The sequence below is a fragment of the Gossypium hirsutum genome, chromosome A08 (genome assembly GCF_007990345.1).
Source record: "Gossypium hirsutum isolate 1008001.06 chromosome A08, Gossypium_hirsutum_v2.1, whole genome shotgun sequence".
NCBI classification, from domain to species: Eukaryota; Viridiplantae; Streptophyta; class Magnoliopsida; order Malvales; family Malvaceae; genus Gossypium; species Gossypium hirsutum.
In genome coordinates, this window is record NC_053431.1 from 125,485,510 (window position 1) to 125,629,688 (window position 144,179).

Genomic DNA, 144,179 nt, shown 5'->3' on the forward strand with positions numbered 1-144,179 from the left:
AGATTCATTACAATGTCATTTTTTAATTACATGACTAATAAGTGAGTATTTTTTATTTAAAAATGTGACATCAACAAAATTGACAAAAAAATTAACGATATCAACAATTGGACTTGATTTTCAAATTTGAAAAGTAAAGGGACTAAATTCTTGAAAATAAAAGTACAAAGACTAAATTACAGATCTGTGAAGTGTATATAGACTTATGACATATTTTAACCTTTATACTACAAAACATTTATTATTAATATATTTATAATTATAATAAATATTTATTATTAAAATATTAATATTGAATATTTTCAATAATATGTAAATAATGTTATTTAAAATTATTATTTTTAAATTTTATTATTAAAATAAAATTGAAATATTAAATAATTTATTAAAATAATAAATTATATTTATTATATTAATAATTTATTATATGACTAAATATAAATAATTAAATATGCATGTTTAATAATATTGAAAAATATAATATTTTAAATATTTTTAAAAATAAAAATAAAATTTATTATCAATATAATAATATTAAGCTTGATTTAAGTTTATTTTTATAAAAAAAATAAAATTATCAATAGATGAGCTCTTTTTCGAAAAATGACTTACGCTTTTCAAAATGGTAAATTATTTTACAAGAAAAATAGCTTATTTTACATTGACCTGTAAGTCATTTTCCGTTGACCAAACTATTTTCTGTGAAACAAACACAGAAAAATGCAAAAAACATTTTCTATAAAACCTTTTACACGTAAACAAACGGACCCTAAAAGTTAAAAGTTAACTTCCTAGCCTAATTATTAACATTGTTAGTATTTTTTCATATTTTGTCATTCATATGCTATGTCATATGATGGCAGCTCAGTCAACATGTTAAGTTAGCAAATTTTGATGAAAAAATATTGGTGATAGTAATAATTGAATTAAAAATTTTAAATTGAAAAAAAAAATAAGAATACTCTAGGGGTGAAGCCAAAAAAAAAAATTGGGGGGAAAATTAAATAAATAAAATTTCACTATAATAGCCTATATCTTTATAATTTTTAAAAGATTAATTTTTTTATCATTTTTAGAGGTTAATATAAAATATTATTATTTTTTTGAATAAAATGACTGGGCTCATTATTAATATAATAAAATCACTACCCAATTAACATTTGGGCTCAGGTCCGTCTACCAATACAAACAAAACACTAAATTGGGCATCCCTATTCCCTAGCCCATTACTGAAAAAGAATGATGAAAGACAATAAAGAATAAAAGATGAAAAAACAGAAAGGAAATCAAAGAAAATCTCCCAGTCACATCTAACAGCCTGGCCATTTAATGCTTAACTCGTCCTTTCACGTCCCAACAGCCACGCTTAAACAGATAGCCATTCCCAAAGATATCAAATCTTGCTACCCTTAATTGCTCTCTAGTCCTTGCCCATTCGTCTTCAATCCGAGGGCTCTCTCCATCTTCCCTCTGGGTCTGCTGCTCTATGGATCGCCGTTTCCCTTCCTAGGTATGAGTCCTTCATTCTCTCTAGCGCTTCTTTTGCTAGATTATAGGCTTGAATGTTCTTCGTTTTGTGGATAAACTTGAAAGTGACGTCTTGAACCCTGGATTTTCTGGTCTGTATATCATATATAATCGTTCCAAAAACACTTGTCCATTTTTGTCGTTTGGCAATTTTGAATGACTGTTTTCGAATCCCCCTCTATTGTTACTGTTGATAGCCCCATTTCTATTGCTAACTTAATGGTGTCTAATCCTGCGAGAGCTTCTACTGCGAACGGGGTGGGGATATCCTCATGTATAACTGTCTTGAGGCTTTTAAAGCTCCCATCTGGTCTCAAACAACTTTACCTGAGGCAGATCTAGCATTCCTTCTATCAAAAGCGGCATCAAACTGAACTGTGATGCCTCCCGTCGCTCCATTATAACTATTGACCCTTTTGGTAGAAAAGGTAAGTGTTTTCATTCGGATCCCATCCAATTCTACTATGTAGCTGCTGACTTTCCTTGCTAAATCCCTAACTAGTATGATCTTCTTTTCATGTACGAATTGATTTCGAGAACTCCATATGCACCATAACGCACAACAAAAGAACCGACACTGCTCCATTGTACTCCTTTCAAAAACCCAGGTTAGCCATTTCCAAAAACTTTGATTACCATGAACTATAGTCCAAGAGAGATTGATAAGATTCCATATTTCACTGGTTGCAGGACAAAATCTAAAGATATGGTTACTGTCATCCTCTTCAAGTCTGCACCGAGGACCCGAGCGTTCTCTGTTATTGACTTGGATCTTAGGTTTACTAAGGAAGGAATGTAGCTCTAGGAAATTCGCCAAACTAGTATCTTAATTTTACCTTGTAGCTGTAAATCCCATAATTTTTTATAGAAGTTTCTTGTTTCGGGCTGTAATAAATAAATATTAGGATTCAAGCTAGAATAATGTAATAGTTTATAGGCGCTTCTTACTGAGAACTCCTCTGAAGGTTCCTCTTTCCACACCTGAAAATCAGCATGTTCTGTCTCGGCTAAAGGAATCTTTAGAATTTTTTACGCTATGTTTGATTGAAAGGTATTGTTGATCAGATCTCGTTTCCAAGTCCTACTAGTACTATTGATTAAATTCGAGACTAATAATACTTCACTGTTTGTCTCTCTACCTTGCCTACCAATGGCTTCACATTCAGGAATCCAACAATCAGTCCAGACATCAATCTCAGTCCCTCATTCGACCCTCTAACACAACTCATCCTGAATAAGCCCTCGCGCTGCCCAGATGCTCTTCCAGGTATATGAAGGTAACCAACCCAACTGTGCGTTTAAAAAGTTTGATTGCGGATAATATTTGGCTTTAAAAACTCTGGCTAATAATGAACTCGGATTATTAATAAGGCGCCAGCCCTGTTTAGCTAATAACGCAACATTAAATTGGAAAAAATTTTGAAAACCCATACCTCTAACTTCTTTTAAAGAACACATATTTCTCCAAGAACACCAATGAATTCCTTTCTTCCCACGACCCTTTTGCCACTAAAATTTGGCTACAATGCCTTCCATTTCCTCATATTGTGTCTTTGGTAATAGAAAACAGGCCATTGAGTAAGTCGGTATCACTTGTAAAACTGCTTTAATAAATATTTCCTTACCACCTTGAGACAGTAACCTCATACTCCAATTATCAATCCGCTGTTGTAACGTCCCCTAACCCTATACCGTCACCGGAATAGGGTTACGAGACATTACCAGTTAGTACAGTCCAATTCCGATCATTAATTAAAATAAATATTCACACACATCCTAGTTTTAAGATGTTGTCCCTTTAATGGGCCCTCGCGGTCCAATATGAACAGTAAATTCAATTCGGGACTAATTTAGAATCACTACGAATTTTTAGTAAATTTCAAAATTCATACGACATACCGTTGCCAACCATAATTTACTCATTTCATCAATACTTTTACAAGCTAAATGACTCTCATTAAACATCCTGGGTACATGCCATTATCAATACTCAACATACGTTACCTTAATGAATTCGGGATCGTCTTGGGATGCTGATTCAACGTACTATCTTTACTTAACCTGCGCACGGCAACAAACCGTACGCTGAGTATGGTATACTCAGTGGTATTTCTATAATCCGAACAATTAATAATATAACAAATACTTAAGATCATAATAACAATTACAATTATTCAATTATTTATTCATAGATAAATTTTAACTACTTACCATATAAATTTTATACAAATCATATAATAAACACAATAACATAATTGTTCAATTCTTAACTAAATCCATTATTATTTACTCTATTCTTTCATTTACTACTCGGTATAGCTTTCCTTAATTTACTCACAATTCAATATCATTAAACTATATTCAACTATTCACTTATCAATCATATTCCATTTTAATTCATTTCAATAACAGTCAATTTCATTTATATCATATCAACTTACTATCCCTGATAGCTTTCAGTATATACATATGATTCATATATCTCAAATCACATTTCAATTCATCAAGTGGCATCATATATCATCAATTCGAACTCCAATCATTTCATGAACCTTTGGTTCATATTTTCAATTTCATATATAAATTTTCAATTCTCAATTCAATTTCTCGTTTCATTTCAATAGCTTGATCAATCAAATTTATTCGATTTATCTTTCACTTATTTACCCCTATTAACAAACCTGGACTTTGACGGATACACGGATTCCAACCCAAACACACCAGTACGGCATATTGTGCCTAAAACGGTACATAGTACCTGATCAGTATACGACACATAAAGTGCCTAAAACGACACACGAGGTGCCTGATACGACATACGAGGTTCCTGAAATACGACACATAAAGTGCCTGATCGATAAAGCCGGCAAATCCCGTACACTTCCAGATCCTATGGCATGCCAATTATATCCGACTCAGCCCGATTAGTTAATAGGGTATTTCTTTCACTTTCTCAATTTAATAATTCTTTCATCAATATACCATTCTGATAATCACATATATTCACCCATTTTCACAATTCATACAATTTCATTCAATTCAACAATATATTTCAATTATTCACATTAATTCATAATTCAATACAATTCAATTCACTTTTCAATATCAAATATTCAAATATCACAATCTCATGTATTCATATCAATTTCCTCATATTTCTAATTAATATATTTTTCAATATAATATTCATTCAATATTCAAATTTCTACATAAATCATATATATTATATAATTCAATCAATATAAATTCAATCAATATAATTTCAATCAATATAAATTCAATAAATTCATCGCATACCAAAATCAATCCATTCCAATTGTAAAACATCATAATTCTAACACTAACAATTGCCATATGTATATAAATATAACAAATAATAACTAAGTTCAGATTATAGAAATACAAACCATAATTTTTGAGCTAATTCCAGTTGACTTTGTCTTGTCCTTTCTTAGCCGAGATTTCCAGTACCACATTGACTACGAAATTAATACAATTCATAATCATTAATACATTACTAATTTATATCTTGAGTTACAGAATTCTAAATTAAGATCCGCTAATTTTTCCTGAAACTAGACTCACGAATCTTCTTACAATAAAATTTTCATAATTTTTGGTTTAGCCATTAAGTACAGTTTATTCTTTAAATTCACCCCTATTCTGTTGTCTGACAGTTTCGTCCCTTCTTCACTAAAAATTAATTATCTCACAGTTCAGAACTCGGATAATATTCCCGTTGATTTCTCCTGAAAATATACTCATTAGAGATTCTAAACATATAACTTTAAGCCTCTAATTATTTTTCTTCAATTTTTGGTGATTTTCCAAAGTCAGAACAGGGGAACCCGAATTCATTCTGACCTTGTCTCACAAAATTCATTATATCTCATAATTTACAATTCAATTGCTTATATCGTTTCTTCTATAAGAAACTAGACTCAATAATATTTAATTTCATATTTTATTCATCCTCTAATTCAATTTCTACAATTTTTGGTGATTTTTCAAACTTAGACTACTGCTGCTGTCCAAAATAGTCTTAGTACAAAATGTTGATTTACTTTAATTTCAATTTAATTCTAACTAAATTCACTTTCTTTTCTATCTTAATTCATACTTTATTTCTACTCAATTTTTAACCAAACTTAGACATAATTATCTATTTTTCATCATAAAACCATAATTTTGAAATTCTTTCAATTTAGTCCTTATAGCATAAAACTTATGAATCACTTTACAATTCAATCCTTGTATCATTTTTAACTTGAATTTCTATCAATTTAGCCCTTAATTCATCATTTTATTTAACATGGACAATATCTAGAAATCTAATAACTATCAAAATATCAACTTAATTTCATCAAAACTTTGTTCTAAAACTTCTAAAACATCAAAATTAAGTAAAAAGGGCTTGATTGACTTACCTATTAAAGCTTAAAGCTTCAAAACTTCAATTTTCCCTTTTCTCCCCTTCTTTCTTTCTTTTTCTCCCCTACTCTCTATTTCGTTTCATTCTGTTTCTATTTCCTTTCATTTGCTTCTTTAGTTTATATATATAATATAATATAATATAATATAATTAAAACATAAAGTATCTTTATTATATAATAATATAATAATATAATAATATACTAAACATAAAAAAAATCTTAGATTTTCTTCACGATAAACCGCCTCAATTTATACTTTTTGTATAATTGCCCTTTTAGTCCTTTTTATTTTCTTTTAATCTATAATTCAACTTTCACACTTTATTCAATTTGGTCATTTTACTTAATTACTCTTAATTAAATTAAATTCACTTAATTAAACTCTAATCAACCACTCATTTTACTTCGTAAATATTTTTAATAAATATTTACGAATCTATTTTTCAGAAACGGAGACCCGAAAATACACTTTTTCGGTAACGGTAAAATTCGGGTCATTACAGCTGTTTTATTCTGTCCTTCAATGCTTGAAAAGATTCTTTTTTCCTTCTCCCAACTAAACTTGGCAGCCCTAAATACCTTTTTAATTCATTGGAGCTGCGGATTCTTAATTGGGTGATCACCATTTGCCTAATTTCCTCAGATATGTTACTACTAGAAAAGACTGCCGATTTTTCAAAATTTATGCACTGTCCTGAACTATTTTTATACTCTCGCAAAATCTGCTTGATTGCGCTTACTCCCCTTCTTGTTGCTTCTTCGAACAGTATGCAATCGTCAGCAAATAATAAATGAGACACCCTAGGGCCATTTCTACTAGCTTTGACACCTTTTATAACTCTTTCGCCAGTAGCCATTCGTATTAGACCTGATAGACCCTCTCCACATATCAAGAATAAAAAAGGGCTTAATGGATCTCCTTGCCTAAGTCCCCTTGTTGGATAGAAAATATCTCCCTTATTACCATTAACCACTGTTGAATATGAAACACTAGAGATACATTTCATAATAGATTCAATCCATTTTTGAGCAAAACCTATTCTACTCATGATTTCTTGAATAAAATTCCATTCTGCTCGGTCATAGGCCTTACTCATATCTAACTTGACTGTCATAAATCCCTTCTTCCCCCCTCTCTTTTGTTTCATCGAATGTAAAATTTCATATGCCACTAGTGCATTATCTGTTATGATTCTCCCTGGCACAAATGCGCTCTGTGCTTCATCAATACATTTATCAATAACCCCTCTAAATCTATTTGTAATCACCTTTGCCACAATTTTGTAAATAACATTACATAGACTAATTGGCCGAAAATGAGTCAGATTAGAAAGATTAATAATCTTTGGGATCAGCACAACCTGAGTTGCATTAATTGAACTAACCTCCATCTCTCCATTCAAAAAATTTAGGCAAAAGGAATCAACGTCACTCCCAACGATATCCCAGCATCTTTGATAAAAAAGAGCTAGAAATCCATCTTCCCCTGGTGCCTTTGTGGACCCCATCTCAAACAAAGCTCCCCGAATTTCCTATCCCTCATAAGGTGCTAAGAGCTTACTATTATCTTTATCAAAGATACAATGATTAATACCCGAAAATACATGTTCATTAAAAGTAGTCCTCCGTACTTTAAACAAATTCTCGAAATACACCCGTGCAATGTCCTCCATTTCCCGAACATCTTCCGTAATCTCTCCATTGTCTTTCTGTAGCTTCTTAATCTGATTCTTCCTCCTCCTTTGTGTTGCATGACTATGAGAAAAAGTTGTGTTCCTATCGCCAAGTTGCAGCCAGTTTAACAGAGCCCTCTGTTCCCAGTAATATTCTTCATTTTCAATTTCAAAGTTTAGCTGAATTTTTGTGTCAATCATGTCAGCTAAATTTCCCTCATCCCTTTCAGCCTCTACTAATTCTGATAATTTCTTTGTTAACATCTCCTTCTTCCAATTCCTATTCGTTCGAATCTTCCCCGCTCACCTTTTCAGTCATGTTCTCAAAAACTCAAGCTTTTGCAAAAGATCTCCTACTACCCTTCCCCAAAGGTTTTTAACTTCTTCATTAAAAGAGTCTTCTAGAATCCACCATGCTTTAAATTTGAAAATAACTTCTCTTCTCTTAGCCTCTTCTTTACGAGTCTCAATCAAGAGGGGTCAATGATCAGAGAAAAAATTAACCAGATGTTGAACTACCACTTCAGGAAACAAAGCCATCCAACTTGCATTAGCAACCCCCCATCAAGTCGTTCTCATATATTTGTCTCAGGAAGATTCCCCCTCTCCCAAGTAAACCACCTTCTCGAAAAACCCATATCATTTAGTTGACAGTCCTCTAGCGTTTTTTGGAACAATTCCATCATTCTTTCTTCTTAGGTACGCCTCTCTGTTTTTCGAAACCATACATAATTTCATTAAAGTCCCCACAAACAAACCAAGGGTATCTTCATTGCAAGTAAGAGTTTTCAGTATAGCCCAAGAGTCTTCTCTATCTCAAGCATAAAGGGTACCATAGAAGCCCGTAAAATGCCACTTCCCACTAATTTCTACATCTTCCACGATCACATCAATGTGCCTCTTGGAAAAAACTTTTAAGAGTTATCTCAATATCGTTTCTCCATACCATACACAAGCCTCCTCTTATTCCATCCGAATCAACTTCAATTCCATTTGCAAAGCCACAACTTCTTTGAACTCTCTCTATTTGTAAACTACAAAGTTTAGTCTCCATAAAGAAGACTAATTGGAGATTAAAAGTCTTCAGCGAATGTCGAAGTCTCCTGATTGTTCGAGGTCTCCCTAAACCCCAAACATTCTAACTTAAAATTTTCATTGCATTCTGTCGGCTTGTCTTTTGGCAGTCGCCGATAATATAATATTGCGTTCCTCCACTTTCTTATTTCTAGACAGCACCTTACTGTTATCACCATTTTCTGATATAGCCCGGACGGTAAAAAGGATCTAGCCCGGACGGGTGATCCTATCCTGATATAGCCCTCCCGAAGAATATGTGGAAAATGGATTTAGCCCGAACGGGTAATCCGAATTAGGGTCTGAATTTAGCTTGGACTGGTAATTCAGATCCAAGCTCATTAGAGTAATTGTCGTTGCAGGAGATTTAGCCTGGACTGGTAATCCCGACAATACTCTATGAGTTTATATTGCAGGAGATTTAGCCTGGACTGGTAATCCCGCTGCAAGGTTGAGGTTCGCGGGAGTGTGCTCTCTGAAATGGAAATGTACGCACATGAATATGATTCGACGGACCCGGAATTGTACACTAAAAGTGTACCTCTGAAAAATCCATCGAAATTCTGATAAATTCAACGGGATAAATATGGAAAAAAAAAGCAAGGAAATGGAAATCATGGTATTGACGAGCTCATCAATCATGGTATATATATTATTGATACATGGAAATTATTGTACTAACTTGAATGTTGAGTTTGTGCATGTTAGGGTAATAATGCATTGAATGGATATATGAATGTTTATTCTATTGTATTGAAAATATTAGGTAAGTATAATTCTTGTTACAAGAGCTTACTAAGCACAAAGTGCTTACCTCGTTTCCTTTTTCCCTGTTTTGTAGTGTTAAGAGCTCGGAGGTCGGATTTGGTCGGAGACACATCACACTGTCAACCTCAGGATTTCGGTATATAAAGAAACTTTATTTTGGAAATCAATGGCATGTATAAGCTAACAAAGTAAATGTTAACGTGAAATGAATGTAAAGTTAGCCATTAGTATGGTTAACAAACCTGGTTTTAGATATGTGATGACGTTATCTTATAAATATGCATGAATTTATCTTGAAAATATGTTGAATTGATTTGGTTGATGTGGATTGGTCTCGATTTAATATTGCAGGGAAGGTTAGATATTTATAAAGGGGCTATATTGAATATAAAAAAAATTTAATTCGTAAACTCCGGTAATGCCTTGTACCCTATTCCGGCAATGAATACGGGTAGGGATATTACACACAGAGTACCTCATCGGAACAAATTCGGAACAGTAACAAGAACAATATTCAACACACAAAGTGCTGAATCGATAACGGTAATAGTAACAGTATTCGACACACAAAGTGCCGAATCGGTAACAGTAACGGTAACAGTAACAGTAGTCGGCACATAAGTGCCTGATCAGTAAGCCGGCAAAACCCGTACTCTTCCATATCCTATGGCATGCCAACTATATCCGACTAGCCCGACTAGTTAATAGGGTATTTAATTCACTTTTCAGTTTTCAATTAATTTATATTTTAATTAATTAACTATATATTTTCAATTCAATATAATTCCATTCACTTTTCACTAATAAATATTTAATTTCACAATAATCACATTTTTCTATCAATTTCATCACACTTCCAACTACATATATTTTCCAATATAACAAATATTTATTATTCAATTTCCACATCAATAGTCATTTCAATTCAAACATTCATATATATATTCATAAATCAATTCAATATAATCAATATTCAATCCAATTCAAATAATCATCTCAAAACACCTACTACATATATATATATTAAATAATAAATCCAACAATTTAAATATTAAGTTCGGATTATAGAAATACAAACCGTAGTTTCTGAGCTAACTCCCGTTGACTTTGTCTTGTCCTTTCTTAGCCGAGATTTCCGGTACCACATTGACTACGAAAGTAATACAATTCATAATCATTAATACATTACTAATTTATATCTTGAGTTACAAAATTCTAAATTAAGATCCACTAATTTCTCCTGAAACTAGACTCACAAATCTTCTTACCATAAAATTTTTAGAATTTTTCGTTTAGCCATTAAGTACAGTTTATTCTTTAAATTCACCCCTATTCTGCTGTCTGACAGTTTCGACCCTTCTTCACTAAAAATTAATTATCTTACAGTACAGAACTCGGATAATATTCCTGTTGATTTCTCCTGAAAATAGACTCGTTAGGGATTCTAAACATATAACTTTAAGCCTCTAATTAGTTTTCTCCAATTTTTGGTGATTTTCCAAAGTCAGGACAGGGGAACCCGAATTTATTCTGACCTTGTCTCACAAAATTCAATATATCTCATAATTTACAATTCAATTGCTTATACCGTTTCTTCTATAAGAAACTAGACTCAATACGCTTTAATTCCATATTTTATTCATCCTCTAATTCAATTTCTACAATTTTTGGTGATTTTTCAAACTTAGACTACTGCTGCTGTCCAGAATAGTCTTAGTGCAAAATGTTGATTTTCTACTTTTAATTTCAATTTAATCCTAACTAAATTCACTTACTTTTCTATCTTAATTCATACTTTATTTCTACTCAATTTTTAACCAAACTTAGACATAATTATCTATTTTTCATCATAAAACCATAATTTCGAAATTCTTTCAATTTAGTCCTTAAAGCATAAAACTTATGAATCACTTTACAATTCAATCCTTATTTCATTTCTAACTTGAATTTCTATCAATTTAGCCATTAATTCATCATTTTACTCAACATGAACATTATCTAGAAATCTAATAACTTTCAAAATATCAACTTAATTTCATCAAAATCTTGTTCCAAAGCTTCTAAAATATCAAAATTAAGTAAAAAGGGCTAAATTGACTTACCAATTAAACTTTCAAACATTGAAATCTGAAATTTCACTTTTCTCCCTTTTTTTTCTTTTCTTTCTTTCCTTGCTCTCTGTTTCGTTTCATTCTGTTTCTTTTCTATCTTTTTTTTTTCATTTCTTTTTCTTTTGTTTTACTTTATATATATAATATGTTAACTTAATAAATATCTAATTAATATCAAATATTTATTTTACATTTGTATCCATTTATTATCCATACACTTGTCATAATTTAATATATTTATTACATAAAAATCTTATAATATAAATATTTAATTAATAAATATCTTTTATAAATAATAAATATCTACTAATAATTAAATATACATATTACAAATGTATGTATTCAATTTATTACACATGTATTTTATAATTACCACACATTTTTCACTATTTTAATTTATTTCATAATATAATATAATATTAATATTAATTATGATTATAGCAATAATTTAATATTTAAATAAATATCTATTTATTATCAAATACTTGTATTACAAATGTGTATATTTTTATTTATACACTTATAGCAAATCATTTTCATACACTTGTCTTTCTTTTATTTATTTATCATATAATATCAATTTAATAATAATAAATACATTAATACTTACTTAAATAATAAGTAAATACATACATGTATTACAAATGTATGTACATTATTTATCACACATGTATTTTATTTTTATCACACACTTGGCACTCACTTTGGCTTATTTGCTTATTTAATCCCCTCAATTTTCTTTATTCTATAATTAAACTTTCACACTTCATTCAATTTAATCATTTTATCCATTTATCCTTAATTAAGCTAAATTTACTTCATTAAACTCTAATTAACCACTCGACTAACTTCATAAATATTTTTAATAATTATTTACTAATCTATTTTTCAGAAACGGAGACCCGAAAATATATTTTTCTGATAACCTTAAAATTAGGGTCGTTACACTTGATGACCCTTTGCAGATCCATAATATGAAAAAATTGGAACAAATACCTTTTTCTCTCCTAGATCTCGGATCTGAACGCCCCAAACTAGATGCCACAAATTAGCTAGAGTACTCCTCATTGCTAGAAAGTGAATGACACTAGCGTTTAGAAAAAAACCTACAAGTTGGAAAATCTCTCCCCTTCCTTCTCTGTTAAGATCTGGTTGTATTTGAAAAACTTCATCTTCTTCATCATTAATTGAGAGTTGAGCCAGATCGTTTTCCATCTTTGCAGGTACTATCGCAAGCTATACCTTCTATCAACAATGTACAAGAGAACACAGCCAAGAAGTGCTACCTGCACAGAACAAAACCAAAAATCAAAATCAATAAAACCCTAACAACTTGCCAGAGCAACAGACAGTAACATGCCAAGGACGGCAGACCTAATTTTTTAAAAAAAATATTATTATTAGTTTAAAATCTTATAAAAAAAAGTTGCTATTTTAAGAGACCAAAACCTCGCCAACCTCTTGACTTAACCACTGGAATACTTAAATTTCAACTTTTTAAATTTAAAAAATAAATATAAAATTTAATCAAAATACAGAATCAGAGCATTTTAAGTTTTTGTATTTTAAATTTGAAAAAAACACTATGATTAATGATTTGTCAATATTTTTAGAATATTTAATGTTTGGTTTAAAATATTAGCTAATGGGAACTTTTTTAGTTTTTCCTGTTCATTTATTTATATGATAATTACTTTATCTATGTTTTGCTTTAATTATAATGTGAATAGTTCCAATAAAAAATAATAGTTACAAACATTAATCTTAATAATTCACATCTTGCGATTCCAACTTAAATTATTAAAATCCCAAAAATTTTACACTTGTCAACACAATTAAAATCTCACTTCATCAATATTAAATTGGTTTACTTTCCGAGATATACAATATGTTGCTTTAATTTCTTCTAATTAGATTTATTATTTGTTTAAGCCTAAATAGTTTCATATGAAAATATTCGATAAAAATAAAAATTTTAAACAAAAAAACGAAGATTAAAGTACTCGGGACATCTCTGTATTTTAATAATTAATCACTTTATTATTAAATGGATCAATTTAATTCCTATTATATTAAAAAAATTAAATAAATCTAAATTATAGCAAAGTTAACATTTGCTATATAAAAAATGTCTTGAAAATGATTTTTTTAATAGTAGTTTAATTCTAATAAAAAGATTTTATTTATGAAAATTATAAAAATATTAACTCGGTTAAACAGTAAAATATATTTTTTTAAACAATAAATGTTTACACAATTTTAATTTGACCTTATTTTATGAAAAATAAAACAATCCATTTAAAAATAGAAAAAAAAACTAATTTAATCAAATACCCAGGGACATCTCAGATTTGGCTTACTAAAAAATGGAGAATTTGATTACCAAAAAAGCTTTTTATTATTTTTCATGTAAATCATTGATTCTCTCTTTTTTTACTTGTTCCATTTTACCAAGCATTTTTTTCCTAAATAATTTTAAAGTCAAATTGCAATTTCTTTGTCCTTAAGTTCTAAAAATTCGGATAAAAATACTATAAACATCTTTGTACTAAGAGTAAAATTACATTTTATCCCTTTTATTAAAACAAATAGACAAATTAATCTTTAAATGATAGATCAAAGAGCAAATACATCCTCCTATTATAAATTTCATTCATTTTTATTATTAAAAGCTAGTGCATCTAACAAAATAACAAGGTAAGGACTAATTTGTCGATATACAAAGACTAATTTTTAACAATAAAAATAAATGCAATTGTTAACAAAAAAGACTAATTTACTATTGGATTTAACATATAAAAACTAACTTATCCATTTTTTTTAGTCAAGGAACCAAAATACTATCCACTTTTAGTATAAGAGACTCCATAATATTTTTATCCTCCGTCAAATACCGAACATTAAACTAAAATTCATAGTTAAGAGTGAGATGGTACATAATTCTAAAATTGAAAATTCAAGTTATAATTTATTTTCAAGGATTACTTTGTATATTTCATCCTTGTCAAAATAACCAAGAAAATAAAAATAGAAGCAAAATATAATCAAACTCAATCTATTAATTTAAAAAGAAAATTCACAAACCATATTAACAATCCCATGAAACTAAAAATAATGTGACTTGTGTACCAATTGTCACTAAAAGTCCATATATAATAAAATCACACCAGGTATCTTGCATCTTATTTTTCAGAAAGATCAAACACTTACCTCCGTCATTGGCATCACAATACGGACCGCACTAACGATAGATTGCAAAAATTCCACGATATTATCAACCGTGGCCGGCACTGAGCAGTCCTTTTTTATCATTTATGGCTCCCCAATCACTTGAACTGTCCACTTTGAATGATGCCATTCTCATTCAAGTATTCCACGAATTCATCTATAAGATAGGGCCATGCACCTTCGGCATCGTAGTTCGATAGTGCAGGGTCTACCGTCTGTGTGATAGAAACACATCAAAAGAAGTTAGCACTGCTTTTCATTAACATAGCATTAAAGAAACTCGAGACATGATACGTCATCGCTGCCTTGGGATTAAAATGAAAACCGTATACTTAATCTCGACCATGATTTTTCGAGGACAAATGGATCCTGGTTGCCTGCACAGTTATCATTTAGTATCCCCAAATTGTTATTTTGGATTACAATGAGCCAGACTCGGATATTATGGATATGATACCTTATACCTGAGTCTGAGTGACATAGCCATGTATAACACAACACTTGAATTGCGGAATGTATTATAGCTTAAAGTTATTAATCTAACGTACTGTCGATGATAGAATACGGCTGATTGATTGAAGCCTTTTAACTTACTCTAGCAAACTCCAAAAGTTGAGACCATGTGTCCCGAGAGATCGCTTTGTTATGTCGAGCCTGGTTCAAGTAGCACCAGAGCACAAAATGCAGTTAAAGAATAACTAATCAGTATTGAAGAAATAGAAACAACCTCTTAAAATCTAATAATATCTGACAAAACTTTACAAACAAGGATGAACATGCAATTTTCTGGAGATTCTCATCAATGCAAAAATTGTACCTTTCATGAAAGAAAGAACTAAATAAAGAGCACCTCGAATTTCAGATTCTTGTAAAATATTCAGCCATAATTTCATGCCAAACAAGTTTTGTATCAGTGTTGATAATCTAATTTAAATTTATACAATGAAAATTATAGCAGTTGAGCTATACTCTAAGTCTCTATACTATTTGTACATTTGAAATTCAGTCCTATTTTTATTTCAAGAAATTTAATCCCTCTACCTTTCAGATTAAAAAATGCAAGTCCAGTTGTTAACACGATTAAATTTCTTCTGTCAAATTTAGGTTCATTACATCACCATTTTTTTAGTTGCATGGCTACCAAGTCAATTTTTCTTTTTTAATTTCAAAATGTCACACAAATAAATATAACAAAAAAAAATTTAAAATATTTGCAATTATACCTGAATTTTAAAATATGAAAAGTAGAGGGATTAAATTCCTGGAAATACAAGAACAGGAATTAAATTCCAAATTTATGAAGAGTACAGGGACATATAGCATATTTTAACCAATTATACCACAGGATTATTACCTCGAGTAATATTGCATGTCAATTAAAAATGATTACACTCCTGAGTTAGTGACTATATATTTCTCACGCATATCACAGAATTTCTAACAAGATTAGGAAGGAAAGTAGCACAATATGTTTCTGTAAGATACCTGTAAAAACTGGCACCAATGGTCAACCAATGGCCACTGCTTCTCAGCGAACAGCAACTGCCACATACCGATTGCAGTATCCAATGCCAAAGATTTCTGACCCTGAGACAGAATAAATCATTAGTACCTGCATAAGCTATTACCTCGGGGAATGTAGCTTTACACTGCATTGACATTCCGGAAGCGTTAAATCGTGTTTAAAAGTAAACTTATTACTAAAATATACAGCAAGATAAGTAATCTAAGTCTGAAACTTTATTTTTGTTAATAAACATCCACAAATGAACCTAATAAGGAATAACCATGTGAGGGGTAAAAGTACCATGGAGACCCTTGTACTAAAAGTCAAATTACATTTTGCCTCTATTCAAGAAATGGATAAATTAGTCCTTGTACATCAAATCAACGAGCAAATTGGTCCTTTCTATTAAAAATTTCATCCACTTATGCTGTTAAAAACAGGTGTGGCTAACGAAATAACTAGACAGTGCCACACGTATACCTCATGCTGATGTATAGGGGCCATTTTTTAATAATAGAAATGGATGGAATTTTTAACCAAAGGGCCAATTGCTACTTGATCTAAGGACTAATTTGCTCATTTTTTGAGTGAAAGGGGCAGAATGCAATTCGACTCCTAGTACAGGGGCCTCCATGATACTTTTACCCAGTTTGAGGCAGTCAACTGCTCACTAGGGAAAAGAAACACCACGGCATGAAAACATAGTCTGTATCCAAATGAACTTTATTGAAACTTATATAGATGGTATGGTTGACATGAAAGGATAGTCTACCTTTTCTTTTGCCCAGCCAAATGCAAAGTTATATATCTCACGGAACTTTTCTGCAGTCACAATAAGCAAAGACGAAAACAATTTTGAATCATCACACAAATATGTTTGGATTATGAACTGCAACACGTTAATAAACCTAAACAATTTGAATAAAGCTACTTGTCTGGATATATCTACATAAAAGACACTTCTTCTGCCAGATGCAACATGCATGACATGGTAAAATAATTTCTAGTAGGATACTGAAGATTAGACTCTATAGAGAACTGAACATACGTTCATCTTTCAGCTCAGAACGCATAAATGGTATCCTCTCACGAAACTTCTCCAAAGAATCTATCCTGCCATGAAAATATATAAATTTCTGTTAGAATCACATTACAGTATTTCAATATAGAATCTAATTTCATTTCAAGTTAGAAAATTATAATAAGAAAAAGGGTATAAATGCCTACCCTAGTGCCTGCAACCCAGTGAAAAATTCCTCCTTGGAATATTCACACATGGTGGAGGCCTTCATGTGCCATGAAACAACTAACTGCAATTTACTGCCAATATTAACACAAGCGTCCAAAAATATTGAACCGGACAGGAACAACTTCTAAAAATCCATTGACATCATCATGAGAAACCTCTACAGAAGATTCTAACTGTCTATGATAATGACCAAAGTTCCTTTAATAGTTTAACACAGCAGTATCATTTTCTTCAGTCATCATCACATGAATTAGAGCTTTGAACAACTATGCTAGCCAGCATTGATGAATGAAAATTTCAGAACCACACTAGCCAACTCATTAGCTTTACATCCAACCCTCTAAATAGCAGACTGTTTTACATCCAACCAGTTACTTAAAACGTAATTTAGAAAAAAACCTGCATCACCATTTGCAAAGACTGTTATTATTTCGGGATGTAAAACTTGAAACTAATAGCATTCATGGAGAGAAAAAGGAAAGACCACGGTCAACACACATGCAATGCAAGAAAAGGGTTATAAAAGCAGTCAACATTGTCAGTAGGATTCTGAAACTTTTTGTTGATACTTTGGAGCCTTGAGCAAACTGTAAGCTAAAGAGGATAACATACAAGCAGGAAAAAAAGTATGAGCCTTTTATAAAAGAAATTGTATTTCAGGGTGTCTGACATACCATAACAATATCTTGGGGATCCACCTGTCAGAAGGAGGTTCCCACGTGTTATTCATATTTTCAAATGCAAATGATTTTATGTATCTATGAAATAATAGAAAAGTAAAGCAAATGGATCACAAGATATCAGACAACAAATCTCGAAGGATATAGAAAGCTACCTGCAGGTCGTTGCATAGAAGAGTAATACCATCAGGCAGTATCATATCTGTGTAAGGATCTGCATAAAATACGGGGGTAAGTTTTTTTTTTCTTAAAAGGTGTCGATCAATGAAAAGTAAGCAGCAGAAATGAATTTCAGAATTTCATCAAAATGAAAATAAGACTATCAATATCTCAAAGAATAGAAAAAATAAGTTCAGTGGTATTCTCCGTTATATGTTCTATCACCAAAGCAAACCACAAATTATTAAGGCAAACTACAAAATATGAAGAGAGAGGAAAAAACGAAAGAAAAGCTTGCCTTTATATCTTTTATAAAGTTCTTCCAAATATGTAGTATCGGTATAACTTTTAATATGAGACTGCTGGCCATAGAAAAAATCAAAAGCTCCTTCAAGATGCCAATCACTCGCCTTCAAAGCTTGAAGAGCAAGTTTTTCACTGCAATTAAATAACCAAATGAATAAATACATGAACAAAAGAACTGAAAAGAAAGCCACCCACTAATACATTCAATCTACAAATTTCAAAACCATAATTTTAATGGTAACTAGGAAAAAATGACATCGTTATACATGGGAAGATACATGATTAGTCTTACAAACTGTTTTTTTTATCAACGAACCAGATTCAATCATTTGTTCCTTCATTTTCGACTTTGTTCATAAAACCCTTTTCCAGGCTATTTTCAGACTACCTCTACGTTAACAACGATTTTCGAAAGTAAACCCAGAAAAACCCAAATATTAAGAGTACTGAAACCGCAAAGTAACATCAGGTCACCTCGCTCCAGTTATAGTCATGAACTGCTGGACTTTGTCCCGATGACCTCTGCCCAGTTTATGCTGTTACAAAACAACAAAATCATATTACATGATATAAGCTAGAAAATTTTTTCATGCACTGCCCACAAGTTGCCTGTGGTTAAATACTTAAAAAGCAAATTTTTATTTTTTGTAATAAATTTTTTCTATAAGAATAACATCTCATATCAATCAACTAACATTTTGATAAGAGCTAACTGCTAGAAAATGGAGGAAAATGGTACGTACCAAATCAAAGCTAAACATTAAGATAAATAATACTGAGTTTGAAGTGAAATTAGTTGTGTAAAGGAGACATTGGTGCTCGCAAGCTACTTGAGTTTGACTCGGTAAAAACTCAAACTCAATTCAGTAATAATTGAGCCAAGCTTGAGCTCAAGCTATTGGTCAAGCCGAATTCAAGCATAGTAACACTCGGCTTGAACGGCTCATGAGCCTTATCAAGCTTACCAATTATAATATATATTTTTCATACTTTTATATTACTAAATTACACTATTGCCCTTAACATATATTATTAACCCTAAGCTTCATGGAGCCAAGCTCAAGCTCGTGTAGCTTGATTATATCTTGAGCCAAGTTCAAACTTGAGCATAAAAATAGATGTTCGATCGAGCTCAAACCAAGTATCAAACTCTGAATTTCAACTCGAGCTCTACTCGATTACACCCTAAGAAACCAAACTCAACATAATGAAATAAAATGAACACTAATTGCTTCTTTACTGTTAGATTCCTCTATTACCCTTTTTTTCCTAGAACTTAATTCCTTGGGATTTTTTTTCCCACAGCAAAACATTATCAGAGTACAGAGAAATCTATCAAAAAAAATAGAGTACAAAATCAAAAGTTACATATAACCCAACAACAAGTTCCATATAAGAAGCAGCAATCCAACACAATCCAACAAAAAAACTGAAAACTTTAAATAAAGGGGCAAAACGAAAGAGATTTAAAACAAAAGAAAAAGAAAGAAAAGGAACTAACCATTTTGGAGTTTACAGTAGAAAATGAAAAAAACCCTAAAATCCTGAGGAGAGAAGGTTTATAGATCGTCGAACGATTGTTGCAGGGACAGAGAGAAGGAGGAGGAAATTGCAATGATTTTTTTTTTCCTTTAAATTTCTTTTCCTCCCTTCCGTTTCAGAAGAAACGAGAGAGGATTTTTTTTTTTAAATATAAAAAAGGGTAAGGGACAAGGAGTTGAAACAAACTATTAGGCAACTACTGATTTTGTTTTTGGGATGAAAGCAATATTTAGCCCCCTAAACTTTATATTTTTCTCAATTTAGTCTTTGAATATTTTTTGGTTTCACATTAGTCCTGTAACTTAATAGCTTTTATCGGTTTTGTTTTATGTGATAATGTGTAACTCTGATATTATATCATGTAATATCCTAAAAAATTATAATTTTTATAAGAAATTTAGGTGATAACCTGATACAATTTTAAAATATCTGAACATTACATAGATCAAAATTGAAAAAATTATTAAGTTGCAGAACTAACATGGACAAAAAAAAATATAAAGACCAAGTCGAGGGACTAAATGTTGCCTTACCCCTCTTGTTTAAAAAAAAAAAACAAAAGACACATTTTGACATTCAAAATTGACTACTTTTCAGATATTGATATCTAATATATTTTTAGTATAATCACTTATTTGGTAAGTCTAACTTTATAAAAAAAAAAGTTATTTTAGTTTTTTAATTAATTTTCCATCTCTTTTAACTCTTAAATTTGTATTATTTATCAAATAATCTTAAAATAGATGGAAAAATTAACATATACTAATTTTGTTAACACGGCAAAAATTTAAAAAATACAAAATTATTTTAAAAAATTTAAAAAGTATTAAAAATATAAAAATATATATACTTAAACTTTTTTATTTTTTTAAAAATTAATTAATAATTTTTCTATCTATTTTTGTTTGATTTAACAAACAACACAAATTCAAGGCTAAAAGAGACGGAATTAAATAGATTAGCTAAGATTTTATTATTATTTTTGTAAAGTTAAAAGGTCAAATAAGTTATTATGCGCACGTTTTTTTAGTTAGTACTATTTATATTCAATTACATAAGGGATAAACGTAAATTTAGCTCTCAATGTTTATATTTTTTGTCAATTTGGCCCTTGTTGTTTTTTGAAATTAATTTAGTTATTGTACTTTTCAAATTTTAAATTTTCAATCCTCACCAAAACAATACATCTTAATTCATCAAGTTAAGCTCTAGTAATTCCAGAATCTTATGCAGAAAATATATTATCGTACGTATGATGTCATGTCAACTTGTTATTTCAATATATAACTTACTAAAAATCCAATAATGGATTGACAAATGTCATTTTGGGTCAAGTCCAAAGATTTGAAATTTGAAAAGTATAACAACTTTGAATGATACAATTAGATAATATAGATTAAATCTACAATTGTACACATAGTATAATACTAATAATTAAATTTAACAGAATAAAATTAGCTGCTACTATTAGGATCAAAACTAAAATTCCAATATTCAAAAAGAAAAAGAACTAAAATTGACCGATTCAAAAAGTATAACGACTAAAATTAATCAAATTAAAGTAAAAAGATTAAATCAACAACATTCATAAAGTACAGGGACTAATAATAAAATTTAACCTTACATCAATAGTAAATTTGGATCGGCCGATTCAGCCGGGCCGAAAGGGTAATAGGCAAATGAAATTCTAAAAATGGGCCGAGGACAGGCCCATGGGTCTAGGTAAGAGATTATGGTTTTTAAGAAAGGGTATTTTAGGTAATTAAGATATTTACACGCAGCATATGCGTAAAAACCCTAATTCCATCTAAATCATATATTTTTGTGGATCTATCGAGCCGCCCAAAGAATCAAATCTCTGCTACTGCATAGTAAAAGAGAGAAAGAGCGACAATGGAGGCAGCAAGAACAGTTAAGGACGTTTCCCCTCACGATTTCGTCAAGGCTTACGCCGCCCATCTCAAGCGCTCCGGCAAGGTCCTTTTTTTTTCATTCTCAGTGCTTTATAAATTCTAGAGATTCAATTAGGGTTTTTGAAATTCAAAATTCGTTCTTTTTTCCTCTTTTTTTGTCTACTTAGATTGAGCTTCCTTCATGGACTGATATTGTCAAGACCGGCAAACTCAAGGAACTTCCTCCATATGATCCTGATTGGTACTATATCAGAGCCGGTATGTTCATCTTATGAGCTTAATGTTTTGATTGTATACATAGTTACGTTCTTATGAGTTCTTTTTACTATCAGCTTCCATGGCGAGGAAAATATACCTGAGGGGAGGTCTTGGTGTTGGTGCCTTTAGAAGGATTTACGGTGGGGCTAAGAGAAATGGAAGCCGTCCTCGCCATTTCTGTAAGAGCAGTGGATCTGTTGCTCGCCACATTCTTCAACAATTGCAGAACGTTAACATCATTGATATTGATCCTAAAGGGTGAGTTTTTTTTTTAGTGTATGATTGTTTTTCGTTTGTTAAATTCTGATTGCTATGTTAATATTAGTGATCTCATGGTATTAAGATAGTCGGTCACCTTCAACTATGGAACTAAATTAGAAAGTGTTTTTGAAAAATTCGATCCGAAAAGCATTTGATGGATGGCAAAAGCCCTTTATTTAACTTTGTTTCATTATAAAGTGGTTTTTGACATCCGAAAGCAACCCTAAACACTCTTAGGGGGTGCTTGGTTATGGAAAGAGCGAATGGAAAAGTGGAAACAAAATGAACTTCGAGTAACCATTTTTCATCCTTATGCATAGAAACAAGTCATTTCAAATCGGAAAGACAAGAGGTGAGAAAATAAGAGAAATTTAAGTTTCTTCAAAATTATTTTTTCCCCCAAAAGGTAAATTTTTTTCTCTTGTTTTCCAACTTCAATTTTTCCATTTTTCATCATTCTAATTTTCTTTCCACTCTGCACCGAAGTAATTGACTTTGTTTAATAGAATATAAGTAGAATGGTTGATTGAATTGTTAATTTAGAGAAAGTATACAAGTAAGAATAGTTGATTATGTCCGATGCTTGTCGCTACCAATGCTTGTCGGGTCAAGTGGTAATAAGGTTAATGCCACTTGTGCAATGGTTTCGGGTTTGAGTCTTGTAGATAGAAAAAATAACTTAACCCCCCGTTTAAACATCCAAAGCAACTTAAATTCAGTTTTAGTCAAGGTTCAATTGACTACATGATACTCTAAAAAAATAACATAACAAAAATAATAGTTTGATTGTGTGATTATATTTGTTTGATGTATTGCTACTTCTCAACTTGTGTCATCTCATCATATAACAGTGGTAGGAGAATCACATCGAACGGCCAACGCGACCTGGACCAAGTAGCCGGAAGGATTGCGGTTGCCATCTGAGTAACTTTTAATCCCGAAATTTACTTGTTTTTGCTGTTAAGCAATTTTCATTTTAGGTACCGAGAGAGTGAAGACATGGAATATTTTTATTTTAGGGTTTGTTGACTTGTTCTGTCTTTATCACCGTCGATTTTGAACCTTGTTGATGAAAACTCGAATCTTTAAATTTTGCCTTTTTTTATTGTCTAGCACTCGACGCATGGATTTCGAATTCGATTCTTGGGTAATCCTTTTTTTTATGTAGTAATATTAGGGTTGAGGAAAAAATTGTAAAATCGAAAATTAACTTGAATATATATTTAAAAAAAAAATATTATTTGTTAAAGTTTACGGAATAAACTTAAGAAATTATTTTTCTCTAGAAATAGTTATAATTATTTTTGAAACTTAGCCAAGTTAATTAAATAAAAACATAAAAATTTTCAAATGGCTTAGTAATTAAATTAAATTATACTTTTTTAAGTTAAGTGATCAAAATAAAATTTTAATTTTTTTTTATAGAATGTTTGTAACCCTTATTATGATTTACGTGATGTGTATTCCAAATTTTAAAAAAATATAAATTCATTATTTTTCAAATTAATCTTTCTATTATGATTTAGTCTCTATACTATTACTTGCAATTTGCATTTACTATAGTCTTGAAAATTATTGTTCAATTTCAAATGGAAAATATTCTATTTATGAAACCATAAAAACTTACGTATTAACTATGTAAAATAATAAATGCTATTTTTTATACCGTAAATGTTAATTTAATCTTTCTCCCAAATACATTACCTCATCAAATATTACAAACGTTACACTTGTGATGGTGAAATATAAGCTAAATGAACCATCCACTTGGTTTTGCATGCCTAATTATGTGTTATAATGTTAGGGCTCAAAGTTTAACAATTTCTAAGCTCATTCCGCTATAGATATAATCGAGCTACTTAAATTCGGTAAAGCTCGTTTGTTAATTTTCGTACTCAATATTAAACTTAAATTCGATTAAACTCTATTTATGTAATAATAAATTACATAATATATTCTCAAACCATTCCAATCAAATATTAGAATGCTAGATCAATAATTATTAAATCAAATTCAAATTTTATTTTTCCAAGATCAAATTCAAATAACTTACAAACACCCCTCCTATAATGTACTAGTTGCAAGAGATTTAGCTTTTATTATTGTTATTATGGGTTCAAAGTGAATACAGTATGTTCTTTCTTCTTCTTGAATAGCCCTTCATTGTTTAAAACCTATGAATTTTAGTGCTGATCAAGAACCAATCTGTATTGAAAGATTCATAACCCAACACCCATATTTCAATGAAATAAAACAATTAGAGGTTTATAAATGGTTTGCATTCTGCAAATCATACGCAACTAGAGACAGATTTTCAATCACAATTAGAGTAAAGATATATTGAACAAAAATTGATAAGCCCCAATTCAATTATTTAACATAATTATGTCCTTAAATCTAGAAATCAAGTGATCATAGAGAAATACTGTTTATATCATAAAAGAAACTTGTAAAACCCTAACCCGATCATAGAAATCAAGCGATCAATCATCATCAGGATCAACACCTTCAAAAGCCCATTCATATTGTGCTCTAATCTCAGCTTCTTCCTCAGGTGTATAATCGTTTTCGATCCCAAAAAACCTCCTAACATGCTCCACACTCTTGTTCTTAATCCTATCAGCAACACCTTGGTTCAACGTATCAAGCATATCTTTGATGTTGAGATAATTAACGGCCAAGATCAACTCGATCAACGACTCATTGTCATGGGTCTTGATCATCTCTTCATCGTAAACCTTGCCTTCTTCCTCCGCCGACGAAGAATCGTTGCCGCGGGCACGGAGAGAGAGGTGTAATTTGCAGTACTCGATGATTGTAGAGAGACACTTGGAGGAAACGTTGGGTAGAGGGATGGGTTCGTCGGTGGCGTCGGGGTTTTCGTCGAAGAAGGTCTTGACGGTGCCGAGTTCCATGGCTACTGCTTCATCGACTTCGAATTCGTGATTGTCCGCGGTTCGGAGGGTAATTTTTCTGGGGACTGTGGTTGACATTGTGGAGACTAACAACAAAAACTGGAATTAGGGTTAGGGCCTTTGAAGAAAATGGGAAATTTTTGGTCGATCTTTAGGGATTTTGATCTTTTAAGGGTTCAGTGAGAGAGAGATACGTAAAACTGAGAGGGTATATATAGTGTCACATTGGTAATTAATTAAATAAGAATTCTAATTTTTATATAATTTAGAATTTTTATCTGTATAGTGCAAAAATTAATTACGTAAATAAATGTGATATTTGTTACACCCTTAGCTCGTTTGTAAAATCTAAATATTCGACAATAATTATCTATTTGTAAATAGATTAATGTAGACTGCGAATACTCTACTTACCTTTTTGAGTTGATGTTATTTATTTTTACTTTGTATTAAAATAAAATTAATAAAGTAATTAATAAAAATACACTTTTTAGTTTGGATAATAAAAATCTAATGATAAAAAAATGCAAGTTGCATTTTGAACGTGATTTTCGTTTTCTTTTTTTTTTTGAAATAATTTAAATTTTAAAGCAATAATTTTATGGGGGTGCTTTTTTTTTCTTTTTCTTTTTCCTGTTTTAAATTTTAAAATCAATTTAGATTATATATTTATTTCATATTTATCCTCGAAATTTGACATTTATACAATTTAATTTTAACATTTACAAATTTATGACTTAAAATTATTTACTTGGTTCCAAGCGTCGAAATTCTTTTGTTTCTTATTGTTTTCATTATAATTGTCACCTTTATAAAATACATATATATATATTTTTAAATACAAATTAAGTGAAAAATCCTAATAAAATAAATTATATGTAGTTTTTCTTAAGAAAATAGATTTTTTTGAAAGATTAAACAGATAATTAGACCTGCTATAGGTCGGGCCGAGCCAAGTTTGGATTGGGTCTTGCCAAAATGTTAGGTTTGTTTGTTTGGCTTCGGCCTGGTCTGGCCCAAAAGAATGGGACTATAATTTTGTCCAAACTTGAACCGGCCAACCCAAATTAATTTTTTATATAAAAACTTTTAAAAGTATAATATATAAAAAATATTAAAAATATTCAAATAAATATTTTCCAACAAATTGAAAATGAATTTAAAAAGAATATTCATATTCAAATAACATTAAGATATGTGTAACTTAACAAGTTAATACCTCTAAAATAGTAACAAAATTAATAATAAAATAAGAGTTATACAATATCAAACAATAACAACAAAACAAATAGTAACATAATAGTGAAATGGTAGCAAAACTGTGATAAAACAACAAGAAAATAACAACAAAACAACAAGAAAATGGTAAATTCTTTTGTCTTTTTGCTAATTTAGGTTGGGTTGAGCCGAGTCAAAAAAGTCTTACCAAAACGGGTTTTTTTTATCCAATTCTATTTTTCAGGCCTATGTTTCTACCAAAACCCTCTTATTTTTCAGACCAAACCACCAAATCTACATAAAATTTAAATATTACAGATAAAAGATATAATATGACAGCTTTAAGAATTATGATATCTCAAATTTAAATTTTATTATGATTTGATTTTTTTATGCATAAATGTTATATGTGAGCTCTCTTCCTAATTTTTTAAGGTTTTAGTTTCAATGTTCCCGTCATCTATGAGTCCTTTTTAAATTTATTCTGATCTAAGTTTAATTGTACTTCGATTTTGAGTTTAGTTGTTTTTTTTTTTAATTTTGTTTTGGTTATAATGATTCAAACATGAATTATTTTTTATTGTACTTGTAAAATCTTTTAAAATAATATATTTAAAATTTGTTGATATTTTTTGTTTGGCTTAACTCACGACATGACTTTTAAATTATATTTATTTTTCTATTTCGATATTTAAATTTTTTTCTCCCAATTTGATACTTGAACAATTATTTTCATCTCAGTTTACTCAAAATAAAAATTTTGCAATAAAAATGTAACATGTAGCAAATACTTATTGAATTTCGATAATTTTAAAGTAAAATGGGACTAAAATGATAATTCAATTAAAAAAGAAAAAAAAATTAAATACATTTAAGGAAATTCAAATCCCACTAATACTCTCAGCATTTAAAACAAAATTGTATACAAAAATATTAAAATTTTAATTAGGATTATTATCAATTATTAGTATTGGAGTTAAAGAAGCTTCCATATACATTCCATTATTTTTATTTTTATTTTATTTTTAATATATTTGAATATATATATATATATGGAACTCACATTTTTCTGCCTTATATACAAAAGTAGCTCTCAAACTATAGTATTTTTCTCATTTAGATACTTAAGTTTTTTTTTGTTTAAGCAATACTTAAATTATTAATTTCATCTCATTTTACTCTCAAAACAAGATACCAATCAATAAAAAGTGACATATGGTCCATTCTTACAAGACACCGTACAACTTTGAGATAAAATGGACAAAATTGATAGTTAAGCAGGATTAAATCCACAAATTTGAAAATCAAAATTTTAAAATTCGAAAAGTATTGGAATTAAAAATGACTAAATTAAAATATGATGATTAAGTAACAATTTTTGTAAATTACAAAGACTAATAATAGAATTTAACCTTTTATAGTTGTAAAAGAAAGCCAGCGAGCTGGTGGAGCCGTGTAGACCACAAATACTAACTGTTGGTAGAGTTGCTGTTATGGAACACTGACTGAGTGGGTGTGTATGTGGCATTATTTGTTTCCTTCACTTCTCATCTTCCTGTTTGCCTTTGTTAAGTTTTGATTGGATTAGTGGCCATAATTGAGGGAGAGAGCGGCAATGGAGTCACCGTTCAAAGCAGACATTTTGAAAGGGAAAGTGGGTTTAATTACAGGCGGTGGCTCAGGCATTGGTTTCGAGATTTCTACCCAGTTGGGAAAACATGGAGCTTCAATTGCTATTATGGGTCGACGTAAACATGTCCTTCAAGCTGCTGTTTCTGCTCTTCAATCCCTTGGGATTCATGTAAACTTTTTTTCATCCCCTTATTATTTCAAAATTTTTAATCATATTTATAGCCCTTCTTGTTGTTTGAATGCAGTTGATCTTTTAGTTTTGATCATGATTTGCATTATCTCAATGATTCCATAAATCCCAATCCTTTGTTAGCCATTGGAGGGATCTCTTTTGGGGATTTAAGTTCATTTTTTTTATCTAAATTGTCCCCATTTGTTGCTTGTCTTGTAGGGTCATATTTTATAGAATTCTGCTTCATATGTATTAGTTTGGCATTTCGATGAAATTGGGGAAAAAAATGGTGGTTCCTACTATATATATACATATATATATGTATATATATATTAGGGGAAGGGGAATTCAAAGTTTCAAACCTGACCTTTGACCGCAGATTGAGTCTTAGGTTGGTTGTCAGGGTTCTTATTGCAACAATAAGGAAAAGGTGAATTCGAGTGTGTTTAAGAACCTTTTTCCTCCGATTTTATGGGTAGAAGTAGCATTGTATAAAAAAACAATCCCGACCTTTGAGTACAGCTGGGGAAAGCCTGTGTTTAAAGAAGCAGATGCACTGCATATCTTATCAGACATGTTTCTAGGGAATTGACTAATAGTTTGGTGACATGGTGAGTCCTACTATAGATATAGGTGCATGTATATTAGGGGATGAGGAATTCAAATCCAACCTTTGAGTAGGACCGAGGGAAGCATGTGTCACACCACGCGTTTTAAAAAATGCATTAATCCACATTGGAAAGAAAATGGAGGGTCTCTCTAGGTATCTAAATGGGTGCAGTGCATTCTTATAAGACATGTTTTCTTGGGAGTAAAGTATTAATCCCGTGATATATGAGCATATCATGTGAAATGTTACACACACAAACACACACACATATATATGCATACATATTGGATAGGTTATTGATTCATCGATAGATTGATGTGCTGTATTTTGCTTGATTTGTTTTTTCGGGTTTTTTTCTCTCTGTACTTTTCAGCTGACATTGCATTTATTTACTATTGTTTTTAAAGGCTGTTGGCTTTGAGGGGGATGTTCGTAAGCAGGAAGATGCAAAAAGAGTGATTGAATCAACTTTCAAACATTTTGGCCATATTGACATTCTCGTGAATGCTGCTGCTGGCAACTTTCTTGTGCCTGCCGAAGATTTGTCCACTAACGGGTTTCGAACAGGTATTTTCAGCCTTCTCAACATGATTTGCAGCGTACACAGTATGGTCTGATCTTTAATATATCAATGAGAGAGCAACATTTAAGCTCGGCACTGATCTTTGGCCATAAGTACAATAGCATTTTGAAGCTTTTGCACATTTTCTTTTGCTAAATGCAGTTATGGATATTGATTCTGTTGGTACCTTCACAATGTGCCGCGAAGCACTCGAGTATCTCAAGAAGGGAGGACGTGGAAGGAACTCACAGAGTGGCGGATCAATCTTGAATATCAGTGCTACTTTACATTATACAGCTTCTTGGTACCAAATACACGTCTCTGCAGCCAAGGTTTGTCGCATAAATTTCATCCTCCGATATCTCTGCAACCACGGCCCTATTCTCAAGTTATGCTTATTTGCAGTGTTTCTTTATGTTAGGCAGCTGTTGATAGCATTACTAGAAACTTAGCACTTGAGTGGGGAACTGACTACGATATCCGGGTCAATGGTATTGCTCCTGGCCCTATTGCCAATACACCCGGCTTAAGTAAACTCGCACCCGACGAGATTACCATCAAGGCTCGAGAGCACTTGCCTTTGTATAAAATAGGGGACAAATGGGATATTGCTATGTCAGCTATCTACCTTGTTTCAGATGCTGGTGAGTTACGTATGTTGATCCCGTTCTACAAAATAGGGTCAAATCCGGGGTTTCATCTTTCCTGGTTTATATTGTTGAATCGGTAATTCATCGTTTATGTGAATCTTGAAGGTAAATTTGTGAATGGGACTACACTCGTGGTTGATGGAGGACATTGGCTGAGCCATCATCGCCGTCTACCGAAAGAGGAAGTCAAGCAGTTGTCTCGAGTGGTCGAAAAGAGATCGAGAGAAAAGCCGGTTGGAGTTCCATCCAGCAAGCTGTGAAAAAAACCAACATGGAGTGATTATGAATGCTTCAACTTATGGCTAAAAGCTGCAGAGGTTATAGAATTTATAAAATGACATTGCCATTTAGGCCTGTTTGGTACAGCGGATCTAAAACTAGAGTGAAAGATGGATATTACCGTATCATTATGTTTGGTTGTTGAAATTTGTGATATTGATTACTCTTCTTGTGTTTGGTAAGAGGTAGTTAAAAGATAAGGGTTATTGGTAAATGTACCATTTTACTCTTAAAATCTATAGTTTCATGGTATAGGTACTATAAAGACTATTGTATTAGGAGTCAAATTGTAGACTCACCAATCAAAAAATGGACAAATTAGTCATTGTATGTAACGTGTGACTAACGGAATAACTAAACAAAAATACATGGTATGTAACGTGTTTTTCATGTTAATGTACAATGATGAGTTTTTAATAATAGAATTAGATGGAATTTTTGACAAAAAATCAGTTTGGTCCTTAATAAAAAACTAATTTATTCATTTTTTGAGTAGAAGGAACAAAATGTAATCTGACTCATAATAAAGACCTGCATAGTAATTTTGCTATAATTTCGTATTTTTCTTTTCATTATTTTAACAGTGACATCAATTAGAAGTTGAAATATTTTACCTATAAAACTATAGGTATGCATAATGACCCAAGCAAACACAATTTACATCCAAATAAAAACACTACAAAATCCTCTTAATCCTGATAATAAAAACACTACAAAAATTTAATAAAAATGAAAAACTAAAAATAAAATTTTTCAAAAAATAATTCATCTCATGAATAAAAATAAAAATAAAGTAAACAAATGGATTTCAAATTCCTTAAAAAGTCCAATCACAAAATCTTACTTATACCTCAGTGATAAATATCACCAAATTTGCATATAAAAATAATATGAGACGTATTAATTTACACCCCTACACAAACATATAATTATTTGTAAGTTATGTAATACAATATGTATTATATATATGGAATTAAAGGTTATGGTATGTTGTTTTTGTAAGTAACTCAACATGTCATTCTCTTATCCTCCCCAAAAAATATATTTTCATTTATCTTGGAAAATTTTAGAAATGAGCTTTTCAAAGAAGACAAATCGTTAAATAAAAAATTAATTGATTTAATTTGTTGAGAAAAAAACAATTTACAATTCAAAAGAATCCATTTAATCGATTAACTTGTTGAATTATTTAAAACATAAAAGGATTATAAGAAATTAAGTAAATTGTAATACATGAAAATTTTATTTACAAATACGAAAGAATTACTTAAATCATGAAGAAGAAACTATTTAAAGCATGAAAGGGGGTTTAAGAAATTAAGTAATATGTAAAACATGAAAATATTTCTTAAAGCATGAGAAGATATTAAGAAAATTAAGTATGTCATTAGACATGGAAGAATTACTTAAAATATTTTTTTTCAAAACATGAAAGAGTTATTCGTAATACATGAAAAAATTATTTAAAATGTGAAAAGGTTTGTAATACGTGAAAGAATTTCTTAAAACTATACGTGAAAATTTTAATTAAAACATGAAACAATTTATTAAAAATACATAATTGCAATTATTTCAACAAAATAATGAATATAAAGTGCAGCTTGTTTATTAATTTAAAGTCATGAGTCAATTTAATTAATAAATTACTCAAAATCTCATACCAAGATTCAAAACCATGGACTAATAAACTTAAATATTGGTAGCAAAACACTATTCTTACAAAACTCTACTTTTAACCATGGTATTTGAACAGGATTTGTTGAATTAGATAAAAAGATTGGTTGACTTAGATTTTTAATATTTTTTATTTTTAATAATTTATTTAATTGAATCGATTAGAATAATAAACCGATGACTTGATTGGTATGATCACCAGTCCAGTTTTTTGAAAATTTTCTTTTAACATGAACATGGTGATTATATATAAACTATTATTAGAGTTTTAAATTATTTTTTATAAAATGAGTTTTATGTGACAAAATTTCTAAATTTTTTTATAAATATTTCTAAAAAACAATAAACTTTCAAGAACTTTTTTAAATTATTTTTCTTATTTTAAATATAAAATATTTATTTTTATATAAAAATTAAAATTAATTATATATTAAATAAAAATAAAATTTAGTTTAGTTTTAAGTAACCACATGTTTTAAACTTATATTCTATGATCCTTCCAAAGACGAATAGATTTTGTTTTCGATTTAGAAAAAAAGGTTATTGAAAGAAAATAATTCTATCAACTAACTTGTAGTCTTTGTTTATTTAGAATTTTATAAATAAGTTTAATTTTGTGGAAATTTTAGGAAGACTGAATAAAAGTCAAAGGAATTTGGTGGTAGAGAAAGTCAAGATGAAATTGAAAAGAAAGAGCAGAGCAATTACAAAAGTTAACCCCCCCCCCCCTCGTCGGGGCGTCTATAAGAAAAGAGCAATTTCTACCCATTAAATAAAAAATCTGGAAGGAATTTCTTGGAAATATTTTTAAGGATGAAAATTGAATTATAAAAATTTTTATTCATTTATAATTTTTTAATTTTTGAAGGGATTCGAAATAAGAAATTCATTTTCAAAGATCAATGTTAATTTTACCATAATTCTATAGTTTAGTAGGAGATTAAAAGAAAAAGCTCTAGCTTTTACCCTTCAAAATCACCATTGATTTAACGTCAGGGTTAACAGATAATTTACTTTGTTTGACAACTTGAATAGTACAATTTTAAAATGTAGACCATAAATGGAGTCAAGAACGCGCGAGAGCTAACATCTACTGTAGTGAATCAATGCGTGATTGAGTGTGTATTGAGTTTTCTTGAGGTTGATTTCTTCCAATCCCCAGCTACTATATATGTAAGCAGAGGCTAGGTTATGAGGCAAATAAATGTGGCATTGTCTCTTTTCTGATTGAGGGTGACTCCTAAGTTATTTTGTGGTGTTTGTTTTCTTTTTTTCATTCAATGTGGGGAACCAAAAGATGGTTCATTTTGCACCAAAGGAGGAAGGTAAATATGCCTAAACTAAACTTGAATTTTCTTTTTATCATTTGCCTTCTTAATGTGTTGTCGGTTAAAGTTGGAGGTTTTGAGTTATTGAATAATTAAGTCTTATCTTGTGCAATTGTCATAGGTTTAGACTTACGTTGACACAATTATACAATTGTTATGGGTTCAGACTTATGTGGGCTGTGACACAATTGTCATGTGTGTGTTTTAATTCGGATATATACTTTGTATTAGTTTTGATGATAGAATTTAAAGTCATGTTATCTAGGTGTCTGACTCGAATTTTAACTATTGCTCCACTTAAGTGTCAGGCACATATTCAATGTGTTGGGTTATTGTGTTTATGTTATTATCTAAAAATAAATCGGGTTTTGATTAAAATGGTAAAGTTAAAATGTCAAAGGTCTTAGTTCTTGAGTTCAAATATTATTATGGGTATATTTTTCTAAATTTTATACAAAATATAAAAAGGAAAAAAAGAAAAATTGATCAAATTGGTCGCTCTATTATTAAATGATAATGGAAGACCAATGGTGCATTTCCACGTTAATCACTCTAAAATTACAGTAAACTACCCATTAGTCATTTTAAGTAGGGGTTATTCCTATTTTGGATCTCAAATTTTATTCATACAAATGCATCGTTAGTCTTCCATTATTATTTAACAATGGAGGGACAAATTTGATAAAATCCTTTTTTGCGGTGACCAAATTAACAATTTTTTAAGAGTGATTAAAATAGGAATAGTCCCTATTTAGAATGACTAACGGTGTAGTCTACCCTTATTATACTCATAATTTATTAAACATAATTGTATGCATTTTCTCTTTCAAAATTATTAATTTGAATTTTAATTTTAAAATATTTTAATTGAGTTTTTAATGTATTAGTAACATATTAATTAATCACTTCCGTTAATTTAGCTATTAATTTGGATGTTAAAAATCGTTTAAATTTGATAAAGAGTATATTTAAAACAAGTGAATTAAATTATAAATATATGTGTATTTACTACATAAGTAACTTAAATCTTTTGTGTTGAAAAACAAAAAAAGTTCACTTAAATTTGATTGACACATCTTTTTTTTAAAACATGTTTATAATGATGCTTCATTTCAAATTTGAACTTGAATTTAATCCCTAAATTAATGGCTAGACTTAGACTAAAATAAAAAAAATTAATCTTTTTATCGTGGATCAAATGTTTATAATTTGATCAACATATTTTAAAGATACTTCATTTCAAATTTGAATTTGTGTTTAACCCTAAATTGACGGTTAGACCTATATTAAAATTGAAAATTTTAATCTCTCTATATTAGTTTTGCATAATTTAATCATCCTATTTTTATAATATTATCTGTTACAGGCCAATTTTGATCCACCTAAACTTTAACCATAAAACCCAACCTAAATCAACAACCTTACCCAAACCCCAATTACATCAGCCCATTTTAACCTAAACCCAGTATTAACCTAAGCCCAAACTAACCCCAAACAGCCTAAACAAAAAACAAATCAAAAAAAAAAACCCTAGCCCCCTAGCTCGTTGGCGCCGCAACCACCCCCTGACCGTTTGCCATGGCCACCTGCTCCACCTGCTCCACCGCCCATGCCCATCCCCTGCAAGCAGTAACAAGAAAAGAAAGTAATAGTAGTGTAAATGGCTATATAAGCCAAAATCAAGGGGTTTTTTTTTTTTCTTTCTTTTTTCTTTCGGCTAGATCTATTTGGCCATTTCTTTATCAATGCAAAAATAGTTTTTGACACACATACAAGTAGTGATCAAAAGAAAGTAAAAAAAAAAACACCAGAATAACATCAAATCGGGTAGCCAAAACGCTAGAGTTACAACAAAAACTTAAAGGTGATTTTAAATTTATTTTCGTTTTGTTTATTTTCTCACACATACATATATAAAAAAACACATAAAAATAAATAAAAAATAAAAAAGGGGTACCTTTTCGATTGTCCGCGGTGGCCGGCGACGGCGTCCGACATGGCGGCGATCGGCTGGTTCCTCGCCGGATCCTTGACTGGCAGAGAGAAAAGGAGAGAAAGACTGTTTTTTTTAAGAGAAATGGGAAAATGAAATTTTTGTTAAAATTTTAACTTATATAGAAGGGTAAAACGACGTAGTTTCGATGGAGATTTGGAGACCACAAAATGGCGCCGTTTGGCCCTCAACCCGCGCAAGCGACCCGACCCATTATCAGGATCAACGTGTTTTCATTTTTGGGGTTATTTGTGCAATTGGTCCTTCCACATTTTCATATTTCGCAATCAAGTTATCTTTTGTTTATAAATTGGCCCTGAAATTTAATCCGATTTATATATTAGTCCCTTTCACTGCGCAGCGTTTTAATGGTTTGAAATATAGCGCTTTTGATCCCCCTTTGTTTTTGTGCGTGTTCAAATAAGTCCTTCTCTTTTTTTTAAAAAAATCTATCCCGAGCTTTCTATTTTGTTTTCGATTTAATCCCTTTTTATCATTTTGATACTTTAATAATTAATTTTGTCATTCTGTTTTTTATATTTATTATTATTATGTTATTTATTGTTATTATTACATTTTTATGTATATAATATTTATATTATTACTACTATTATTATTATTATTAGCATATTTCTCAATTAATACTTACATATATATATATACTTTCATATATATTTATAGTTGTTTTTTTAATGTTACTTTTATTCCTAATATATATATTATGTATACATATTTTAATACTATGTTAAGTATATATTTTTATTATGTAGATGTATATTTTTCAATATTATGTTATTTGGATTATTTATATATCATCTTATGTATATATTCTTAAATACTATTATATATATATTTTTAATACCATATTGTGTATATATTATTATTATTAATTATTATTATTGCTAGTATTGTTGTTATTATTATATTAGTGTATATCTTATGTACGTGTATATATATATGTAGCGATGATTTTATTACTTTATTTTAATATTGTTATTATAGTAGCTTTTGTATTTTAATATTATTATTATTTATTATTATTTTTTGTATATATTATTCATACTATCATTATTATATTATCACCACTATTACATTTATTACATTAGTATTATTATTGCTATCATTATCAATATTAGTATTATTGTGTGTTTTCATTATATATATGTCGTTTATATTTATAGTATTATTTTAATATTGTGTTTACTATATATATTTACCCTTTTTACTATTATTACATATTATTTTATTTTTAATATTATTAAATTATTTTTTATATTCTTTTATTATCATTATTATCATTATTGACTTATATATACATATACATATATATTTTTTGTACATATCATTATTTTATATTATTGTTGTAAATATTTTTTATATATATTTTATGTACATCTCCTAATATTTTCTTTTATTGTAGATATTATTATTATTACATACTTTTATTATATGCATAAATACATGTATTTTTATGTACATATTATTATTTTATATTATTATTATCAAATATATCATTTTTCTTATTTTATTATTAGTACATGATTTGTTTTTATTTTCCTTTTTTTTGTAAATAATCATTATTATTGTTTTTCTAATATTCTAGTATTCCATGTTAATATTTTTCATTAATGATATCATTATTTGTGTCGTTTATCTATTTTTAAATTCTCACTTTAGAAATATTTTTTTCTCATGTTTTAATTAATTTCAAAAATAAGGCAATGTACCGATTTAACATTAAGCTATCGATTTCATCGCTATGTTGGGTGAAATTCGTCGGCTCGTGTTAAAAAACGGGACACCCTTTCTAAAAAATCGAAAACTAAAAATTCTCATTTTTCAATTGGATCACGAGTAAATGTCAAATTGAATTCGTACTTTTGAAAATCAAGACAACACGAGTTTAATAAAGATACCAATTTTGGGCGTCACGAGGGTGCTAATACCTTCCTCGTGCGTAACCGACTCCCGAACCCAATTTTACTTTGGTTTTTTTGACGTAGACCTAAATTTGACCTTCATTTTTGTTCAAGAATAAATTTTCTTTTCAAAAAAAGATGATTTATTAGGTGTCCGATCACACCTAGAAAAAAGATCGGTGGCGACTCCCTTTTTAATAAAATCGATAGTCAATTTTCAAATTTCCAATAAATCGCCTCAATTAGCGATAAAAAGAAAAAAAAATTACGTCGCTACATTATCAATAAGTCCAAATTGATACTACTAATAACTACTGTCATTAAAGTAAAGATGTTAGATTGTTTCATTGATAACTTTCATACAATTAAGCTAGCTTGGATAATTTTCTTACTATGAAAATTCATGTGATCTTTTTAACCATAATGGTTAAATAATGTTATCAATTTGAACATTTTAATAAAATTGTAGATAAAGAGTAACTAAGATCATAATTAAATATTTTTATTTTAATTTAATTGAAATGTTTAAGTAAAAATAATAATTTTGGACCTTTACTAGTGGCTGATTCGTTAGAGGTGTTAACCCTGCAACCCACGTCGCAAGCTCAAGTCACATGAATTGCTTACTTGTATTGTGGTGTGTATTGATAATAATTTATTCCTCTTACTAGTGTGCAAATATTTATGAAGTCAGGATTTATATCTCATTATATGCATATTTTAATGGTTTTTTAAGAAAAAAATTAAAATGCTCTCGAATAATTTCCTGATTTGAATTAGTGTCCGGTTGACTCATGATATAAGTTCAGCAAAGGACTTAATAAATAGTATAGATAAAAATAATTTATTACTTAATAAATAGTATAGATAAAAATAATTTATTTCTTTTGAAGGGTTTGAAGCAAGGGAGAAAATCCATGAGGAAAAGGCTGAATAAGTTGAAAACAGAGATGAAAGTGGTGAGCAAAGAGCAAAAAAGCATAAAAGAAGGGCAAAGGCAAGTTGGGGCCAAATTGCAAGCAATCAACTATGAATGCGAGCAGCTCCGCCGTGAAACTAATCGAATTATTCAACAAACCGCCACCACTCAAATCCGGTTAGCCCTAATGTTCAATATCCTTAAAGCTCGTGAGGAATGTGATTTTGCAAAGGCTCATCAATTAACTGCACTCCTTCGGTAAATACCTTTCATTGCCTTCAATTTTCTTTTCATTTTCGATTCATAAATTCATGCTTTTTCTTTCCCTTATATGATTCTGTTTTTTGTTTTTTGCAGTGAGATAGTAGCCAGGGGTTAATTGGAAGACCCAAATTTGAAAATATTTATACTATTTGATTGCTTTTATTAATACGATATAAGATAATTATAACATATATTCATAAACTATAATCCTTATTTTAAATTGATATTTAAATTTCAAAAAAATTTTGTGTGTAATGTAAGATTATGATATTATAGGTTTTGTATAATTTTTTTTGTAAAAATAAATTCATTACACAATGTTATCTCAACAAATTACATAAAATATTTATTCTATAATACTTATTTTGGTCGCTTTCATTTTAAAATGAAAATGTATGCATGATGTAATATGTATAATCAAACGTCATTATAGATTTAAAGCTTGGATAATTAAAATAAAAGTATCATCCAATGGCAGTGACAAGATTAAAAAAACTTTAATCATTTTGATATTTACCCTAATATAAATTTAATCATTTTTAGAAAAAAAATCAAAACAGTTCAAATCAATTGAGTGGAGTTGCATGCAATTCTAGAAATAGGACGACATAAATTTACCGGATTAGAGTTAAATCTAATAGGGGAATTAATAAATCGAGTTAATGCGATAATAATGGTTTTAATTAGAAAGAAATTTCAGTTAATCAACTTAGAGTAAGTTGTTATTACTCTCGAAAAAAATATTAGCATAATTTAGGGATTTCTACGTATCAAAATACCAAGTGAATAATTTATTTAATTCAAATTCTTAATAATAGATGAAGTTTAGGTGGATTTTTTATTGGGTATTGTTTCTCTCACTGGTTATTATTCAATTATTTTCTTGATTTATTTTCTGTTGAGTTCTTCAGTTAAATTAATTTAGTAATTTTAATTTAAACCAATCACTCCAATTTGTCGACTAAATAATAGGAAAATGATAATAACTAGAACTTTTAGTCCTCGTGGATACGATATCTCGACTCACTATAGCTATTCTATTTATTGATAGGTACACTTACCTTTGTTGTATTTTTAGTTAGTAACGTGATACATCAGTTGGCATCTACCCAAACTAGCTTGATTTGAGCTTGAAATTTTTCTTTATTTTCAGTCTTGTAACAATCTAAATTTCAGTGGTATCAGAACAGTGATTCTAGATCACTAAATCTGACGAGTGAGATTAGGAAATTAAAATAAAATAATACTTAGAAGTCGAGTGAGGTATTAGAAATATTTTTGAATAGGTGGAATTAAAATTTAATGAGAAATTATTTAATAAATTGAGTTGAAAACGAGGTATCGAGACCTCTATTTTATAAAATCAAGCCAAAAATATTTTTATAAATATTTATAGAGTGCTAGTAATGTGGTATTAAGATATCGTTAGAAAAAATTAATGTTTGGGTAGTCAATTAAATAAAAAGAACTAAATTGAAAAAAGTGTAAAAATTGCTAGAAGGATTATATAGCTCAATTGTCAAACAAGGAATGACTTAAAGAGAAAAATAGCCCAAGTGACATATTTTGGGCGGCATAAGCTGAGAAAAATAAATTTGATGAAATAAGGGAAAAGTTGGAATATTGCAAAATTAACTAAATAAAGATAGGACTAAATAGGAAATATTTAGATTTCTCTTTATTTTTCTTCATTCTCATCAGCAAAAAATGCCATTTGAGGGTTTTATAAGCTGTTTTTTCATAATTTTTGCATAAAGTGAGTTAATTCTTTCCTTTTATTGTAATTTTTGTGTTTTTAAGATTTTTACAATTAGGTCCTACTATCTAATTCATTAGTTTTTGATTCTATGGATGATTTTGAAAGTTGACATGAATGAGTGCTGTAAGTTTATGATGATTTAGCATGGATTTGAAGTTTTAATTTTATTATACGAAGGACTTATTAAGTGATTTTAGTAGAAATTGATTTTTAAGGACCTAATTGTCAAAAAGTTTGAAATTAAAGTTTAGTGCTGAAATTCTGATTTCCAAGGGTTGTGAAGTAGTTAAAATGTAGACCACGAATGGAGTTAAGCTCGCAAGAGCTAACAGCTATTGTAGTTAATCAGTAAGCTCGCGAGAGCTAACAGCTATTGTAGTTAATCAGTGCGGGATCGAGCGAGCATTGAGTTTCTCGCCGTTGACGTCTTTCAATCCCCAGCTACTATATATAAGTAGAGGCCAGGTTATAACTTTTTTAAAATGACCCAATTTATTGTTTTGCCTAATGCTCAAAAATATAAAAAACGGATCTGCTAACAATTCCATCATTTATAACAACATTTTAATATTACGCTCCTTTATTATTTTTTCTTATCCTCTCCATTTCACATCATATTATTTATATGATTATTTATAACTTCTAAGTATAGGATATTCTAATTTGCTAATTTCTATTTGAAGTTAAATTGTCTCTCCTCACCTTTACTTGATGGTCGTTAACACATCACTTTAGTTGTATCATTAAACTAATACATCATCATATATATTTTTTTTCATTCATTATTTCTCATAATAAGATTTTAAATTATAAATTATTTAATTGATTTTCTTATTACATGTTTTTCTCTAACATCCTTTATCCTTGAGGATTTTGAGGTTGTTACACTTATATTCTATAAACCGTCCAAATATCTCGAGTTGAATTGATTTTGTTTTAATTTTTTTTTAAATTATTGAAAGAAAATGATTGGTTGAACTAACTTGCAGTCTTTCTTGATTTTGATTTTTATAAACAAGTATATTTTTGTGGAATTATTTGGAAGACTGAGTAAAAGTAAAGGAATTATTGAAAGTGTAGAGGAAATTAAAAAAGAAAACAGCAAATTTCTTTAGCGCAAAAAAGAAGCAAAGAAAATAAAATCTGCTGACAACATCCCTAAATTTGATTGCTAAAATAATCTCTTTTTGAAAAGGTTAATTTATCAAATGTCTTGCTTGAATTTTAAAATATTTTTAATTAAATCCTCAAAATATAATTAAGTAATTTTGGATTTTTGGGTTTTTTTTTTTACAAAGTGATTTTTTATTTTTGGGTTTATTTTGACAAAGCAAACTTTATTTTATGCAAAGAAAAATTGAATAGAACTTTTAAGTTATCTTCTCTGTTTTAAACATAAAATATTTATTTTTAAATCACAAAAAATAAAATTAATTATAAATTAAATAATAAAATAACATTTGGTTTGGTTCAAATAATTGCAATTTTTTTAAAAAAATTCATTTCATAAATCATCAAAATTTCTTGGTTTGAATCAATTTTTTCTTTTTCTTAAACATGCTACATGTTACCCGGGGCAAATTTAGGGGGCGGGCAGGGGCGAAATGGAAGAATTGTCTTTTAATCCCTTAATAAATATATAATTAAAAGTTATTATGTGAAAAAATTTCATTTTCATCTCTTAAAAATGGAAAAAAAATTCTATTTAGTCACTTCAAAGGTGATGAAATCATAACTAAATACAAGATAAAATTACACTTTAACGTCACAAAAAAATTAATTCAATTCCAACTTCCCTAAAAAAGTTATTGGATTCACCCTAACATTAAATGTTAGCTCAAATTTGTCCTGGTGTAAATTAATACACGTGAATTAAATTGTAAATTTTTGTGTACAAACAAATTGGATCTAACATGCAAGGCCAAATCTAAAAGTCTTTTAAGAAAGCCAGATTTGAATTTAAAAATTTTTTTTGTGATGTTAAAGCGTAGTTTTATCTTGCATTCACTTATAATTTCGTAATTTTTGAAGGTGTTAAATATAAAAATTCTATGTTCGAAAGTCAAAGCAAAATTTGACTAGAAAATAATTTTTAATTTTATGAGGAGACTAAAAAACAAAGTTCCAGCCTGTACATAAGTTATTTTCTCTTTTTTAAATATAAAAGATTTATTTTTAAATCATAAAAAAATAAAATTATTAGTTAAGTGCGCGAGAGCCAACAGTCACCCCAATTAATGGGTGCGCGATCGAGCGAACATTAATTATTAGTTTTCTGGCGGTGCGAACTTCTCGCCGTTGACGTCTTAAATAATTTGTAATTCATGAAAGAATTTCTTAAATCTGTACGTGAATAATTATGTAAAATATGAAACAGTTCTATGAAAAATACATAATTGCAATTATTTCAACAAAATAATGAATAAAAAGTGAAAATTGTTTATTAATTTAAAGTCATGAGTCAATTTAATGAACAAATTACTCAAAATCTCATACCAAGATACAAAACCATGGACTATTAAACTTAAATATTGGTAACAAAACAATCCTTACAAAACTCTACTTTTAAGCAAGGTATTTGAATAGGATTGGATTAATCGATTGGATTAAATTTTAATTGGAGTACAAGTTTAGAGAAAGGCATTAAATCGATTGATTCAGGAACTGGTACGCTTCGGTTGAATTAAGCAAAAAAATTAGTTGTACTAAACGGTTGACTTAAATTTTTAATATATATTTTTTTTATTTTTTAATGATTTATTTAATCGAATCGGTTGGAATGACAAACTGGTGGTTTGATTAGTATTATCACTAGTCCAGTTCTGAAAACTTTACTTTTAACATGAATGTGGTGATTATATATAAGCTACTATTGGCATTTTAATTTATTTTTTTATAAAATGAGTTTTATTTGACAAAATTTCTAAATTTTTTCATAAATATTTCTAAAAAATAATAAACTTTCAAGAACTTTTAATTTTTTTTCCGATTTTAAATATAAAACATTTATTTTTGTATCAAAAAATTAAAATTAATTATATGTTAAATAAAAAAATAAAATTTTATTTAGTTTTAAGGAACCACGGGTTTTAAACTTGTATTTTATAAACCTTCCAAACATATTTTATTTTCAATTAAAAAAAAGTTATTGAAAGAAAATAATTCTTTCAACTAACTTGTAATCTTTGTTTATTTACAATTTTACAAGTAAGTTTAATTTTGTGGAAATTTTAGGAAGACTGAGTAAAAGTCAAAGGAATTTGGTGTTAAACGATAGAAAGTCAAAGGTGAAATTAAAAAGAAGAAACAGAGTTTTCCCCCGGTCTATAAGAAACGAGCAATTTCTACCCCATTAAAGAAGCAAAGAAAAAAAAAATTGGAAGGAATTTCTTGGAAATATTTTTAAGGGTGAAATTTGATTTATAAATTTTTTTAGATGTTAAAGTGTAATTTTATTTTGTATTCATTTATGATTTAAGGGATTCGAAATAAAAAAATTATTTTCGAATATCAATGTTAATTAGTAGGAGATCAAAAGACAAAATTCCAGTTTATACCATTCAAAATCACCATTGATTTAACGTCGAGACTAACATATAATTTACTTTGTTTGCCGACTTGAATAGTACAATTTTAAAATGTAGACCATAAATAGAGACAAGCGTGCGACAGTTAACAGCTACTGTAGTTAATCAGTGATCGATCGAGCGAGAATTGAGTTTTCTCATTGTTGACTTCTTCCAATCCTCAGATACTATATATAAGCTGAGTCCAGGTTAAGAGGTAAATAAACATAGCATTCTCTTTTCTGATTGAGGGTGACTCCTAAGTTATTTTTGGTGTTTTTTTGTTTTTGTTTTCATTCAATGTGGGGAAACAAAAGATGGTTCCTTTTGCACCAAAGGAGGAAGGTAAATACGCCTAAACTAAACTTGAATTTTCCTTTTATCATTTACCTTTTTAATATATTAATTGTCGGTTAAAATTAGAGGTTTTGAGTTATTGAATAATTCAGTCTTATCTTGTGCAATTGTTACGTGTTTAGACTTAAGTAAGTTGTGGCACAATTATGCAACTGTTACGGGTTTAGACTTACGTGTAAAAATTAAGTATTATCTTGTGCAATTGTTATGAGTTTATACTTACGTGGGCTATGATACAATTGTCATGTGTGTGTGTTTTAATTCAGATATATACTCTGTATTGGTTTGAAATGGATAAGTGTGAGATGATAGAATTTAAAGTCATGTTATCTAGATGTCTGACTCGAATTTTAACTATTGTTCCACTTAAGTGTTAGCCACATATTTAACGTGTTGGGTTATTGTGTTTATGTTATTATCTAAAAATAAATCGAGTTTTAATTAAAATGGTAAAGTTAAAATATCAAAGGCCTTAGTTGAATCGTAAATTAAAGATTTTATGAAGTCATTTGACATGGATTTATATCCCACCATATATATATTTTAATGGTATTTTAAGAAAAAAAAACTAAAATGCTTTCGAATAATTTCCTGACTTGAGTTAGTGTCCGGTTGGCTCATGATATCAATTCAGCAAAAGACTTAATAAATATTATAGATAAAAATAATTTGTTTTTTGAAGGGTTTGAATCAAGGGAGAAAATCCATGAGGAAAAGGCTGAATAAGTTGAAAACAGAGTTAAAAGTGGTGAGTAAAGAGCAAAAAAGCATAAAAGAAGGGCAAAGGCAAGTTGGGGCCAAATTGCAAGCAATCAACTATGAATGCGAGCAGCTCCGCCGTGAAACTAATCGAATTATTCAACAAACCGCCACCACTCAAATTCGGTTAGCCCTAATGTTCAATATCCTTAAAGCTCGTGAGGAATGTGATTTTGCAAAGGCTCATCAATTAACTGCACTCCTTCGGTAAATACCTTTCATTGCCTTCAATTTTCTTTTCATTTTCGATTCATCAATTCATGCCTTTTCTTTCCCTTATATGATACTGTTTTTTGTTTTTTTGCAGTGAGATAGTAGCCAGGGGTTAATTGGAAGACCCAAATTTGAAAATATTTATACTATTTGATTGCTTTTATTAATACGATATAAGGTAATTATAACATATATTCATAAACTATAATCCTTATTTTAAATTGATATTTAAATTTTAAAACATTTTTGTGTGGACTGTAAGATTATAATATTACAGGTTTTGTATAATTCTTTCTTTGTAAAAATAAATTTACTACACAATGTTATCCCAACAAATTACGTAAAATATTTGTTCCATAATACTTATTTTGGTCACTTTCATTTTAAAATGAAAATGTATGCATGATGTAATATGTATAATCAATCGCCATGTCATTAGAGATTTAAAGTTTAAGTGATTAAAATAAAAGTATCATCCGATGATATTGACAAAATTAAAAAACATTTAATCATTTTGATATTTACTCTCGTATAAATTTAATCATTTTGAAAAAAAAACTCAAAACAATTCAAATCAATTAAATTATTTAAGAAAAAAATTATAAAATTTAATTTAACTACTCGATTTAATTGGTCGCTAGTCAATTAATTTATGTTGTTGGATAAAATCAACTCTCACACTTACCACTCCAATCGATTGTTCCGATTATTAATTATTTTAATAATTTCAATGTGCGTTTAAACTACGAATATAAAAGAATAATATATTAATATTTTATTAAAATATTTTAAAATTTATTACATTTTTATCCTTTTAAAGCTAATACTCGAATAGCTCCATGTTCACCTTTCGAAAAAAATGGCCTCAGCATTTGCCATCCTAACCAAAGGTACCCAAATAGAATCACAAAACAAAAAGAGCTTTTAAATTTACAATGTTTTAGGTATTAATTAGTTTTAAATAACACCAAAATTCTGCAATTTTCTAAATACACTTCCACTGATTTAAAATCTACATCGAAACCGTAACTCTGGCCTCCATGTTTCACATAAAGGAACTCTTTACAAGGCGTAACTCGTGAATGCTGCTGCCGGCAACTTTCTTGTGCCTGCTGAAGATTTGTCCACTAACGGGTTTCGAACAGTTACTTTCTGCCTTCCCAACACGATTTGCAGCATACACACTATCGTCTGATCTTTAATCTATCAATGAGAGAGCAACATTTAAGCTAGGCACTGATCTTTGACCGTAAGTACAATAGCATTTTGAAGCTTTTGCACATTTTCTTTTCCTAAATGCAGTTATGGATATCGATTCTGTTGGTACGTTCACAATGTGCCGCGAAGCACTCGAGTATCTCAAAAAGGGAGGATGTGGAAGGAACTCACCGAGTGTCTGATCAATCTTGAATATCAGTGCTACTTTACATAATACAGCTTCTTGGTACCAAATACACGTCTCTGCAGCCAAGGTTTATCGCATAAATTTCATCCTCCGATATCTCCGCAACCACGGCCCCATTCTCGACTTATGCTTATTTGCAGTGTTTCTTTATGTCAGGCAACTGTTGATAGCATTACTAAGCACTCGAGTGGGGAACTGACTACGATATCCGGGTCAATGGTATTGCTCCTGGCCCTACAGCCGGTACACCCGGCTTAAGTAAACTAGCACCCGACGAAATTAACATCAAGGCTCGAGAGCACTTGCCTTCGTATAAAATAGGGGACAAATGGGATATTGCTATGTCAGCTATCTACCTTACCTTGTTTCAGATGCTGGTGAGTTACATATATTGATCCCGTTCTACAAAATAGGGTCAAATCCGGGGTTTCATCTTTCCTGGTTTATATTGTTGAATTGGTAATTCATTGCTTATGTGAATCTTGAAGTTAAATTTGTGAATGGGAACTACACTCGTAGCTTACGGTGGACATCGGCTGAGCCATCCTTACCGTCTACCGAAAGAGGAAGTCAAGCAGTTGTCTCGAGTGGTCGAAAAAAGATCGAGAGAATAGCCGGTCGGAGTTCCATCCAGCAAGCTGTAAAAAAACCAACATGGAGTGATTATCAATGTTTCAACTTAAAGCTAAAAGCTATAGAGGTTATAGAATTTATAAAATGACGTTGCCATTTAGGCCCGGTTTGCTACAGCAGATCTAAACAAGGGTGAAAGATAGCCTTAACCCAAGTCGAAACCTTTTATTGATTAAAGCATCCGGAACTACAAACTAAAGCGCTCTTTGTTTCACTTTTGTTTTACAAGAATCACGATAGCCTTAACCCAAGTCTGAGAGTCCAAGCAATGAAGCAATGAACCTCTGACCAAAGCCACCTAAAGAAAGAAGTGTAAAGAAAAACCCAAGTAAATAATAACTGCCTTCAATCACCGTACCACAAAAGATTATATATATATTAAAAGTTTAAGTCTATTTTGGATATAATAATAAAATTGAAAGTTTAAAATCATGATATAAGTTAAAATCTTATTACATGTGTATTTATTGATTCCATATAAAAATATAAAATAAAAAACATCATCCTAAAACCTTGGTTTCCTTTGTTGGTGTTAAGTGATTAAAGTAACATATTTTAATTTCGTTCTTAATGCGTTTTTAGATGATTATTTATGCAAATTGGTGAATTTCATGCTCTTAATCCTTTAAATTCATGTTTCTATACTTAGAGAGCATTGGAGAGCAAAAAGAACGAAAAACGAGTAAAAATCAAACAAATAGAGCAGATTTCAGGAGCCACACGGGCTGGACACACGGCCGTATGAGCCACACTGGCTAAACACACGGCCATGTGCCAAATCATGTCAATTTCGCGACTCGCATCCCAAACACGCGGAAAAACGTAATTTTTTTGGCTTTCTCAGCATTCTAAAGTTTATAAATACCAAATAGAAAAAGAGAATCAGAGGCAATCAGAGAATATTGAAGAAAACAACTCGAAGAACACCATTGGAGCCAACTCTGAAGCAGATTTCCATCAAGATTGAAAGCCTTCTTTTAATTTCTTTTGAAGTTTTTATGAGTTTCTTTATTTCTTATGGATATTTTGTCTTTAAGATATTTTTTATTTACAATTATGAACTAATTCCCTAGATACCTAGGGAAGATGAACCCTATGATGAATTATATTATTTGATTTTTATTTTATGAAATAAATACTTGATTCTTGTTCTCAGTTATGTATGCTTATCTCTTGTTTTAATATTTCTGAGATATTAATTTATGTTTAATGTGCTTAAATTAAAGGAGAAAAGGTCTCTGTTTAAGAGTAGATCTAGCATAATTGAGTAGAGTTGCATGCAATTCTAGAAATTAGACGACATAAATTTACCAGATTAGAGTTGAATCTAATAGGGGAATCAATAGATCGAGTTAATGCGACAATGAGTTTTAATTAGAAAGAAATTTTAGTTAATCAACATAGAATCAGTTGCTCTTATTCTCTAAAAAAATATTAGCATAATTTAGGGATTTTTACGTACCAAGATGCCAAGTGAATAATTTGTTTAATTCATATTCTTACTAATAGATGAAGTCTAGGTGGATTCTTTATTGAGTATTATTTCTCTCATTGGTTACTATTCAATTATTTTCTTGATTTATTTTTTGTTGAGTTCTTTAATTAATTTAATTTAGTAATTTTAGTTTAAACCAATCACTCAAATTTGTCAACTAAATAATAAGAAAACGGTAATTACTAGTACTTTTAGTCCTCGTGGATACGATATCTCGACTCACTGTAGCTATATTATTTATTGATAGGTACACTTACCTTTGTTGTATTTTTAGTTAGTAACGTGATACATCAGTTGGTGTCTACCCAAACTAGCTTGATTCGAGCTTGAAATTTTTCTTTATTCTCAGTCGGTCTAATTTTGATCAAATTTAAATTAAATAAATTTTTTAAAAAAATTTAATTTAATTATAGAATATACAAATATTAAAATAAAATCATATATTTTAAACAATAAAATAAATTACTTAAACACAAGGGCGTAATTAGATAGGCAGTCATCTTGACCACCTCTTACCTAAGGTGTATAATATCCATTTTAGTTCATTTTAATTTTGAAGTATTAAAATTAAGCTTTTTTTAAATAATGTTTTTGGTTTTGACCCTCCAAACCTATAAATTTTATTTTGACACCTCAATAATGAATTGCTAGCTTCACCTTTTCTTGAATGGATCAAATCAGATCTTAACTCGAACCTTTTATTTGAAAAAATCTAGTCACTATTTAATCCAACTCATGAACACTTTTAACCAAGGTTGTTTGCATAGGACCGGATTGATTGGTTGGACTAGGTTCTAACTGGGGTTTAAGTCCAGAGAAAGGCATTGACTTGTTGACTTGGGAACTGGTATTGTCCTGTTGAATCAGGCAAAATAAAACTAGTTGAACCAAATGGTTGACCTGGATTTTTAATAGTTTTTATTTTTTAAATTTTTTTATGATTTATTTAATTGAATCGGATAGACCGATTGAACCGGTTGAAATGAAAAATTGATAACTTGATTAGTATGATCACTGGTCTAGTTTTGAAAACTTTTCTTTTTACATGAACGTGATGACTATATATATAAACTACTATTTGCATTTTCTAAGCACTAATTTCCTATCTCCATTTTTTTCTTCAAATTTCCTTTTTTGTCTTTGTTTCTCTCTACATTTTTATTGATTGAGACTCAAATCGGCCGATGAATCCATATTATTTTTAGATTTCATTCCAACAGATGCTCATATTCCGATCTATGTAAGAATTAGGGGGTGATATTGATTCAGTTCGGTTAGATTTTTTAAACCATCTATCATAATTCAGTTTAGCTCAATTCGATTCTGAATTTTTTCATATTAATTTTTGGTTTTGGATTTTCAGACTTATTTTGATAAAACGAGTTTTATTCGACAAAATCTCTAAATTTTTTCCATAAATATTTAAAAAACAATAAATTTTCAAGAACTTTGAAATTATTTTCACTATTTTAAATACAACAAATTTATTTTTATATCAAAAAATTAAAATTAAATATATATTAAATAAATATAAAATTTAGTTTAGTTTCGAATAATCATGAATTTTAAACTTGTATTCCATAAACTGTCCAATCAATTTTGTTATCGCTTTTTTAAAAAAAAATTATTGAAAGAAAATGATTCATTGAACTAACTTGCAGTCTTTTTTGATTTATATTTTTATAAATAAGTATAATTTTGTGGAATTATTTGGAAGACTGAGTAAAAGTAAAGGAATTATTGAAAGTGTAGAGGAAATTAAAAAGAAAAAACAGAGTAATTGGAAAAGTCTATAAGAAAAGAGCTAATTCCTTTAGCTTATTAAAGAAGCAAAGAAAATAAAATCTGCTCACAATATCTGTTAAAAATAATTTATCTTTTTAAAATGACAAGTAAAAAGGTTAATTTATCAAATGACTTTAAATTATTGCTTGAATTTTAAATTGATTCTTAAATTTCAAAATATTTTTAATTGAATCCTCAAAATATCAATATTGTATGATTAAATAATTTTGAATTTTTGGGTTTATTTTGACAAAACAAAGAAAAATTGAATGGAACCTTTAAGTTATCTTCTCTATATTAAATATTAAATATTTATTTTTAAATCATAAAAAATAAAATTAATTATAAATTAAATAATAAAATAGCATTTGGTTTAGTTCAAATTAATAATGCATTCCATAAATCATCAAAACTTCTTGGTTCGAATCAATTTTTGATTTTTCTTATTCGGTCTTAGTTGTGAGGGCTTTTTTTTCTTAAACATGTTAGCAAGGGCAAATTTAGGGGGCAGGGGCCAAATAGAAGAATTGTCTTTTAATTCCTTAATAAATATAAAAAAAATATTTTATTTAGTCTCTTCAAAAGTGATGAAATCATAGCTAAATATAAGATAAAATTATACTTTAACATCATAAAAAATTTTAATTCAATTCCGACTTCCCTTAAAAAATTGTTGAGTTCACCCCTACATTAAATGTTAGCTCAAATTTGTCTCGGTGTAACTTAATACATGTGAATTAAATTATAAACTCTAACATGCAGCAACAAATCTAGAAGTATTTTTAAAGGGTTAGAATTGAATTATAATTTTTTTTTGTGATGTTGCATTCACTTATAATTTCGTAACTTTTGAAGGGGTTAAAAATTAAAAAAAAAATCATTTTTGAAGATGAAAGTATAATTTTACAGAAAATAATTTGTAATTTTATCAGGAGACTGAGAAACAAAGTTCCAGGCTGTGCTTTACAGAAAATAATATTTTTAATATTATCGGGAAACTGAAAAACAAAGTTCCAGGCTGTGCCCAAAATCACCATCAACTTAACGTGGAGAAAAGTCTAATTAATATACTAAGCATTAATTATAGTTCTGTGTGAGTGTGAGGTTGACGTTTTCCAACCCTCGCCTAATCCGCATGCCGCATGCTGCATGCTGCATGCTCTATATAAGCAAATGCCAGGTTATGTGGGAAATAAACATAGCGTTGTGGTGTTTGATTTTTATTTTCCCATTCAATGTTCGGAATCAAAGTAGAGCTCACTTTCTACCCAAGGAGGAAAACCATTTTGCACCCAAGGAGGAAAGTAAATATGCCTAAGGTAAAGTACTCAAATTTTTTTTTTTAAATCTTGATTATTATTGGTATTATCGGCTAAAGTTAAAGCTTTGAGTTATTAAATAATTAAATTTTATGTGCAATTATTACGGATTTTGATTAATTATATTTTTAGCATAATAACAACATCATTTTTCGTTTCAATTTTCTTTATTGGTTTTGTTGTGCATATCCCAATATTTTCTACTATCTTTAGGAAAATTGTGACATTTTCAGTAGTTTATTATTTTTGTGCATCACTGTCCACATAAATATATAAATAAGATATTTCGTTAATTACTTTAAATATGTATCGTTTTTAATTCAGTCACTTTTTTTTTGTTAATTTTATTATTAAATGATGTCACATAAATTGCTTACATGTATTGATAATAATTTATTCTTGTTGGTGGTGTACAAGTTGTATAAAAACATAATTTTTAGAAAAAATATATAATTATACAAATAAAATTCAATAAAATCCAACTTTAGGCAAATTTGGCTCTCTTCCACTTGGTTAACTCAAAACATTTCAAATTAAATCAATAAGGCTTTAGTTTAATTGCATGATGAGGTTTCAAAAATTTCTAAGGTCTCAATATCAAGTTCCATTATATATGTGATTTATATCTCATAATTCATTGTAATGCTACTTGATTATAGTTGTAGTTATTTAGATTATGTTAATAGCAAAGATGAGGAATTAGGAACTTTAAGGTACTAAATTCCATCCTTATCCGATAATTCATTCTAGCAATCGATTATGATTGCAGTTATTCAAATTATATTGATGATAATTATTAGAAACTCTATAACTTACGTATTTATAATATAGATTTGTATTTTCAAATAAAGTGTTTATAATAAAATTAAAAATATATATAAAAATATCAAAACAAAACTCTAATTGAATGATAAATTAAAGATTTCATGAATGCAATTAGCATGGATTTGAAGCAAAAATAAAATAAAATGCTGTCGAATAATTTCTTAACAAATAGTATAGATAATTATAATTTTTTTTTTGAATGGTTTGAAGAAAGGGAGAAAATCCATGGAGACAAGGATGAAAGCAATAAAGAGAGAGATGAGAGAGATTAGCAAAGAGCAAGAAAGCATAAAAGAAGGGGATTCGCAAGTTGGGGCCAAATTGCAAGCAATCAACGATGAATGCCAGCAGCTCCGCCGTGAAACTGACCAAATCATTCAAAAAGCCGCCAACAGTGAAATCCGGTTAGCGCTGATGTTTCAAATCCTTGAGGCTCGTGAGGAAGGTGATTTTGCAAAGGCTCATCAATTAACTGCACTACTCCGGTAAATACCATTCATTGCCTTAAATTTTCTTTTGATTTTCGATTCATAAATTCATGCCTTTTCTTTCCTTGTATGATATTGTGTTTTTTTCTTTTTTTTCTTTTTCAGTGAAGTTGTAGCCATGGATGAGTTAATTGCACAAATAGAATCCTGATTAAATTATAAATATATTACAGTTTTGTATCCTTTCTTTTTGTGAAAACAAATTTAGTACTCAATGCTATCCCAATAAAACATTAAATTCTAGATTTGCATGTAAGAATATGAAAAATAAATGTTCTATAACACTTATTTTTTGTCACTTTCATGTATGCATGTTGTGATGTGATATGTACGGTCGGTTAAAAATTTAATGTTTGGATAGTGAAAATTAAAAAATTTTTACTGAAATAAAGTTGGGTGACGGGAAAAAATTTATATATAAATTTGATGAAAGTTTATGTATAAATTTTATAATTATCATCGTAAAAATTTAATCATTTTGAGAAAAATATATCAAAACAATTCAAATTAAATAAATTATTTTTTAAAAAAACAAACAATAAAATTCAATTCAAATGTTCACCTTTCGAAAAAAATGGCCTCAGCATTTGCCATCCTTACCTAAAGTACCCAATAGACTAACAAAACAAAAAGAGCTTTTAAATTTACAATATTTTAGCTATTAATCAGTTTTAAATAACACCAAAAGTCTGCAATTTTCTAAATACTCTTTCCACTGATTTAAAATCTACATCAAAACCGTAACTCTGGCCTCCATATTTCACATAAAGGAACTCTTTACAAGACGTAACAGGTGGAAGAATTTCAGAGATTCTGGGAAAATCCAAGGTTGGTGGTGAAGGCAAGTCATTCTTCTTCGTAGAATAGTAAACATCAGCTAAAAGAAGCCATATAAGATCAGGGTCAATGGATGCAAGTCCCTTTAGTGCATTCAACGATGCATCGTGAAGCCCGGCAACTCCACTGCATGCTATCCCCACGACAAGACCACTAACCTTCTTCATAACAACTTCCAATGCTGAAGCACTTCTTTTGTTTTGGGATAAGTCGGCAATCATATTGAGCAGTGCTACCTGTACTTTCAAACTTGAAGTTTCAGCTATGGGGTCCTCTGAAGAAACATCAGCACTCCGGTAAGGAAGTTGTAATGGGGTCCGTTCTTTCAAGTTTGGCTTCTTTTGGAACGGAGATGAACTTAAAAGTTTCCAGAAATGGGGGCCATTGGTGTGGAAGCGACGGGAAAAGAAATCTCCACCGCAAATTTGCACGACACTGCTTATGACACTAAAACACCTCCGGACAACCTGTTGGAAGAACACAAGTCGAAATCCAATTAGATGCAGAAAAACTTAAACAATGCTAATTTGAGGTGATTCGGAATACTTACCACAGTGTTTTTTTGTTGAACACAAACCACCAAGAGCGGCCATATTTTATTCATTGCTGGAAGCAACCTGTTCTCAACAGTACTGTCATCAGCTGCAGTCAAAGTGTCTTTCAGCTGATATAATGAACACGATTGAAGCTCTTCTTCAATTGCTTCTTTAGTCTCCTTCTCCAACTTATACGCTTCTTCAACTTTTGCTAGAGTTGATATGCCTTCCTACAAATTGAAGTTGATTAAAATACAGAGCAAAGCCTTTGATGAATCCGTGACTTGGTATCTTCTGTGTATAGAAATTCCTAGAACACAATATTAAGCAAATGAATGAAAAGATACCGTCTTATAACCCACACACTACTATAATGCTGCACCAATTAAATGAGAACTTCTAAAAGGTGATATGTAGCATCTGACTTGTACAAATTTCTCATGGCCTTAAGACCAGTCATCGAATCGCAGTCAATTGCACTGCTTAAAATGACAAGTTTTTCAGAAAAATACCTCAATTATGTCCAGTGCCGCCAAGCATGCTGCTTGACTCATAGAAGCCAGCAAAGGAGTTGCAGCTGTTAAACATGAACCCACGATAGATCCAACAGTTTGTCTATATCTTCTGGAATCAGTCAACTTGAACACAATAGTTTCCCATTGCTCTACAATAATGATGTCATCATTTAATTAGTACCAATCGTTTCTGCTCTAGGATAGATCCAAGATAAAGAATGAAGCTATTAAAAATTCAACCAAATTTTTATAATTAAATAAAAAAAAACACTTACACGCACAACAACAAAAGGGTATCACTTTTCGTGCAAAGAAATTGGTTTTCCAGAATAATTACATATATATGGTGGAAAAGCTGTATAATATTTACTGAAAGAGATGAGTGGCTTGGGTTGGGTTGGCATGGGTTAGTTGGACCATTGAGAAGAGGAAAAAGGTGAACATCTAACAGCAGCAAAGCCCTTTCTTCAAAGATTACAACATTAAAAGTCTGTATAGTATTTTTTTCAAGGAAAAAACAATCACCTGATTCCATGAGTGTCACATCAATCCCATCAGCAAAACCTGAGCTCGAACCTTGTCTTAGTTCTGCTTGAACTTCCTTTTCCCTTTCAGATACTTTGGACTTGAAAAGCATCAGATTACAGTGTGCTTGAGAGGGCAGGGAAAAAGCCTCACGCTTGGAAGCCTTTCCAATCTCAGATACAGCCTGAAAAAGCATAATCATCAGAAAGAGTCAACTTGATGATAAATGCAGTGGAAAACATGGGATAGGAAAAAGCACAACCAGAAGAAAGAGTGCAGCAAACATGATAAAGTACCATTAAAAAAATTAAAGAAGAATATTTTCCATTTCCTTGGTTTGAATCATATAAAATAGAAAACAAAATTCCAAGCCACATCTAGAAAATGCAGAGTAGAACCATCAACACCAATAGGATGCAATAATAATAAAAGTTTTAAATTTAAAATGTTTTAGATTAGATAGGAACAAAACAGGAAACATAGAATGCTAGTTTAAAATACGTAAATTAGATAGGATAGTGGAACTAAATTGATAAAAAAGGAAATTCCAAAGACAAGTTGATTTTGCTATCAGTGATGCAAAAAAGGGTTTCAGAAGGTAGTGAACCACAAGATGAGATGGTAGATTATGTGAAGTGCTGATCACAACCGGAGTCCATAGGAAATCAAGTGAATATAGTATGGATTACTAATTATTGGTATATATTGCAAAAATAACACAAATCATTGAGAAGTGAAGAATAGGAACCATTTTTTAACAAACAGAAGAACTGAGACACAACTAATCCAAGAGAATTGAGACACAACAAAGATAAAATTATGACCTTTAGAAAGGGGATAGTTAAATCTGGGTGTTTATGCCTGCCAAGAATTTCAAGCTCCTGTGAAACACAGCGCATCTGTACAAATGTACAAATAAACCAGTTAAACTAGTATACATGCAATAAGAATAAAAAATCTAAAAGAAAATAAAGTAATGCAAAATAAATCAAATTAATGCCCAGCATATAATCAACATTAAACCAGTATTTACCGAGGCAGGGAAACCTGTTAAGTATAAAGAATTTAATGAAAAGAGCACGGGGAATTTCTAGAAATAAAATAATCAGATACAGGATTCTTTATCTGGCCCTGGTTAAATGCAATTCTGTACCACCCAGCCCATGCCCCCTCCTAAAGACCCAAGACAGAAAGGATGACGTTATTCTGCTGGATCTTTCCATTTTGACATGTTAACTCATACAAATAGATATTCTCACCATTTGAACATCTCAGTTAAAAACTACAATAATTTTGATGTCTCACTTTTTTATTTTTTTTTTGGCACATGATATGTAATGTTTTCCATAAACCAAAATTGAGTGAACTATTAGCACGCATCATGGCTATAAAATGAAAACAATTCAAACCATCAAATGGGTTTAAGAGTATATAACCAAAAGATGATCTCAATAATGTATAAAAGACTTTTGCAGATGGTAAAACCAACAACCAATTTTCAAGTATTAGACAGTTTATGTTAAATGGCATCAGTAACACTTAAGGTATGCAAAAGTACCGGTTCCTCCAACAGAGGCAATATTTTATGACCCACTCCAACATAGGAAAGCATTGAAGCAAGCACATTTGGCACATGAGGGTTCAAATCGAGATGCCGTAATTGCCGACATACAGAATCAACTATATAATCAGCATTTGCCAAAACCAATTGCCCAACCTAAAAAAAAAAGGAAGAAGTCAGGTACCATTGAATCAATTCCATAATATACAGACAAATTCTAGATAATAATATGCTGTACAAGCACACCGTTGAATGCCCAGATGTAGTGGAAAGAAGATGTAAAACGGCATCAGAGGAACTCCTAACTTCAAAGTTTGAACATATAAGATTCTCGAGTAACAGATACAGAGACGAATTGAGGAAACCACTGGAAGCAAAATCACTCCCGAGGCACAAGGCAAAGATGCCTATTCCGTCAATAATAACCTGTTTCAAGATATGATACACAATCAATAGAATCACTGCAAAATCATAACAAGAATACATGAATAACTCAAAAGAATAATGTCAATGTAATTTCCTGATGTAACATGGCAATATCACGGAAAAAATATGAAGTAATATCTTCAACTTCAGCACCAGACTGCATTAGCAAAGATGGATGATCTACTGGAAGTTCCCAAACTTCAGAACAAAGATATTCATGTAAGATTTTCCCAATACAATCAATGAAGTGACCCCTAGAACCCTTCTGCAATGCAATTTTCCAAACAGATTCATCTAACACAGCAGGTTTATGTTTGTGAGGCTGGCCACCAGAAGATACATCATCAGATTCCTGAAATTCTGCCCCTTTTATCTTGGATTTCTGAAACATTCTTGTAAAAGCATCAACTGCCTGACCCGATATGCCAAATATCATCTCATTTAGAATACATACAGCAGTGCTGGCCTGTCGCAGTAACTGCCCTGAACCAGTTCGGTGGTACCAAGACTGCCAGCTTTCTTTAGTGTATTCCTTCTGTCTAACTTCCAAAACCAATTTACGCAAGTAGCCCAAGGGAATATCAGTAATAACTGATAAATGACCTTCACTTTTATAGTCTACAAACAAACAATCAAAAGATGGTAAGTACAAAGCATATGTGGCATGAATTTAATAAATGAGTAGGGAGTTCCAAGATTCAAAATGACCTGCCATTAAAGATAAACCTACAAGTCTAAGAATCCCAGCAAGAGCCTTGTATAACTTCTGACCCCCGACATAAACAAACCAAGGGGGCATGCATGGCAGCTCAAAATTTGCCTGCCTAGCTTCTGCAGTGTGTTGTTTTCCAATTTCATGGATACCTGTGAGCTTTGAACTTTTAGATGAAGCAGCACTGTGTAAGACCTCACAGTCACCCACAATACGCAAGCCTTTCAACTCATCAACAGAGGGAAGGTATCCTACAGAAGACGACCTTGTCGAAACAAGCTTGCTTAGAGAACCAGTAAAAGCCGAATTCTGGCCAAGACAGAGGGCAAAAACATCCAAGAATCTAGCAGCTGTAACCTACAATGCAAAAGACACTTTTTAGAGACAATGATTAAATATGTATAAGCATGTCTTTCAAGTGAAGCACTTTCAGATTTTCCAGGTGCAAACTAGGAGGTACTACAAACTATTATCACCAAACAACCAGATATTTAATATTGAATAGTATAACATATATGGATCTCTATTTGATAAATCACTGACTACAAGCAACTCATACACCACTGTATATGTACTAAAGTAACGATGGAAAAGGCACATACAGGAGATTGGAGGTGATGCAACAGAAACTGAGGACCAGAGTAATATATCACTGTAAGCAATTGCTGAACATGTGAAAGTGCACGTGATTCATCACTCCCAAGCACTGTCTTTGGAAGCTTTTCAATAAGCCTGTTTTAAGAAGGAACTTATAAGAGAATGCCTTCAAAAAGGAGTAACTCACTTTGTTAGTTAAAGCTCAACATTATTTCACAAGTATAAAACCTGCTAAAAATTGCAGCAATGTCATGCTCTACATGATGTTTCCCAGAGGCCGAGAATAAATATTCCATAAAGTCCTGAGCAGCAGCTGAAATCTCTTCAGAATCATCAACAACCAAAGCACATAAGCACTCCTGCATGGGTATCAGAGAAATATTATTAAATATATACAAAACAACTAAAAAGCTACAACTCATACAAAATTTCACAGCAATGGAATCAATGACATTGAGAAAGAAGGATAACTAGGCAAATCCTTAACATAAAAAGAACAAACATGAAATAACTAAAGCAAACCTAGAAATTTTAAGCACATGACCAAAAACTCAAATTAAAAGCAAGAAGTTGGAATATAAAATAATTTCAAATCATTAAGTGCACCATTTGGACGAAACATTCTTGAAGGTCCAGGTTAGAATACTCACTTTACTACCATGCAATTCTCCTCCCACTGAGGTTAAAATCTAAGCAGAAATACCATCTAATGCAAATTAATGAGGGCACTACTTGATTCTCCCACCATAAGTAATTATAACCTAACATAATATAAATGTCCTCCCACTTTGGTCACAAATATGTTCTATAATAATAACAATAACAATAAAAAAAGAGGTTGCTACTTAAGCCCCCATCAAATTCGGAGATGATGACAACTTAGAACTAATACAATTAAAAGCATCCTCTCTTCCCATTTATCATATAATGTACCACTACCACCAAGGAGTACAGTCATTATTGTGAGCTAAATCATAATAGCTGATTTTCTCTCTTCTGTCTTAGGGCTTAGACTATAACCTACAAGGTTCCTTATGTTATTTCAATTTCTGGTAGCTTTCAGTGAAGACTGATATGCGCACATATTCTACATATTTTAGACCCGAACAATTAGCATTTTGCATGATCCTTAGGTAAAATAATTAGACAACGAACCGAGGCAAAGCGCAGCCAAAAACGAAGAGTTTGGGGTGCCGGCTAAGACCAAGAGATTTCAGTAATTGGGATTGGTTTTCTTTCCCTTCGTTCTTCTATCTCTCCCCTGTATTTTCTTTCCCTTTTTCCTCCAAGCCTTCTTATTTAGTTATCCCTCTTAAGAATGTTTCCCCCTTATGATGAGAGTAACCCCAGGATATATTAGAATAAAATGTATTAAGACTTAAAATATATAAAGCAAAATACTGTATTTATAGTGCAAGGCATAGGACTTTTATGATTAACAACAAAGAATGAAACTGATAGAATTCAACCTACCAAAAACATCTGTTTGCTCTTTTCTAGTGTGAAATTGCACTTCAATAGCAGCCCCCGGATGGCAAAAAAAAGCCCGTGTCTCACCTTTTTTGATTGATAAACACATATCTGGGACATGTAACATAATAACAGTATATCAAAACAAAGGTGCAGTAGTTATGAATATAAATTATCTGGTACAAATTTTGAATAGATTCGGATGCTGTAAAGTATCTTAAAAGTAACAATGAACTTATCAAATATAGATCCATACGTAGGGAAATGTTGCACATAATAGTTTGTTCACATGCCCAGAGGTTTTCTCAATCCACTCTTTTGTACGATCTACATGAAAAGATCCCATTCCTTTGCCAAGATTGGGGCTACTTTTCTCTCCAGATTCAGTCTTAGTACTAACTGAATTGATTGATTCACCATTTACATTTTCCAGCATTCTTCTGCTCTGAGCTTTCAATGGTAACTGACGGAGTTCCTCCAAGAATGACGTCGTAGATTTGTACTTATTTGACTTATGGCCAAAAGAATCATCTTTGTACGTATCAAGACCAGATAAATTGGCATCATCTTGGAGGACTATCATAAGGTACTCAGCCAATCCCCTAATTGCTTGGTCAATAGCTTCTACACTTCCAGCAGCCCCACTTATCATTGCCTTTGAAATGTGCAACACTTTGGCAAACTGACTAACGACACCAGGTAAGAAGAAAGCCAACGCATCTGCAGTACCAACCTGAAAATATTTTAATATGCCAAAAGAATTCATCCAAGCTTTTCCATGTGTAATGAAGCACTATTGCAATAAAAAGCTAGAATTTCTCCACTCAAATCAGATGAGCTAAACCATTTGCAATGCCATAACCTATTCATTTCCTAATCTAATTGTTTCTACCAAGTAAATTCCCTCACAACTAGAATTATTACGAATATATGTTGGCATGCATACTCAGATATATATATATATCAACAGCGCATATTCAGAGGGGAAAAGTATGCCTAAACAATTATGGAATTTAAAGTGCAAAATGAAACAGCCTAAATGTCATGGGTAGATGTGATTCTATTTATTTAAAGCTTAATTTATTCCAATTTCTTTAGTGAATGAGGCCACACTCCTTTATCAAACTCGAAATTTCTGTTAAGAACTAAAGTCATCTACAGGAGGGAATCATCAGGAATATATGTCAGTAAATGTTTTACAAATACATATGAACTACATGCCGGTAAATGCAAAGAGTACTCTCAGAGATAATGAAGCTTACAAAGTAAAAGCAATAAAAACAAACTCTAATTAGAAGAAAAGGCAAGATGCAATTGCTTCAGTATAAATGTTTTACTCAAAATATATAGGGTGTCTATGATAGGCACCTACATTGAATGAAAGACGCAATGGAGCAATTAATAAAACAAAGAGAATATATATATGCATTATGCAAAAGCCCTTGTTGAGGATCTAATGGAAGTTACAAGTACCTTAGCAACAAGAACACGTAGGGTTAAAAAGGATTCAATACGCAGATTTGCACTACCTCGATGTCCTCGTGTAACCTCAGTATCTGCAGCCTTATCATAAGACACATATCAATTTGATATGAAAATTAAATGAAATAAGTTAGGCAGAACAAAAAGATTAAATTTACTCCAGAATTAAGAATAGATAAAAGGGAATTGATGTACTTTGAGCAGAAGCGATAGCCAGTGTCCCACAGCAGCCGAAGCTGCTTCTGACTGCAAAAATGCTAGTAAACATTCTCCTTGTTCCAAGTCAAACTTTAGAGTTCCATTTGGCATCAGCATATCTCTAGTTGCTAAGAGCATCGGTAGATCAAGACTTTGTTTGCACAAGCAGGACTGATTGGAACAACGATGTAAATTCAGAAGCAGAGCCCTGAAACACTTGATAACTCCTTCGCGAAACTCTTCTGATGCCTCAGATGGAGAGAGCAAAGCAGCGTAAGTCAATTTTTTCAGAACCACAACCATCTGTGACAAGAAAGCATCACGTTTCATTCAACTCAAATAAAAGTAATCAGGTATAATATGATCATCCTAATATATACACTAACGGGAAAAGCTAATATAAAATCAAGCCATGAACAAAAGGCTAGCATCAACTTTCTCACAGAAATACAGGGAAAAAAAAGAAGAAAACTGAATCCAAAATGGCGAGGAGACCATATTCATGCCAGACACCATGGTTTATTTCTCAGTACTTAAAAGAGTTAAAACTAAAACAAAAATAAAAAGACAGATAAATTCCTAGCTGGGCATGGTATAAGTGCTATTAATCTTCAGTTTGATCTTTGATGTCATTCTTCTAAAGTATTAAATCTAATAACCCATTATATTAAGTTCTTGTTTAAGAGCAGCTACATATGGGCTTTTATTATATTATATATATTAAATAAATAAATAAGTGTATTGAACAAATCTGTTCAAACACATGTTACATTATCATTATAATTTTCCTTTTTTTTTCTTCACCATTCAAGGTGTTTGATGAATTGCCAAAGTACCATTTTCACTTCTTTTGCCTATTTCGTTTTATCATATTTGTGAAGGTTCCCTAATTGAAGAAGAGGGGGGGGGGGGGGTCGCATTTTTGCTTTTAATTCGTTTTACTTCTTTTCCTGCCTTTCATTTTTTTCTTTTGAGCAAGTACCTTCGTATAACACCTGAGATGTTTTGATTGATATAAAGGCTAACTGTTCCTTAACTCATAGTTTAGTTGCTAATAATAAGATGGTGCCTATTATTTTCTTGATAACATATTACTTCTTTACGAAGGGAAGGAAAAAAAACATAACAAATAACAAAAGCAACAACCAAGCACATCCTTTTAATACCGGAAAAATCCTATCCCCCGTGATCTCCATTGCATTCACATATTCAAACACAATGTAAAATAAACAAAATAAGAGAGAAAGTTAATTAAATAGAAAAGAAAATAGGCAAAATGACCTGATCCACAGAACTCAAATGGCATTTCTTGAGAAGCTCTTCCAAAAACTCCACTATTCCTTCAGCTACTTTATCGCTAACTCTTTTATAATTACTACTTTCACTTTTATTCTGAGAACTCCTGCAATCAACCGCAGCATCCAGCAAAAGCAGCAACGGGAACAAAGTGTAGCTAAAAAAATGAAATACCAAAAAAAATCAAAATTCATATCGTTAATAGTAAATTGTGCTCATATATATTAATTCCGGAATCAATATGTAAGTTTTTAAAAACAACAATCAAACGAAGTCTAAAAAGAAAAAAAATGAATCGATTACTCAAAGAATGGCTGGAGGGAATTGGGCGGGGAAGAGCGAAGCAGGTGGAGCAACGCCGGGATTGAAGAAGCATATTTTTTAGGGTTTTGAGAAAGTTCTAGAAGCTCCAAACAGTAGGGTTTTAGCTGTGAAAATATTCTGCTTTTTTCTTCGTCGTCTTCTTCTTCGTCTTCTTCTCTTGCCTGAGATACGGCGGAGCCGCCGGTGATTCTAACGAAACTTTCCGCCATGTCCATTCTATTTCCGTACAAAATCTACAAAACAATTTTTAAAAAGAACCCGGAAGGAAAGGAAAGCAATGAGAAGAAACGGAGAGAAAGTGTTGGAAAGAGGGAGAGGAAGCGCGAAATGGGTTAAAACGGCGGTGTAACAACCCAAACACGAAATGGGTTAAATTTTGAACCGGTCCGATTCAAATGAGTATTTTAATTTAGATTTTTAAAGTTGGACGGATGATTAAAATAGATTAGATTACTTATTTTTAATTTGATTGGTTGAATTAATTTATTCGGTTTTATTGAGTAATTTATTTAAAATAAAAATATGTTTAAAAAAATTAATTCAATCGTCGATCTAATTAGTCTGTTCAATGGTTCGACCAGTTAATTCGATTGATTCATAAGTCAAACGATCTAATTTCTTATTCCGTACAAGAATCACGTCCAGTTCTCAGTCCAACAAGTTTAAGAGACTGATCCTCTTCAATTATGAAAACTATAATTTTATTGTGTTATATTATTTTTAAAGGTGAGAGTCATTTTATTATTAGATCTATCAACTCAACATTTGTACTATTAAAAATAATCAAATAATGCTAAATTGAAACAGTGATAACATTTACAGTTAATGGTAAACTATATTTAGTAGTCATCCAACTATGTTTTTTTTCTTTTTTGGTCGCTCGACAATGAAAAATTATAAAATAGTCATCCAACTATTAGTAAATTTCTTTTTTGGTCACCTAACTATGAAAAATTATAAAACAATCACCAAACTATTCAAATTTGTCTTTTAGGGTCACCAATTGGCTAATGTAAAAATGGAAACACCAAAAAATGCAAGAGTTGGGTGACCAAAAAAGACAAAATTGAATAGTAGAGTGACCAAAAAAATTTACTAATACTTAAGTGATTATTTTGTAACTTTTCATAATTAGGTGACAAAAAAAAAAACAACTGATATAGTTTACCCTCCAGTTAAAAAAATTGCATGAAAATTATTCTTTTTCATTTGCAATTTAACTTAAAAGAGACGATTTTATTTTGCATAACCATAAAAAGCTTTCAAAATATTATCTCTATTAATGGTAAATGACGTTTTTTAAACAATAAGTGTCATCTTATTAAAATTTTGACTTATTTATTTTTAATAATAAAAATATTAAATTAATCTATTTAATAAAAAATAGGTTAATTTGATTCATCCAAAATATTATCTCTATTAATGGTAAATGCGAGGTACATTCATCTATTTTAAAACATTAAAAAAGTTTTTTATTAATATATTTTATAATTAAAGTTAAATAAAAATATTATTTAATTTGTTGAAATTAAATCTGGTCTCAAACCTTGTTCATGAATAAATTTAAATTAATTTAAGCAAAATCTGCTTTACCTTGAAAAAAAACGATATACAACTCGAGTTGATAGAATAACTATGATTCAACCTTTCTTCCTATCACAACTTCAATAAAATATAGTGATAACAATTTTAAATTATCCAAATTCGCATTGCTTATTTGAATTTACAAAATTATTATAAATTTAAAATTATTATAAATTTAAAGTAATTATGTTAAATATCTTTAATTTTCGTAAATGTTTTAATATAATGTTTATATAATTAAAATAAGTAGTATAATATGAAATTATATTTTTAATGTGATATAACTATATTCAGTATATATTATATTAAATTAGGGTACGATTTGGAAAAAATATATTATTATTATTAAAAAATTGTGTAAGAATTAAATAAAAATTTGGTTAAAATGATAAATTTGATTAAAATTATGGTGTCTTAGGTTTAAAATTTCACCATACGTGAGATTTTATTGTTATAAATTATATATTTTAAAAAAAATACGAATATTTTCACATAATATAATACTTTTTTTTGTGATTTTCAAATTGAATTAGTACATGATTGATCTGCGAGAAGAATTCAATCAATGATTTAAATATTATATGTTTTTCATAAATATAATATAAATTAATAGTTGTCCCCTTGGTTTATGGTACAATTGCAATTTTAGTGCCCTTAAGTATTAATAATTAAATTTAATCCCTTTTAATTTATTTGTTTAATACAAATACTTTAGCTTTGCTCTCTTAATTTTTTTTTACTTTTATCTTTACCCTCCATTGCAAAATTCCTTGCTTCGTACTTATATACAACTATTTATATTATAATGTTTATTTTAATATTAATAATATACTACTCTAAACATTAAATGTATAATTAATTTTATAGTATATTATAATATATAAAATGTAAATTTCAAATTTTGTTCAGAACACTTGAGTGATAGATAATATAATTTTCTTTTTAATTTGTAAATAGAGGCGTAGCTAGAGGGTTGCTGATAGGGGAACCAACTCCTCCTAAAATAGAAAATTTCTCATTTAGCTCCTCTACAATTTTTAAAATTTTAAATTAGTAAAAGTGAAATTGTACTTTGGCCATCCTAAAAATTATAAAAATTTGATATAATCCTTTAAAAATGATAAACATGTAGGCTATTTAAAATTTTAATGGTGAAAATGCATTTTCGCTATTGTAAAAATTACAATTTAATTCCGACTCCCTTTAAAAAAAATTTGACTTTGCCCTGTTTGTAAATATCAAAATCAATTTGGTGTTAATATTAAAAAATTCTGATTTATTGTTGTTTTCAATTAAGCCATAAGATATGATATCACAAATTTCAATTTTAAAATTTATTTGGATCTTAAGTTAATTATGAATTAATGTTGAATTGGGCTTACTAATTAAAGATCTTGGCTTGTTAAATTGTTTTGCATATATAATAAGACTTTGCGTATTGGCCCATTTTTAAAAAATATATGGATAATTCGTAGATAAAAAAATACAAAAAAAGAAATGGAAAATTTATGAAAAAGACCTTAATTTTTAGAATTTTATAATTTAATCCTAATATGTTTTAAACCAAATCACCTAAAGAAGTAGGTAAGATGCATTAATCCGACGTCGAAAAAAGAATGGGAGAATTCTAACGTATATAAGTGGGCACTGCACATCTTATCAAACATGTCTTTTGAAAAGATGATAATGGTCCTGCTGTATTAAAGTAACTCTTACTTGTTTGATTTTATGTCCACTGCCCAAAAAGCAGGAACGATAAGCTTGAAGCTGAAAAGACATTAATTTGTCTTTAAGTAACAAATTAAGTAAAACAAGATCCTTCAAGGGCCAAGTTGAATATTAAGCCAAAAATAAAAACAGACTGTCATTAAAAATTGGGTAAGCAATTTATCTCTATAAAATTTTATCAACTTAGTCAAATTGGTTAAGTTGACGATTAACTTAACAAAATGATCTAATTGATATGATATTGATAATTCAAAATTTAAAATCAAATTAAAATTTACACTATAATTTAGGGATGTCCAGTGAATTAACCCGAAATAAATATACAAAGAGAACAAAAGTAATGGATAAAATCACCTACCCACTTATAAATATTGTATGGTCATTTGCTTGGAATGGTGACAATATTTGATTGGTTCAACCAACAACGGAATATTTAATTAACCCAAAGATCAGATGAATATTTTTATTTTATTTTATCCATCATACATTTAAAAAGGCCTAATTTTAACTGAACAAGTTAGGTAAAAGAGCTATAGTGTATTCATGATATGCTATGGTCAAATTACTGTTTAAGTCCTTTAAAAAAAAGTAAAAAAGCTACTGCTTTGAATTTGGTTCATATGGCTGAACTGTGTTGTGATAATGACACATAGTGCCCATACCATTCATCTCAGGAACTAGCAGTGGCTCAGCCTCAAAACCACCATCTTTTGGGTCTAGGCCAAGTTCTTGTTCCAAGTAAAGCAACCACTTGTTTTCGGCTTCTCCGAAATCAGGACACTGGGTTTCGTTATGCGATTGGATTCCTTCGGGTTGGAATGGTACTAAGCTATCCAACATGTTCCAGAACTCCAAATCGGACTCCAACGGGATATCAAAGGTGGTTTCAGGCTTGTTCACCTCCTCCGATGTGTTGTAATAACATCCTGTGAAGTTGAACAACGGACCTTGTTGGATTTCTGGATTTGAAACATTGACCTGATTGGAATTACTGACGTTGGAAGAGATTGAAGAACTCGACAAGGCTTCCGGCTCCTCAGACGGGCTGCCATGGTTTGCTTTGTCTGATACTACCGCCATTTCAAATGCCTCGTTGGGCTTTTTGGCATTGAATGATGACATTGACGTGACACATGAAGACGATGATAATGTGGCCATGGATTCATATTTTTTATCAACATTTCCATTCATTGAACTCAATCTCTTCTTCAAATGAGTGTTCCACACATTCTTAATCTCATTATCTGTTCTTCCAGGTAAATATGATGCTATTTTGGACCACCTAAAGGAATAATTTTAATTATATACATAAGTAATTACTAATTAATATGACAAGAAAGGGTCAAACATGTTATTAAGTCCCTCTACAATTTCAAATTTTAGATTCAAAAACCCTAATCAAACTATATGTCACGTCGTATGAAAACAACCTAATCGACATATTCAGGGACTAAATCGAATTCGAAAACTCACTTGTTTCCCAATGTAGCATGTAACCTTATAATTGTGTCTTCTTCATCTTTGGCGAAGTTCCCTCTCTTGACATCTGGTCTTAGGTAATTAATCCATCTTAAACGGCAACTCTTTCCACATCTCAATAGGCCTACACAAATAGATTCATCAACACAATGTTACTGAAAAAAAACAACAATAATTTCCAAAATTGCTACTAAAAAAAAAACTTATTTCAAAGGCTTCTCTAGTTGAGATAGTGATAGAAAACAATGGTGACATATCCCATTTGTTTTTAACTTCAAATCTCCACCATTGAAAGATTACAAGTTACAAGTTACATCAACATTTTTGTTAAAGATTTTTCTTTTTTCAAATTTTAACATTGATTTGTATTAGTTATATTGGATAATATTTTTAATTTTACTTTTTTTAATTTATAAGATTCGACTTGAGATGTTAGTTAAAAAAATTAAATTCTTTACAATTCAATTCGAGAAACGTAAGAAGAACTAAAAAAGTGTCTTGCAAAAATCTAAATAAAACCTACCACAATTCTTAAGATTTTAGTCAAACCCAATTTCAAAAATTCTCTTCTTCTTTTTTTTTTTCCAAAATGTCTTAAATTTTTTTAATTAAACCCAAAATTTGAAAATTTTAATTAACCACAAATTGCCATGATTCTTCCATTGTAAGGTAAACGATTGATGTTGACCCTATATTGTTTAATGACCTTATCTTTTAGGTGAAAATTTTGGAAGTTGGGGGAGTTTGAAAAATGTTAAAAAGTATGAACCAAAAGGAAAAGAAGAGGTAGATTCTTTAATTTTGACCATTTCATTTCAACAACAAAACTGTCCAAACACTCAACAATCAAGTACATAGAGACAAAACATAATGCCAAAAACATTATAAAAATTAAAAAGCACCCAAACATCACAAGTAATGAAGACTCCAAACATTTTTGTTCAACAAGTACTTAATATTCGATTTTAATCCAAAGATAATGCAATACCATATATGGAATAGACATTAAATATGGGATTAAATTGGAAAGTAGATGGAATTTTTTTGCTTAATTTGTAAAGTACATTTATAAGTTTGCAAGGTGACCATATATAGAGAAGAAATTCATTGTATCTAAGACTTATTATTTTTATGTAGTTAAATTGGCAGTGTATAATATTAAATATTAATCCCTTTTTTTAGTATAAAGTTGACAAGCAAGTAAGAAAAAAAATTTGGAAGTGTCTGAAAATTAATTTATAGAAATGAACGTTTCAAACTTTGCATTCTGGTCATTGCCTGGTTGAACTACTTGTCAACTTTATAAATTATAATTGTTATAAAAATAATAATCAAATTTACGAGATTTAATCATACGTTCCACCACAAAAATAACATTTAAAAACTATAGTAAATATTTATAAACGAAATGCAATAAATATTTTAAAAAAATTAATTAGAAAAAATTCAAAAATCATTATAAATGAATCTTCTTTCTCGTATATGGTAGTGTGGGTTCATAAACATTGTTTGAAGAAGAATGAAAAAAAAATGAGATCAAATGGTTGAACATTTAAATCCAGGAATGAAACGAGTTTTTATTGGTAGAACGTTGAACTCATATCAGAAAAGGAGGAAAAAAAAAGGACTGACCAGCTTGTTTAGGGAGAGCCCTCCAGTTTTGATGACCATGTTTCTGAATAAAAGTGATGAGCCTCAGATCCTCAGATGGATTCCATGGACCTCTCTTCACTTTCTCTTTATCACAACATGGAGCTCTTCCTTTCCCCATATCTCAATTTCAATGACCAAACAAGAAAACAAGAACAGGAAAGAGAAAGAAACAAAAGAAAAACAGGGTTCTGTTTGGTTTTTGGTTTTGTTCTTTGTTTGATATCAGATTCTTGAGTCAATCACCATTGCTCTATCTGTTTATAAATAAATACAAAGAAGAAAGGAGAAAGGGTACAATGGTTGATGCCATGCAATTGGGGGGATGATACCCTTTTTGACACCAAATAAATAGGGAGATTCAAGAGGATCACTAAATATCTATAGTTCTCATATATTATTAATTATTATTTTCCCCCATGCATTGATTCTTCCCCCAATTTCAACATTTCTTATTTCAACTCTTTTTTCTTTTTTAAATTTGAAAATTTTAAGGGTAAATCAATAAAAAGATCTTTTTAACTTTAAGAAAATATTCTACTAATAGTGGAATTTTTAAATTTCATAAAGGTAATGACAATTATCCCATAAAATATAATAAAATATTAAATATATTAAAGAAATAGAATACATGATAATTTTTTAATTTGCTTGTGGAGTTAAAAGAGTATATCGTTGGTTAATTAAAGACTAATCCTTTAACTTTTAACAATTTATTTAAATAAGTTATGAAACAAAGCAACTTCAGTTCTTGAACATGACAATTTTGTCTACACTAGTCCTAAAACTTGATAATTTTTTCTAATTTTAATTCATATGATGATATGATATTATGATATTATTTCATGTCATCACTTAAAAAATTATGATTTTTATACAAAAGTTTAGGTAATGACGTGATGTGGGACAACCCCAGAGTGCCACATCATTACAAAAACCAAAATTAAGAAAAGTTGTTAAGTTTCATGACTAATTTAGATAAAAAAATTATAAACCAAGATGAGAAAAATTATCAAGTTCAGGGACTAAATATTATGTTACCCCATAAGTTATTGTACTTTTATTTATTTGTCAGTAATTATATTTGGGATTAATTTCAAATAATTATACAACATGTTTAAAAAATTATTAGATTATTACTAGTGTAGGAAGATGTGATTTCGAGTGTGCTGAAACGTATTCCTCTCCTATTTAAGAATTGAGATGGAGCTCTAATAATTCTAGGCATTGAATCAAAAAGAACAGAAACTATAAAAATATATAACGAGATTAATATTCATCCTTAATTTTTCATTATATATAAAAAGATGCAAATTGTAAATAATTTTTATGTGTTTAAAAATTAGCAGATCACTATCTATTGGACAAGAAAATAGTTAATAAAAATTTTGTGTTTAACAATTGAAATTAATTTAAATAAAAAATAAAAAAATTAAATTTCATCAATTTTCAATTTATAAATATAGGTTAATATGTGTAAAGTTTGAGGAGAAAGGCTTGAACTTAGCCTTAAACTTTAATTAGATTTCTCATTATTTTTTTCTTCATAAATTTTTTATTCTATATTTAATTTAATTCAATACATTTTAAAAAGATATGTGTTTGGAGTGAATATGGATATAAATAGAAATAACCCAGAAAATTACAATATTACTTTTGAAATTTAAATATACAACAACTTTTATATAAATTACATAAAAACAATATTTAAAAAAATTAAATTCATATATATTCAAAAAATATTTTACTACTTAATATAATTTCTTTATGTGATTTATAAAATTAAAATTAATAAAAATCATTAATAATTAATTAAAATATAATTATATTAAAAAATAAAATCCAACCACGCATTGTGTGGTTATATTTTAAGTCTTAATAAAAGCCTACCTAAATCAACCATTCATTGGAAAATAAGCCTTATGATAAAGGTTTATTTAAGCATAATAAAAGTACTTGGTTGAGTTTTAACTCGATTGGAATAAGTATTGTTGTTAATGTAGGAGAACGTGGGTTTAAGTGTGTTGAAGCAGGACTCATTATCCTCCTATTTATGGGTTGAAGAAGAGAAATGAATAATTCTAAGCATTGTGTTAAAAAAATAAAAATATAATCAGAACTTATAATGAAATTTATAATAAAAGTACAAGAGTTAAGATTTCAATTAACGACTTGACTAGAAAAAAAAAACCTTTAATTTTGGGATGTCACATTGGTTCTTGGCCTCATTCTCGTTACTCAGTTTTGGTATGTAAATATAACAAAGATTTGTAGCCAAATGAAGATGGCCTAATTGGTAGGGTAGAAAACTTGTCAAATAATCCAATTACTTTAAAATGTGAATTCATCTATTTCACGGAATAAAATCAATTCATATTTGTAGATTGACAGGTGAAGCGGTAAAAAATTTGTGTTTAAGTCTTCAATTAATATATGTCTCGAATTTTATTTTGGACAACTCGTGTCTCTTATTTTTTGGTTAATGTATCATTTGATAATTGAGTTTTATTTCACTGTTTAATTTAGTACTTAAGGGCTTTTTTTGTCCCATTTAGTACCTAAATTTAGCTTCAATATTTAATTTGGTACTCAGACCAAACGACATCATATGGACCAATAAATATTTGTCACATGTGCTCTCATAAAAAAATATAGGTACTTAATTGGGACAAAAAAATTTTAGGTACCAAATTAAATATTAAAACCAAACTCAAAAAATCCTCCAGTATCAAACTGAAAAAAAACTCACATACCAATTTGAATATTGAAGTCAAACTCAAGTATTAAATTAAGGAAAAAAGCTCAAGTACCAAATTGAACATTGAAACTAAACTTAAGTACTAAATAGGATATTAACCATATTTATTTTGTAAAGTTTTACTTAAATCAAACTAGTGAATGAAGAATCGGATGAAACCCATTCGTGACATATACATGGATTGAAATTGAAAACAAACAAATCATAAATACGATGAGTGAAACTCGATAAAATATAAAATCACATTTCATTTATCATCTTAATTTAACTTTGAAATTTTCTACTTAAAAAAAAACACACTTTGCAAAAGGTTGTATATCATTGTTCAAGTTTATTATTATTTTTTAACAAATTGATTTAAAAGCATCACCATTCTCACACATGTTTCAGATTGCCTAAATTAAGCAATTCTTGATTAGTTAAAAAGTGAATTGAACTTAACTTGTAAAAGTATAATTTTTTTTAAAAAAGTAATCACTTAAATTCCTATTGGCACACAAAATTCAGTGTGTTTCTATGTTTGAAAGTATTGGAACCCACCCACATTGTTTGAAAAGTCAAAAAGGGTGGGCACCGAAAGTAGAAAGTAAGATTGGTTGGCAAGTTGGGTTAAAAGTTGGCATGGGATAATTGCAATTTTGGTCCCTAATTGTATAGGGACATTGCAAGTTGATCCTTAAACCTCAACTATAAATAGGCCTAACCATTTCTTACTTTCTTCATCCCACACTTGCCATTCTCTACTTAAGGCAATTGTTCTCTCTCCCTATTTGTAAACTTTCACTTGTATTTTTGGAGTGAAATATATTTGGTAGTGCCCGAGGACGTAGGCAAAATTTGCTGAACCTCGTTAAAATTCTAGTGTTCTTTATTTTTGTTCTGCATATTTTGCAAGTGTCATTGTAGTGATTTATTGTGCTATTAAATTACGATAGAGGGATATTCTGGCTAGGAAAGATCTGGTATGTAAGCGATCCTCGTGATCCACCTCTCTTTCCTGGGAATTGAACTTAGTGTGATTTTTCAGTACAATAATTTTACTCTTTCACACGCTTCCGCGCAACAATTGGTACCAGAGCCAGGTTCGTACTTGGGGAATACGACCGTTTACGATACTATTCACGTATACGGCACTATTCACGTATACGGTACTGTTCACGTATACAGTAGTTGGGACTGAGGAGAAAAATGGCAGCAGCATCGTCATCAGCAAGGACTACTGTGACAAATGCAAAATTTGAAGTAGAGAAATTTGACGGTACCAATAATTTTGGTATGTGGCAGTGTGAGATCCTGGATGTCTTATGTCAGCAAGAGCTGGATATAGCCCTTGAAGAAAAACCTGACAAGATGGATGACAAGGAGTGGGCCAAGATCAATAGACAGGCGTGTGGTACAATCCGCCTATGTTTGGCCAAAGAGCAGAAGTACTCCGTCATGAGGGAGACATCAGCGAAGAAGCTGTGGGATACATTGGAAGAAAAGTTTCTAACGAAAAGTCTTGAAAATAGGCTTTATATGAAAAAGAAACTTTTTCGGTTCACGTATGCACCCGGTATGTCGATGAATGACCATGTGAAATCATTCAATAAAATTTTAGCAGACTTGCTAAATTTGGATGAGAAATTTGAAGATGAAGACAAGACATTATTGTTGTTGAATTCCCTTCCTGATGAATATGATCATCTTACCACCACATTACTTCATGGGAAAGATTCAATCACATTTGATGCAGTCTGTAGTGCGTTGTATAGATCTGAGACTCGAAAGAAAGATAAAAGAGATCACAGAGATACAACTCCAGAAGTCTTAACAGTAAGAGGTCGTTCACACAGCAGCAAACCTGGTAGAAGGGGTAAGTCCAAAGGGAGACCCGCCAAAGATGAATGTGCCTTTTGTCGTGAGAAAGGGCATTGGAAAAAGAATTATCCTAAGTTACAAAAGGGCAAGTCTATTTCTAATGCATGTGTAGCGGAGCATGATGAGGAGTCAGACTTTAGCTTGGTTGGCATGGCAATGGCATGTCAAACGGATGAGTGGATATTGGATTCGGGATGTACTTACCATATGTGCCCTAATAAGGACTGGTTTTCTAGTCTTGAAGAACTAGAAGGTGGAGTTGTTTTTATGGGCAATGATAGTGCCTGTAAGACAATGGGTGTAGGTACAATCAAATTGAAGAACCATGACGGCTCAATCCAAGTTCTGACAGATGTTCACTATGTACCCAGCTTGAAGAAAAATCTCATCTCATTAGGGGCCCTAGAATCTAAAGGGCTCACAATCACTTTGAGAGATGGATTACTAAAGGTAGTAGCTGGGGTATTGACGGTGATGAAAGGCACTAGAAGAAATAACTTGTACTATTTAAATGGAAGTACAGTTATTGGATCAACATCAACAGCTTCTGCGAAAGATGCAGATTCAGAGGCTACCAGGTTATGGCATAGGCGATTGGGACATGCTGGTGAAAAAGCTTTGCAGACTTTGGCGAAGCAAGGCTTGTTGAAAGGTGCAAATTCTTGCAAATTGGAATTCTGTGAACATTGTGTTCTGGGCAAGCAGACGAGGGTAAAATTTGGTTCAGCAATTCACAATACGAAAGGAATTCTGGACTATGTTCACAGTGATGTGTGGGGACCTACCAAAGTGGCTTCTTTGGGAGGTATGCACTATTTTGTCACTTTTCTTGATGATTATTCAAGAAAAGTATGGGTGTATCTAATGAAAAGAAAAAATGAAGTTTTGGATGCATTTCTGAAGTGGAAGAAGATGGTGGAGACTCAGACAGGTCGAAAGGTCAAACGACTTCGATCAGATAATGGTACTGAGTACAAAAATGATCCATTTCTACAAGTATGTCAAGATGAGGGCATTGTGCGACACTTCACTGTTCGAGATACACCACAGCAGAATGGGGTGGCAGAACGCATGAATCGGACTATACTGGAGAAAGTTCGATGTATGTTGTCCAATGCTGGATTGGGCAAGGAATTTTGGGCTGAGGCAGTTACATATGCGTGCCATCTAATTAACCGATTGCCATCAGCTGCAATAAATGGAAAAACTCCTATGGAGATGTGGACTGGTAAACCTGCTACTGATTATGATTCTTTACATGTTTTTGGTTCCACTGCATATTATCATGTAAAAGAATCTAAGTTAGACCCAAGAGCAAAGAAAGCATTATTCATGGGTATAACTGGTGGTGTAAAAGGATACCGTCTCTGGTGTCCTGATACAAGGAAGATTGTTTTCAGTAGAGATGTAACTTTTGATGAATCAACCATGATGAAGAACGAGGATTCACAAAAGGATGACAAAACCAGTAGTACTTTGCAGCAGGTGGAGTTTGAAAAGGTTAATGATGATCCAGCTAATATTAAAAGAACAAATGATGAAGAAGTTTCGACCCAAGAACTTCTACAGCAACAAGATTCAATTGCATATAGGAGGCCAAGAAGAGAGATTCGTAAGCCTGCTCGCTTTGACGATATGGTGGCCTATGCACTTCCAATTGCAGATGATGATGTTCCTTCCACTTACACAGAAGCAATAAGTAACTCTGATGGTGTAAAGTGGAAGCAAGCTATGAATGAAGAAATGCAGTCTCTTCATAAAAATAGGACTTGGGAGTTGGTGAGACTGCCCAAGGGAAAGAAGACAATTGGATGCAAATGGGTATATGTAAAGAAGGAAGGATTTCCTGGTAAAAATGAAATTCGATACAAGGCTAGATTGGTAGCAAAGGGTTATGCTCAGAAAGAAGGAATAGACTACAATGAGGTGTTTTCTCCAGTTGTGAAGCATTCGTCTATTCAGATTTTGCTAGCCTTGGTTGCGCAATATGATCTTGAACTAGTTCAGCTTGATGTGAAGACCGCGTTTTTACACGGTGATTTGGAAGAGGAAATCTATATGACTCAGCCAGATGGATTCAAGGTTGCTGGAAAAGAAAATTGGGTTTGCAAACTGACAAAGTCGCTTTATGGATTGAAGCAATCTCCGAGGCAGTGGTACAAGCGATTTGATCAGTTCATGAAAGGGCAAAGGTACACAAGAAGTAAATTTGATCATTGCGTGTATTTTCAGAAGCTACAAGAAGGAACTTTCATATACTTGCTCTTATATGTTGATGATATGCTAATAGCATCTAAGAGCAAAGTTGAGATTGAAAGATTGAAGACTCAACTCAATCTCGAGTTTGAGATGAAAGATCTAGGAGAAGCTAAAAAGATTCTCGGCATGGAAATATGTAGAGCTCATGGCAGAGTTAGCTTGTCTCAGAAGCAGTATTTGAAGAAAGTACTACAGCAGTTTGGCATGAACGAGCAGACCAAACCTGTAAGTACCCCGTTGGCTTCTCATTTCAAGCTTTCTGCACAACTATCTCCTTCGACGAATACGGAACGAGAATACATGTTGCAAGTTCCGTATTCTAATGCAGTGGGTAGCTTGATGTATGCAATGGTGTGTACAAGACCCGACATTTCACAGGCAGTTAGTATAGTGAGCAGGTATATGCATAATCCTGGAAAAGGACATTGGCAAGCTGTGAAATGGATTCTACGGTATATTCAGAAGACCGTGGATGATGGATTACTGTTCAAGCAGGATAATACACTTGGTAAAGGTGTTATTGGGTACGTTGATTCTGACTATGCCGGTGATTTGGACAAGCGAAGATCAACCACCGGTTATGTGTTTACACTTGCTGGAGGACCAATAAGTTGGAAGTCTACACTACAGTCTACAGTTGCATTATCAACCACAGAAGCTGAGTACATGGCTGTAACAGAGGCTGTAAAGGAGGCTATTTGGCTACAAGGTATGGCTAAAACCTTGGGGTTGGTTCAGGAGCATATTAACGTGTATTGTGATAGTCAAAGTGCTATTCATTTAGCAAAGAATCAAGTCTATCATGCACGTACAAAACATATCGACGTACGATTCCATTTTGTGCGGGAAATTATTGAAGAGGGGAAAATTTGTCTTCAGAAGATCAAGACTACAGATAATCCCGCAGATATGATGACCAAGGTGGTAACAGCAACCAAGTTCGTACATTGTTTGAACTTGATTAATATCCTGCAAGTTTAACAGTTGAAGAAGGCACTATCAAGTATTGTTGTCAAAGGCAGAAAGAATTGTGTGAAGATAAGATTATCCTAATCAAATCTTCAAGGTGGAGATTATTGGAACCCACCCACATTGTTTGAAAAGTCAAAAAGGGTGGGCACCGAAAGTAGAAAGTAAGATTGGTTGGCAAGTTGGGTTAAAAGTTGGCATGGGATAATTGCAATTTTGGTCCCTAATTGTATAGGGACATTGCAAGTTGATCCTTAAACCTCAACTATAAATAGGCCTAACCATTTCTTACTTTCTTCATCCCACACTTGCCATTCTCTACTTAAGGCAATTGTTCTCTCTCCCTATTTGTAAACTTTCACTTGTATTTTTGGAGTGAAATATATTTGGTAGTGCCCGAGGACGTAGGCAAAATTTGCTGAACCTCGTTAAAATTCTAGTGTTCTTTATTTTTGTTCTGCATATTTTGCAAGTGTCATTGTAGTGATTTATTGTGCTATTAAATTACGATAGAGGGATATTCTGGCTAGGAAAGATCTGGTATGTAAGCGATCCTCGTGATCCACCTCTCTTTCCTGGGAATTGAACTTAGTGTGATTTTTCAGTACAATAATTTTACTCTTTCACACGCTTCCGCGCAACAGAAAGATTGATTTGATAACCTAGAGTTAGGTGAACTCTTAACTTTTTATGTCATCGTGTTTGTATTGTATTTGTATTTTATTTAGTTAATTAAAAAATATAGATACAACCATTAATAATTTTTTGATTTCATGATAAGAGTATTATGTTGTACATACGAGAGTTTGGGTTCAATCTCAGTAAACTATATTCTCAATCCCCAATTATAAAAATAGAAAAAAACATGGATATAACCTTAACATTTAACTTACTGGTTAAGGGTGTTTACTATATCCTCAAAGTCGTGGATTGATTTTCGGATTGTGTTTGTATGGTTAACATGAATTTTTCTTTTAAGTAAAAATAAAGTTATGTGAAAACATGAGATCTAATGATACTAAATTATGGCATGTTCGACAAAACAACATTTAATTTATGAACTTAGTATTTTCTTTTCTAACTTAGCCCTTGAAACTTTTTGTTCATATTAGTCTCGAAATTTAGTAATTTATTTTCAATTTGGTTATTGAACTCTTACATTATCCACATCATCACAAATTTTAAAAAATTATATAAGATATAAAAATATTTTTTAAAAATAAAAAAATAAAGTGATGAGATGGCACAATCTCAAAGTGCAACGTCATCATACCTTAAACAGATACAAGTTTAAGGACCGAATTGAAAAAACCTACCAACTTGCGGATCAAAGAAATTTAAGGACCAAATTGAAAAAAATTATCAAGTTCAAGAACTAAATGTTACTATCCCGTTTGGTATGCTTGATGTAATAACACTAAAGTTTCAAAAAGATAGATGGAAGATAGATATTTATTACTATTATTATCTAGTGTTTATTATGGAGTAAAATATCAATATTATTTATGAGTGTACAATTTTACCCTTATATGTAGTAACCATTTTTCTTTTCCTTTGTAATATGGCTTATTGTTTCCTTTATTTTTTTTCAACTGATTTTTTATATTTAATAATTTTTTAAAATATTTTTTTATTTTTTAAAATTTTATTAAAATAATATGTTATAATATGTGATATGACAAAGTTGTTTATTGATAAATATTTTCTTTATTAAACCACTGAAATGATCATAAATTGATTTATTTTAATAAATTTGTTGCTTTATTAATTTTTATCGACCAAACCTTAGTACACGTTTAATGAACCCACGAGTATGACATCAACTACCACAGTAATGACAATTATATGTATATATAATATAAACAAAAAACATGGAAGAAAAAATGGTTACAATGATCATATATGACCAATATATTACAATCATATAAAATAAAAATAAAAAACACATTCAAGCAACTCAAAAGCAAAGCAACTAATTAATAAGATAATATTAGTCTCCTACGCAATTAAGTAAATTATACCATTTTACTTAGTTCATGGCACATTCACATATGTTGTTACTTATATTGTTCTATAGCATATTCACCTTCTAAAATGTCATTACATATCATCTATCATCAATAGACTAAAGCCAAAACACAATAAAAAGTTAGGTGAATATACTCGAAATATCATATCACTAATTTCCCTCTACGAGTGATCCCCTCGCCTATATCTCATTCTGTTCGATTGGGATAGTGAAGAAAATAAGCATATTGATTGGATTACTAGGAATCTTCCTTGAAGCAGCAAGTTTTTCAACTTCAGGTAGTCCTGCTATTTTCATCAACTCTCCGCATAGACTTTTGAGCAATTAAGTGCTTTGTTCCTAAATTCTTTGTCAATTCCTTTATGGCTTCAACCATTTTGCTTCCCAACACCTTAACAATTCCTAAAAAATCAGCCCCGTCATTAGAATTCAAGCCTATCCTAGTCTTTTTAGCTCTTTCGACCCTTTTAATTTGACCTCTGCTAAGAGATGGAGACCTTGGTTGGCCATTGTCTTCAAGACCCATTTCATACCCAACATTTTCAGTTTCAGTCATGCCAACTTCTTCTACACTAGTACCATTTGCATTATTCTCTGTTCCACCATTATCATCTTCATCATATTCTAAATGGCAATTGTTGTTTGGGCATCTTTTTCGGTGACAAGGTCTTTACCATATATCATACTAAAATATTCAAAGTATGGCAATGTTCTATTCTTGAATGGGCCTGCATTCTTATGACTCTGCATACATATTCATATAAAAATTATTTAATGTGTTCAAATATAAACACATATTTCATATATAATCATAATTTATAAATTCACTTTAAAAAATTCATCCCAACCGCTTGCTTAGCTGTCACCACTTTCCTTGTGCTATTCCATCCAAAATCGCTGGTGTGCTTGCCATAAATCTATGTCATGTACAATTGACCACTCCTTCCTAAGTGTCCTTAGTTTGTTGTCAATGTGAGGCTTAGCCTTGACACGAACGTGGAAGTTTTGATTGTAACATTCTCTCAAGTATAGATAGATACCCTTGTCTAAAGCCACAATCAACGTTATCCTTGCTTATTAGTGTTATCATCTTAATCCAATGACTTAACACAATTAGTATCCTTCTTCTTCAATTCCTAGACCCAATCAAATTATAACATCCATTCTTCTTTGAACATTAATACTCAAATTAGGCCTTCTTTATGGAATACCTGCAATTGTTTAATGCCATGCTAAAATTGTTTATCAAGCAATTGGGAGATTAGATAGATTAATAACAATTTACAACTTAATGAGATGCTAATAATCTGACCAGTAATATAAGTAGCAGATAAGAATGAGAATAGTTAGATATGCCATCTATGAAGCTTTTACATGTGGAATTTTTTTTTAAAAAACACAGGTTTAAAATATATACTCTGTTTAAAAAAAAACATGACATTCATGTGGAAATAGTTAACTTGATTTTCAACTAAATCAATAGTGGATTACAGAATACATATCAATAATTGAGAATTGAAGAAATTAACGCTTATTTATAGAGAAAATATAACAAAAAACAATTGATAATGAATCATGAAATTTTTTTTTATTAAAAACTTGAAGTATTCATAATCTTGCCTCGTAAATGATGAAATTTGAGCAATTTTTTTATATTTATTTAACAACAATTAAATATTTTATATATTCAATATTTCTGTGAAGTTTTCAATTAAATAAAAATAAATAAAAACATCATCATAATAATATAAATTTAATATTTCTTCCAACTAAATTAATACAAATTAATTTATTCATTCAGTATTTATGAAAAGTTTTGAAGTAACCATTTACTTGATTTCAAAGAAATTAAATATTTATGGTTAAATTTTGATTTCCATTTATGTACTATAGTTAATTTAAAGATTTAGTCTCTAAATTTTAATTTATCATAATTTAATCCTCCTCCTTATTATATGTATTGCCCAAAAATCCCTTAGTCAACTATTGTAGAATTTAAAAAAAAATGAAAAATAAATATTTTAGTAACCATAAACTAACCTTTCAAATTAAAAAGGGAATTTCAAAGTTTAGAATTCTTAAAAAGAAAAAAATCCACACTAGTGGATTACAACATAACATAAATAATAAATGAACCGAAATTAAATCTTAAAATTGAATATAATATAATATAGGTACCAAAATCATAATTTAACCAATATTTATTACATTGGTTTCTCAAAGCTAGTGATGTCATGCATGGATGATCATTATCTGGATTTAATACTCTTAATTACATTTAGGGTTTAAAAACATTTAAATCAATTGAGACTTCTCACTTGATTCGTTAAATTGATTTATATATTTAATTGAATTTTAAAAACATGTTCATTAAACCCTGTTTTTGTTTTTCAACACCAAAAATGATGAAATAGCAAAGTTCTAACAAATGTTTGGTGGAAAGCAGCTTGTCAATAGTTTGAATGATGGAAAAAAAAAGTGAAAGATAAAAGGAATATAAGTTTCTGATTTTGATAAATTTTTTTTAATTTAATCCTTAAATTTGGATTCCATTAAAGTAGGGATGAATTTAGGAAATTTTTTTTGGGGTGAGAGTGAGTTATATACTTATCAAAAGTAAAAATACAATTTCACCTCTATATTGACATATCTTTATAGTTTTTAAAAGGATTAAATCAAATTTTTATCATTTTTTGAGAGACCAAACTACAAGTTTATCATTTATTTACTTAAAATTTTATAATTTTTCATGAGCTAAAAGCATAATTTTTATTTTAAAGGGGTCAGGACCTTTGCTTGCCCATCTCCTTTCGTTCCTACATTAAAGTACGGTGATATGACACTCTAATATTATATTATGTCATCACTTAGAAATTAAAAAAAAACTATATAACATCTAAAAAATTATGAAAAACTTTATTTTAAAAAAAAATTCAATTGATGATGTAGCACAATTTCTGAGTGCTACATCAACATACCTTAATAAAATTCACATTCAGAGATCAAATTAAAAAAAATTATCAAGTTCGCAAACTAATATAGGAAAAAAAATTTAGAGACTAAAATAAATAAAAATATCAAAAGACTAAATCTTACTTTTTTCCCAAAGTGTTATTTGCTGAGAGAGTGTGTTGTTGGTGTAGGTAAAGACTTGGCCAAACAGCAGTGACATTTTGACTTAAATTTTGTTAGTCATTGAAGACTTGTTTTTCGTTTCACATTGTGGCTTACATTTTTGGTGAGGTGAACCATTGTCAAAGCAAACTACATACCAAACCTTACTTATCTCCTTACGTTTCTCATGATTTCATCAATACCTAAATTCATTAATCACATCTAACACGGTTAAATTATGATCTCAAATTTTAAAATATTCTAAATTTGATCTACATATTTTTAATATATTCAATATTAAATTCAAGCTATCATTTAACATACAATCCAGAAAATTGCTTTAAAGGACAGAGATGAATCATAATTTTTTGGGGGAGGGAGCAAAGTATAAATTTATTGTTATACTAACTTGCACCTTTTAAAATTTTGGAGGGACTACAAGACAATTTTGTCATTTGGGGGGGCAAGGCCGTCCCCTGCCTTCTTGTTTACGCCCCTAATACTATTACCTTTTTTAATAATCGGTAGGGATTATCTAGGGATCCGAATTTAGGATTGCTGTAATTCAATGGATAATATATATATATATACATACTCAATTTAAGCATTTTAAAATGCAAAAATTCTTGGAATTAAAATATCAACTTTATTAAAACTTAAAAAAGACTATATGAGCAGTATCTTGATTAATAGCAAAGAAGGAAAAAAGGGACTATTCTGCAATTGAATTTTAAAGAGTTGGTAAGGAAAACATATATATTGAAGAAAAGTATTAAAATGTCACAATCTAATATGATTATATAGAAAGTACAACTCAATTAGGTAGCATAATTCCTAAGATGTAACCCCAAATCTTCAAGTTCAATGTTTAAAATCTTATAGGGTCTTGGCTACAAAACATAAAATTTATTAATGTAACTTAAATATCGTGTGAGGTTGCTTGAGAAGAAAAGAAATTGAACTCAATTAGGAATCTAGGTCTTGATATATATATATATAATGAAGACATATTTCAATAGTAATGTAGGGACCCTTTTTGATGCTACAATATCTATTTCTACCTAAATTTTGGTTGTTGAGTTTAGAGCCATTTAGCCCCCATTTTATTTTCTTTGTATAAAATAAAATAATCTTACTATAACAATATTTTTTTTATATTTTATAATGTTTGAATAGCGAAAATTGACTATTAGATTGGATTAAGATAAATTTAAGTATGGGTATGGAATATTTTATTTGAATTGGATTGAACTCGACTTATGAACAAATCTTTAAAAACTAGTTCGAAACTCAACAAAATCTCAATATTTGATAAGTAGAGACTACAATCATCCTTCCTAAATGTCAATAATGGTGTTTGTTTGTTCGTACACATTCTTCTACCTAAACGTCCATGAAGAAGGCATGAGGATAAAAATAGAGGGTTACAAATAGGGGTGAAGATGGAATAATTTTTTCGAGGCTGAATTAAGTTATAAATTTGTGGAGAGGTTAAACTATAAAGTTATCACTTCGAGAGGAATCACAATTGAATTATAAATTTTTGATAAGTCAAAATGAAATTTTACAACTGTATTAGTTTAAAATTTTATAATTTATAAATGGGATAAACAAAAATTTACCATCTGGGAACTGGGGTAAATCCCTACTCGTCCCTTTACACAACCCCTAATTACAAAAATCAAAATTTCGAACTTAATTTATCAAAGATCAATTTTAACTAACTTAAACTTTAGTTTTTTTTTACTCAAATTAATTTATAATAAATGTTAACTATATTGTTGCTATTTTAAGTTGCTTGTTTACTTAAAATAACAAATGTAATGGAAGTGCTAAATTGTAGTGGGCTTGACACTGTGAAAGACTATGCAACCAAAATAGAAAAACACCAAAATTTGTTTACACAATTCAATTTCACTATGTTTGTGGAGTCGAGCTTAGTGAGTAATTCGATCATCTTTTATCACGAATACAACAAGTGATTAACACTCTATCACTTCCAAAGTATAAAGACCTCACTTTTTGTACCTAAAGACTAGAACACTCACTTTCAAATCCTTCCCCTAATAATTTGGATAGTAAACACCCAATAATGTTTACAAAAAATCGTTTGCGCTTGTTAGAATTAAATGACCTGAATCCTTATTTAAATAAAATACAGTGGTAAAATAAAATAAAAGAAGAATCCATATAGAATTACACTTTTTTATTTTATTTTAGAATAAGGTTTTTTAAACCTTATTAAATTCCATCTATTTGATATTGATTAGAATAAAGTGTTTCAGTCTTACAAGAATATGGCTTTACAAGCCTATAAATAGACATAGTCTATTCTTCTTGTAATAATTCGAATTCGACATAGTGAATTTTTTTCTCCTTTGCCCGTGGTTTTTTTCCCGAAAGGGTTTTCACATAAAAATCTGTGTGTTCTTCATTTTTATTTTTTATTTTATTTCATTTTATTTTATTCTGGGTTATTCATCTCGATCACGGTAATGGCATCTTTGAAGTATGAAACTCCGCTGTTGGATCGCAACACTAGATTTACATTGTGGCATATTAAGATGCAAGCAGTTCTTGCGCAAATGGATCTAGAAGATGCCCTGCTAGGGATAGATAAGATACCTTCAACATTAACAGATGAAAAGAAGAAGCGTAAGGATCGAAAGGCGTTAACACAATTACATCTGCATTTATCCAACGAAATTTTGCAGGATGTGATGAAAGAGAATACCGCCGCTGCATTATGGAAGAGGCTAGAACAAATATGTATGTCGAAAACTTTAACAAGCAAGTTGCATATAAAGCAGCGTCTTTATGCTCATTGTTTGGAGGAAGGTGCGTCTGTACACAAACACTTAACAGTGTTTAAAGAAATTCTCTCAAACTTGGAGGCCATGGAGATTCAGTATGATAAGGAAGATCTAGGATTGATTCTACTTCGTTCGTTGCCCTCGTCTTATTCAACCTTTAGAGACACGATTTTATATAGTCGCGAGTCTCTCACAGTTGATGAGGTTTATGATTCTTTGACCTCGTATGATAAGATGAAGCATATTGTAATTAAACCTAACTCTTAGGGAGAGGGTCTCATTGTTCGTGGAAGACAAGATCGGGATGCTGATGATGATCATGGAAGGACACAGGAACGGAATCCTCGCGATAAATCTAAAGGTAGATCAAAGTCTTCAAACAGAAGTAAAACTTGTAACTTCTGCAAGAAGAAAAGACACATTAAATCTGAGTGCTATAAGCTATAGAACAAGATTAAAAGGGAGGCTGCGAATCAAAAGAAAAAATAACTAGAAAATTTTGGTGAAGCTGATGTTATAGAAGACTACAGCGATAGTGAACTTTCAGTCGCTTCAGTCAACAATTCCAAAGTGGGGGATGAGTGGATACTTAATTCAGTCTGCACTTTCCACATGAGTTCCAATTGGGATTGGTTTACAACTTACGAAATAGTGTCTGAAGGTGTTGTTTTGATGGGAAATAATGCTTCGTGTAAAATCGCAGCTGTTGGAACAATTAAAGTTAAGATGTTTGATGGAGTTTTTGATGGAGTTGTCGGAACACTTAGTAACATACGACATGTTCCAAAATTGAAATGAAATTTAACTTCGTTAAGTACTCTTGATTCAAAAGGGTACAGATACACAGCTGAAAGTGGGGTTTTAAAGATTTCCAAAAGTTTTCTTGTTGTGATGAAAGGGCAGAGAAAGACTGTCAAGTTATATGTTTTACAGGGTTCTACTGTTACTGGTGATGCAGCTGTCGCTTCCTCTTCCTTGTCAGGTGATGATATTACTAAACTTTGGCATATGCGCCTAGGGCATATGAGTGAGAATGACATGGCAGAATTGAACAAAAGAGGACTTCTTAATGGGCAAGGAATTTGCAAACAAAATTTCTGTGAGCATTGTGTTTTTGGGAAGCAAAAAAGAGTTCGATTCACCAAAGGAATCCATAACACAAAGGGAATGTTGGAGCATATTCATTCTGATCTGTGGGGGCCATCCAGAGTGCCTTCGAGAGGTTGAGTTAATTATATGCTAACCTTTATTGATAATTTTTCCAGAAAAGTTTGGCCGTTCTTTTTTAAGCAAATAAGCGATGTGTTTTCCGCATTTAAGTCTGGAAAAATTATGATTAAAAAACAGACTGGAAAACAAATAAAATATCTTCATACAGACAATGGCTTAGAGTTCTGTTCTGATGAGTTTAATAGATTGTGCAAGTTAGAAGAAATCGTGAGACACTTGACAGTTCGCCATACTCCGCAGTAAAATAGTGTTGCAGAACGAATGAACAGAATGATCATAGAGAATGTTATAGGCCAATTTTGGGCCGTTTATAAACTACTCAGGCCCAAATACATTACAATTAAACCTAACTACTCATTTATAGCCCAATCCCTAAACCCACAAACCCAACATGACCCATTTACACTAAAATCCAAATACCCAAAGCCCGTCAAACCCAAATATCACCAGCCCAATACCCGATTAAACTAAAGTAACCCAACATAAAAAAAAACAAAAAATAAAAATAAGAAACCCTAGCCCCGTACTCTGCCACGCACGCCTCTGCAGCACCATACCCTGGCATCCCAGCCCTCCATGCCACCATGTCGGCCACCATCCCTGCACACAGTAAGGAGAAAGGACAGAAAGTAATAGAAAATAAAATTGTAAGGCTATAAGAGCCATGAAATCAAATGTAAAAGGGTTCCCTTTTTCTTTTCTTATTTTCGGCAATCAAAAATAAAAAAACGGTGACCATCAATATTCACAAGCAGCATAGATTGAGACCTAAACAATCTAAAAATACAGAAGCAATAGTGAGTATTCGGAGGAAAATAAAAGCAAACGGAAAAAATGTTACTTTTTTATTTTTCTTCTTTTTTTTTCCGATTTTCGCATATATATACATATATTTCTTTATTTTTCTGTTAATACAAACATAAAATATATATTTTTAAAAAAACTAGAAAAAAAAACAAAAAAAAATTCCTCTCCCTCCCCCTCGCTTCCTTTTTTTTTCTTTTCCTCTCTCAACTGACTTTTTTTTAAAAAATTGTCTTATATAGGGGCCAAAACGGTGCGTTTTGGCCCTCTTCCTTTTTGAATAAAACGGCGCCGTTTCACCCCGGGTCGGGTCGACCAGACCCGCTCCAGGTCAGGTCCGCGTGTTTTTTAGCGGAAGGGCAATTTGCGCATTTGGCCCTTCCGCTTTTCTGAGGATTCGCAATTAAGTTCATATGATTTTGCAATTTGGCTACCTAATTCTCTGAGGTTTTCAATTTAGCCCCGTACCAAGCGCTGCGTTTTAATGATTGGGGATATTTCTGTTTTCGATCCTCCCATGTTGCGCGCATATTGCAATCTGGTCCTCTCCTCCTTATTTTCTTTTCAAATCTGCCCCACAACTTTGTTTTTAGTTTAATTTTAGTCCTGTTTTCGTTTATTTTAATTTTTTTTATTTAAATATCCTTGTTAGTTTCATATTATTGATATTATTATTATTATGTACTTTTGTTATATGCGTATATATATGTGTTTGTATTAGGTTTTTTATTTATTCTATTTTAATATTTTTAATGTTATACTTGCCTTTATATTTCAACATTATTATTATTATTATTACCAATGTTTATATATGTTTTATGTATATATGTATATATATATTAACTTATAGGCTTATTTTTATTACTTTACTTCAATATCTTTATTGTATTTATTTTTGTCAATATTGTTATTATATTTATTATTATTATTATTATAATAATGTATATTTCTATTTAAGTACATAAATTTATATATATAATATTTTTATTATGTTACATTGTTCTTTTTTGTATTTTAATACCATTACTATTATAATCATTAACCGTAGTATATGTTTTGTTATATACGTATATATTTTATATATTATGTATATAATTATTTTTATTATAAATATTACGTATATATTAAATATCGTATTATTCATGTATTATATCATATATGCACATATCTTTAATATATATATAAATATATCTTTATGTAATATTAGTATTATTATTAATATTAATATGTTTTTTAACATTGTAATTATATGTGTATATATTATGTAAAATGTTTTAATATTATATTATATATATGTTTTATATATATTATGAACATGTATTTTCAATATTATTAGTTAAATTTTTGTATATATTACCCTATGTACATATTTTAATAATACAAGTTACATATACCTTTTTTACTATCTTTTGTATATACTTCAAACACTATATATAGTATATTTCTAACACTATTACTATTTATATATACATATATATATTACATATATACTCTTAATTATCTTTATATGTATATTCATCGTGTTCTCATTGTGTTCTCGTATTTCATACTATTGTTACATTTAATATCGCGTGCATTGTCATTGTTTTTAATATTATTGTTGTATGTATTATGTGCCTTGATGTATTTCCAACTATTATCTTTCGTTTCCCGCCTATTTTTATATATTACCCCGTTGTTCATTATTTTAAAATATTTATTCGTGTTTTTATTTATTTCAATAAGCAAGGCAACGTACCGATTTAAACATTATGTCATCGATTTCATCGCTATGTTGGGTGAATATCAATCGACTCGTGTTAAAACGGTATATCCTTCTCAAAAGAAAACGAAACTTGAAATTTCTCGTGTTTTGATCGGATCACGATTCAATGTTACTTTGGACTTGCAATTTCGAAAATTAAGACAACACTTGTTTATAAGATACCAATTTTGGGCGTCGCGAGGGTGCTAATACCTTCCTCGCGCATAACCGACTCCCGAACTTTAATTTTTCTCTGGACTGTCACGTAGACCTAAACTTGGCCTTCTTTTTGTTTTAAAAATAAATTTATTAGGTGTCCGATCACACCTATAAAAAGGATCGGTAGCGGCTCCCTTTGTTAATAAAATCGAAAGTTGGTTTTCAAATGTTTAATAAATCGCCACAATTAGCGACCAACCGAGAGTAAAATTTTTACGTCGCTACAGAGAAGGTTCGATGTATGTTGTCAAATGCCAACTTACCAAAGTTGTTTTGGGCCGAAGCAGCATTACTGCATGTTTTTTGATCAATCGATCCCCATCCGTTGCCATTGAGAAAAAGACTCCGCAAGAGGTATGGTCTGATAATCTTGCAAATTATTCTGATTTAAAGATTTTTGGGTGTCCTGTGTATGCTCATGTTGATAATGGAAAATTGGAACCGAGATCCATTAAATGTGTTTTTCTTCGTTATAAAGCTAGTGTAAAAGGGTATAAGTTATGGTGTCCTGAAAATAGAAAAGTTGTGATTAGTAGAGATGTTGTTTTTGATGAAACTGCTATGCTGCCTAACTTATCTCTTAAAGACTCTTCCAATAAATAAAAATAAAAAGCAGGTGGAGCATCAGATTAATACAGAGTCGACTCTTCAAGCTAGTACAAAAATTGGGAATAGAGTTGCTTCTTCACCGCAATACTCTATCGTCAAAAATAGAACTAGAAGATAAATTAAACCTCTAAAGAAGTATGCTGAGGCTGATCTTGTCGCTTATGCTTTAAATGTGGTTGAAGATATAGATGAGAATCAAGAGCCATCTAATTATTCTGAGGCGGTTAGCTCTGAAGACTCAGAAAAGTGGATGTTTACTATGCAAGAGGATATGAAATCACTCCACAAAAACAGAACATGGGATCTTGTGAAACTTCCTAAAGGTAAAAAGGTTGTTTGTTGTAAATGGGTGTTTAAAAAGAAATAAATGAGTCCAAGAGTTGAAGAACCCAGATATAAAACAAAGCTTGTTGCAAAGGGTTACAGTCAAATTCCAAGAGTCAGATGTGTTCTCCCCAGTTGTTAAGCATAGTTCGATTCGAGCTTCGCTTGGTATTGTGGCCATGCATGATTTGGAGCTTGAGCAGTTAGATGTAAAAACTGCATTTTTGCATGGAGAACTTGAGGAGGATAATTACATGCAACAACCAGAGGGTTTTATAGTCTCAAAAAAAGAGGACTATGTTTACTTACTGAAAAAGTCACTTTACGGTTTGAAATAGTCACCAAGACAGTGGTATAAGAGGTTTGATTCCTTTATGACTTCTCATGATTTTAAAAGAAGTAGTTTTGACAGTTGTATTTACTTTAAGAAAAACAGTGATGGTTCTTTTGTGTATCTACTTCTTTATATTGATGACATTTTGATAGCAGTAAAAGATAAAGGAGAGATAAGAAAGGTCAAAGCCCAACTAAGTGAAGAATTTGAGATGAAAGATTTAGGACCAACAAAGAAGATACTTGGTATGGAGATTCTCAGAGATAGAAAGCAAGTAAATTGTACTTAAGTTAGAAGGGGTACATTGAGAAAATTCTTTGCAGGTTCAATATGCAGAGTGCTAAGCTTGTTAGTACTCCTTTAGCAGCCCATTTTAGACTTTCATCGGTTTTGTCTCCACAATCAGATGATGAGATTGAGTACATGTCACATGTTCCATAATCTAGTGCAGTGGGATCTCTCATGTATGCTATGGTTTGTTCACGTCCAGATTTACCATATGCATTCAGTGCAGTTAGCAGATACATAGAGAATCCCGGTAAAGAACTCTGGAAAGCAGTTTAGTGGATTTTAAGATACTTAAGATTTTTATTTTTTATTTTATTTTTTCACAGCACTCTCTCACAAAACAGTTCCTTAATGAACAAATTAGAATGCACTCAATAATCTTTCATACAAAACCTATACAAGCCTCGAAGCATATATTCAAATTCGGCTTGCTAATATAGAATTTAAGTGAATATAATGTAACTTATTGAAAATTGCTATCACATCAATAATAATCAAAATAAAAATCACTCGATCATATATGCACATTCTAAGAACTTTTCACTCGAATCCAATCCATTCTTCAAATGTCAATAATTGGTTTCTATAGATGTACCAAAAATATCTTTAATAAAATATCACATAAACAATTTTAAAGATTTTCTTCATTAAATTATCAAACTAAATACGATAACTTTTTAACCTCCTCAATAACAGTCTACAGTTGTCACTACCAAATACCACCTACCAACTCTAAAAGCTCTTTTTTTTTTTTAGCTTGAGATATAGCAATGTTTATATCGTGAAATTCATGGTAGCATATACATGTTGGATGTACATATCAATTCCAATGATCAGTCCAAATTTTAGTGCCTTTGAATATAATAAGATAATAAGTTGACATTTTTTAAAATGATTATTTCCCGGACACTCAGGACTTTTTCTAAATATTTTTCCTTTTTATTAATGATACATTAAGGCTTCAATTAAACAAAATGTCAATTTTCATTATCACTCTCCTCTCTATATATTACACGTAAATTCGAGACGTAATCATTTATTTTAATTTAATTATTTTTTAAATTTCGAAAATTTAATAATAATTAGATTTATTGTATATTATTTCTAAAATATTATGTTGATAAACTTATAATCCATTAGACATTGAATCTACCAAATATAATAATATTTCTTATTTTATTAAAAGACCCAAATCATAACTCAACCACCAGAAGAAAATATCAAGAAAACATAGCAGCCATGCACAGCAACCAAAAATAACTTCAACAATGATAAACCTAATAGTATATCAAAATTCATAAAATAAAATAAAAATAAATTCATGTTATATTGGTATTATTTTAGAAATAATCCTTCATAAGAAATGTTTAATTATGCCCCCAATCCTCATCATGTTTGAATTCTTAAAATTTAATTTATCTACTTTAAATTCCAAATATTAGAAACAAATTATAATAAGATTCGCGAACTTAATATCTATAATCTTTAATATTTTAATTTAAATATTTCAATCAAAACATTTTTTTAGTGTCAATCATTTATGAATATATTTGTTACATAAATTAATTTGCCAATTTAAATGTTGCCTTAGACATACTATTGGACATAGCTAACTCTTATTTAAGTGTTGCCTTAGGCATGCATATACCATCTCTTATACAAAGAGTTGGCCAAAGCATATGTTGACAAGTCTATCCCAACACTTAGGAAAGTGTTGGCATAGTCTTGGACAAAACCGACTCTTATTTAAACGTTGCCTTAGGCATGCATATCCCAACCCTTATACAAAGAGTTGGCCAAAGTGTATGTTGGCAAGTCTATCCCAACACTTAGGAAAGTGTTGACCCAAATGTGTAGGCATAGTGTTCGACAAAGCCGACTCTTATTTAAGCGTTGCCTTAAGCATGCATATCCCAACCCTTATACAAAAAGTTGACCAAAAAGTATGTCGACAAGTCTATCCCAACACTTAGGAAAATGTCGTCTTAGGACTGGGCAAAGCCAACTCTTATTTAAGCGTTGTCTTAGGCATACATATCGCAACCCTTATGCAAAGAGTTGGCCAAAGCATATGTTGGCAAGTCTATCCCAACACTTAGGAAAGTGTCGCCCCAAAAATGTCGTCTTAGGACTAGACAAAAGCCAACTCTTATTTAAGCGTTGTCTTAGGTATACATATCACAACCCTTATGCAAAGAGTTGGCCAAAGCATACAACACTTAGGAAAGTGTCGCCCCAAAAGTGTCGTCTTAGGACTACACAAAAGCCAACTCTTATTCAAGCGTTGCCTTAGGCATACATATCCCAACCCTTATTTAAAGAGTTGGCGAAAGCGTATGTTGGCAAGTCTATACCAACACTTACGAAAGTGTCACCCCAAAAGTGTCGCCTTAGGACTAGACAAAGCCAACTCTTATTTAAGCGTTGCCTTAGTCATGCATATCCCAACCTTTATACAAATAGTTGGCCAAAGCGTATATTGGCCAGTCTATCCCAACACTTAGGAAAGTGTCGCCACAAAAGTGTCGTCTTAAGACTATTTTGTTGTAGTGCATGCATTTAAATTTAATAAAAAATCAATCAACAATGTTATTAATTGGACTTAAATTTTTGAATCGTACTAAAGAAATGTTCAAAGAATACAAAGATCAAGAGCATAATAAAACCTAAAAATAAATAGGATAATATCACGGTTTTTAAAATCGAACTAGACCAAGTAATAGTATCGAAAATCAATCAGGATATCATTTCAAAACAAAAATTATATTAATTGCCCAGTAAAAAGATTTTTTTTAATATTAATTTTTTTTAATTGAAATGATAGGATTGATAAACTAAATTTTCCTGTCAATGGCAGACAATTATTAAGCCATGCAATATCTTCTACCGTAACATGTTGAAAAAGACCAAACCCTCATTAATCAAAATAAATTAGTGAATTTAAAGCTTAAAAGTCTTTTTGTTAGGGAAGCAAACATCATAAATAAAAACTCATACTGCCATTCGCTATACCTAATCATATTGACATCTCTTTTCTTTAGGGTTAGTAGACTGTCACTAACAATGGAAGACTTTTTTATGACTACCAAACTAAAACTAGTCTTCTTCTTTTTTTTTGTATTTTCGAATAAAAACAAATATATATTGGGGGGATATTAATAAATAGGGGTTAGGAAGACCCTTTAGAGCATTGATAACATAAGCTTGACGATTTGCTTACGCGGTGAATTTAGAACGCGACACTTGGAAGACCCCAAAGTTTTTTCTATTTTTATTTTATTGTTTTTCTAATTAAAGTCTTTTACTTTGAAGATGTTGGCTCATGCTGCATTTGTGAACAAGAGTGGCTTAAGTACACGAATTGTTAAAGAGTTTTTTTATGGTGGGAGTTGAGTTTAAGGTTGACAATGATTTGGGTTCTGAAAATCAGTGTAAGATTATCTACTGTATTTTTCTTTTATTTTTCTTGTTTAAAAAAATATAAGTTTTAAATAATATTTTTAAGTTATCCAGTATATTAGTGGTTGATAAAAATTTTCATAAGTTGCATTATTCAAAAAGATCATGACAAGTTAGGTTACTGTTAAAAATTATTTGACCTAAATTTTGTCATTTGTTGAAGAAATAAATACATGATAAAAAAAGAGAATTTGTGGGGGCAAAAGGCCGAGGGCCATAAGACCATATAGCACAAGTTGAATCCGTATAGAACTGTTGTTTTTTTATTTAACTTTGATTAGAATAGGATTTTTCAACCCTTAAGTAAATGTAGTTGGAACTTCTTTTATATCATTCGTTTTTCAATATCAGTGAATTTTTTCTCAACTGCCTGTGAGTTTTTTTTCCTAGAAGAGTTTCTACATAAAATTCGTGTGTTTTTTTCTTCTCTTATTACTTTGCGAACATTTTACCGCCATTATCATCATTTAATGTTACGTAAACTAAATAAATTAAAATTGAGTCAAACTCAAATCAAACTTAAATATAAATATTTTAAAATTGAGTCATAATTCAATCTCATCCAATTCTTTTTACATATGTGATTATATATATTTTAAAAAAATCCAAAAACATGGCTGTAATTCATTGCTTTCGTATTTGGTCACTAGAGTTCAAAATGTAGACTAATCCATGCCCCCAAGAGTCTTATTTTCATATGAAACGACTTAAATAATTCTTATGACACGTCTTTTCCTTGTTTTAACTTTGTTTTTATTCTATGATTTAACTTAAAATTGGATTGTAAACAGGGAATAATTTTAACCAATTGACATTGGTGACATGTCCAAGTAGTTTTGAATAATGTTCCAAATTTTGTAATTTTGGTGCATGTAACCGACATGAGCAAAGAAAGAAAATTATGGTCCCCATTCATGTCCTTAAAGTAAAGATTCCATGAATCACTACGTAGCAATGACGGCATGCATATGGGGAGTCAAATGAACAATCAATTTTATACCAAATGTAATAATTGAGTAGTAATTTATATATTTATTGTAGGTGAGGACAATGTTTAGATCGGATACATTCGGTTGAATTGAAAATTAATTGAGGTATTGATTTAAAGGAAGAGATTAGATTAATTAATTTGTAAACTGTTTTAAACTATGGTTGAATGATAAATTGGTAATTGATTGAATTGATAACGATTTATTGAGAAAAAATTAAACCCTAAACTTATTAACTAATCGAGCCAAGCCCAACTTAAATTAAAAAAAAAACTAAATAGATTAAAGCCTACCTTTAACTCCACCGGACAACTATCCCGACTCAACCCAAATCCAAAAAAATGAATAAAACTATTATTGTTATTTAAATGTGTTTATAATTTTTTAAAATATTTTTCTGATTTTCCCCAATATTTTTCAGAATTTTGATTTGAATAATTATATATATGAAATTTCGATTTTGATTCAGTTTTCATAAATTACTAATTTCATTTTATGTTTTGTTATTATATACACAAATAATTATAGTTATAAGCATATTTTTTTTTCAAATGTATATAATTGAAATAAAAACAAAGTTTCATATATATAGTTGGACAAGATTCAAAGTTTCATATTCACAATTAAACTAAATTAAAGTTTATATATCAATTTATACATCGAACAAAAGTTCATATATATTTTTAAAATTAATCCCTTTAATTTAACATTAATTTTATTAAATTTTACTAAAGTATATAATTGAACTTTTATTATTATTAAATTATACCTTTTAATTCTCATTAATATAAATTAAAAAAATTTAACCTTGTTTTTCCTAAAATACTCAACCAAATAAAACATAAAGTCGTTGGAATTTTAAAGTACTCAACCAATTCAATTAGAAATATATTAAAATTTCCTTTAATATGCAAAGTATATTATTATAAGCTTATTTTTTTTAATATCTTTTTACTTTTTTTATTATAAAAAATCGATAAAATCCAATCATAATAAAATTTGAACTTGTAACACAATAAATTATATATGTGGGTGTGACAACCAAAGACCCATTTAAATTTTATATAAACTTTTGATAAATATATTTATTTTAATTTTCCACTCACATTATGGATGTACCATAATCTAATAAATGTTAAAGTTTTGTGTGGAATAATTCAATACATAAAAGATTTAAGATTCTTTAAGCAAAATATCACCATCTCAAATTATGATTTTCATTCTAAATTGGTCCCTAAACTTCAAAACATTCTAATTACTTTCTTAAACTATCGATGCTATATCAACTAGGTTCTTTCGTTATTCAAACCTAATGAACACATCAAACCTTATATAGCTAACTTTAAAATTAAAATTTTTAAATCAATAGAATGTTGTCGCATAATTTTTAAAAGTAAAAACTAAAAATATTATAAAATTAAAAAAAATGTGAACGATAAAGTTTTTGTAAAAGTTTCGAAAACCTCAAAACCGAGGTTTCTAAAACATCTATTTTTACAATATTCAATTTTTTTAAAAAATTCATTTTAAATTATGTCATATAAGATTTGACATGTCATTTAACAGTTAAATTAACAATTTTAGTAACACAATGACCTAATTAATATAACATTGATAATTTAAGGATGTAGTTTAGGAACCAATTTAAAATAGGGTCATAATTTGAGGATGCTTAGTGCAATTAGCTATAACTATTTTACATGCCAAAATTTTTAGCCTCCTTCATATCTTTAAAAATTTTGTGTCAAATTACTAGGGTTATTTTGTGGAAAAAAAATTGACCAAATTGAAAATCGACCTAAACTGAGGTATTTTGATGGTTTATAGAATGTAAGTTCAAAAACTTTAGTTACCCGAAAAGAAACCAAATTTAGTTTTTTTATTTAATTTTAATTTTTTATGATATAAAAATAAATATTTTATATTTAAAATAGTGAAAATAAATGTAATGCTCTAGAAAGTTTATCATTTTTTAAAAATATTTATGAAAAATACCTTGAAATTTCGTCAAATAATATTCAAAAAAACATAAAACAAAGCTACTTTTATAAAATTAAGTCTAAAAAATAAAAAAATGAATATAAAAAATCGAGAATCGAACCGAATTATAATGAACGATTTAAAAAATCTAAAAAATCTAATCCAACCACACTAATATCACCCGTAAAAATTATTGACCCACTTTATTTTTACTAAATTTTTTTAAAGAAGCATCAATGATAACTCTTATTGGGCCTAAATAAATCTATAATCAATGGGCTAAATACCCACATAATTATAATTAGACATGTAATAATATTGTGGGTATTATACCTTGGAGTGTGACGATTCATACAAATTCTTCCACAATTAAAAACTATACTAATTGAATCTTTAATTCATTTTCTTTTCCTATTAAACCAAGTTTTAAATTAAGTCTAGCAAAAATATCAATACCATACATAGTTAACGATATTTAGTTTGGTCGAAAATATAAATTTTAAATTTTGATCCACCCTTTTAACCTAAATCAGATTAGGCTTGCTCATTATAATATTTTTTTAAATATAATAATTTTCATAATTATCTTGAAAAATTAAAAAAAAAATATTTTTGCACTACCATACTCAAGCTAAAGTGTTCCAAAGATAAAATATTATAAACAATAATTTTTACAACTATTCCAAAAAAAAATTAAAATATTCTTAGGCATCATACTCAAAGTCCAAGTGTCCCGAAAATGGAACATAACAAATAATAATTTTTACAATTATCTTTAAAAAAAAAATATTTTTGCACCACCATACTCAAGGACCTTGAAAATGAATATAATAAATAATTTTTTTATAATTATTCCGAAAAATTAAGAATATATTTTGTACTACTATACTCAAACCCAAGTATCCCGAAAATGAAATATAATAAATAATAATTTTTACAATTATCTCCAAAAATTTAAAATATATGTTCATAGCATCATACTCAAGTCCAAGTGCTTTGAAAAATGATATATAGTAAACAATAATTTTCATAATTATCCCGAAAAAGTAAAAAAAATATTTTTGCACCACCATACTCAAGTTAAAATTACCCGAAGATAAAATATTATAAATAATAATTTTTATAATTATTCTGAAAATTTTAAAAATATTTTTCGGGCACCATACTCAAGCCCAAGTCTCCCGAAAATAAAATGTAAAAAATAAAATTTTTTATATATAGTAATTTGATGTTTTCCATATATATATATATATTTGAATAATTTCATCATTATAAGTTCTGATCATATTTGTGTTAATTTTGACACAATGTCTAAAATTACCCATAGACCCTCTCCAACACATAAATAAGATAATAATGTATTTTAACACACTTGAACCTACGTCCTCCTATATTAACAACGACACCCATATCAATTCTTTAATATTAATATCAATCGAACTAAGATTTAATCGACTTTTTCTATATATTTTAAATTTCAAATATGTTTGTCCTAATGGAGTGGGCAAATATCAGTCCTTTTCATTTCTTTTCTTTTCCCTAACTTTCAGTCTCTAATATGATAGCTGAGATATCATAATCTTCTTTCGCCACTTTCTTTCTTTCCAACTCATATGGGCCTTCCTTATCATTATTTGCTTTTTACTCTAATTTCTATGTATCCATTTCTTTTATTTATATTAATTATTGCTTCATGTGAGTACTTAAATAGAAAATCCAAAAAACACCTTGTGTCTAACTATAATGTTTTATTCAGAAAAATAGGAATCCTCTCAGAATCTTCATTGAATTTATAAAAATATTTAATATTTGTAAAAAAATTTAAAGTAGAAACTCATTTATGAAATCCAAGAAAAAGAAGTATTATCTTCTCTATTTGTCTCTTATTTTTCTCTTTCTCTCTCTCTCTTATTTCTCTTTTAATTTGAGGTTATACTAAACTTACGTATCATCAAAATGTTATATATATAGCTATAATTGTTAGATTTGGCTATGACCATCCTTTTGTATGATTGTAGTTTACAAATTGATGTCATATCACTATGTTTTTTTTTTTTTGTAATGGAAGACTTGTTCAATTCTACTTATGTTTAACAACTCTTTTAAGTGACAAATATGAAAGTTGTTTTTGTCTAAATTTTTTTATATTTTTCAAATGATTAAATATAAAAGTCAGTTTCATTACTAAAATCTGGTTAGTATATAAATATGAATATGATTCCATATAAAGATTCTTTTGATCTTTTTGTTTTGTTTAGTTAGTACTATATTAAATTTTGTCAAACACGAATTTTCAGTTGATATATCAAACAAGAACTATTCGTTATAGTGTAAGGTTTTGATAATACCATTGTGCAAGACTTCTAATCAAGATAACGGCAAATTATGATATTTCACCTTCATCATATCTATGAAAGATTGAAAATAGAATATTTGACTACAAAAGATCAACTTGAATTTTGCTATAGTCTAAAAAAAGATATAACCATCATAAAACGATAGTTCTATCTAAAGCTCGTTTTGATTATGTGAGTGAGTATAACTTTAGAATTTTCAAGACAAGTTCTACATTAAAATTTGAGGACTTGTTATAAAAAACTTTATCAACCTTTCATGCATCCAATATGTTCATATAACAATAATATTTTCAAAAATATTCTAAATTAATTTCATGTCTTTTGGTTGTTGAACAAAATAATAAGATGTCAATGAAAAATCATGAAAGTCGTCATCCACTAGTTTTATTTCATTCTAGAAGTGAATACAATAATGCATAGTAATTTAAAAAGTGAAAGAAATTTTAAGTCGTGATCATAGTCATAGATGTGGTGGATGATATTGTAACTATTGTTATATTATTGGTAACAAATACGTTGTCCACCCAAAAAAAATATAGTGAAAAGAAAGAGAATGATGGTCCAAATGATCCATTAAAAAGTATTGAAATTTTGAATTATTTTTGTAGACTAATTTTCTCATCTAATATTAAGTAGTTCACATATTAATAGTATATTGTTAGTTCCAAAATCAGTAATTGTAAACAGAAATTGAGTAGTGTCACGAGCAGTGCCAACTGCTTTAGGTATTAGTGAAGAATAAAGTTGAAAAACAATAAATGTTCGATATATTTACGAAGTTCAGTTTTCTTTTGTTTGTGGGGTCTTATTCAGAGAGATAATTTATTATTTAACACCTCACACAGCAAGTGATTACAAGCACTAACACTCACGAGATTAGTAACCTCAAATTTGCACCTAAGATCTAAATCACTCTATAAAAATCAAATGACTCACTTGATTAAATAAGTGCTAAAATTTTCCACACATTTTATCTACACAAGCCTTCCAATATATAAGAGTTAAAAAGGCACATAAAAGAGCAAGATAATAAGCAAGGATATTATCTTGAATATGACAAAGATAACTTTTCAAATCTTCAAGATATGTTGCCAAGTTACTCGATTTAATCCAATCTCTTCAAAATAAGGAAGTCAATTTCCTTAATTCAATCAAAACCAATTTGAAGATATGTTTATATATTTGGATATCATAGGTGTGCTTGCACAAATGCAAAATATCAACAATATCATATCCCAATAATTTTCGTTGCCAACTTTAACATGACAAGTTTATTATCTGATATGACGGATTAAATCATCTTGAATTATGTTTGTTATATAAATATATATCTTAAACTTCAAGACAGAGATTGTAACATGCAATATATAAGTTTTCAACTAAATTCAAATGGCCAATTTCTTGCATTCACACGGTTTCTTTTCATTAATTTTCCAGTCATAGTCTTATTTTCGGATCTTCAATCATTATTTCCTTAAAAATTAAGAATAAATTTGTTTTTCTTTTGCCACCCACAAGTGTCTAGCTGTTAAAGAAGAGAAATACAAATTAATAATATTGTTGAAAGATTTGTGAAAGGTGGCATGCAATGCATGTGCCTGCTGCTACTGTGCTAGCACGAACGCGTCAAATAGTTGGTTCAACATTTATTCTGGGATTTAGTATTAAGGTTTAAAAACATGCTCCCACTCCCTATACTTTTATATATTTAAAATTTTGTCCTTTACTTCTTTCTTTAAAGAAATTTAACCTTTATATTTTTTGGATCTAAAAATACAAATTCACTTGTTAACACCGTCATGATTCTTTTGTTAAATTCTTGTCCATTATAACACTATTTTTTTTTAGTTATATGACTACTAAATAATTTTTTTTAATTCAAAATGTAACACAAATATATTTTAAGAATGTTAAATTTTAAAAGTAGGAATTAAAAACTAAAAAGTAATGAGATAACATTCCTCAAATAAAAGTAAGGGACTAAATTTCAAGTGTACAAAGAATAAAATAAGTTTGAGCATATTTTAACCCTCAAAGGAAACCTGTCTGATTATGCTATTTATATGTATTCTTTGTACATTTGAATTTTTTTTAATTCCAAAAAATTGATCTTTATATATATATATATTATAATTAAAGTCTAATCACTAATACCGTCAAAAGACTTTTGTTAAATTAGATTGTATGACTTCTTTCAGGTGACTAATGTAAGGAAAAAACCCCACCTACTTTCGCGTTGTTTTTGTGATTTATGAAACAATGCTAAAATACTTTACAATCTCAAATTCAAAATAAATAAAAAAATTATAACCCTAAATTTAATATTTTTATTTACTTATTTGATCTTCCACGAGTGTAACATTGACCACACATAGACAATTTAAAAAAAATTAAAATGCCACATATTTCATTTTTGTGAAAGTCTATTAACAGCATTATCAATTGGACTTTAATCAAAAGATTAAATTTCAACTTTGTAAAAAGTACAAGAGGTGGCAGCAAAATTAAACCAAAAATAGCACAAAAATATTTATTATTAATAATAAATAAAGAGCCAATCATGAAAACCAAGACCTGTGTTTATAAAATAAAGAGTCAATCATGTTGGATAGATTATTATATATACATATCCTTAGAATTACTAATACTAATAAAAATACACATATTGAGCAGTTGTTCATATCGGAGTTTGTACCTTTTTACAAATAAAAATAAAAATTATGACAGATGTTAAAGCTGTATCCAGCTTATTTATATTCTTCAATCCTCAAAATTAAATATTTATAAATTAAAAAAAATTTTCTGCTACTTTTAATTCCAACACCACACTCCAAAGTTTTCCAAATCGCAAAATATTGGAATCTTCCACCTTTTTCATTTTTTTAAAGATATTAAAATATATAATTAAGGGTAAACTATAAAAATAGTCACTTTTGTTTACCTCAAATTGCATTTTAGTCACTTATATTTGAAATGTTCTGTTTTGGTTACTTACGTTATCATTTTATTATGAAGTGGTCACTCTATCATTAAGCTCTATTACTTCTCTAACGGTGGTCCTACGTGGTAGTCCAAATGGGTTTTAAACGCCAACTTAGATGTCCTACATGGCGGTCCAAATTAAATTTATTTAATTAAAAACCTATTTTCAACCTAATAACTGGATATCCAAGTTGGTATTTAAAACCCATTTGGACTGCCACGTAGGATTGTCATTAGGGAGGTAACGGAATTTAATGGTAGAGTGACCACATTGTAACAAAACGACAGCGTAAGTGATTAAAACGTAACATTTCAAACATAAGTGACTAAAACGTAATCTAAGGTAAACAATAATGACTATTTGTATAGTTTACCTTGATAGAATTACAAATAATATTTATCCATTTTGAAAGGGTCGCCTATCCCTTTCACTTGTCTGTGATTGTAATGAACAGTCACGAATCTGAAAGAATTAACTTTCATTGACAAGAAAACATCATAAATGATATTTATACTATACGTGGTAAAATTCTCTTTTCTTTGTTTATATTTATAAAAGTAATAATATAAAATTACGAAAATAAATAAATAAATCCAAAGTGATTTGTTGGAGTAGATTGAACATTGTAAATATTTTAAGGAATATTTTATGTAAACACTCTGTCATTCATTGTATCAAGACTTGTTCTTGCTCTTTTCCCCAATTTTCTCATTATGCAAAATCCTTTTGTCTTGTTCAAAAATAAAGGTCTAATTACAGTTTTAGTCCCTCAATTATGCTGATATTTAAAAATTTTATTTTCTACTTTTATTTAGCGTAATTTGGTATCAAACTAATAATAATTCTATCGTTAAAATGATGACATGGTTTTTTTTGTTAATAATTTTCTTACAGTACAAATTTACACCATTACTTTAACAATAATAATGAACAGTGTTATTAAATTGGAAAATATTAATAACATTATGAAACTAAAGGAATCAAATTGTGTCAATAGAAGAATTAAACTCCTAATTTTAATATAACAGAAGGACTTAAAACTAGAATTAGACAAAAATGGTCTCAATCATCTATTTGATAAAACACAATTAACATTTTCTATTTTTAAATCAAAATGAAAATTGGAGCCTTCTAGTGAGGTTAGGTTGGTCACATGTTTGATCAATGTTCTATTATTATTTAATTAATTCACTACGTAATTGATCTCAGCATGATTCAAATCACTCGCAATATACATATATATATATATCAGTACGACATAAAAAGTATATTCTGAATTGAATTATATCAAATCAGAATCAAATAAAAGAAAATTTAATTGTGTAACTCGAAATCTTTGCTTTATTGTTCAAAATATATATAATTTATTTATATATGATGTATTTTAAAAATATAATATTGGTGATATAATAAGAAAATTATAATGATACGAGACGGTTCACTTAAAATGGCATAAAGTTATAAAAAGATTAAGATGATTAGAATGTAAGTATTAGAAAAGAGAATGTATTTTGGCCTTCTATCTTGATGCCCGTGGACCTTTAAGGGATTGTCCTTGATCCTTTACAAGTTGCCGCATGTCGCCTAAGGTTTCAAACTCTTCAGGATTTACCTGGCCTACTAGTACATTATCGTCGGTAGGTGTGAGTTGACATGTCAAGAGAACAACTATATATGACATGTGAATGTCGAAAACTCTATCCATATCAAGTGAATGAGCTTAATAGGATGGAGGCGCAATGTCTTAGACCCGCAAATGTCTTCAGCTTGCAAGGTGACTATTAGACAAGTCGTTGACTTGCAAGGGCTCAGGGATGTGAAAGGGCACGCAATGAATACAATATACAGTGGCAAAACATGGCATATTGAATTTCGGGTGAGCCTAATTAATTTTTTTTAAATGAGAGGTTTAATTAAAATTTTTGAGAAAATTAATGAAAATTTTTGAAAATTTTAAAGGGTTTAATTCAATTTCAAAAAAAATTAAAGAACTTGATGGGAATTTTACAAATTTAAACTGTCATTTAAGTCTAAACCTAACAATTAAGTTGCCCGATCTAATTGATCTAACAATAATACTTCGAAATTATAAAGGATAAATCTTAAAATTATGCATATATTTAGTTCAATATATAGTATTATATATAAAATTTGATTTAATTTTAAACCAAAATTCACGTGTAGTTTTAAAATTTATTTTAAATTTTAATTAAACACTTTTAAATTTAAATCAAGATGATAATTTAAAAGCTCGAGTAAAATTAATTATTATAATTACATTTAAATTAAAAAATTAGACCAAAATAAATCAAATTTAAAAGAAAAATTCACACATTAATCTCAGTTTCCAACGAAATCAAACTCGTGAACACATTTATTTAACATATTGTTTTTGGTGGCTGAATTATCTATATGATCTACAAAAAGGACGGTCGAATTTATTTTGTCAGGGAACAAATGGGTCGGGGAATTTTGCTTGACTAAACCCTCAATCAATAATTTGTTGGTGATAATGACTCTTTTTTCTCTTTTAATCATAATTATAATTACAAATTATTACAATTCAAATAACTAAAACTATAATTAATTAGTACAATGCATTAAGTAAAATATATACTAATTAAAATAGAATAAATTTGGAAAAAAAATCTTAACTTTACTATTAAGCCAAAATCTCAAAGTGATTGGTATATTTGCTAATTTTTTAAATTGTTTTATAAAATTTGATCTATAATCTTAACCTAATTGCATTGTGGGTCCTTGATATATATCCAATGTGCAAAACAGAAGAAAAAGACGATCCCCCCGCAACTTGTCCAACGTCTCTCTTGCTTGTGAGTTGTGATCTCTCTTAAACCTACTCCCTAGTCATAATCTTATGGGTCTACATCTATTATTTAAAAAAATAATACGAAAACGACACGTGTACATCAACATGTTAAAATTTTATTTAATGTGTATTAATTTTTTATATATAACATGTTTATTAAGTGGAGGTTGACTTTTTTTGAATAAGTTGTTTGCTTAAAATTTATAAACGGGTCGATGTTGTATTTAGTTGGGAGTTTTGTCTCTCGACTTTGACAACAGTCTTTGAGGTTATTTGAAGAGACAATGAGTTCAACAAAGTGAGAGTATCTTGTCAGGCTATTTGTTTCGACAACATATAAGGCACTTATTTGCAATTACAATACTACTTGAGATATGAACCATGCGATGAAGCTCTCCCACTTTGTTGAACTCATTATCTCTTCAAGCAATCTCAAAAATTTCCGCTAGAGTTAAGAGACAAAACTTTAACTAATGATTATATAAATAACACTTTAATAATTTTTCTCAAAAGAATAGAAAAATTCTTCGACGTTAATGATGAAATAAAAAATACATAAATACAACACAAAAATATACATACACCTATATATACTTATCTATAATACCACGTCACCTGTATATTACAAAATTAAGATTTTTTTTTTCTTTGTTTCTTTTAGCAATATGAACACGAAAACTTGATTACATCATTACGAACATGTTTAGGATATTGTATACTTGTTGGCATAAGACAATTAGAGGATATTCTCTTTACGTTTTCCTAAGATGATTGCTTGTTTTTCTGCAAAAATTGGGGAAAAGGGAGTTAGGGTGAGTTTGGAAGGACGATTGGGTGCGGTGCGGTGCGTTTAGTTTACTTTTTATCTCACGCTACAGTATCACTACAGTATTTAATCTCACCGCCACCGTTGTTTTTACACTAACCGCTGGTAAACGCATCGCTCATCCAAACTCACCCTTAGTCTGAGATGATTATTGTCTCACCAATAAAAAAGGGATAAATATTAATATTATATATAAACTTTGATTTAATGTGTAATTTGACGTATAAATTTTGATTTCATGTAATTATATCAATAAAACTTTAATTAAAATTCAAATATGTAAACGAAATTTTGATTTTCATTCAACTGTACATATCTAAAGAAATAAATGCATCAATATATTTTTATATTGAATAAACCAAATTATTTGTGTATGCAATATGTTAACGTAAAAAGTTGTTATATCAATAATTTTATTAGTGATTTGTGAAAATTGAATCAAATTAACATTTAGTGTATAAAATTGCATAAATTTGAAGTTTATATATAGCATTGCCTGTGTAGTTTTGGTTATTATCACTATATATAAGGGGATTTTGTCAATAGACCTTCAAAGGGGTATGTATTACTTTTAATATGAGTTTAAAATTTTCATTGAAAGTGCATCAAATTAATTATGTATATATCATTACATATATGTGATCAATCCTTGTTAGAGTATTATGACCACCTAACTTTGCCCATTTGGTTTTGCCATTCATGCCCTTTTTGCCAAGACCTAGAAAATGCGCAAATTAGTCACTCTTGACAATCATGCCACTCTAATAAGACAACCATCACTTATTATTCACATACTTTGCAACCTATGCGATGACACATAAGGAACCATAGAATGGGCCAACAAGCCTATCCAGAGATAACACGTGGCAAAAGAGGTAAAACCCATATAAATACCTCTCTCAGCCCTAAGGATCGAACATGTTTGTGAACTCCTCACTCCGGACTCTATCAACACCATCTTCCCTAAGCTCCTCCTCCCTTTCAACCTTCTTCCACCATTCAAACAATACAACTCTTCGCCCGAACAAAGTAAATTGAACTCAAACTCTTTCACACTTTTTTCTACATCACCTTCCAATATCAACGTACATTAAAAAAAAGCAATTTTAAAAACTTTCTCCAGAAAATTTAAATGTGAGATATAATAATTTTTGGATATAACTAAATTAAGTCATTAGATATTATAGTCAAATCAATAATGACACAACACATGTTAGTTACAAATTTTTGAAACACAAATAGTATATTCCTTGACATATAAAAGATGTTGGAAAAAAAAATCAAAATATTTACCTAATTGGGTTGATCTATTTTCCTCACTCTTTTTAGAAAAAGAAATAACTTATATGAAAATCAACTTGTTTATTGTATTAATCTAAGACAAAAAAGAAGTACAAGCACACATCTAATACCATAACATTAACTCTCCTTGTATCATTCAAAGCTTAGCATTAATAGTGGATTAAACCACAGGTAGAACGGTAAAAAAATTGTGGTTAAATCTTTAAATGACATCAATTCAAATTCGGCCTCTAAAAACTTTTATTAGCCAGGTGAATTCCCACTGTTAGCTAGGTGGCCAGGGATGTTCATTGTTAGAATCCATCAGGGTTTAAGTCTCCAGAGAGTATTTAGAATGTCTAATTTAAGGACAGCTCATTATTTGATGTGATGTGTGCACGACTGGTGTGAACATGTTATTATCGTATGTGTGAATATTGAATCTCTAATTATACTGTAAAAAGGAGAGCAAAGTTTAAATATAATTTAAGATTTATCATTAAAATTTACAAAATTGTTGACTGCATTAATTAATTAGTTGGAGTATGAACAATTATTCAAGGAATTAATTAAGAATCAACCACTTAATCTAATGTGTTCAACTTCAACAACATCGTACCATGATTATAGAGTGCAAGTTTGAATGTAAAACCGTTTTATATATATTAGAGTTGTGTGATCCGAATCTCGTTTGATCTAGTATGAAAAGTTTGAGGTACAACTTACTTGTTAAATAAATAAAATACAAAGACAAAATAGGAAATCTGTGGGGGCGAAGAAGTGAGGGTCAAACTATGCCGCAAAAGTTAAATCCGTATATGACTATACTTCTTCTATTAAACATTAATTATAAGAGGGTTGTTTAACCCTTAAAATGTGTGTAGTCGAAAACCTCTTGTATTGTTGTTCTTCAACATTAGTAAATTTCTCCTCCTCTACCTGTAGTTTTTCCCGAAAAAGATTTTTCACATAAAATTTACGTGTTTTTATTTTTCTTTCTTATTGCTTTGCAATCATTCTTACAGTCATTATCGATGTATAGTATAACAATATATATATTTAATTATAAAAAAAAATTCAAGATTATATATTAAAATTAATATGTTATCTTTTATAATTTTTTTTGAAAATAATATTTAAATTAATATTTATTAGTGTTGATAAGCAATAACCAAATTCTTCTTTTTAATCATTTTTGCGCTGACTAACTCCTCTTTTATTCTTCTTGGTTTCCACAATTTTAGACGTTACTTATTAACTCAAGACGTTACTTATAGGCTTGATTATGGGTCATATCTTATCAGAATGACACTCGATTTTAAAAATTAATAAAAAAAAACTTATATTACTATTTAAAAATAATAAAATAATTAAAATGTTATTTTATATTAATATTTATATATTTTATAATAAAATTAGAATATATTATAAAATAATTATTTAATTTAAATTAGAGTCAAAACAATAAAGATAAAAAATCTTTATTTAAACTTAACCTAAACCACCTAACCTATATACAACTCTAGTTAGAAGTAGTGTTATAAGTATAATCACAAATTACAGTGTCATATAATACATATATAAATAATTATTAATTATTAATTATACTCGAAATTAACAACTCAAAATTTTCAGAATCTCAATATTATCATTAAACTAAGACTTCGTTGCAACATTTTTTCTTTTTACAATAAAAAGTGCAATTTAATCCTTGTGTGTTAAATTTTAAAGCAAAGTATATTATTTACACTTAATATCTTAATTAAGGGTTTGTTTGATTAGTCAATCAAAATTTTCTATTAAATAAAATTAATATTTTCAATAATTTAAATTTTGAGAAAATATTTGATATATTATTAGTAGAATTTAAAAATTTTACAAGGAGGGTTGAGTTGATGACAAGAGTATAGTAAAAAATTAATATATATATATGGAAAAAAAATTTGGTACACTACTAGTGGGGTTTTTAGACCCCACAAATACGGTTAGAGGATGGACTAATGTCCTATAAAAGTATAGTAAAATATTAAAAAAAAGGACACATGTCAATTTTTTAAAACTACTTGTATAATAAAAAAAAAGTACATTGTCACTTTATCAAATACAAACCTATATATATAAAGAGAATATATTTGGTATACTGCTAGTAAAGTTTTTAGACTCTACAAACAGGGTTAGAGTGATAACAAATATGCTATAGGTATAGTAAAATATTATATATATATAGCAATTTTTTAAGTCTATTTGTAAAATTAAAAAGCTACAGTGCCAATAAACTAAATATTAACCTATAAAAGAAATGGAATACGTGACAAATTTATAACTCTTATGGAGTTAATATTTTGATTCTTTTACTTAATAAAAGGATGAACAAAAAAACATTGAATAAGATAAGTAGGTAAGTAGTTACTTATCATTCAAAATTGAAATATTTATTTTATTTTATTAAAAATATAATATTTTAAATAATTTTTTTTAAAGACATTTAATTATTATTCAAAAAGATTATGTTAAATGATTAAATTTAATAAATAAATATTAATTTTTATCAAACAAAACTTTAATTTTATTTCTTAGAGTTATAATATTTAACAATATAATTTATACCAAATATTTTGTATGTATATTCAAAGTCATTTAAAAACTAATGTGGTTTAAAATAACATTAATTTTTAAAAAAAATGTAAAATAAAACTTTCATGATTAAAAATTTTCATTTGACTATACTCAATATTATTTAATTTAAAGTAAATTATATAATTTAAATTCAGCCTTAATTTTTTATTAACATTAATTTTAAATTTATTAAATAATGATATTTATAAGTAGTAATTAGTCTATCTATAATTCCATAGAGAATGCAATTATGTACACCAAAATTTGAATACAAACAAAAGTAAAAAATTTTCATTTCCTAAACATAAATCAAGAATGAATGCTCTTCAATAATTCCCAAGGGATGCAATTGTTCAATAATTTAATTTTTCTTCCAAGAAATTTTAATAATTTAAATTTCTTTTATGAAATTGTTTGTTGATAATTTTATTGGATATAAAGAGTTTCTATTGGTTTCTTTCCTTAAGTGTTCTTCGACTCTACTGAAAGTTCGAATGGTTCGTAAAGTGATAATTACCCACCAATACCATGTAAAAACATCGATTCAAATCACACCAAGAATAAATATTGAGATTTCATTGATATGTGCTGGCGTCTCCGCTCTGTGAATATACCATCTTTTCGAGCTCTTGACAGAGTCGGGAAAAAAAACACAAATATAAATCAAACATAAACCCCCGAGCCCAATTCGAGACCTGTTCAGAGGACCTATTAAGCTTCAATGAACAACACTTAGTAAATTTCTTTCTCTTGTAGTTTAAATGCCCTCTACAATTTTCATTTAGAGATCCGATCAACTCCGAATTAAGTTGTCCGTGCCCCAATTCAACCCTCAAACATTAATAAATCTTTATTAATGGCGTTTGTATACGAATTTTCGAACCTTCCCAAAATACCCTTCCCACCGCCACCTGTAACATCGGAAGTAGAAAACAGCCACCTAATGTTCCACCAAATTGTAGATCTGCCCCCCCGACACTCACTCACTTTTCCACTAAGACTGCAATTCCATCCTCTGTTTGGACGCCGAGAAAATACGAGAAAAAATAAAGAATCAGAAATTCAAATCTAAAAAAAAATTCATCCAATTTCCACTTTCAGCTTTCATTGGAAAAAAAAAGAAAACAAAGAAAATGCAGCATTTTCTTAACTGCCAGACAGAAAACTAATCATGACAAAAAGAAAATATATATTGGGCAAAAAAAAAAACGGACATTTCCCCCATTTTTGTTTCAGTCCTCCTTACATTGAAGAACTAAAAATTAAAATAAAAAAAACCCTACATTTCTTCCCTTTTTTTCCCTTATATAATATATTTACATGAAAAAAAAACGACATCGTTTTTTGTCGTTTCACCGGTCTAAAAATCATTTAAACAGTCATCGGAGAATGACCGGAGTAGATCCTGTAAGTCACGTGACTCAACCCCTAGTCTTAACGCTTCCATAACCCTTTCAAAAACCAGCACGTGACACGGAATATGAAGTACCCCTTTTTGTTCATACCCGTATTCCTGAGCCGATTTATTAAGCAAACCGACGAAAACCGGGTGATTCAGCAACTCCGCACTCACAACGAACCGCTCCATCTCTTCCCCTACGTAAACCGGAACGTAACCTTGAGGCACCGTCTTTTTAACCGCCACACGGAAAGATTCAGCCCTAGCGGCGGATGCGGCCGAAGAACGATGACGGCTACCGGAAGAAGAGGAGGAAGAGTCGGAGCGGAGGAGATTGTACTGGGCGGAAACGTCGGCGACGCGGGAAAGACGGCGGATGAGTTGCTTCATTTGGTGATAGTAATGCAAAATTAAAATCAAAATCAAAATAGAAAAAGAAAAGAGAACCCAGAGTGTAAAAAGAGATTAATGAGAGGAAAAGGAGAGGGAGAAGGGGAAATATATAAAGAGAGGGGGGGAAATGGGAATAAAAAAAGGAAGAAAAGGGTACACATAGAAAGGCGATGATGAGAGAGTGGGGGGGTACAGGTAGGACGTACTTGGCAGGTACTATTTACTCATATTATTTTTTTAAGCATTTTTCTTACAGAACATCACTGACCATAAATCCAACTGTTGTTTGTAGGGTTTATTTTAATGTAAGAAAAATTGTTGGTTTCTTGTCCTAATTTTAATGGTGATGGTGGGTGAACATGTTCGACTCCATTAGTTTAAAGAATTAGTTGAAATACGAGTACGGAATTGATTTCAGCCTAAGCTCTTCTTGTATATTTATTTACATCCACACATTTATTTACGCCTAAGCTCCTCAGTTAAATTATTTATTTTGTTGGATTGATTTAAAATTTTATATGCTTGACAAGTATAATTATATTAATAAATTTAACAGTTAGATTGTTAAAATTTTAATCGTACAAAAATGTGTAAAACCATTTTAATTTTGTTTAGGAGTCGAATTCTTTTGTCTGGATGGTATAATCGATAATTAAAAGAATTCCATAAATAAGTTTAGGATGATGTCAAATATTATTTTAATTATTTTATTATATCCTAAAAACAAATAGTATCAATTTAGGCTCGCTTTTGAAGTTTTTTTCTATATAAAATAATAATTCATACTTAAATAAAATAACAATATACATTTTTAATTAAATATGAATTTTCAAAAAAGAAAAATCCTCGTGGAAAGGTTAAGAAAGGATGATTTAACCAATTAAGGCTTTAAATAAATCTTAAATATCAATTTCATACATCCTTTTATTGAAAATACTATATTCAAATGTTTTCTCCCCACAAAAAAAAAAGAAATAATATTTTGTATGCAATAATTTATTGAAAGTTCATTGATTTTTTATAATTATTTATATAAAAAATACTACGATTATTGTATTATTTTTAAAATTTGAAACTTACCATGCATCTAATATAAACCTATTTTATAAAATATTTTGTATTAGAAATTGGATTGTTAACTTTAGTATTTTTGGGTGATTTAATTTTAAAGTAATTTTAAGTTTGAATCATTCTAATTTTGATTGTTTTAGATTTGAGTTACGTTGTTTGAGAATAATGCTCAATTTATCAAATTTAAACCATTTCAAGTTCAAGCTATAATTCATGTTATAAGTACGACTTTAATTAATTTAATTATACTTGATTAAAAATTTGTGTCATTTCGAATTAATCATTCAAGTTATTCAATTTTGAGTAATTTTTTTAATGTATAATAATAAATTTAGCTCTCTCTATTTACACATTTTGTTAATAAAAAAAGCATAATAATAAATTTAGCTTTCATCGCTTACACCTTTTGTTAATTTAACTCATATTTTTTTAAGTTAAATTTGACCATTAACCTTTCAAAAAGAATTAAATCGCCTTTTTTTTAAATGAAAATACTAACTAAAATATTAATTTTTTTAACAATATTGGTGTGATAATCTGCATGCCAGTGTACACATACTTGTCTTATATGCTACATTAACAAATAATTTAAAGTTAACAAAAAAATTTCAAAAAATGTATGAAGTGCACATGAATTGCCATGCAAGTCGTCATGTTTAAAAATTTAATATTTAATCAGTATTCTTATTTAAAAAAAACATTAATGTAATTCTTTTTAAAAGATTAGCGGTCAAATTTGAATATTTTTTACAGATTGAGAGTCAAAATTAATTCAAGAAAAAAAATAAAGATCAAATTTAAAAAATATATTAAAAATTAAATTTATCATTATATCTTTTTCTAATTCGAGCCGGATAAGTTCACTTCAATTAGCCAGCCATACATCACCCTTATGTATATGATGGTAACTAGGAAACTTGCAAATGGGAAGAGTTTTCACCTAGCAAAGAAGATTGATTGTTAAATCAAACCTTAGCTCAAAGTTTCCTATATTAATTGGCCCTACTTCTTAATGTGACTAAGAAAGTTCCTTATACATATGATGACTAGCCATGAAACTTTGGTCTTTGCTTGTGGGAATGTTCCAACTATTAAACACTAAGATGCTAGAGACATAGCAACAACTATACAACTTGGAAGAGGAAATTCACTTCAATTGAAGTATTTGATTGAGAATCAAATTTCAATCTCCACACCATCACTCAAGCTTCATTCATTGCATATTATTTCAATCCAAATTCATTTTAATTTAGGTGTCATTATTTTTCTACATTGACTTAAATTGAGTGATGATTAAAATTTTTGTCAGACATTCGTTTGGTTTGGATTCGAATCGTGTTATTCACATTCCTTATCCGTAATATTGTATACGAAAAAGTCTCATTATGTATGGGTTTTAGAAGTGTTCATAGGTCGTGCAGCTCGTCTAGCCTTCTCAGCTTGTCTTGCTTTGAGCCAAGCTTAGGTTTATATTTTCAATGTCGTGTCTAACCAATACAAATAGTTTTACTGTTTATAAGTAATAAATAATGTTATGTAATATTGATATTTTTAATTAAATTTAAATAAATTTTTTAAAAAAAAACAATGAAATTGACTTTTTAAGCGAATCTGAACAAGTTGGACTTAAGCTTGAAAGTTTTTTAAAACTAAACCTCGGATCAACTTGATCCATAACACCTCTAAGGAGTCCTATCTAAATTTATTTTAATTAAAATTTGAATATATTCTAGCTATTAATCTGATTATAGTTATTTAAATGTATTTTTTATAATTGTACTTGAATTTTTTAAAATAATAATAACTTAAAGAAATTGGAAAAGAAAAAAAATTCTACATGTAAAAGAAATAGCAAATTCAAACTACTTATCACTTAATATTTTAAATGTGTTTTATTTTTTATTTTTACTTAATATAAAATTTTTAATAAAAAATATTGAATAAGATAAATAGATAAGTAGCTACTCATCACTTAAAGTAAAAAATATTAAATTGCTTTTATTTTATTAAAAAATTAAAATAAATTATTATTTTTAAACGAAATATTTAAATTATCATATTTATTTTTATCTAAAACTATAAAATATTATATTAATAAAATTAAAATTAAGAAATATATAATTTTTAAAAATTAATATCGAGTTAAATGAAGTAACCGTAGCAATGCTCAGTTTAACCGTAGTCCGATGCTGTACGGTTCCGTGACTGGCCTTATGTCCCTTTCACATCTTTTACATTTTTTTACCTACGTGTTACTTCTTTGTCTATTTCATGGGCGTGAACAGCACTACCCAATCACGTTTGATTATTTTACGCAAGTGTAAAGTACGCTCCTATTTTTGAACGGGGATGGTGCTGCACTTTATCTATATTTACATGAGTTAATTTAAATTCATAATAATAAAAAGTGAAGGACATTATTTTTATTTTTAAAATTGAATATAAAATTAAACTACCAAAACATAATTATTTATTTAAAAATTACTTTTATATTTTGAAAAAAAAATATTTTTTAAAAACTTTCCAAAACTTTCCATCCACATATTGATTTTTAGTACTAATATAAAAGTTAACGAGTTAACCGGATATTAATTTAGCTAATGGAATTACAATATAAAATGAAAAGAGATAATATCACATTTGGTACTTCTATTTTTATAAAATGTTTAATATAGTACCTGTATTTTAAAAATATTCAATATGGTATCTGAACTATTAATATGGATTTTATTATAGTACTTGATGTTAACATTGTTAGCGAATTACTAAACTAGTCAATAAAAATTCGAGACGTAAAATATTTTTAATCAAATCATCAAGTCCACGTGGATAACTAAACATATATGATTAATAGCAAAAATATAAGACATAAAAATAACTAAATTAAAATATAAGATCGGAACATGGAATCACAATAAAAAAAACAACACGTTTAACCCTTTTTTTCTCTTTGATATTTCTTAAAAGAAATATATATTAAGATGGCTATGGTTACTAAAGAGGAATCTAGTAAACAATCAAAATGGATGATGGGTGTAATTATTGAAGAAATAAATAAAGTATATCTTAATTAATGTATGGATTAATGTGACTGAAAATAGTAAAAAGAGAGAGAGAGAGAGAGAGAGAGAGAGAGAGGAAGTCCTGAATAGGATGTAATAATAATTATATAATTAAAGTATTAGATATATTTTTAATAAAAAAATTGGAATGTTTTTATTTATAAAAGTTTTTTAAAATAATAATTAAACCATTCACACAATATTACGTTGGCTTAAAGAAAAAGAAAAATATAGTTTCCAACTGTGCAACCTCTATTGACTTGGGAAACCATTTGATTTGACCTTAAAATATTAGTTATAAATATTGTTATTTAATTTTAGAATATTTGTGAAAGTTTGAAAGTCATTACTCAATGATTGATGTAAAATTCTGCACATTCACACAGCAAATAAGGCAATGTAGGCTCACATGATTGCATTTTAAGGAAAATCCTTTTATTTTTAAAAAAAAAAATTATAAAATAAAGCATAAAAATTGGGTGGATCTGATTAACTAAATTAAAATTGTTAGTTGCTTAGTTGCAATCATATGACATTAATCACCCTCAATTTTCATTTGCCCTAATTCATTATAATTGAAGATGGAAATTTTAGATTAATTTTTAAGTAAAATTATAATTCCTTTGTATATGGGATGATAATAGAGTGGTCAAACTTTTCTTTTATAAATGCATATGCTCTTCATAGATGTTGATTTATAACTACTTTATTATAAACTTTCTATGCTTATATCATTATTTGATGTATTCATATGAATTGGGTTATCTGTTTAGGTTTTAAGATTTGTTTAAAATACGAATGGATTTAAATAAAAGTATGAGGCTAAAAAATTGTGATTGGACAAAATATTGCGCTCGTTTAAATTATGAAACATCCAAGACTTAAGCTTAGCTCAACCCATATTAATTTTTTTTGTAATATACATATACACATATATATTATGTAATTTATATTACATAAAGTTGTCTAAATTTAAAATTTTTAATAAAAGAAAAATCATATAAATTATATTGTTGGTGAAATTTTAAAATTCCATAAACAAGATTGAGGAGATGACAAGTGATAAGTGTATATATGTTATAGTAAAAAGTTCAAAAAAATTAGAAATATATTGTCAGTATACCAAATACTCACGTATAAAATATTAATTATGGAAGGGTTAGTATTTAATGTACTAACAGTGTACTTTTTTAACTCCACGAGAAGAGTTAAAAAATTGTCACGTGTTTCATTATTTTAATATACTTTATTTTTAAAATTTTACTATATCCTACGAGATACTTGTCATCACCTCAACTCTATTTATGGTGTTTGAAAACTCCATTGGTAGTGTAGCAAATATTTTCCCGATATAAAATTGAAAATTTGCTTAAATACTCATTTAACTCTTGATTTTTTACATTCTCCTAAGTTAGTATTTATGATTTTTTTTTATCCCAAGTTAATAACCAAATTTTTATTTTGTCCATCATATTAGTAATTTTTTATAACGATGTTATATCTGAGACAAGTGATAATAGAATTATGACATATGGCATTAATGACATCACAAAAACATCATAATCTAAAAATTATATTAAAAATAAATAAAAATATAATTCATAAAAAAATATCAAAAATAAAAATCTTATAATTATTTAAAATATTATAAACAAAAATTAAATTATATATTAAAATTGAAAAATAAAAATATAAAAAATTAAGTATCTTTATCGTCTCATCACAACAAAACAAAAACCCATTTTTTTCTATCATTCATCAATTATGTTTCTATCTAAAAATATTTAATAAATTTGAATATTATTACTATATATAGTCACTGTAACATTTTTTTAATATTTACATTAAATTACATGGGTCGAGCCAGGTTAAGCTTAAACTCGAATTCAACCCATACTTTAAACAGACTTAATTTATTTTGCCTAAGCCCACTTTTGAACCTATCCAAATCCTCTTAAATTTTGGACAAACAGCTTAACCTATAATCATATATAATATACATTACAAGCAAAACTGAATTAACTTAAAAGAATGGAAATAAATTTGTTACATATGCTAGTAAAGAAATGGTGATTTAGGCCCGAAGTAGACCATTCTTTACCCTAATTAGATGAATAAAAGAAGGTTTGCAAAAGTTTCCATGGAGGAAAAACTCAGATAATTGCCGATACATTGCTTCAGTGAGATGAATCCCATCCCAATGTATGTAAGAATCTGGGTCTCGGCAAGTTTCGGCACCCGACATTCCACATAAAATTTTGAAGCTAAAGTTGAGAATTTTATTGCGGTGATGACCGCAACATGCTTTGAATGCATCCTCGAACCCAAATTTATTGAGGTTTCCGGTGATTACCTTGTATGCATCGAAGTAATCGGCGTACGAAATCGATACGTTTGCGCCTTTTCTTCTTCGAAAACCTTCCAACATGTCTTGGAGGTAGTGGTTGTGGGCTTTTGTTACTCTGTTGATTTTGGCGTTGCAGTTCATGTCGTCTTTCACGAAATGTCGGGCCGATTTGGCAAATGGATAGCACCCTAATGGTGGTAGACCTTCGACTACAATGTATTTTGCACCACTATCCAACAGTGTCTGCAACAAAATAATGGAAATTCTCGTGTCATTTCGAGTCAGGATCATTTATGGGTTTTGTTCATTTTGAGCTTTAGTTATCTTGAATTGTAAAAAAAAATTTATGGTCAAATCAAATTAGACTATATCTAGATTTAAGTTATAAAGTCAAAAATTTATTTTAGGGGTTAAAATTAAAGTACAAAATTTTTAAGAGATTAAAGTATAATTTAATCATTGTATAATTTTATTATTTAAAAAAATTTAAAGGGATTAATTTAAAAAATTAAAATAGATTAAAAATAATTAATAAAAATCAAAATGAGGTGAGGTGAGATGGAATAAAATCTTTCTAGAAGCTTGTAGATAGAGGGGTAAGGGATGGCCATACCCCCTCCACCTTAATTTAAAATAATTTCATGTAAGTATAATGGTAAATTTGTACTTTGCCCCTCCCCAAATTTATGATTCATCTTTGGCTCCTTCCCAAAACGATTTTCTAATTTTGTCCGTAAATGTATCCAATATCCATAAATGTGGTAATAGTTTTCAATATTACACATCTATGGTGGAACAGTGTTGATAGTGGAGCAAAGCATGACAACTATGATGAAGTAGTGATGGATTTGGCAATATCTATTCTTATCTCCCTCCATTATCACAGGATGAGATGATTTTGAATGTATACAACATCAATAGAAATAATGGTAATCGGGTTTTAACATTCACGACCAACTAGAGTAGAAGTCATGAAAAATTATGTCAACAATGAATTTGAAAATATTCATAATTGCTCCTATGCATCGTTATCCCCTAAATATACTCACCGCAAGGAGTCTGGAGGTGTGAGCCATAGCCATATCTTTAATCCACCGTAATGAAACTTTAGAACGTAAAGCACGAACATAGTCATCAATGCCTATTTCTCCAACCCAAAAGAGGCTATTCTCCATATCTGCCTTGCAACTTTCATTGTTTTTTCCCTTACAAGCTATGTCCGAAACAAATTTGTTGTACCATTCTATTTGTGTTTGAAAACTATGGTAACCATATTTCCACATTAGGGTGCTATTGATCTTATGTTGACTCAAAAACTCCTCCGTAAAAACCGTTGCCCCCGCCATCGCGAAGTTCACCCCCGAACTAAAGTTTGCGTTAACAGATTTATACGGTGGCAATGAAGATATATTAAGAGCATCACGAACGAAATCTATGAGCAACCAACCATTATTCGGCTTTTCTTGACCCTTTTTGAGATTTTTCGAAATGTTCAACAATTGAGCATTTCCGGTGTCTGTATATGAGTCTCCGAACGCGTAAATCTTGTTGAAGCAACCATTAGAGTTGGTTTTAGAGCTGTAGTGGCCTTTTATGTTGATAGAATTGAAATGTGAGGAAGAGGGATCTGTGGAAGGAAGGATTTTGAATTCTTTTATTGGGGTTATAACATGCAAAGCTATAGAGGAAAATGGTAAAGATATGAAGATAAAAGAAATAATCACATGAAAATGGTTTTTAGAACCCATTTTTGGGTGATTGAATTAAAGGGGTTTTTTTTTTGAGCTTTAAGGATTTGATTTTTTGTTTTTACACTTAAATGATTATTACCTGTATGCCAATGGAAATGTATGGACTAAAAACCATTTTCATGTGATTGAATTGAAGGGATTTTTTTTTCTGAGCTTTTAAGGTTTTGATTTTTTTGTTTTTTACACTTTTAAGATTATTGCATGTATGCCATTGGAAATGTATGAACAACCTTTGTTTTAGGAAATTATATGATTTAGGGAAATGTAAGAAATTATTTAGCGAAATTTAATCTAACATGTCTAATATATATAGCTAGGTTTTAACCAAAAAAGAAAAGTTCACTTACTTGACATGATTAAATATATGATTATTTGTTTAGATTGAGTCTTAACTCAACTGTCATGAATCTTGTTGTCAATGCAGGAGGATGTGGGTTCAAATATGCTGAAACATATCTTTTTCCTATTTATAGATTGGGGTGGGGCTTTGGATAATTTTAGACATTATGTCAAAAAGAGCAAATATAATCAAATCAATAAATATATATATATTAATTTTTTATTCAAATCCAATTATATCTTAGCTGATGTCAAAAAATTTGGTTTCAAGGCCAGATTTCATAAAACGAGTAATTTCTTTAGCGCTAGGCATATTATATACATGTTCAGCATTGGGTGCATCATATTAGTAGATCTCTAGAGTGTTGGGTGTATCCTTCTTTAAGTTTGTATCCGGTTAATAGAGACTAAAATATTGATGCAATGTGGATAATACACGAATTGATATGAGATTGAGTTATAAATTTGTCATAACTTGTATTGAAATTGAGACTTGAATAATAATATACTAAATTGTAATATTCAAAATCAAGATGTAAAACCCAGAGGGTAAGTTAATATTCTAAACTTGAAATCAACCATGAAACTAGAGGAAAACACTAAGGAAAAAAAAATTGGTAGAAGATAATAGTATAATGAATTAATATTATAATTACTTACTTATTATGTTACTTATATTGAATTCAAATTATATTAGACCATTGAGCTCGTTGCTTAATGTTGTAGATTTATTTTGTTTTGATGTGCAGGTGATATTTAGGTTTAATGAAATTCTTGTTTCTTCAATAGCGTCCAAAGGCTCTTCTCAACTCAATCCATGTATTTCTACTCTTTTGATTCCAATAGTGCATTGCATGCACCTAGGAATAATAATAGTAATTGGAATCTTGTATGTTGATTTCTCGATAGATAACGAATAACTTTGTAATTTAAGGTAAATAATTATGCTAATAATGTTTGAATGTGTTTAAGTGATAATCTTGTCGTGGTTGAAATATGAAACAAGGATATAAGTAGTTTCTTCCTTGTCAAGTAATCTAACTTGGTGGTTAAATTTAATAAACGTTGTAGTATGTATGTGTGTGTGGTGTTGAGGTTGTTGTTGTGTGTAAATAATGTTTTGAACAAGAATTTTAGGTCTTACAAATTATGTTTTTAAAATGTTTGGGATTAAAACTGATACGTGATTTTCAGATCTAGGTAAATTTGTACCAATACAAGAGGTCATTTATATCAATACAACTCATACGGTATGTCCACTACTATAATAACATAAATTTGTAATGGTAGATCCCAAGCAAAGCAAGATCCCTCTCTTGCTTTGAGCTGTTTTGACTGCCTAAGACTCATACTTAGTCCTAATTTTCGATCATCTTTAAAATTTAATTTGATACTTCTTCTTTTATTTATTAAAATTCAATTATATATATATATATGTGTTTAATTTAAATTTTCATATATATATATATATATGCATGGAAGTATTTTTAGTTTTTTTTAAATATATGCCATAAAAGAAAAGAGAAAATCTTATATTTAAAATAACTAAAACCACGTTGAGGCCACTGTTTTCACCCACGGATTCGCGTTATTTTCTACCAAATCGTATAATTTCAGTTTCATTCCTTACAATTTACAATTTATGCGCTTAAGTCCTTAATTCATACTTTTCCTTTAATTTAATTTTGTCCTTATTTCAAATTTAATTTAAATTTTTGTTTTTTTAATTTATTGAAGTCATAATGTATACTTAATTAATTTGATTTATTTTTTTTATTTTTTTATCAAATTTTATATTAGGATGCTATATTTGCTTATTTGTGTTATATTTATTTTTTCATGAATGTATGTTTTTTTAATTTATTAAAGTCCAACTGTATACTTAATTAATTTTATTTTTCTTTTTATTTATGTCTGGATGATATATTTGCTTATTTGTGTTGATATTTATTTTTTTTGATGAATGTATCCAAGAAGTCCCTTTATTTTGGGGATGTGATCAAATTAGTCCTATTATTAAATTAAGAAATTGAATCCCTATACTGTTAAAAAGAATCGGGAAGAGTTAACAACACTTTAATATATAACCAGACTTCAATCTTATATTTGGAATTTAAATTTCTTCAATCTTTTATCTTTGTATTATGAAATTATGAAGCACACACAAACTCACGACACCCAAAATCCAAATTGTTGAAACAGCAACAATGTCAATCACCTTTACTTGAAATAAGAGCTTACAGTAAAGGTACAAGGACTTCATCTAAATAAAGCAATAAAGTTCAAGGGCTATTTTCATATTTTAGCCATTTAATTAATTAAAAAAGAAAAAAAAAACAACTATCAAGTAGAACATCTAACATGTTGTACATAAAATAGTCAAATAATGATGTTTTGAAAATCGTAAATACAAAATTTCTAACAAAACTATTGTAAGAAAATAATACCATTGTCGTATATTGGTTTTTAATTTGAAGCAAAAATGACCCCTTTTTGCTTCCATATGACAAAAATCTATAATGCCTCGTCTTCTAAGCAAAAAAATATTACCTTATCTTGAACTATGATGTGATGATATGCCTGCATCTGGCTTTTTGGCGATTATGGCGACGTTCCTCGGGGATATTGCTGGATCGAAAATAGGTAACATTACTGATTCTAACACATCACCTTGTTCCTGGAGAAACAATAATCTATCCAGAAGACTAAGAGTTTCCAAGAGAGGCCCAAAAGCAGCACGAAGTGACCAGTAAATCCCAATAAGGCTCTGCATTCGTGCATCGAACAATTGATCAACATTTTGTGATAATCCTGTTTCCCTAACAAATATGCATATTATCAAAGCAATTCCAAAGTGGCCATTGTGATAATTAATTCTAAATCAAAATTTTTATATTAAAAAAGAATGAACTATTTGTGACTGTAGGTTAAATTTCAGACATACTCCAAAAAGGTAACAGTAATAAGTAGTTAAGAGAGACATACGACATAGGGTTCAACTCCCTTCCAAATGCCATGGAAATTTATATTGTCGGAAGGCTTAAGCCCGAGACGACATAATCCAGACTGGCAAAATTTCTCGAAAAGTGAATACTTATCGGTAGACGTAGTCCTTTCACATGTACTACCAGTATGCAAGGACATTTTAGTGAATAGGGCATCCACATCCGACCTTATGCCTGAAGTGTTAACTGCAGCACAAGGAAAAGTTGCAATATCTTATAAATAATTCAAATTTCCCAACCAATCTAATACATGTTGTGAAAAGAAATTGTCCCATGTTTTTTTCCATGCAGGAACTTCACTAGGCAATTACCATAACCATGAAAAGAATGAAAAAACAGATGGAGTGGAAGGTTATCAAAAGAGCCACAAACTAGTTGTCCTAAAACTTAACATTATGTACCTGCTTCAGATTCCCCACTGTGTGTGACAGAGCAAGCCTCATCCATATTACAAGCCATCTGAGGCAGATCAGAATAAGTACTTTCTTCAGCTTGCAGTTCAGACTCAATTATCTTCCTTTGCTGCTTACGGCGCAAAGCCTTCCCTTGGCGCCCAATTGAAGGACTTGTTCCAACTTCAGGGAAATATTTATGCAAAACCTTCGGAAGTTATTGATAATTAGAATAACTAGTTGATATTGTGCAAGCAAAATAATGAAAACCCAACAATAAAATCATGTATCCTGTACCATTTGAAAAGCAGCACGGAAAGCATGCAGCTCAAAATTGTGGAGACCGGCATCCTTTCCTAAACTTTTCCACCTTTCAGCACTCTAAATAAATTAGACATTATTACTAGCTCAATCTTTAAAAGATGACAAAGGTAAACCAAAAGCAATATTAGTAAACTGAATAACTGAATCACTTTTCTTGTGTAACCATACACTGTAAATCTACCAAGGTTCTAATTAGGCAAGCAGACTGTTGCAATTCTTTCCGATAGCAGTCAAAGGAAAATTCAGCAACCAAAGAACTGCTTCATATCAAACTTTTATTTGCTTAGCTGTTTTAATAAGTAACATGTTATTTATACATACCTGCACATCAGCTTATACTGGTTTAAGGTAATCTTAGCTTAATGGAAGGAAGAGGAAAAAAAAAAAAACTGCTAGCATTTGCCATTTGCTAATATTTCTTGTAAAAGGAAAGCAAGATCCACATATACCTGACAAGCAAGATCGCGAGAACTTTTTCCAAGAGATAAGTAAACACTTTTTACACCACAACTCATTGGAAAACCATATTGAATTTGAGCATTTGTAAACCCTTCTTCAGATAGTAAGTTGTAGCAACAGCCAATGCTAATAACTGCTCTAACTTCTTCACACTCTAAAAGGGTCCTGATCAATTACATAAATATTCTATTAGATCAAGTACTAATTGAATAATGACACAATACTCAAATATATGAATACATAATCCAACATTGCATCTGAATAGAAATCAACATCAAATTACAGAGTACAACATGTGGGTATGAGAACTTGAAAAAATATGAAATCAAATACAACCGATATGCGTAAGGACCAGCATTTTGCTCATCTCCTTGAATTTCTCTTTCAAGAAAGTTAAAATCCACCAAACACCCTCATGTCACTATTTCCTTTTCATTGCTGACACTTTAGTCTTTCATTCCCATTGTTCCATTCCATGAATATTTCTCAATGTCATGATCATATAAAAAATATAGCTTATGAAAATTGCATCACCATGTTTTCGTCTTGCAATAACACTCAATGTCAGGATCATATAAAAACTTGAGCGCCATGCTAGTTATTCATTCCTCCTCCGTTAGCCGTTTCTAATACCACCCATTGACTTGTAGCATTACCTTCATATACACACAAATAATATCTTAAAGGTCTTCTGTAATGGGTAATGGTTCTGGTGATCCCACCTAGAACAAAAGGCTCCATAAGATCAACCAATGACTAACAATGTCATATATGGAGTATTGATGGAGAAACAACAGCAGCAGCCCTTAAAATGTCAAGAATAGGCTTTGTCAAACTTGAGAAATAGTCCTAACTCATCCCACCATCATTAACAATGCATTCTACTGCCTTGTTGTATCCTATAAATCACTGTATCTATAATCATATTCTCAAGCGCATTAGTTACTATTTTTAAACATTTTTCCATGGCAGCATTAGATGCTATCCTTGAAACAACTTTTTTTTTTTCAGCCATCATCCTTGAACCAACTTCAATGTCTCATGTGAATTATTTGACCATTGAAGGTTTGAAGCAACGTTGTGAACAACCAGAAAAGTAACAACAATGTTTGGAACTTCTTTTTTTTTTTTTTTTGATAGTGTGACAGTCATATATTATATACAAGTCAACTTCTCAAGTCTCAACTCTACCCAGAAAAAAAGATCTTTTATCCTCTAGTGTAAAAAAGTATATTTCATTGCCATGTCTTATTATACCCATATACTAAATTTGTAGCAATTCTGTGTAGCTGTGACTGTCGTATTGCACCTATATTGTGTGTCCATGTCTGTGCTTCCTAGTCAATCTATTAAATTTGTATGCACAAATTTAATATTTAGACTTAAGTTAGCCTCTATAATTATTATCAATCATCCTAATAGGAAGGCTAGGGAAAATAATAGCTTACAAGCATATTTAGACTTGAGCATTGTTACTGAGAGATCTCCACAAGCATGAAGGCCAGCCAGAACCAAGGAACTCCCTCTGCCTGCCAACCCAAGTTCAAGATCTTGCTCAATCGGTTTTGGCTGCTCAACATCACCTTTATGCGACGACATGGTGGTCAAGGATTTCAATGTTTCTAGGGACATTATGTTACATGTAATTGTTTGAGGCACATTTAATCCCTGGTTTCCTGATCTAACAGAAAAACGTGCAATCTGTCAACAAGTGCAAGGCTTGTAAAAGTAGTGGTTCAATTAACTTAGAAACATAATTGTGACAAATAAATCCACGCTGATATTAGAAGATAAATTGGAATTGGGAAAAAAAAAAACAAAAAAAAACAAAAAACAAAACAAAGAGCAGTTATATACAAAACTTTCTCAAATTTTTTGTTTGTTCAGACAACAAATATCATTGTCAGAACTACAGAGTTTGTTAACGACCAATAAAAAAGAGTGAATAAAGTCATAACATTCCATTCACACAATAGAACAAATTAACTCCAGGTATTTAGTTGGGAAATTTTTTCTTAAAGGCAGTCACTCATATAATCTAGCCATCAAAATGAGAAACATGCACAAGTTTATGTAGTCATCTTTGAAGGTGGCACAAATTAGTCTTTATAATAAAATATAAACCCCCAAGAAGATACGATAAAGGAATTTAGCTCCCTAACATACCCAAATTTCCGCATCTGAGCCATGTAATGTTTCTTGATTCGCTCTGCACGTGCATTTGTAACCTTTCCATGATGGGAACATGCATCTATCGCAACTACAGAAAGCTGGTGCTCGAAGGCAAGGACTTGTGCAAGATAACCCTAGAAAATCATGTTAATCAGGAGAAAGAACCAGATCTCTAGTCTCAGGTGAAGTAAACAACAATATGAAAAAATATTAGGGAACAAAGGGGTTGTGCAAGATACCTCTAGAAAGTCATGTTAATCAGAAGAAAGCATTGTTCTGAAGGAACAAACGTAACAAATATCCAAATACTACATTGTCAAACTCAAAATATCCTAAAACATCTTTTCCAGTGCACATCAACTAAACATTATTGAAGCAGCATTTAGACGTATATATGAAGTAAAGAATGAAAAAAATAAAATAGACAAGACCACATTATATACATGCATACATTGAAACTTTTGCCTGCCTAAGTGTGTAAGAATGACTAATGGGCAAAAGCAGCCAATGTAGGCTGCAGGTTGAAGAAAAGAGGCTTTTGTTGCTCCCGGAGACAACAAAAGGATGCAGATTCTAATGGGAGGTCCAAAACTAAGGATGTGAAGTTTCAAGTAATATGATGCTCGGAAGCATCAGTAATTGAGTTGCACATGAAGGCAACACCTTGTCAAATTGGTTGAGTGAAAAGCTATCGCCAAAGGATTAAGTGAGATTGATGTCACCTCAGAGCAAGTATGGACTTTGAAAAGGAAATCATAGATATTTTGCCTTGCCTTGAAGTTTGGAGAGGTTTTGTCAAAGGCTTGAGATTCATCAAGATAAAAGACTTGGGACCACAAAAAAAGTTGTCACACAAAATCTTGTGCAGATATGACTATGGCAGGAGGTTCGGTAAATGCAACAGTGAGACTAAGTGCCAACAAGTAAGGAATGGGAATGCTGCAATAGGTCATGGTTAAGTTGCTAAGTTACAGGGAGAAAAAGACATCACGAATCAAGAACTCCCAACTCTACCCTCTTTGACCAAAACATGAATACAACAGGCAGCATAATAATTGCATCAAGAGTGATGCCCATCACAAAACTGCCCCATTCAGGATGATAATAAACCTATTGCAGTGTAGACCTCATCCATTAAGTCCAATTTGATTAAACAAAACAGGTCAAATCAGTTTTGATGCATTTTTTGTAGGCTGTATCAATTAATTGTTAGATTCCGAGTTGTGGCAAGCTCGACTAAATTAAACAGCCCCAAGTTCAGCATTATCCAAATAGAAAGTATAAAAGGGAAAACTTTGGGAAGGGGAGGATTAACGAGTGGAATGTACACCTGACCGGCACCAACATCTATTACTGCATCAGCTCTCATAGCACTCGCAGCAGAACTAACAATAGCAGAAAGAACTTCCACCTGTTCACCACAAAAATAAAGTAACTTCGTATATCCACTTTTGTGCAGCACATGCCACATAGGGACATCATTGTTTATGGGAAAAAGAGATGACTTCAATTCCAAAATTGAACATAATAACTACCTCATGTTTCTTCTTTAAATTCATCCCTTGAGCAAGAACGCTATTCAGTGATGTTGGCTGAAAGTTGGGAAATACCTACAACAAACCAGCATGATTTGTATCTTTAGAAAAAAAAAACTCCTACCACACACTTATTAGAGAATAAAATGAATTATTCTACTTTCATAAAGAACAATTATGCAGCCTACAGTTTATTGATTTGCTCATTTCTTCATCAACATGATTTTGCATTTTAACCTTTTCAATTCCCATGTCGTATCAACCTCTTTTTTTTTCATAATAATAGAAAAACAAATACCAAAAACTCAATCACAAAATTTTTTTAAAGAAAGTCAAGAAATTTACCTTTTTCAAGTCCGCTTGTTCGCGAGGATAAACAAGAGATTTCAAAGTAAGAACGAACTCCTTAAGCGAAGTAGGCCAATGATCCTACCATAAAAAATAATTAGATACAATTAATTATTAAAATTTATCATGAACAAAAATCATAGTAAAAAAGGTGGTTTAATTATGAATTGCATCCTTTACATTATGAAAACTAAGAATTTAGTTTTTCTACTCTAATTTGTCAGAATTTGCTCCTTTTAGTTTACGAAAACTGATACGTTAATCCAATTGGCTAGAAGAGTTTAAACTTGCAATTACATCACTGACTAGAAAATTAGCAGTTCAGCAACTTATGTGCTCGGAATTAGCAAAAATCAATGTAAAGGAACTAAATATACAACAAATTAGCAAAAATAAGCTGTTCAAGTTCATATGTTTACTAACAACTGTACTATCTCATTTCTCGCAAAGTATAAGGATCAAATTCTGACAATTTAAAGGGATTAGATTCGCAGTTTTTATAAACTAAAAGGATGAAATTCATAATTAGACAAAAAGAAACAAATTCACCTGGACAATTCCGGAAGGAATAAGGAGAAGACTTTCAACAGATTCATTACTAAGACATTGAAGCCAATCTTCATCAACAGCTTCCCATAGCCTATCCTGAAATAAGTAACATTAATTAATTAATTAATTAATTAATTAATTAATTAAAATTTGAAAAAATATAAAGTAACTTTCATATATATTTCAGCTAACCTTGAAGAAATTGACAACGTGAGCATTGATTAAGAAAGAGAAAGGTTTAATGAAATCAGCAATGGCTTTAATCCATTCCAAGGTTTCAGCTGCAGTATCGCATGAATACTTGCACTGCTTCGCCATTTCTCAATTCTCACACTTCCACAGCTCTTCGTTTTTGAAATTTCTGCGTTTAGGGTTTGGGGCCATTGCTCAGCCCGGTTTATTGAAATCTGCAAATGGCTTTGATCCGTTCCCCAATGCTCCATTTTTCGGGCCAACACGGTTTATGATAAGGTACTAGGAAAATAAAACTTAAAAGACGGTAAAACTTAAAAATTACTGTGAAGACTTTGTATTAAGAGTAAATTTGTATTATCTTTTTTATTCAAAAAATAATAAATTAGGCTTTGTAGATTAAGTTATTAAAATATTCATCTATTTTTACTGTTAAAATTTAGTCATTATACGTTAGCATAATGTACTATTAAAATATTTATCTATTTATACTGTTAAAATTAAGCTTTGATTTAAGGTATAGAGATTAATTTATCCTTTTTTTTAATAGAAGGAAAAAATATAATTTAACTTATAATATAAAGGCCTCCAATACTTTTATTGAATAAAAGTATTTGATAGTGGGGTATGGCATTTTAATTGTCTCGACACCAATATTGATTCCACATCTTCCTACATTAACAACAATACTCATACCAATCGAATTAAAACTCAATCGGCTAACCCCTATATTTTTAAAATGAAATTAAGTTGATAAAATTGATAATGGTGTTAATCATCCAAAATACCAACATGATATTGCCAATAATAACTACAACATAATAAAATAATGATTTTTTTTAGTATGATGTAGATTTTTGTACATGCTATGAATATTAACATTTTTATAAAAGCTAGGATGTCACATTTTGTTATTGTTAAATATTAATTAATTTGACAAACAAAATATAATTAATTATAATTAATAAGATTAATGCTTTAGGACACATTTAAATAGAGCTAAATTACTTGCATATAAATATACTTATATGAAAATATTAACGTTAAAATTATTAATTATATTGAAAAACTTAATTAAATGATTATATTTTATTTTTAATTGTAATTAAAAGAAAAAAATAGTTAAGATAAAAATTATAAAAATTTAATTTAAAATATTAGAAATTTGTACCTACTGATATGAGCTAATATGTACTAGTATAGAATTGACATCCTTATTTTATACATACTAATTTCTAATGTCACATACGGTGCATGTTAGTTTATATGTTTAATATTTAACTAATTTTGTAGATTTTATATTTTAATTGCAGTAATTAACATAAAATAATTTTTTTATTTGAATTACTAAATATAATTAAAATATATTAACTTATCGATTCAAATATTATTATAGAAAAATTTTAAATTATAATTAATGCATTTTTAACATAACACAATATAGTTAAGTTTATGTAATTAATCCAAAGTAACACCATTTAAAACAATAGTTGATTAACATAATTAACTCTAATATGTTAATTAAGTGATAATTAATATGCATAGAATTATTGAGCTATTAAAATCATCATCGTTGAATGGTCTTCTCTACTTATACTACGTGCATCAATTGAAGCCTCTCATTTTCTTTCTCTTTTATAGTTTAATTTATTTTTATGAAATAGCTGTGAACGTCGCCAATTTATGAACAAAAATTCAAACAGATTTCTTTATTGATTTTCAACATTAACCGCCAGGTCAAATTAAATTTAATTCTTCTACTCTAAAAAAAATTGGTCGCTTTGATTTTTTCAATTTAAAGTTAGTCAGGTGGGGCAAATTGGTCAATTTTGACCTCAACTTATTGATTAATTTGGTTGGTTATTAATTTTTAAATTCTAGAATCAAATCGATCGAAAAAAATCAACTTATTTTCCTATCATTTTTAAAATATTTAAAATATATTTATATTTTATAATATATAATAAATATATAATCATATCAAATCAATACAATAACCTTAAACTCAACCCAATAACTCAAGATCGGTAAACTAACTGAATCAAAGTCAATTTAATTTAATCGATTTTCTCAACTAAAATCAGTTGGATCAATTTTGTAATGTTAAAAGTCTATTCGGAAAAAATTCTACCAAATAAATCGATTACTCTCACTATTCACCAAGTAGATTTCAAAAGAAAAACATAGTTAACCCGAATAGAAACTTTGAAATACTTCAGTGACTTGAGTGCAATTTACCCAAAAATTATTACGCATTTGAATCTATTGCTACAGTAAGTATTAAATAAAAGTTAGTTCATTGAAAGAGACAGATTAGATAAGCTCAAAATGAATCTGGTCAAAGACCGAAAAATCCTGATCAAACGCGCATTTTCCGCGCGTGTACCACAAACCCACAAAGATCCATTCAACCCTCAAACTCATCAACAGTTTGTCAAAAAAAAGAAACAGTAAAAAACCAGAGAGATCCCATATCAGATTCATTAAAAAAAACAATCATAAACATTAAAAAAAAATGCATATATACATCTAAAATTCTACAAATTTTTCACATGAAAATGTTAAAAAGGTTACTTACTACTGCCATTAATTAATGCTTAGAGGGAAAAAGCTTTAAGTTATTATTACCAGACCAGTCATTTAGTTTTGTTTCTTCCACCATTTGTGTTCTTTTGTGGTGAAGAAGATGAAAAGAACCCAAAAACATTCAGAACTGGACTCACCCTAACGTTAGCTGAATATGATCTTTCAATCCCTCTTTGTTTAAGCTTTGGACGACCACCATTAAAGCTACTTGGACTACTTGAACTCCTTTCTAAGCTTTGAAACATGATTTTCCCAGATGAGTTCATTCTCGGACTGTTACTGGTTCTGTTCCCGCCGGCGGAGGTAACAACTGGTGTTTGGTTGTTGTTGATGGTGTCGGACCCAGAGTTTGGTTTGGGTTTAACCATTCTTATTCTAGAAGGAGCAAAAGGGTTAGGACTGAAACTTGGTTTGTTGTTGTTATCAGAATCAAGTGATAACCTTGGGAGATCTTCATGGGTGGAAGATGAAGAAGACAGGGATAGTCTTGGGACTGAGTCGTGATTATCCGAGTTGTCCTTCAACAATGGTAGACTCAGTGATGACTCGGCTGTTGATGAAGATGATTTTTTAAGGAATTGTTTAAGAGATTTGGGGTTTTGATTAGTGTTGTCTTGTTGGGTTGATTTTCTAAGACCCAGAATTTCTCTCCACTTGCTTGAACCTTTAGAAGCTTTGCCGGAAACTTCCGGTTCCGTTCGACGGCGAGATTTGGGTGTTTCAAGGGAGGAAACATTGGCCGGAGGAGGGTGTTTGGGAGCTGAGAAATGTAAAGGTACGAGCTTACCGTCTGAGAAAAGTTCATCAGCTGGTAGCATAGTGACGGGATCTTCTTCGAGTCTGAACTCAAAATCACCACCTGCAGCCGTGTCTTGAATCTCCGGCGACGAAACGTAGGGAGAGTAAGGTGGCGTGGGATGCAAATTGGTCTCCGTTGAGACGACGGTGAGGTTGTTAACACAAGCAGAAGCCATTGGGAAGAAGAAGAAGAAGAATAAATAAAGGAAGGAAGGAAGGATATCTTTTTTACATTAGAGAAATGGGGGTTTGTTTTGGATTTGGTTTGACTTGGTATTTTTAGGGTTTGGGAGATATGATAAAGCTGCAATTTATTTATAATATTTATCAGATATCTTATATGGGCTTAAATATAAAATGGGATAATCTCAAATTTAGTCCTCAATGTTTATATTTTTTATTTGACTCTTATTATTTTTTTAGTTAAATTTGATAATTAACCTTTTAAAAAAATTCAAATCGCTTTATTTTAACAAGTGACAATATATTATTTTTTTATACTCCTATTTCAGTCAAATTTGAGAAAATAATCTTTTAATTAAACTTTATTTTTGTTTCAATCAAACTCTGGTTAGTCTAGATTATTTTATTATTATTTGACCTATAAATTTAACCTATAAATAGGCTCTTTTACAACCTTAGAAAATACACCTATTAGAGATTAAAATTTATAACACATTTAGAGAATTTTGTATTTACGTTTTGAGGGTTCTTTGTTTTTCGAGTTTTCGGGGTAAAGTTTTTATCTCCATCTTTTGTACTCATCGTTCTTTTGCTATTATAGTAAAATTATCTTTGCCCATGGCTTTTATCCTCTTTGGAGGGATTTTTCCATGTTAAATTTGTGTGTTCAATTTCTCAACTTATTCGGTTATTTTTTTACTTGTTGCGTAATCGTGTCGATCCCAACAAGTGGTACCAGAGCTAGTTCAATTTTTATAGATCAGCCCGTTCAGAGATAGTAACAGCAAGATTTGAAATTGAGAAGTTTGATGGTGAGACAAATTTTAATCTGTGGCAAGTTCGGATGATGGCAATTCTAGCTCAAATTGGCTTGAAAAAGGTTGTTATTAGGAAAAAGCTTGAGAATCTATATCAAACAGAATGGGAAAAACTTTATGAAAAGGCCTTGTGTGCAATCCTGTTCTGCCTCGTGAATATGGTATTGCATGAGGTATTGATGGAGAAAACCTCATCCGCCTTATGGAAAATGTTAGAAACTCTTTATGCGACTATGTCTCTGGCTAACTGTTTAGTGTTGAAACAATGTCTATTTACGTTTCGCATGAACGAATGTTAGCTTTTTAAATATCACATCAGTCAATTCATTACTCTTTTAAATGATTTAAAGAACGTTGAGGTTCATATTGATGATGAAGATCAAGTTATGCTATTATTGTGCTCTTTACCCCATTTATACAAGTCTTTCAAGGAGACCCTGATTTATGGTAGAGACACACTCTCGTTCGAAGATGTGAAAGGTCCTTTGTTGAGTAGAGACAAACTCGACAATGAGTTTGGTTTGGATAGCAAGACAGATAAGTAAGCTTCCGTTTTGGTAGCATCAAAGAAACGAGATAAAATGTGTCGCTATTGTAAAAAAGTTAGGTCACGTCAAAGCAGATTGTTATAAACTACAAAATAAAAGAGCTGCTAAGAGTAACAAGGAAGATGTAGTTGGTGCTAATTTGGCTGATGAAAGCAGTGATGATTTTTTATTAGTGTCAATGAGCGATAACTCCAAGCTTACGTCTGAGTGGATCCTAGATTCTCTACATACAGTGTCCCAATAGAGAATGGTTCTCCACGTACAGTTCGGTTGAAGGTGGAGTTGTGTGCATGGGAAACGATTCATCTAGTAAGGAAATTGGTAGTGGTACTGTTAAAATTAGGATACAGGATGGGACGATTAGGACACTCTCAGATGTAAGGTATGTGCCTGATTTACGAAAGAATCTCATCTCGTTGAGTATTTTAGACTTGAAAGGATGCATAATCAATATCGAGTCGAGAGACATTAAAGTATCTCGTGGAGCTTTCATTTTGTTTAAAGGTAAAAGAACTGTCAGTCTTTACATTCTGGGCGGTTCTACAATGACTAGTGAAATCGAAGTCTTTTTGTCCGTTACGGAGTCAAAGTCAATTCATTTAGAGCGGAGGCAACTTGGTCATGTGAGGGAAAAAGGTATGATCGTTTCGTTGAAGAGAGGTTCTCTTTGGATACAAGTTTAGAAAAGTTAGGGCATTATGTTCGTGAAAATTAGACTCGGGTTAGTTTTAATTTGGTAGAGTATAAGTCAAAGGTTAGAAGTCTTCCAGTTTCTAAGCACAGATTCTACTCAATTAATTCCTTACATAGTTTAAGATAGACCTGTGGCGGGCTTTGGCAAAGATGGCATTGTGAAAATATGAGTCAAAGTGGAGATTTATTGAGTATGACTCTTATTTCAGTCAAATTTGAGAAATAAACTTTCAGTTAAAATCTGTTTATTTGTTTCAATCAAACTCTGATTAGTCTAGATTATTTTATTATTATTTGACCTATGAATTTAGCCTATAAATAGGCTCTTTTATAACCTAGAAAATACACTCATAAGAGATTAGAACTCATAACACATTTAGAGAATTTTGTGTTTATGTTTTAAGGGTTCTCCATCTTTTGTACTCTTCGTTCTTTTGCCGTTATAGTAAGATTATCTTTCCCCGTGGTTTTAATCCTTTTTGGAGGGGTTTTTCACATTAAATTTGTATGTTCAATTTCTCAATTTATTCCGTTATTTTTTTTTACTTGTTGCTTAGTCAGGTTGATCCCAACATTTTATATGTCAGGTCAATTATAATTTAAAAATATAAAAAACTTTTAAAATTTCAAAAAATAAAATGGTCGGAGTATAGGTGTATTGCCATGCAGACTGTCATGTTTAAAAATTTAACATTTTAGTCAAATTTCTATTAAAAAACAATAATTCAACTTTTTTTTTAAAGTTGATGATCCAATTTGACTCTTTTTAAATAGTTGATGATCAAATTTAGCTAAAAAAAGAGTAATAACCAAATTGACAAAAAAATGTAAATGTTAAAAGCTAAATTTGACATCATGTCATATAAAATTAACCCTAAAACTATATTATTTTTCTTAGCTAGATACTTAAAGTTTTTATTTATTTATTTATCAAAAGTGATACTTAAACTATTAATTTTATCTCAATTTACATTCAAAACATAATACGCGACATATTTCTATTAGACATTGTATGGTTTTGAATAAAATGAGGCGATCTTGATAATTTAGGTACCATTTTCCACCAAAAATACCTAAGTAAAAAAAATAGTGTAATGTGATAGCAAATTTCGTAATTAAACCTTTTTAAAATCAAGATAAAAAATAGAACGTTAAAGTCTTAAACGAATTAAATAAAAGATAAATTTAATTTAAATATATATTTTTTTTAAAATTTAGATAAAAAATTATAATTCGTTTTCGTCTTATTTAAATAAAACTTAAAGATAAAATTAATTTAAATATATATATTTAAAAATTAGATTAAAATTATTTTTTTATCTTGGACTGAATAATTTAATTAATAACTATAGTTTTTTTAATCTTGTCTAAATTTAATTCAATGGGTAGATTTTATTTTAATTATTTCGATCTTTGTAATAATATTGTACTTATAATTGTATTATAATTATACTAACCATCACACTATATTTATTTATGTAAATTTCTTTTGGTAAATTTCAATAATAAGAAAAATTCAAACTACCAACGCGACTAACATGATTCAAACCCCAAACTACTTCTAAAACGGTAAATACCTTTTATCGTCAAATCATTATACCATCACATAATATGTTATTTTTGTAAACTTTCAAAAATAATAATCAAATCAAGGTTAGATACAATTTAATAAAGCGAAATAAAATAAATTTAATATATGGTCAGTGGTAGGCTTCATATTTACTCTACCCTGCATGGATAAATTTTTTAGGGTTTTTTTTAATATTTTCTAAATTTAAGCCAATAATATTTGGTTTGACCTGGCCTCCAATCTTATTTCTAGGGACTAACAAGGTTGAGTTGGGTTTTGTTGGATTCGATTTTAAATTCTTTAAAATCATAAATATCTTCTTCTTCTTTTAACTTTTCTAAGCAAATAAAAATTAATTATAATATTTTTTTGAAAAAAATTACAGTATTTTAAAGAAATTTTTATCTTTATATCATAAAAATTGAAATAATTATAAATTAAATAAAATTTAATTTAATTTAATTTTAAATTTTTATTTCTGAAACTATCAGAACACCAAACACTATATTTAGATTTGATTTTTAAATTCTCTTTCTTGCCTTACGACCCATATTTGAAGTTTGTGGTTGTATCTCCTAACAATATTGTATCCAATGTTCAAATATGCATTTTCTCCTTAAAAGTGCAATGTGTTTTACCGTTACATCAAATCACAATAAAAATGGAAGGACTAAATTCTAAATATACAAAGAATAGAGGGACTTTAAGCATATTTTAACAAAAGAGAATTAGGTAGAAGCTGTAATTTTAGTTAGTATAGTTTGAAGTTTTTGGTTGATATCATTAATGCTTTCCAATTGAGAAGCTAAATTGGCAATGGTGGGTAGTGCTTAACTTAGCCTTTAGAACTTGCAAAACACACAAGGAAGGAAAATTGGGGAAGGCAGAACAAATGTGACTAAAAGATGAAAACAATTAATTGAATCAATTATAAACACTTAATTAGACAATTAATTAATTCAATTTCAACAAACCATTTGATGAGAATAATTTTGGAAAAGAATTATTATACTCTTTTTAACTCAAATTATTTAAACTTTTTTTAATTACAATAACAGAGTAAAGCCTGATTAATAAATGCGACTAGCGCGATTCGAACCCAGACCACACCTAGAGCGAAAAACACTCTAGACCATCAAATCATCACATAGGGTTCAAATTATTTAAACCATTTATTAAATGTCAGGAATTAATAAATACCAATTCGGTTAGAAAAATTATTAAACCACTCATAATTTAAAAGGTAATTAATATTATTATAAGAGTATTTTTATATTTTCATACTTTTATATATTATTAAAAGAACAATTGAAAAATAATACTCGAAAATCAAACACAATACCAATAAATTTATATAAAAATCTCGTACCACACTACCAATAATCACTCATTGAAATAATTTTATAAATCTTTTCTTTAATATAAAATATTTTCATTCACTTCTAGGTGTGATGAACTCTAGTATATATCAAGTTAATGGCTTAATATAACATTTGGTACTTGAGCTTAACAATTTTTTTAATTTGATACTTAATCTTTTTTTAGTCCAATTTCGTACCTGAATTTTACTCTTTTCCTAATTTGGTACCTAATTTTTTTTGTTTAATTTGGTACCTAAACTTGTCAAGCGTTGTACAAATTACTCCAATATACTAACAATGTTATTTTTTTATGATGTAGCAAAAATAATCAATGTATGATTGCCTTATGACAGATGACATGATATTTCTTTCTTGTATTTTAAATGTTCTATTACTTTTAGTTTAATTTATTTATTTCATTTATTAATTTAAATTAATGAATTTCTTTTACTTTGGGGTTTTTTAAACTATTATTTTCTTATTCAACATCAAATTGTTAAGCATAATTTAATGCATAAATTTTTAACTCGAATTTCCTCTAACAATGACGATATTTTTAGCATAACACGAATTTTTTAACACCGTTAGTGCTTTGAGGTAATTTGTATAATATTTAGCAAGTTTAGGTACTAAATCAGGAAAAAATGTACTAAGTTCAGGTATCAAATTGAACCATTAAAAAATTTAGGTACAAATTAAAAAAAATGTCAAATTCAAATACCAATTTAGTCAAAAAAAAATTAACTACTAAATTAGGAAAAAAATTTGTTAAAATTCAGATGCTAAATATTATATTAAGCATAATCATATTTTAAAGACTATAATATTAGACCAAATTTAATGCCAGTAATTAGTGATTGCAATGTTTATTTTATATCAAAATCACATATTTTGTCAGGCATTGATATTGTTGTTTATACAAAAGAATATGAGTTCGAATGTATTAAAATATGTTTATCTTCCCATTCAAATATTTGAATATTATGAATAATTCTAAGCCATATCGGATGAAAGCAACATATTTTATATTTTATATAAATTTAAAATTAAATAATTTATTTAATTAAGACAAGTAAGTAAACTGTTTACTCGAAGATTACATCCGTTTGACCTCTGTTCTTTTATTATTATTAAATTAGGCATAGCAATGGCGTAAGTTGTTAAGAAGTTAATATAGGCAGGCAATGGTAGATGTCAAGTTTGGCGTGCTGAAAATGAGGGAATGCAATATTTTTTTTAGTAGTGGAATATTCCATCTCCATCAGAGTAAAATTAATTTTGTATATTTTTTTACTTTAATTATTAAATTTCATATATATATGTCAAATTTAATATAAAATAAAAAATTTTATTTCTTATTTTATGTAAAAGACTTTTAACTGTTCAACAAATATTAATATATATACACCTTTTTAGATTAATATGGTAGAGATATAGGATCGGTTTGAATATTTGCATGCATGAATTAGGCTTTAGGACTTAGGATTTTTATATTGATAAATTCAATAGTTAAATCTTTAAATTATTAATTATACAAAATATATGAAAATGTGTAAAACCTTTTTACGGGTTACATTCTTTCATAATTTTTTTTTACAATTAACCTTTTAACAATCTAATCGCTGAATGTATCGATATAATTATACTTGTTATCAATGCAATTTTTGAACCGAATTGATATCTTTATCATTTCAATATTAAAAAGAGTATATTAATATTTATTAAACAAATTAATAGTTTTTTACATAAAATAAATAATTAAAAAAATAATTTATGTAAAGTTTTACATGCATGATTTATACAGATGGAATGTAAAATATGGCGGTTGAATTATTAAAATATTAATCGTATAAAAATAAAATAGATCCCTCCTCTCGATATATATATATTTATATATAAATAAATTTTTAAAAAAGTGAAAAGAAGTAATTCAATGAAATTGATTTTTGTTACTATTTAATTCAAGTCAATCTAAATTTTTATATAAAAATATTAAAAATCAAAGGTATGTTTGGATAGCACAAAGTGATTGAATTGAAATGTAATTATCAGGGTAGTAATTACAAGAGACAAAGAATTGTAATTTTCTAAACATTTTTAACTGACAGAATATAACTACATCGTAATTCCTTGATTTGGTAGTACAATTTATAATTATGCAGTTACATAATTTATATATATATATTAAAATATTAATTATTATAAAAATTTCAACACAATAAAAAAATCTAAACAAGTAAAAGAAATTGAAATAAAATCATATATAATATGTTAGTCCAAGAAAGCAATTGGTAATATAATTACTAATAAAAATAACAAGAAAAATAAACATCATATGCAATTTTATCTAATTGCTCTAGCATTTCATATTTGTTGAGTTCTTACTCATCATCATCCACCAACAAATGAAGTTATGAAGTATGATCCAACATTTTTTTATGCTATAATGAGTGATGTTGTTAATATGAGAAATATTCTTTTAGAACAACAAATATCCTCTCACACACATTTCAAAGCTTTAAATGTTTCAAATAAAGAGTTTACTACTTGTTTGGTGCTTGTGCCTGGTTTTTGTAACACCCCAAATCCGGCCCAGACGTAATGGCCGAATCTGACGTGCCACATTGAAGTTAAAAATCCACGCTTTGTTTTAGTGTTTTAAAAAAATCGTCGTTTGATAAGGCTTAACCAAGTGAATGGAAGCTGCGCACCAGGTAGGTATCCAAAAACAGAAAAGGTGAGCCATGAAGGCTGCTTAAGTACCAAGCTCTTCAAATTGATCCAATCCTAGACATGCCCACAACCATTGCCACACTCTGGTACGAGGTTAGGTTTTGAGAAAAACGAGTTAGAATTCATTTAAGTAGATATTTTTGATAAATCGATTAATTGTATCGTTGCGTTATTTTAAAAACAATTATCATTTTGAAAACGCGGCCTAAGTCTAACCCATTTTGGATTGTTATCAGTAAAATATAGGGTATAAAATAAAATAATCCCAGAAAAATAATTAAAATGGCCTTATTACAACCCAAAACCAAATAATAATATTAATAAGATAAAACTTATAAAGAAATAAATCGGCTACTTATTGCAATTGAAAGAAACAGAAACAGTAGTGTGGCCATCTCCGAGTCCCTCGCAGCTCCAAACCATCTAAGCTTAGGGATTACCTGCACAGTTAGAAACGGGGTGAGTTTACGAAAACTCAGTGTGTAATCCCAATAACATACAAACAGTGAAAACACAGTATCAGTACAATCTGGGCCAAAGCCCTATTTAGTATTGACATATACTAGGCCGAAGCCTTTCGTTTAACGGTTACTGGGCCGAAGCCTTTTCATAAATCATATCACTGGGCCGAAGCCTTTTCATAAATCATTTCACTGGGCCGAAGCCTTTACTGTAAACAGTATGGCCCATAGGCCCATTTCAATATCACATATAATGTCAATGGATGTATGCAAGCCCATTTCAATATCATATGAAATACCAATGAATGTATGCAAGTCCATTTGGGGAGACTACTCGACCACCATCTGCTACTCTCCACCCGTACCAACCAACACACCATGTGAGGAATGATTCAACCCACCCAACCAACACACCACTGGCAGCATAGCTGCTTTATCATATATCTGGAGGCCTAGCCTCTTTTAATAACTGGGGCAAAGCCCTTTTCGGTAAACTGGGGCAAAGCCCTTTTCAATAAACTGGGGCATAAGCCCTTTTCGGTAAACTGGGGCATAAGCCATTTTCAATAAACTGGGGCATAAGCCCTTTTGCACTTCCTCCATCCATATAAAAACCCAACTCAATGCATTTATGAATACATCATGTGCATTTCATACATATCATTAGGGGTGAGCATTCGATCGAATCGAATCGAATCGAATCGAAAATTTTCGAGTTAATCGAGTTTTCGAATCTTATTTTATCATCCTAACTTTATTTGAAATTTTCTCGAATCGAGTCGAGTGAGATGGAATTCGAATCGAATCGAATATATTTGTTCGAGTTAAGTTTTAAAAAAAAGACTAGCGTTATTTATTTTTATGTAATTTTTCAAAAAAATAATTTTCTTTAAAGTTTTTAAACATGATCATACAACAAAAAATTAAAGTAAATAAGTGAATAAATACAAGGTTTGACATTTATGACGTTGATACAAATTGTGGTTCAGGTATTCCAACTCACCACTTTTGATTAGTTCTTCCTTTAGTGGTTCAGGTATTTGTCGAATAAAACTGGCCTTTGCATCTGCAATCAACTTCTTCCTGCACAAAAGTAGTTGAATGTAAGAATCAAGGTTTGACATTTATGACGTTGATACAAATTGTGGGGAGATTATTGCAATAAAAAGAAAATGAATTAAAAGAAAAAAAGAGTGTGTAGTGCATCTAGCAAAGGAAATAGAAAGGCCATTTGTTATGTTTTACTCTTGGAAAATTCAAAAACTTGCTGCAAAGAAAAAGGCATACAAATTGAAATCCATGGTGAAAGGGAACCAGACATCACACAGCATCCCTTATAAAACAAATATTACATCTCAAAATGACCATTTATCCTAAAACGAAACATTATGAACAAAACTCACAGCATTTTTGCAGGCAAGAAAGCAAACTAAATTCTTGCAAACTAAACATAAGCTCAAATCAGTTCAATCACAGCAACACTTCTATCTCATTATCCAGGTCCATGTATGCGCATGTTTATATCAAGGTTGAGTAATAAATAAGCCTTAGGTTTGAAAAACAATGCTTGAAAGCATTTTATTGACTCAAAAGCTCTGGGGAACCAAATCAACCTTGGCATGGAAAAAGAAAAAAAATTGTCTTTCTTTGCAAGTATATGCTTCTACAGAAGTTTATCATACATGCCAACAATTTACACCATTTTGATGAAAATCTATAGCAAGAAGATTGCATCAAAATTCCTAAAGAAATCATGCATGCAAAGTAAACATAAAAATTAAATTACCCATACATGGGCGTATTACATAACAGTTCAACAAAGACAAAGACTTACCCGATTTGGAGTAAAGATTTTAATTTGAAGGTTGGAATGAATTAAAAGAAGAAGAAGGATGAGTTTAATTTTAGGGTTTCATTTCATACAAAACAGAGTCGGGGCGGGGAGAATCAGAGAATAAAAAAAATAATTGGAAATTGAAATTGGCTGCAGCTGGGGTATGGAAGGTTTGAATTGATTTGGATTTGGGGGAGGAATTGGCCAATTGGGTTTGGGAAAATAATATTTTG

The 144,179-nt window shown here is 29.7% G+C and overlaps 13 protein-coding genes and 1 long non-coding RNA gene across 26 annotated transcripts; 6 read left to right on the forward strand and 8 right to left on the reverse strand.

Annotated features, from left to right (window-relative positions):
* Positions 1 to 1,291: 1,291 nt before the first annotated feature.
* On the forward strand, positions 1,292 to 9,797 carry LOC107909151 (uncharacterized). Of its 6 annotated transcripts, none has more exons than XR_005899947.1 (6): positions 1,319 to 1,510; positions 1,767 to 1,955; positions 2,030 to 2,135; positions 2,218 to 2,578; positions 2,694 to 2,794; positions 9,549 to 9,789. It is a non-coding gene; the product is annotated as an uncharacterized lncRNA (long non-coding RNA). The 6 variants fall into 6 exon arrangements; XR_005899946.1 differs by having other exon boundaries at positions 2,694 to 2,804; positions 9,549 to 9,772; XR_005899948.1 differs by having other exon boundaries at positions 1,294 to 1,955; positions 9,549 to 9,797.
* Positions 9,798 to 14,627: 4,830 nt separating this feature from the next.
* On the reverse strand, positions 14,628 to 20,453 carry LOC107909152 (DCN1-like protein 2). Of its 3 annotated transcripts, XM_016836591.2 has the most exons (11): positions 20,217 to 20,453; positions 19,190 to 19,251; positions 18,708 to 18,847; positions 18,406 to 18,464; positions 18,245 to 18,268; positions 17,549 to 17,631; positions 17,370 to 17,434; positions 17,094 to 17,143; positions 16,300 to 16,401; positions 15,409 to 15,468; positions 14,628 to 15,029 (listed from the first exon to the last, which is right to left on the reverse strand). In XM_016836591.2, the coding sequence occupies exons 1-11, from the start codon at positions 20,217 to 20,219 to the stop codon at positions 14,913 to 14,915; spliced, it is 765 nt and encodes a 254-aa protein (XP_016692080.2). In that variant the 5' UTR covers positions 20,220 to 20,453; the 3' UTR covers positions 14,628 to 14,912. The 3 variants fall into 3 exon arrangements, with proteins under 3 accessions (XP_016692080.2, XP_016692082.2, XP_040931173.1); XM_016836593.2 differs by lacking the exon at positions 18,245 to 18,268 and having other exon boundaries at positions 20,217 to 20,439; XM_041075239.1 differs by lacking the exons at positions 14,628 to 15,029; positions 15,409 to 15,468 and adding an exon at positions 15,483 to 16,075 and having other exon boundaries at positions 20,217 to 20,439.
* Positions 20,454 to 22,034: 1,581 nt separating this feature from the next.
* LOC107909153 (40S ribosomal protein S19-3) lies at positions 22,035 to 23,801 on the forward strand. The gene is made up of 4 exons (XM_016836594.2): positions 22,035 to 22,234; positions 22,338 to 22,428; positions 22,503 to 22,686; positions 23,541 to 23,801. The coding sequence occupies exons 1-4, from the start codon at positions 22,151 to 22,153 to the stop codon at positions 23,611 to 23,613; spliced, it is 432 nt and encodes a 143-aa protein (XP_016692083.2). The 5' UTR covers positions 22,035 to 22,150; the 3' UTR covers positions 23,614 to 23,801.
* Positions 23,802 to 25,172: 1,371 nt separating this feature from the next.
* LOC107909154 (SKP1-like protein 14) lies at positions 25,173 to 25,682 on the reverse strand. Its single transcript, XM_016836595.2, has one exon. The coding sequence runs from the start codon at positions 25,680 to 25,682 to the stop codon at positions 25,173 to 25,175; it is 510 nt and encodes a 169-aa protein (XP_016692084.2).
* Positions 25,683 to 28,209: 2,527 nt separating this feature from the next.
* On the forward strand, positions 28,210 to 30,941 carry LOC107909155 (peroxisomal 2,4-dienoyl-CoA reductase [(3E)-enoyl-CoA-producing]). The gene is made up of 5 exons (XM_016836596.2): positions 28,210 to 28,623; positions 29,644 to 29,803; positions 29,961 to 30,130; positions 30,220 to 30,442; positions 30,554 to 30,941. The coding sequence occupies exons 1-5, from the start codon at positions 28,438 to 28,440 to the stop codon at positions 30,706 to 30,708; spliced, it is 894 nt and encodes a 297-aa protein (XP_016692085.1). The 5' UTR covers positions 28,210 to 28,437; the 3' UTR covers positions 30,709 to 30,941.
* Positions 30,942 to 33,590: 2,649 nt separating this feature from the next.
* LOC121204751 (uncharacterized) lies at positions 33,591 to 39,135 on the forward strand. Its single transcript, XM_041075240.1, has 3 exons — positions 33,591 to 33,726; positions 38,535 to 38,818; positions 38,918 to 39,135. The coding sequence occupies exons 1-3, from the start codon at positions 33,682 to 33,684 to the stop codon at positions 38,937 to 38,939; spliced, it is 351 nt and encodes a 116-aa protein (XP_040931174.1). The 5' UTR covers positions 33,591 to 33,681; the 3' UTR covers positions 38,940 to 39,135.
* A 5,029-nt stretch (positions 39,136 to 44,164) lies between these two features.
* LOC107909156 (uncharacterized) lies at positions 44,165 to 45,810 on the forward strand. Its single transcript, XM_016836597.2, has 3 exons — positions 44,165 to 44,494; positions 45,189 to 45,472; positions 45,573 to 45,810. Exons 1-3 carry the CDS (start codon positions 44,450 to 44,452, stop codon positions 45,592 to 45,594), a joined length of 351 nt encoding a protein of 116 aa, XP_016692086.1. The 5' UTR covers positions 44,165 to 44,449; the 3' UTR covers positions 45,595 to 45,810.
* Positions 45,811 to 51,982: 6,172 nt separating this feature from the next.
* On the forward strand, positions 51,983 to 53,726 carry LOC107909158 (uncharacterized). The gene is made up of 3 exons (XM_016836602.2): positions 51,983 to 52,115; positions 53,151 to 53,425; positions 53,534 to 53,726. The coding sequence occupies exons 1-3, from the start codon at positions 52,032 to 52,034 to the stop codon at positions 53,577 to 53,579; spliced, it is 405 nt and encodes a 134-aa protein (XP_016692091.1). The 5' UTR covers positions 51,983 to 52,031; the 3' UTR covers positions 53,580 to 53,726.
* Positions 53,727 to 54,046: 320 nt separating this feature from the next.
* LOC107909157 (uncharacterized) lies at positions 54,047 to 64,269 on the reverse strand. Of its 3 annotated transcripts, XM_016836598.2 has the most exons (17): positions 63,887 to 64,269; positions 63,569 to 63,740; positions 62,285 to 62,590; positions 62,081 to 62,170; positions 60,864 to 61,340; positions 60,611 to 60,718; positions 59,366 to 59,496; positions 59,143 to 59,272; positions 58,537 to 58,897; positions 57,923 to 58,446; positions 57,649 to 57,828; positions 57,400 to 57,558; positions 56,666 to 56,740; positions 55,842 to 56,025; positions 55,314 to 55,465; positions 54,816 to 55,031; positions 54,047 to 54,732 (listed from the first exon to the last, which is right to left on the reverse strand). In XM_016836598.2, exons 1-17 carry the CDS (start codon positions 64,120 to 64,122, stop codon positions 54,100 to 54,102), a joined length of 4,134 nt encoding a protein of 1,377 aa, XP_016692087.2. In that variant the 5' UTR covers positions 64,123 to 64,269; the 3' UTR covers positions 54,047 to 54,099. The 3 variants fall into 3 exon arrangements, with proteins under 3 accessions (XP_016692087.2, XP_016692088.2, XP_016692090.2); XM_016836601.2 differs by lacking the exon at positions 54,047 to 54,732 and having other exon boundaries at positions 54,930 to 55,111; XM_016836599.2 differs by lacking the exons at positions 63,569 to 63,740; positions 63,887 to 64,269 and having other exon boundaries at positions 62,081 to 62,163; positions 62,285 to 62,554.
* Positions 64,270 to 67,560: 3,291 nt separating this feature from the next.
* LOC107909159 (transcription factor MYB58) lies at positions 67,561 to 70,792 on the reverse strand. The gene is made up of 3 exons (XM_016836603.2): positions 70,331 to 70,792; positions 68,693 to 68,822; positions 67,561 to 68,501 (listed from the first exon to the last, which is right to left on the reverse strand). The coding sequence occupies exons 1-3, from the start codon at positions 70,467 to 70,469 to the stop codon at positions 67,817 to 67,819; spliced, it is 954 nt and encodes a 317-aa protein (XP_016692092.2). The 5' UTR covers positions 70,470 to 70,792; the 3' UTR covers positions 67,561 to 67,816.
* Positions 70,793 to 111,581: 40,789 nt separating this feature from the next.
* Positions 111,582 to 112,990, reverse strand: LOC107909160 (auxin-responsive protein SAUR71). Its single transcript, XM_016836604.2, has one exon. The coding sequence runs from the start codon at positions 112,810 to 112,812 to the stop codon at positions 112,384 to 112,386; it is 429 nt and encodes a 142-aa protein (XP_016692093.1). The 5' UTR covers positions 112,813 to 112,990; the 3' UTR covers positions 111,582 to 112,383.
* Positions 112,991 to 118,735: 5,745 nt separating this feature from the next.
* On the reverse strand, positions 118,736 to 121,193 carry LOC107908203 (GDSL esterase/lipase At3g48460). Its single transcript, XM_016835447.2, has 2 exons — positions 120,345 to 121,193; positions 118,736 to 119,538 (listed from the first exon to the last, which is right to left on the reverse strand). The coding sequence occupies exons 1-2, from the start codon at positions 121,041 to 121,043 to the stop codon at positions 119,023 to 119,025; spliced, it is 1,215 nt and encodes a 404-aa protein (XP_016690936.2). The 5' UTR covers positions 121,044 to 121,193; the 3' UTR covers positions 118,736 to 119,022.
* Positions 121,194 to 123,730: 2,537 nt separating this feature from the next.
* LOC107909161 (protein RRNAD1) lies at positions 123,731 to 131,214 on the reverse strand. Of its 4 annotated transcripts, none has more exons than XM_016836606.2 (12): positions 130,362 to 131,214; positions 130,170 to 130,265; positions 129,618 to 129,701; positions 129,273 to 129,347; positions 129,068 to 129,148; positions 127,732 to 127,871; positions 127,028 to 127,246; positions 125,556 to 125,730; positions 125,080 to 125,163; positions 124,792 to 124,990; positions 124,371 to 124,576; positions 123,731 to 124,196 (listed from the first exon to the last, which is right to left on the reverse strand). In XM_016836606.2, the coding sequence occupies exons 1-12, from the start codon at positions 130,485 to 130,487 to the stop codon at positions 124,044 to 124,046; spliced, it is 1,638 nt and encodes a 545-aa protein (XP_016692095.2). In that variant the 5' UTR covers positions 130,488 to 131,214; the 3' UTR covers positions 123,731 to 124,043. The 4 variants fall into 4 exon arrangements, with proteins under 4 accessions (XP_016692095.2, XP_016692096.2, XP_016692094.2 ...); XM_016836607.2 differs by having other exon boundaries at positions 123,731 to 124,204; XM_016836605.2 differs by having other exon boundaries at positions 123,731 to 124,152; positions 130,362 to 131,204.
* A 1,598-nt stretch (positions 131,215 to 132,812) lies between these two features.
* LOC107909162 (uncharacterized) lies at positions 132,813 to 134,048 on the reverse strand. Its single transcript, XM_016836610.2, has one exon. It carries the CDS (start codon positions 133,919 to 133,921, stop codon positions 132,998 to 133,000), a length of 924 nt encoding a protein of 307 aa, XP_016692099.2. The 5' UTR covers positions 133,922 to 134,048; the 3' UTR covers positions 132,813 to 132,997.
* Positions 134,049 to 144,179: the final 10,131 nt, after the last annotated feature.

Coding starts and splice junctions, on each gene's coding strand:
- LOC107909155 (XM_016836596.2), top strand. CDS start 28,438: ATGGAGTCACCGTTCAAAGCAGACATTTTGAAAGGGAAAGTGGGTTTA. Junction 28,624..29,643: donor TTCAATCCCTTGGGATTCAT/GTAAACTTTTTT, acceptor TTGTTTTTAAAG/GCTGTTGGCTTTGAGGGGGA. Junction 30,131..30,219: donor TACACGTCTCTGCAGCCAAG/GTTTGTCGCATA, acceptor TCTTTATGTTAG/GCAGCTGTTGATAGCATTAC.
- LOC107909159 (XM_016836603.2), bottom strand. CDS start 70,469: ATGGGGAAAGGAAGAGCTCCATGTTGTGATAAAGAGAAAGTGAAGAGA. Junction 68,823..70,330: donor GGCTCTCCCTAAACAAGCTG/GTCAGTCCTTTT, acceptor CTATTTGTGTAG/GCCTATTGAGATGTGGAAAG. Junction 68,502..68,692: donor CATGCTACATTGGGAAACAA/GTGAGTTTTCGA, acceptor TTATTCCTTTAG/GTGGTCCAAAATAGCATCAT.
- LOC107909156 (XM_016836597.2), top strand. CDS start 44,450: ATGTGGGGAAACAAAAGATGGTTCCTTTTGCACCAAAGGAGGAAG. Junction 44,495..45,188: donor TTTTGCACCAAAGGAGGAAG/GTAAATACGCCT, acceptor TGTTTTTTGAAG/GGTTTGAATCAAGGGAGAAA. Junction 45,473..45,572: donor CAATTAACTGCACTCCTTCG/GTAAATACCTTT, acceptor GTTTTTTTGCAG/TGAGATAGTAGCCAGGGGTT.
- LOC107909153 (XM_016836594.2), top strand. CDS start 22,151: ATGGAGGCAGCAAGAACAGTTAAGGACGTTTCCCCTCACGATTTCGTC. Junction 22,235..22,337: donor ATCTCAAGCGCTCCGGCAAG/GTCCTTTTTTTT, acceptor TTGTCTACTTAG/ATTGAGCTTCCTTCATGGAC. Junction 22,429..22,502: donor TTGGTACTATATCAGAGCCG/GTATGTTCATCT, acceptor TTTTACTATCAG/CTTCCATGGCGAGGAAAATA.
- LOC107908203 (XM_016835447.2), bottom strand. CDS start 121,043: ATGGGTTCTAAAAACCATTTTCATGTGATTATTTCTTTTATCTTCATA. Junction 119,539..120,344: donor ACACCTCCAGACTCCTTGCG/GTGAGTATATTT, acceptor ATTTTGTTGCAG/ACACTGTTGGATAGTGGTGC.
- LOC107909160 (XM_016836604.2), bottom strand. CDS start 112,812: ATGAAGCAACTCATCCGCCGTCTTTCCCGCGTCGCCGACGTTTCCGCC.
- LOC107909152 (XM_016836591.2), bottom strand. Junction 17,435..17,548: donor ACTGGGTTGCAGGCACTAGG/GTAGGCATTTAT, acceptor TTTTCATGGCAG/GATAGATTCTTTGGAGAAGT. Junction 16,402..17,093: donor TTGGCTGGGCAAAAGAAAAG/GTAGACTATCCT, acceptor ATTCTGTCTCAG/GGTCAGAAATCTTTGGCATT.
- LOC107909157 (XM_016836598.2), bottom strand. CDS start 64,122: ATGGACATGGCGGAAAGTTTCGTTAGAATCACCGGCGGCTCCGCCGTA. Junction 62,591..63,568: donor ATTTGAGTTCTGTGGATCAG/GTCATTTTGCCT, acceptor TTCTTGTCACAG/ATGGTTGTGGTTCTGAAAAA. Junction 59,273..59,365: donor ATTGCTGCAATTTTTAGCAG/GTTTTATACTTG, acceptor TTCTTAAAACAG/GCTTATTGAAAAGCTTCCAA.
- LOC107909162 (XM_016836610.2), bottom strand. CDS start 133,921: ATGGCTTCTGCTTGTGTTAACAACCTCACCGTCGTCTCAACGGAGACC.
- LOC107909154 (XM_016836595.2), bottom strand. CDS start 25,682: ATGTCAACCACAGTCCCCAGAAAAATTACCCTCCGAACCGCGGACAAT.
- LOC107909161 (XM_016836605.2), bottom strand. CDS start 130,487: ATGGCGAAGCAGTGCAAGTATTCATGCGATACTGCAGCTGAAACCTTG. Junction 127,247..127,731: donor GCTCAGATGCGGAAATTTGG/GTATGTTAGGGA, acceptor TTTTTCTGTTAG/ATCAGGAAACCAGGGATTAA. Junction 124,991..125,079: donor TCCGTGCTGCTTTTCAAATG/GTACAGGATACA, acceptor TAACTTCCGAAG/GTTTTGCATAAATATTTCCC.
- LOC107909158 (XM_016836602.2), top strand. CDS start 52,032: ATGTTCGGAATCAAAGTAGAGCTCACTTTCTACCCAAGGAGGAAAACC. Junction 52,116..53,150: donor GGAAAGTAAATATGCCTAAG/GTAAAGTACTCA, acceptor AATGGTTTGAAG/AAAGGGAGAAAATCCATGGA. Junction 53,426..53,533: donor CAATTAACTGCACTACTCCG/GTAAATACCATT, acceptor TTTCTTTTTCAG/TGAAGTTGTAGCCATGGATG.
- LOC121204751 (XM_041075240.1), top strand. CDS start 33,682: ATGTGGGGAACCAAAAGATGGTTCATTTTGCACCAAAGGAGGAAG. Junction 33,727..38,534: donor TTTTGCACCAAAGGAGGAAG/GTAAATATGCCT, acceptor TTTCTTTTGAAG/GGTTTGAAGCAAGGGAGAAA. Junction 38,819..38,917: donor CAATTAACTGCACTCCTTCG/GTAAATACCTTT, acceptor TGTTTTTTGCAG/TGAGATAGTAGCCAGGGGTT.